The sequence below is a fragment of the Glycine max genome, chromosome 11 (genome assembly GCF_000004515.6).
Source record: "Glycine max cultivar Williams 82 chromosome 11, Glycine_max_v4.0, whole genome shotgun sequence".
Lineage (NCBI taxonomy): Eukaryota > Viridiplantae > Streptophyta > Magnoliopsida > Fabales > Fabaceae > Glycine > Glycine max.
This window is the reverse complement of record NC_038247.2, coordinates 36700520-36826066: the sequence shown is the minus strand read 5'-3', so window position 1 is coordinate 36826066 and position 125547 is coordinate 36700520. Positions and strand designations below refer to the sequence as shown.

At 30.6% G+C, this 125547-nt stretch overlaps 10 protein-coding genes, 3 long non-coding RNA genes and 2 pseudogenes across 21 annotated transcripts; 11 read left to right on the top strand and 4 right to left on the bottom strand.

The window, feature by feature from the left end:
* The first annotated feature begins 13228 nt into the window (after positions 1–13228).
* Positions 13229–17191, top strand: LOC100794943 (protein NRT1/ PTR FAMILY 5.7). The gene is made up of 5 exons (XM_006591733.4): positions 13229–13418; positions 13513–13685; positions 14601–14818; positions 15182–15717; positions 16087–17191. Exons 2-5 carry the CDS (start codon positions 13559–13561, stop codon positions 16934–16936), a joined length of 1731 nt encoding a protein of 576 aa, XP_006591796.1. The 5' UTR covers positions 13229–13418; positions 13513–13558; the 3' UTR covers positions 16937–17191.
* Positions 17192–21267: 4076 nt separating this feature from the next.
* LOC106795142 (uncharacterized) lies at positions 21268–24581 on the top strand. The gene is made up of 3 exons (XR_001383385.3): positions 21268–21562; positions 21664–21723; positions 23965–24581. It is a non-coding gene; the product is annotated as an uncharacterized lncRNA (long non-coding RNA).
* Positions 24582–24999: 418 nt separating this feature from the next.
* Positions 25000–28966, top strand: LOC102669046 (protein NRT1/ PTR FAMILY 5.7). Of its 2 annotated transcripts, XM_006591732.4 has the most exons (5): positions 25000–25194; positions 25289–25461; positions 26376–26593; positions 26957–27492; positions 27862–28966. In XM_006591732.4, exons 2-5 carry the CDS (start codon positions 25323–25325, stop codon positions 28709–28711), a joined length of 1743 nt encoding a protein of 580 aa, XP_006591795.3. In that variant the 5' UTR covers positions 25000–25194; positions 25289–25322; the 3' UTR covers positions 28712–28966. The 2 variants fall into 2 exon arrangements, with proteins under 2 accessions (XP_006591795.3, XP_014619712.2); XM_014764226.3 differs by lacking the exon at positions 26376–26593.
* A 4129-nt stretch (positions 28967–33095) lies between these two features.
* LOC121173080 (uncharacterized) lies at positions 33096–36409 on the top strand. Its single transcript, XR_005887226.1, has 3 exons — positions 33096–33390; positions 33492–33551; positions 35793–36409. It is a non-coding gene; the product is annotated as an uncharacterized lncRNA (long non-coding RNA).
* Positions 36410–36827: 418 nt separating this feature from the next.
* LOC121173075 (protein NRT1/ PTR FAMILY 5.7) lies at positions 36828–40794 on the top strand. 2 transcript variants are annotated; one of them, XM_041006890.1, is made up of 5 exons: positions 36828–37022; positions 37117–37289; positions 38204–38421; positions 38785–39320; positions 39690–40794. In XM_041006890.1, the coding sequence occupies exons 2-5, from the start codon at positions 37151–37153 to the stop codon at positions 40537–40539; spliced, it is 1743 nt and encodes a 580-aa protein (XP_040862824.1). In that variant the 5' UTR covers positions 36828–37022; positions 37117–37150; the 3' UTR covers positions 40540–40794. The 2 variants fall into 2 exon arrangements, with proteins under 2 accessions (XP_040862824.1, XP_040862825.1); XM_041006891.1 differs by lacking the exon at positions 38204–38421.
* Positions 40795–44923: 4129 nt separating this feature from the next.
* LOC121173079 (uncharacterized) lies at positions 44924–48237 on the top strand. Its single transcript, XR_005887225.1, has 3 exons — positions 44924–45218; positions 45320–45379; positions 47621–48237. It is a non-coding gene; the product is annotated as an uncharacterized lncRNA (long non-coding RNA).
* A 418-nt stretch (positions 48238–48655) lies between these two features.
* Positions 48656–52579, top strand: LOC121173076 (protein NRT1/ PTR FAMILY 5.7). Of its 2 annotated transcripts, XM_041006892.1 has the most exons (5): positions 48656–48850; positions 48945–49117; positions 50032–50249; positions 50613–51148; positions 51518–52579. In XM_041006892.1, the coding sequence occupies exons 2-5, from the start codon at positions 48979–48981 to the stop codon at positions 52365–52367; spliced, it is 1743 nt and encodes a 580-aa protein (XP_040862826.1). In that variant the 5' UTR covers positions 48656–48850; positions 48945–48978; the 3' UTR covers positions 52368–52579. The 2 variants fall into 2 exon arrangements, with proteins under 2 accessions (XP_040862826.1, XP_040862827.1); XM_041006893.1 differs by lacking the exon at positions 50032–50249.
* A 3670-nt stretch (positions 52580–56249) lies between these two features.
* Positions 56250–63197, top strand: LOC102668912 (protein NRT1/ PTR FAMILY 5.7-like; annotated as a pseudogene).
* A 4077-nt stretch (positions 63198–67274) lies between these two features.
* On the top strand, positions 67275–71576 carry LOC100794418 (protein NRT1/ PTR FAMILY 5.6). 2 transcript variants are annotated; one of them, XM_041006889.1, is made up of 4 exons: positions 67275–67765; positions 68154–68371; positions 69407–69954; positions 70509–71576. In XM_041006889.1, exons 1-4 carry the CDS (start codon positions 67648–67650, stop codon positions 71359–71361), a joined length of 1737 nt encoding a protein of 578 aa, XP_040862823.1. In that variant the 5' UTR covers positions 67275–67647; the 3' UTR covers positions 71362–71576. The 2 variants fall into 2 exon arrangements, with proteins under 2 accessions (XP_040862823.1, XP_006591362.2); XM_006591299.3 differs by having other exon boundaries at positions 67277–67795.
* Positions 71577–80239: 8663 nt separating this feature from the next.
* On the bottom strand, positions 80240–85335 carry LOC100793901 (protein DA1-related 2). 3 transcript variants are annotated; one of them, XM_014764225.3, is made up of 12 exons: positions 85087–85335; positions 84377–84534; positions 83353–83440; positions 83213–83270; positions 82690–82828; positions 82392–82475; positions 81855–81974; positions 81530–81742; positions 81385–81447; positions 81165–81280; positions 80872–80930; positions 80240–80772 (listed from the first exon to the last, which is right to left on the bottom strand). In XM_014764225.3, exons 1-12 carry the CDS (start codon positions 85133–85135, stop codon positions 80447–80449), a joined length of 1473 nt encoding a protein of 490 aa, XP_014619711.1. In that variant the 5' UTR covers positions 85136–85335; the 3' UTR covers positions 80240–80446. The 3 variants fall into 3 exon arrangements, with proteins under 3 accessions (XP_014619711.1, XP_006591361.1, XP_040862828.1); XM_006591298.4 differs by having other exon boundaries at positions 83156–83270; positions 85087–85333; XM_041006894.1 differs by lacking the exon at positions 85087–85335 and adding an exon at positions 84886–85048 and having other exon boundaries at positions 83156–83270.
* An 8501-nt stretch (positions 85336–93836) lies between these two features.
* GMP2 (mannose-1-phosphate guanylyltransferase 1-like) lies at positions 93837–97672 on the bottom strand. 3 transcript variants are annotated; one of them, NM_001253259.2, is made up of 6 exons: positions 97526–97657; positions 95956–96009; positions 95652–95787; positions 95303–95365; positions 94954–95193; positions 93837–94803 (listed from the first exon to the last, which is right to left on the bottom strand). In NM_001253259.2, exons 3-6 carry the CDS (start codon positions 95760–95762, stop codon positions 94132–94134), a joined length of 1086 nt encoding a protein of 361 aa, NP_001240188.1. In that variant the 5' UTR covers positions 95763–95787; positions 95956–96009; positions 97526–97657; the 3' UTR covers positions 93837–94131. The 3 variants fall into 3 exon arrangements, with proteins under 3 accessions (NP_001240188.1, XP_006590281.1, XP_014618977.1); XM_006590218.4 differs by having other exon boundaries at positions 93866–94803; positions 95956–96029; positions 97526–97672; XM_014763491.3 differs by lacking the exon at positions 95956–96009 and having other exon boundaries at positions 93866–94803; positions 97526–97664.
* A 7576-nt stretch (positions 97673–105248) lies between these two features.
* Positions 105249–108121, bottom strand: LOC100793372 (probable mannose-1-phosphate guanylyltransferase 3; annotated as a pseudogene).
* A 3431-nt stretch (positions 108122–111552) lies between these two features.
* Positions 111553–112570, top strand: LOC102668784 (blue copper protein 1b). The gene is made up of 2 exons (XM_006591731.1): positions 111553–111721; positions 112266–112570. Exons 1-2 carry the CDS (start codon positions 111553–111555, stop codon positions 112568–112570), a joined length of 474 nt encoding a protein of 157 aa, XP_006591794.1.
* A 4008-nt stretch (positions 112571–116578) lies between these two features.
* Positions 116579–117662, top strand: LOC100792848 (blue copper protein 1a). Its single transcript, XM_014763653.3, has 3 exons — positions 116579–116699; positions 117314–117569; positions 117656–117662. Exons 1-3 carry the CDS (start codon positions 116579–116581, stop codon positions 117660–117662), a joined length of 384 nt encoding a protein of 127 aa, XP_014619139.2.
* Positions 117663–118542: 880 nt separating this feature from the next.
* On the bottom strand, positions 118543–121397 carry LOC100305415 (protein kinase-related protein). Its single transcript, NM_001248127.1, has 3 exons — positions 120575–121397; positions 120407–120469; positions 118543–119606 (listed from the first exon to the last, which is right to left on the bottom strand). The coding sequence occupies exons 1-3, from the start codon at positions 121395–121397 to the stop codon at positions 118543–118545; spliced, it is 1950 nt and encodes a 649-aa protein (NP_001235056.1).
* Between the last annotated feature and the right edge of the window lie 4150 nt (positions 121398–125547).

The window sequence follows — 125547 nt, the reverse complement described above, 5'->3', positions numbered from 1 at the left end:
GTCAAGAGTATCAGAGGTCATCACACATGTCTCGTGCCGATGCTCAGACAAGATCATCTCCAACTCGACAAACACGTCATAGCATAGATCATCCAACCAATTGTCAAAACAAACCCAACTGTCTCCATCAAGACGTTGATTGCAGAGATCAAAACGCTCATGAATTATATCCCATCCTACAAGAAGACATGGTTAGCAAAGCAAAGAGCATTGGAGATGATTCATGGAAACTGGGAAGAATCATATGCCGAACTGCCAAAACTTTTTGGAGCTTTGCAATCTTGTGTTCCCGGGACTGTGGTCGCTGCTCAAACAGAATCCTTATATGAGGGGGGAGAAATAGTATCAGATAAAAGATTGTTTAAACGTGTCTTTTGGTCATTTGGTCCATGCATTAATGGTTTTGCATATTGCAAACCCATAGTACAAGTAGATGGTACATGACTTTACGGAAAGTATATTGGTACATTGTTGATAGCTACCGCACAAGATGGAACTAACCATATCTTCCCGATTGTCTATGCCATTGTAGAAGGGGAGACAACTTTAGCTTGAGGTTTTTTTTCTAAAGAATTTGAGAAGACATGTTACTCCGCAAATTAACATTTCTCTTATTTCAGACCGACACCCCTCAATTATAAGTGCCTACAACAACCCAAGTAACTTATGGGTCCAGGACACATCCCATTTCTTTTGCATGCGCCACATTGCACAAAACTTTCTTCGCGGTAACTCAAACTGCTAACATTTAAAGAAACCACTCATGTTGGCTGGTGAGAATCTATTTTATTTATTCGTTATAATTTTCTTTCAATCAAATTTTATAACATAAATACATTGATTGAATATTTACAGGTTACGCATACACGGAGAAGATGCACTGGCGACATCTTGGGGATATTTGTGCAAATAAGCCAAGTGCAGCTGAATGGCTTGATCAATTACCCAAACAAAAATGGGTACAATGCTTCGATGAGGGAAAACGTTGGGGACATATAACTACCAATTTTTCGGAGTCTGTTAATTCCATGTTAAAAAACACAAGACATTTTTCGATATCATCGTTGGTTGAGGAGACTTATTTCAAGACCACACAACTCTTTGCTAATAGAGGTCGACAAACTCAGGCAATGATCAACTCCGATTCACAGTATTCTGAAGTCGTCTTCGATACAATGAATAGTGGTCAACAAGAATCTAATACACACATTGTAAATGAATTCGACAGACACAATCACACTTTTATTATAACAGAGACTCAATCCCCACTTGAAACACCGAGACCACCTGGAAGGTTTAGAGTAATGTTACAATCCCAAAAGTGTGATTGTGGTGAATATCAGGCTAAACATTTACCGTGTTCTCACGTCATGGCTGCCTGTAAATCTGTCAATGTTGATCCCATGACCTATGTGCTGATGTTATTCACTTTACAACACATTTTGCACAACTACGACAACTCCTTTGGTTTATTGTCACACGAATCAATGTAGCAAGAATCTAAAATAAATATATTATTATACAAAATTCAGATTTTAAAACATATATTCACCCAAAAAATATCTTAAATAATTTAAATAATATAACAAAAATACCTAAATTTAATAAGATCATTTTCTTAATAACAAAATTATATTACATAAATTAATTTAATAAATAAATAATTTTAAAATCAATTAAAAATAATTTTATATAATATAATATTTAATTTTAATAATATATAAACTTATTTATAAAAAAAAGGAAGAAGGGAAGTCGGGGTGCCAGAACCCGACTTTCATGAAAAGCTTCAAACTGGTGTAGTTTGGGAAAATATTCCCAAACTAGTGTATATTAGGCATTTTTTTTGGAGAGAGAGGGTGTAGTACGGTAAAAAACCCGTTAGACTGTGGTTCCAGTTATTTGGGATGTTAGATTAATACCTTGTTTTAGATGTTCACAGGTGCATTGAAAGCTTTAATTTTAAGTTTTTAACTATTTTAACTTTTGTTTTCTCCTTACCCTGGCACACATCATCTTTGCCTCCACAAGCACAACACTTCGACCCTGACACGGCGGAGGCGTTGCTGGTGGATCCAAAAGCCTCTGCCGCTGCCAACCCTAACGCGATTGTGATTCTGTTGCCGTTGGATTCAAAAGCCCAACCCCGACATGGAGGCAACCTGCTCCTTGATCCAAAAACTCTGTCGCTGCTAACCCCGACGCGATGCCACTGTTGGTGGATGCGAAAACCCAACCCCACCGACCCAATTGGTCTTTCTTGCAACTAATGCCAACAAAGCTCAAACAACATATGAAACATTTACACATTTGATGAAGTTTCTTTTCGGTTGGATCTTCTCATTGTAAAATATGCAATTGATTCTTCTTCTTTGGTTGAATACATTCCAATACTTTGGATCTGGTTTACTGGTTTATAATAACATCCGATTCTGGTTTACTAGTTGAATTTTCTGATTACTTTAACCCCAATTATAATGACATTTGTTTTTGGTTTACTGATTGCATTTTATGATAACTTACCCATTACAATCTCATAAAAATCAACATGGTTTTGTATCTATACCAGGTTTTCTTAAAAATAAAGTATGTTGTGAACTTTCTCAAATACACTGAAAATAATGGTCAATATATCAACATTCTTGGGTCTGTCATAGAAAACATAGAAATAGAATTGTGAAAGTTTATAATGAAACTATAAAATAATATTGTTACTGATAACCTATAACAACAAATTCCTTCAATGATAACCAACCATCTTACTAACTTGTGCAGAAAACAGAATTGTGCATAAACAGTATTATGTAGAAAACACTAAACTTCTTCCAATAAGACAACAAAAAAATTCTTTGATTATTACTAACCACTAAACAAAAAATACACTATGCAGAAATAGTATTATGTAGAAAACACTAAACAAAATTATGCAGTGCTAAAAAAATGGACTTACTAGACATGAGTCCCAAGGTTTCAACACCAATTCACCAAAAAATTACAACACCAAATAGTTATAATAATGCCCTTGACTAGCTTCAATTCTTTGAATGTTGGTTAAGGATTGAAGACATGTCTCCTAATGGTGGAGTTCTCGTATCATTAAGGGGTGCCTACATTATAACAAAAACTAATCAACATCTTCACAAGTAAACAAAAGAAAGATTGATTAGACAAATGATATTACCATAAAAAAACTCAGTGAAACTAAATTGACTTTGTAGTGTTTGAGGGGGCTCATAAGCTGGAGGCAACGAACAAGATACCATGTTGTGATGACTTGTTAATTCTTTATCCTAAAATGAATATATAAGTTTTAAAAAATTAACGATACATGAAAGAGAGAATATTAAAAATAATATGATCATCAACTTATATACCTAAGATTCTTTAGCCTTTTTTCTTCTATTGAATTGAAGTTGGACCCTACTCTTTAGTCGTTTAGGTCTCTTTAAGCCAGGTTTATGTTTGAATCCCTTTGGTTGCTTAACACCATCACTTACCAATGTGAGATTATCATTGTTGTGACTATCATCAATGTTTTTGGCTTGTAAAGAAAAACAAGCAACACAAGATCAAAGAAAAACGGAAAACACAGCAAAGCAAGCAACCAAGGATCAACACCAGATTTAATGTGGTTCAACAATGTGCCTACATCCACGAGAAATGGCAGCTCATCATCATCACATTGATCATGAAAAATACAAGTTCAATACAAGCAGCAACTAGCTTGATCTCTCTCGGTTTCACTTTTTCAAAACCTCTGTCAATCTCCTAGCTCTCCTTTTTTGTTGAACTCTCTCTCTGTTTTTCTACAAAAGAAAAACTCTCTCTGAATTACATGATCAAGAGTATATATACTCTAGTTGCTAGCTCTAGGGACAAAGCTTTTCCTTTAGTGTCAAGTCACCAATTCAGTTATGACAACTGAATTAAGTTATGATAACTGAAATTCAGTTATGACATCAACAATTCAATCCTTCACATATGTGGCTTTGGTGATTTTGAGTCACATACCACAAATCTCCACCTTGACTCCAAATCAACAAGTGTCTATCTTGTGATTCCGAGCTGCATTTCTGCTAATCTTCCTTAGGCATCTTCAAAATTGATCAAGTCCAGACAGTGCTTGAACTTGACACTAGATAGGGACTTTATGGACATGTCAGCCGAGTTTTCTTCTGTTGAAACCTTCTCCACCTTCACCTTCTCAGATTCAATCACATCTCTGATGAAGCGTAGTTTCACATCTATGTGTTTTGTCCTCTCATGGTAAATTTGGTGATTTGCTAAGTGAATGACACTTTGACTGTCACAGTGAATTGTGACACAAGGTTGTGTTATTCCAAGTTCATTTACCATTCCTTTTAGCCAAATTGTTTCCTTCACTCCTTCAACTAGGGTCATGTACTCTGCTTTAGTTTTTGAAAGAGCAACAACTGATTGTTGATTTGCTTTCCAACTGATTTTTGTTCCAAACAAAGTAAACACATATTCAGTTAAGGACTTTCTTGTGTCTACATTTCCTGCAAAATCTGCATCTACATAGCCTGTGATTGCTGCCTCATGTGCTGTCTTCTTGTACCTTAATCCAGCTTTCAAAGATCCATTTAGATACCTTAGTGTCCACTTCAAAGCCTCCCAGTGTGCACTGCCAGGATCTCCCTTTAACCTGCTTATTATACTTACTGCATGAGCCAAGTCAGGTCTACTGCAAACCATTCCATACATTATGCTTCCAACACCACTGGCATAGGGTGTTTGATTCATTTTAGACCTTTCTTCAGTTGTCTCTGGTGCTTGAATAATAGATAGCTTTGTATGATGGCCAAGTGGTGTGCTAACATGTTTGCTTTGATGCATCGTAAACCTTTCCACCACTTTCTTGAGGTAATTGCTTTGGGACAAGAATAGTTCACCCTTTGCCCTTTCCACCACTTTCTTTCATCTCAAATTCTATGTTCAAGCTTTCTTTGAGTTGTATAATCTCTTCCTTGTTAGCACTTGCTATGAGGATGTCATCCACATACAAGAGAAGGTAGAGAACATACTCTTTCTTCCTTTTCAGGATATATACACAGTTGTCATACCTATTTCTGATGAAGCCGTACCTGATCAAGAACTCGTCAAACTTCAGATACCACATTCGAGGGCTTTGCTTCAATCCATACAAAGATTTTTTCAACAAACACACCTTGTTCTCCCCTTCTTCAAAACCTTCAAGCTGATTCATGTAAATGGTTTCCTTCAGATTTCCATGAAGAAAAGCAATTTTAAAATCTAGCTGTTCAAGTTCCAAATCATATTGATTTACCAGACCTAGTATGATTCTTATTAAGCAATGCTTCACAACTGGTGAAAAAATCTCATTGTAATCAATTCCTTCAACCTATGTAAAGCCTTTTGCTACCAATCTTGCCTTGAATTTAGGCCTTTCTACTCCTGGAATACCTTCTTTCTTCTTGAAAATCCACTTACATCCAATAGCCTTGTGCTTCTTGGATTGATCCACAAGTATTCATGCCTTGTTCTTTCTTAAGGATTCCATTTCTTCATTCATTGCTTAAAGCCACAACTGACTATCTTCACTTTCAATTGCTTCCCTCCAGGTCTTTGGTTTTGAATTTTGAATCTCCTCAGTAACATTCAAGGAATAGAAGATAATGTCAGCATGACCATACCTCTTTGTAGGCTTTGTCACCCTTTTTGCTCTATCTCTAGCCAGTTGATAATTGGACAAGTCATGCTGAGTAGCCAATTCCTCATTATCACCAGTTACTGCTTGATTAGTGTGATCAATAGTATCTCCACTGCCATGATCTAAAATCTCTTAATGCTCCACCTCAAATCTAGTACTCTCATTACTTGAGTTGTTATCCTTCTGCTCTTTACTCAGCATTGTCATTCTGCTCTCATCAAAGGTTACATCTCTGCTGATAATGCATTTTGACTCAGCAGGTTCCAATTTCCACAGCTTGTACCCTTTAACTCCTTCAGGATAGCCAATGAACACACACTTTACAGCCCTTACATCAAGCTTTCCTTGTTTAACATGAGAAAAGGCCAGTGATCCAAACACCTTCAATCTTGAGTAATCAGGTGGTTCACCACTCCAAGCTTCCATTGGTGTCTTGAAGTCTAAAGCTGATGATGGACATTTGTTAATCACATAGGCTGTTGTGTTTGTAGCTTTTCCCCAAAAGGTCTTTGGCAGTCCTGCACTTAGCAGCATGCACCTCACTCTTTCCAAAATGGTCCTGTTCATTCTTTCTGCTAATCCATTATGCTGTGGTGTATGAGGGACTATTTTGTGCCTTTTTATACCTATTTTCCTACAAAAATCATTGAATTGCTCTGAAACAAACTCCAGGCCATTGTTAGTCCTTAAAACTTTTAGTTTTGTACTGAGTTGATTTCCAATAAGAGTATGCCCCTCTCTGAATTTTTGAAAAGCTTCTGACTTATTTTTCAAAATACACAACCATACTCTTCGTGAGAAATCATCTATGATGGTGAGAAAGTATGAGCTTCCACCATGAGTTTTCACTCTAGATGGTCCCCATAAATCAGAATGCATATACTCAAAAGGCCTAGATGAAACATGAATACCAGTGCCTAAGCTTATTCTATGTGATTTACCAAGCACACAATGATCACAAAATTCAAGTTTATCTAGTTTATCACCACCTAACAAATTTTGTTTCTCAAGTTCATGTAATCCTCTTTCACTAACATGACCTAATCTCAAATGCCAAAGTTTTGTTTTATCAATCAATGTATTACTAGCTACTGATGCATGTCCAATAATAGTGGAACCTTCAAGAATAAACAAGCCACTATTTTTGTTCTTGTTATTTCAAACCTTAAGAACACCATCTAAAGTTCTAGTTGAATATCCTAGATCATCAAACATGTTTATGGAAATAAGATTTCTTTTGAGTTTTGGAATGTACCTTACATTTTTCAGTAGGTACTCTCTGTTATCAAACATCTTCAGTCTCACAGTTCCAATGCCTTGTACCTTGCAAGGGTGGTTGTCTCCTAGCAGTGCAGTTCCTGCTGGTTTTAGTTCCAGGGTTTCAAAATAGTCCTTTCTCGAGCTTCCGTGATATGAGCATCCAGAATCCATAATCCATTCTGTTTGTGTTTTGGTATTTGAAGCTACTAAAACATTTGCACTCTCATAACCTTAAGAGGCTTCAACTATGTCAGTAGAGTCCATAGATACTTTCTTAATCCTGTTTGGGCAGTCTTTCTTGAAATGACCAGTCTTGTGACAATTAAAGCATTTGAACTTTGTTTTCTGGCCATTCTTTGAATCCAAGACCTTGATCTGGACTTCTTTCCTCTTGGTCCCTTCTTTTCACTCATTCCCCTTAAAATATTCAGGCTTTCACCATTATCCTCAGATTTGGAGTCTTGCTGTTTTTGCATCTCCTTGGTCCTTATTGAGGTCTGGACTTCTTCTAGGGTAATGTCTTGGTCTTTGCCATAAAGAATTGCATCCTTGAAATATTCAAAGGATTTTGGTAAGGAATTCATAAGCAAAAGAGCTTTATCCTCCTCTTCAAGCTTTACTTCAATATTTTCCAAATCATCAAGGATCTTAGTGAAATCAGCCAATTGCTCAGTGACTGTTCTTGATTCTGTCATCTTGAAGGTGTATAGTTGTTGCTTCAAGCATAGCCAATTTGCAAGAGACTTTGTCATATACAAGGATTCCAATTTCAACCATATTGAGGCTGTTGTCCTTTCTCTTGCAACTTCTCTCAAAGCTTTATCTCCAAGGCATAGTATGATTGCACTTCTGGCTCTATCAATTATTTCTGATTTCTCCTTCGATCTTAGAGATTCAGACATCCTTTCTTCTCCTTTAAGAGCTTTTGCACAGCCATATTGAATCAAGATTACTTCCATCCTGATCCTCCATAACCCGAAATCATTTTCCCTTGAGAACTTCTCAATATCGTACTTTGTTGTTTCCATCTTTCTTGATCTTGTCCCCACAGACAGTGCCACTTGTTGGTTTGCTACCGGTTCTGCTACCTATAGAACCTGCACAAGATCAAAGAAAAATAGAAAACACAGCAAAGCAAACAACCAAGGATCAACACCAGATTTAACGTGGTTCAGCAATGTGCCTACATCCACGAGAAATGGCAGCTCATCATCATCACATTGATCATGAAAAATACAAGCTCAATACAATCAGCAGCTAGCTTGATCTCTCTCGGTTTCACTTTTTTAAAACCTCTCTCAATCTCCTAGCTCTCCATTTCTGTTGAACTCTCTCTTTGTTTTTCTGCAAAAGAAAAACTATTTCTGAATTACATGATCAAGAGTATATATACTCTAGTTGCTAGCTCTAGGAACAAAGCTTTTCCATTAGTGCCAAGTCATCAATTCAGTTATGACAACTGAATTCAGTTTTGATAACTGAAATTCAGTTATGACATCAACAATTGAATCCTTCACATTTGTGGCTTTGGTGATTTTCAGTCACATAGCACACACATTTGCTATTGATCTAACAAACTTAAATACAAGTTGCTTAAATCTATGTGTGCTAGATACTTTTGGGTCTCCTTCAACTTGTTTTCCCCTTGTAACATCCTAAATTTTCATGTGTATGTGGTAGACAATGGTATTGCTTTGTTGTATGATTGAGTAGTGTTTTTAGACTATTGAAGTGGTAGAAAATGAGATGGTACCACATGATACCTAAGCATGGTTAATCTCTTAAATTTTTAAGCTAAAGTCTAAAAAGAATAAGAATAGTTCAGAGAAAATTCTCTGGTCAAATAATGGTAAACTCATTAATGGCCTAGATGTTAATAATTAAATTTTGGTCTTGTAATTAATGAAAGTAAAGTTAAAAATTAAGTAGGGATAGTTAAGGTTGATTAATGGTGATTTAGATTTCATAGAATTAGAAGATGGGTAATAAAGTGATAAGAGTTTAAAATTAATGGCATTTTCATAAATGACTATACAACTAGTTTAAAAATAGAACTTTAGTTTAATTAGTTGGTGACTAATTAAAGTAGCTGATTATATGATGAAGAATAATTAAAATAAGTTAGAGTTGTAACACCCTACAAAATTACAACTCAGACTCATAGACAAAATTGTGTTATGTCATTTGTACACGTATGAATTTAATTTCAGTAGCTATATGCTTTTAATTATAAAATCATGTGTTATGCATATATATGCATGCATGTATGTATGTATGTGATTGATTTAGTAAAATTTGGTAGGAAAATAGAAATTGTCTGAGTTAGATTTTCAATTGTGCAAGAATTGTACTATGCATTGAATCGTAGTGTAATTTATCTCTATGTGAGTGGAATCTGTGCAAGATTCCCTCTAAGTACACATATCTCAAGGGAGGTTAACACACTAATCTAGGAAGTTAGCACACTAATTTAAAAGATTAAAATAAGATTTATTAGTTTAACAAATTTTTTTTTTACTATTTTTGCTTAAGTCTACTTTAGCCATTTTTGGTTAAAAGTTCAAAAGGCAAAATACCCATATATGATGCCCTTTGGCGCGTCCAACATGGCCATCAAATGGTCATTCAAGCTTGTCAAGCGAACTTATAAATAGCATTCAGCATAGCTTTGCATTATTTCTCACCATTTTATCTCCAAAAACCATAACTTGAACCTTCATTTTCTTCTTCTTGCACGAGAACTTCAAGACGGAAGAGAACACCATTTCCATCTTCTTCCAAGCTCTATAGTAGTGTCTTGAGACTCCTTCTCTTAAAGCTTTGGTAAAAAGCTCTTAAATCTCTTCTTTTCTACTCATTTCTTCATCATTTTCGTACAAAGTCCTTATGTTTGGTTCCAAAATTTTGTTTTTTCATCCCTTGAAGCTTGAGACTTCAAGATATGAGCTTTTTCCCCTTGAACATTTCTTGGAAGCTTTATTTAAGGGAAGGGGGGGTCTTTTTCACTTCTTAAACGCTAACCTTGCTATCTTTGGAAGCTATGTTTCATTACATGATGCGATTTTTAAAATTTCGTATCTGCTTCCGTGACTGGAACTGAATGATATGTAGTTTTTTATAGACGTTTTAAGGTTAAAAATGAGTTATTTGAATGTTAAAACATAGGGTTAGCCTTAAATTGGAGTTTCTAGAAAAAGTTATGAATAAAACTAGTTTAAGGATATTTTATAGGATTAAATCTGTCACAAAATTAAAATGGTGGTTACGGACGTATGAGTTGTTTTTCTTAAATATTTGACTTCAAAAATGATTTTTTAGGTGTGAAAATATGGGGTAGAATGTAGAATTTATGAAAAATCGAGTTCTGAAACACTTAAAAATTTGAAGACAAGTTTAAGAGTGAAACTTTGTGAAATAGGACAACAACTTGATATTGGACATTAGAAGACTTTATTTGGTAATTCTAAGACTAAAAACAGATTTAAATTCAAGAAAATCCTAGGAAAAGTGTTAGGGAGCCCTAAGAACCACTCTAAGATCTACTATGAACTTGTAAGCTAAGACAAACAACATTACAAAACCCATGAAGACCAACTTGTATTAATTCTCTAATTTATAAATTGATGTTGTATGTAATATTTGTGGATTGTATTGATCAATGTTGAAATTAATTATAATTGTTTTCTGATGGTTACTATTATGCCTCAAAATATGTTTTAAATTTATGTAAATGTCGTGATTTAGTATAATGATGTTGAAATAAGTTTTATACGTCGGGTCACTCATATAACAACATTTTTAATGGGGTTTAAGAATATTTGTCCATCAGATCTATCATTATTCTTGCTCAAGAGTCTTTCGTATTGGAGGTTGGATTCTTAGGTAAAAATTCCTGAGAACTTTTTCTCTCTCCAAAAAATACTGTTTTTTAATATCATTTGAGAGAAAAGAGAGACTCTATTTTTTTTTACAAGTAAAATCTAAGAAATCAAATTGGGTTCTACCACTAAAACAAAATATGATAAAAATTATTGCATCCTATGTAATATCACCAGACTCAAAAAGTGGTCAAAGAATCCAAAATAAATCCTTCCATTGAAGATTCTCTTACATGCTAAATGAGTTGGTTGGTTTAGAAAAGTTCAAATGTTCAATTTGCATAACCCAATTTATATAACCAACCAAAAGTCAAGTTGTGGATTGGTTGAACAGTCATATTAATCTTTTTCAATTGTATTTTTGACCGTATAAAATGTTTTACATAATCATTCAATGACAACCTATCATGTATAATAATTTTATTGACTTTTTAAAATAAATATCTAAAAATAATTCAAATAATAATTTATAATTATATCACAGTGTAAAATTGTTTTATACTCTCAATAAATATGCTTGTGCATTAAACTTTATATTTTTATATGCTTAGGTACTACTATATTTGCATGAAATTTTATTGTTCGTGGACTAAATTAAAGTTCATTCTTTAAAATGAATATATAATTTAATATAGCTTCATTAATTTTGTTATGTTTAAAATTGTAAAATCATGTGAAGGAATTTTATTTGTAATAAATAAAAAATTTAGCTTAAAGTTTATGATCCTCTCATAAGTATCAATTAATAAATTGGTTCCTTAATTTACTAATTTTAATGTTTTACGGTATTTCTCTTTTTAATTATATTTTCATCGGCCTTTTTAATTATATTTGATTATAAAATTTAAAGAGAAAAATTAAGATGAAAATAATGATTACAATATTTATAATATTTTCTTAATAAATTGGCCGGTCAAACCAACTCATTGATCTCGGATTATGTTGAGTCGCAATTTTTGACACGATGAAAATATGGATCTAATTTAACTCTACTCATTTTTTTGATGGATTAATGATGAATGATTGGAATGACTGTTTGAGGTCTCAAATTTAATTGGGGCAGTTATTTTTTTATCTTCCATATTGCTTCTTCTTCTTTTTCTTTTTTAAGTCAAAGATAAAAAATTATTCAGCAAAAGAGGGATCAAACGAATCACTCAAATCATGGTCTACAAGAAGATAGACTTAATTTAGAATGTAAAAGATGGAAAATCCCATATTGCTTCTTGCACTTAATTTAGAATTTAAAATTACATTCCACAAAAGTATTTATTTTAGAATATAACTTTTTATATTTTGAAAAGATCATTCTAAAATAAAATTTTATATTTCAGATTAAATGTTCTGAAAACTTAACAAAATGCAGGAAGCTAGCGACATTGCAAATACAGGATCAGGAACCAACTAGATTGGGAGGAAGAACAAAAGGCACATCCACTTGGAGAGAGACATGGGAATCTCTTGTAATACAAGCCATAATATTTTAATAAATATAATATACATACAATAATTCTTACAACAATTTATATAACATGCATTTATCCCTCTCTATCATTTTATTTATTATATTTTTTTTTCTTTTCTAACTTTTCTTTCTTTGTTATAAGACTTGTTGTAAAAGTATAATTTCTCATATTTTAATGCAACTAGGTGCCAAAAGTGGCAGTGTTAAACTGTGAAGCAACTCACTACGCCAAGGTTACCTGCTTTAGTTGCCCTGACTCTTAACAATTCACAAAGCCACATATTTGATTGTACAACTTTAATTAGTGAAAAATATGGGCACCCATTGATCTAAATCAAAAGTTATTTTTAGAGTAATTTTTTTAATGTACACATATTTTCTTCCAAATCGTTGACTTAAAACGAATTAGTCTCTTATTATCGGAAGAAATATTTAAAGTACATTAAAAAAAAGTTAAAATATTTTTTAGTTTTTGATAAATTAAAAACTTTATTTTGGATCTTTAATAAATATTTTTTTTAATAAGTCTCTAATAAAATAATATTTTTATTTTTATTTTTTATAATATTTTTTACTCCGATAAATTAATGAATTTTATTTCAAGTTCCTAATGAATTTGTCTATTTGTTATTAAATCTTCTTAAAAAAACTAATACAAAATGAACAAAACTTATAAGGAACTAAAAAAATTCATTAATTTATCAAAGATTAAAATAAAATGTCAAGAATCAAAACAAATTAAATAATTATTTTATTAGAGACTCTATACAAACAAATTTTTAATTGGAGGACAAACCAAAAATTGAGTATTTATTAAGAATAAAAACATATTTTAATCTTAAAAAATTATATATCTAAAAAATGTTTTTTTATAAAATATAAAATTACATTAAAAATTTATATAAATACAGCATTTTATTACAATTTATATTTCATTAACTTGTTCATCAAACACTTCTAAGCGTTTGTACATCGAATTCCGCGGTTGAGATTGTCATTTGAATGAACAAATTACTAGCTCACTCAATATTAAGTTTGATTATAAAAACTTCATATTTGTAAGTTTGGTTATATTGCAGGATCTCTTTCAACAAGCTCATAGTGCATAATTAACCAAGCGAAGGTAACAATTTTCATTACTACATTAATTTCAAGTGTCACTGATGAGGCCACCAACCACAGATATCACATTCTCATTTTCTTTGTCTATGGAGCAGGCCCTCCCTGGGAAGACCCTTTTGGCATTGTCAAATGGAGTAAGAAATGGAGAAGAGGAAGGAAGGTACAAGTGAAGAAGAGAAATGGGTGCATGATGCATCTGTGGATTATAAAGGAAGACTTGCTTTCCGTGCTTCCACGGGTGTATGGAAAGCTTCTCTTTTTGTTCTTAGTAAGAAATTTACAAGAGTTTTTATGCATCAAACAATTAAGCAATGTTTTTTAGTTAATTTTTAACCTTATTAATGGCTGTTTGCTAACCATATGGCCTCAAACAATTCAAAGGGTAAGTTTGAATCTCCGTTAAGAGATTATAATCATGGTAAATGCAAAAAGGATAATTAACATTTTACTCTCATTTTATGAGTTTTCACTTTTGGTTCTTAAAAAATATTTTGATCAGTTTTGGTCTCTTATATTGTCCGTTTTATTTTCATTTCCTACTGTTAACTGTTAACGTGAACAGCTAATGATAATGTAATAGTCACATGATATTTTAAAAAAAATTAAATTGCCAAAATAATATTCTGATTTTTGGCCTTTGGAAAAAATAAATTGATTGTTTTTAGTCTCTAAAAAAATGACCGCTTTCTGTCCCTAAAAAAATGGTCAAATTATTTTTTGAAGGATTAAAAACGAAAATTGAAACAAAAATGGTGATTTTAAAATAATGTCATGTGCAAAGATTAATGGAATAGAGAAATTTATGAGAGATTAAAACTGGTCAAAAAAATTTGAGAGACTAAAGAAAATTCAAATAAAATGAGAACTAAAAAGTTAATTAATCCTTCCCCCGTAAAAAAGACATTCAGCAACCAAATTTTAGTTAAGAAAAAGGTGTTCATACAATGTCACGATAGGCAGTAGAAACTGCCAAATGATCTTCAAAGTAAAGGTGCATTGCATTCCAAAACCAGATAAAATCAAATTTCCATCTTTACAGCTTGGTACTCCACACAATTTTAGCATAATTAAACTGTCTTGAGATTTATTGGAGTTAGGGAGTAGTCACGAATTAAATTGCATAACAGATGTATTTAATTAACATGAACTTAACTTTGTGATTCTGTTTCAATATATGGAGCAGTATTTGAATTTAGTGAAAGGATAAGCTACTTTGCGATGTTCTCTAATCTTATCACGTACCTGACTAAAGTGATCCATCAAGACCTCAGTACAGCTGCCAAGAGTGTAAACTACTGGGCAGGAACAACAACCTTGATGCCTCTGGTTGGGGGATTTGTTGCTGATGCCTACACTGGTGGATTTAACATGATCATATTTTCTTCCCTCGTATACTTAATGGTAAATCCAATTTTTTAATCAATGTGCAACATGTTTTTATTATAACTTGGTAATGTGCGGTTCTACACTTCATATATCCTGTCTTTGATCAATTTGAGACTCCTTTAATCCTGAAAATAAATTTGAATTTCTTTTATAGACGAATTGGAACAATTGGAGGGGAAAAAATGAAGCAGAGAATTATCAAATTTCTTTTAAAAAAGCCAAACCGGTAGTCATTTTGACAAAAAATTGAAATTTTTTAAGTATGATGCTTATAATCATACCGGAGATACTGATAATTCTGTTTACACATCAAATGCAAGCTCTCATATATTAATTGTTTCCATGAAAAATAAACCTAATTTTTACTTGTCAAACCAGGGATTAAGCCTCTTGATTCTGTCACAATTCATCCCAAGTCTAAAGCCAAACAACAATAATCAGCCTAGGGTGGCTCATGAAGTGGCTTTCTTCCTTGCCATTTACTGCATCTCCTTGGGCACTGGGGGACACAAACCATGCTTGCAAAGCTTTGGAGCTGATCAATTCAACGACGATCACCGGGAAGAAAGGAAGAAGAAGACATCCTTCTTCAACTGGTGGAGCTTTACTGTGTGCTTTGCTATGCTGCTTGGTGCAACAGTGGTTGTTTATGTTCAAGACTTTGTCAGTTGGGGAGTTGCTAGTCTCATCATCACTATTCTCATGGCTCTCACTACCATAGCTTTCTATGCAGGGAGGCCTTTTTATAGGTACAAGCAGCCAGCAGGAAACCCTTTTAGGCCAATTTTACAGGTTTTAGTTGCAGCAATTAGGAAAAGGAATTTGTCTTGTCCTTCAAATCCAGCTCTTTTGTATGAAATCCCAGAGTTAGAGAAGTCGCAAGGAAGGCTTCTGAGCCACACTAGCGGACTCAGGTATCACACATGGACCTTGTCAAATTGAGACTAAAATTTTTGGGACAAAACTAAAATGCAGTTATTTAGATGCTTTTGGTGTTGTTTTCCAATCAGAATTGGAGTTTTACATCAATAATCTACCAAACAAAGGTTTAAATTAAAGGTCAACATAGGTTATCATCTTATTGAGATGAAACTCTAATTTTAATCGGAGAACAACACCTAAAGAATTACATCTAAGTTTTGTCTTATTTTGGTTGTTAGAGTTCAATGGAGTGTATCTATTTTTTAAATGATTGTTAATTTAGCAGTAAGAAAGATAGACTTGAACCAACCTACTACCTACAAATATCATTGAAATTAATACTCTATGAATTCAATAAATAGTTTTCTAGACAAGGCTGCAATAATTGAAGAGAAATATGTTGAGCAGAAAGATAATGCATGGAGATTAGCAACAGTGACAAGAGTGGAGGAGACAAAACTTGTTCTAAATGTAGTTCCCATATGGCTAACTTCATTAACAACTGGAGTATGCTGGGCACAAGCCTCAACACTTTTTGTCAAGCAAGCAACTACCATGAATTTAAAGATGACCGAAAGTTTCACACTGCCACCTGCTTCCCTTGTTTCTGTTGCGGCAATTGGTGTCTTAATATCTCTCCCAATATACGATAGGGTCATTGTTCCAATTCTAAGGAAAGTCACAGGCAATGAAAGAGGCATCAGCATCCTTAGGAGGATCAGCATTGGCATGACATTCTCAGTCATAGTCATGGTTGCTGCTGCCTTAGTAGAAGCAAAGAGACTAAGAATCGTTGGACAAAGGACAATGAGTGTGATGTGGTTGATACCCCAATACTTGATACTTGGCATTGCAAATTCATTTTCTCTTGTTGGGTTGCAAGAGTATTTCTATGACCAAGTTCCTGACTCAATGAGAAGCATAGGAATGGCTTTATATCTCAGTGTGACTGGAGTGGGAAACTTCTTAAGCAGCTTTCTAATCATCATTGTGAACCATGTCACAGGGAAAAATGGCAAGAGTTGGATTGGGAAGGACATAAATTCAAGTCGTTTGGATAGGTTTTATTGGATGTTGGCTGTCATCAATGCTTTGGATTTGTGTGCCTTTCTCTTCTTGGCAAGGAGTTACACTTACAAGACAGTACAGAGGAGAACTATGGATACTGATGGTTGTAACAAGAGTGATGGTGTGGAGACAGTGGCAAAATGAATTAATATAGCTACCTTTCAATTTGGGAAATTTTATTTCTGAAAACTGCAATTTTAACTTTGGTTGTAAAATTGGTGAACTGCTTTGTAGATTTAGAAGAGCTGTCGGAGGAATATAAACAACTTATATATGGTAGCTTAAGGAATAAATAGGTATGACCAAAATAAAATTGTCATCGATAATTTGTAAATAAGGTGAAATTCATTATTATATTCACTGTTTAATTAAATAGTGGGTACTCATACCCAATACTCATTGGATACTCGTACTAGATATGTACCAATATTTTTTTTTTAAAATTGGAAAGTTAATTTGGGTACTTTTTTTAAGTCCAATAATTAAAAATAAACTTAAATATGTTTTTGATCTTTGATAAATATTCGTATTTATTTCCTAATAAATTTTTATTTTGCAATGAGTCTCTAATAAAACAATAATTTTATTTTTAGTCCTTGACACTTATTTTTAGTCCCTAATAAATTAGCAAATTTTTTGTTTGCTCCAAAATAAACATTTCCCATTTTTTTTATTTATTTATCGGGGACTAAAACAAAACATCAAGGATAAAAAATAAAAGTGTTATTTTATTAGGGACTCAATGTAAAGCAAAAATTAATTAGGGAACAAACATAAAAATTGAGTATTTATTAGGGATCAAAAGCATATTTGACCTTAAAAATATTATCTTTTTATAAGGAAAGACTAAGAGTTATAAAGAGGGTGAGAGCTAAATGTGGGATATCGGTAGAAATGAATGGGATCCACTTGAAGGGGATGAAATTCTTGAAGTTGTTACTCTTTCTCTTGATGGATCAAATTTGGAAGCAATTTTTTTTCAAGGACTATGGACAAAAAATGATGAGATTAAGACGATTTATGTGTGACATCATAGTTATGTTTAGTTGTCATAAATTTTAGTGGAGTATTTATTTAATACAAGTTTTTTATTAGATACTTTTTTGTCATGTTAAAGAATTTAATTTCATTTCATTTTATATTATAAATTATGCTTATTTGTGTTTCTTTTCATCATTTATAAAATATAGTCACACTTATATTAAATTCCAATGTCAATATATGCATATTGTATTATTTTTTAAGAATTTGTATTAAGCGTACGGACCCGTACAAATATGGATGAGGAATCGTGCGGATTCATAGATATGCAACATGAACTTTTGAAGAATGAAGATGAAAATGAAGACAAGAATGAAGTCATTGAAAATTAAGGTTTGATGTGTTTGGTAGAGACATTTTAATAACTTCTTTTTTAAAAAAAAAATCATGTCATTGTAATTAATTTAAAAATAAAAAAATCCTCATGACGAATTTTTACTAAAGCATAGGGACAAAATTTGACGATATAAAACTTCAGAAACTAAAAAAGTAAAAGTATAAAGACTATAAAAACATAATTTTCCCATTAAATAATTACTAATTTGGTAATTTATTATTTTCTTAAAAATAGAAATGTGTGTTCATTATGATAAGAAAAATTAGATCTATTGCTAATGATAGTAATGAACTAAATAAAGTAATAGGTTAATTTATGTGTGTCATAAATCTAATGCAAAAGAAATTATTACATTTCTTTAAAATTTCTTATTAATATTTGGTAATATTAATTTTTTAAAATTATAGTTAAGTCAATATAATAATCTTATCCACGTATGTATTATTTATATTTAATTCAATATATAATTTGTATTAATCTTTATTTAGTAATAAAAACATTATATGCGCATGTACAAATGTATATAGGGCAATAAAATTAAGTAGATCAACGTTTTTTTAGGAGAAATCAAATTATATTGATATAACTTAACTAATCATTGTAGATTAAATGATTTATTTGATCTTTTATCTTATATTTTTTTTATATTCAGTTTAGTCCTTTATTTTTTTAGAAAATCCGCTTTGGTCCTATCTTAATTAAAAGGTTCAAAGTAGCCATTCTATTAGGGCAGATCTAGCATCATTAAAAATATAAAATTATTGGTGGCTAAAAATCATCACAAAATACATTTTTTTCTATAAACATGTTCATTCTATAAACGCAAGAACAACATCTAAGAATCCAGATGGAAAACATAATCTAGAACCCAAATGAAGAACACAACCCATAACAAGAACATAACCTAGAATAGGTCAAGAACCACAAATCAAGAATCTCAAATCACAACCCCAAATCAAGAACCCTCAACCCCAAATCACAAATTCATCTTAACATGTTATAATAGTTTTGAAAAAGGAAGGTCCTGTTGGAGGAGGTTGAACAAGCGCGACTTCAGTCATTTTATAAGTGCGTGTTCTCGAAGTATACTCTATACACCCTAGCCATGTCAATGTTATTGTCAGTCGCTATTCACAACTTTGTTTTGTATTGGATATTTGCACAGAATTGGCGCTTTACCTCTAATTTATGGTTCTTTTTTTAGGAATTGTACATATTTTCATGTTTATTGTGATTTTATATAGCAGATACTCTAATTTTGTGAATTAATGTTGAAACTACTTCAGTTTTTGGCCAAAAGAAGAGAAGGTTCAAGTAGCTGATGACTAGCTAAGCGAGGCAGATCCACTCAGTGAGTGGCATCCGCTAAGCGAGGCATTCAGCTCGCTTAGCGGGTTGAAAAACCCTAGAAGAGGATCGGTTAGAGATGTGCTCGCCCAGCCTGCCCAGCGAGGTCGTTGTCTCTTCTTGCGTTTAGCGCGCCCAACTCGCTAAGTTAAAATTCATTTACTCTCGCTTAGCGAGCAAGTGTCGTTAAGCAAGCCTTTGGAAGCTGAAACGTTCAAGAGCCTTTAAAACATTGAAGTTGACGGAAACTTTGTTGTTCCCATCTTTCTTGATCTTGTCTCCACAGACGGCGCCACTTGTTGGTTTTACTACTGGTTCTGTTACCTGTAGAACCTGCACAAGATCAAAGAAAAACAGAAAACACAGCAAAGCAAGCAACCAAGGATCAACACCAGATTTAACGTGGTTCAGCAATGTGCCTACATCCACGAGAAATGGCAGCTCATCATCATCATATTGATCATGAAAAATACAAGCAGCAACTAGCTTGATCTCTCTCGGTTTCACTTTTTCAAAACCTCTGTCAATCTCCTAGCTCTCCTTTTCTGTTGAACTCTCTCTCTGTTTTTCTACAAAAGAAAAACTCTCTCTGAATTACATGATCAAGAGTATATATACTCTAGTTGCTAGCTCTAGGAACAAATTTTTTCCTTTAGTGCCAAGTCACCAATTCAGTTATGACAACTGAATTCAGTTATGATAACTGAAATTTAGTTATGACATCAACAATTGAATCCTTCCCATTTATGGCTTTGGTGATTTTGAGTCACATACCACAACACATTTGCTATTGATCTAACAAACTTAAATACAAGTTGCTTAAATCTATGTGTGCTAGATACTTTTGGGTCTCCTTCAACTTGTTTTCCCCTTGTAACATCCCAAATTTTCATGTGTATGTGGTAGACAATGGTATTTCTTTGTTGTATGATTGAGTAGTGTTTTTAGACTATTGAAGTGGTAGAAAATGAGATGGTACCACATGATACCTAAGCATGGTTAATCTCTTAAATTTTTAAGCTAAAGTCTAAAAAGAATAAGAATAGTTCAAAGAAAATTCTCTGGTCAAATAATGGTCAACTCATTAATGGCCTAGATGTTAATAATTAAATTTTGGTCTAGTAATTAATGAAAGTAAAGTTAAAAATTAAGTAGGGATAGTTAAGGTTGATTAATGGTGATCTAGATTTCATAGAATTAGAAGATGGGTAATTAAGTGATAAGAGTTTAAAATCAATGGCATTTTCATAAATGACTATACAACTAGTTTAAAAATAGAATTTTAGTTCAATTAGTTGGTGACTAATTAAAGTGGCTGATTATATGATGAAGAATAATTAAAATAAGTTAGAGTTGTAACACTCTGCAAAATTACAACTCAGACTCATAGACAAAATTGTGTTATGTCATTTGTACACGTATGAATTTAATTTCAGTAGCTATATGTTTTTAATTATAAAATCTCGTGCTATGCATATATATGCATGCATGTATGTATGTGATTGATTAAGTAAAATTTGGTAGAAAAATAGAAATTGTCTTAGTTAGATTGTCAATTGTGCAAGAATTGTACTACGCATTGAATCGTCGTATAATTTATCTCTATGTGAGTGGAATCTGTGCAAGATTCCCTCTAAGTACACATATCTCAAGGAAGGTTAACACACTAATCTAGGAAGTTAGCACACTAATTTAAAAGCTTAAGATAAGATTTATTAGTTTTAGCAAATTTTTTTTTACTATTTTTGCTTAAGTCTACTTTAGCCATTTTTGTTTAAAAGTTCAAAAGGCAAAATACCCATATATGATGCCCTTTGGCGCCTCCAACATGGCCATCAAATGGTCATTCAAGCTTGTCAAGCGAACTTATCAATAGCATTTGGCAAAGCTTTGCATTATTTCTCACCATTTTCTCTCCAAAAAGCATAACTTGAACCTTCATTTTCTTCTTCTTGCATGAGAACTTCAAGGCGGAAGAGAACACCATTTCCATCTTCTTCCAAGCTCTATAGTAGTGTCTTGAGACTCCTTCTCTTAAAGCTTTGGTAAAAAGCTCTTAAATCTCTTCTTTTCTACTCATTTCTTCATCATTTTCGGACAAAGTCCTTATGTTTGGTTCCAAAATTTTGTTTTTCATCCCTTGAAGCTTGAGACTTCAAGATATGAGATTTTTTCCCTTGAACATTTCTTGGAAGCTTTATTTAAGGTAAGGGGGGTCTTTTTCACTTCTTAAACGTTAACTTTGCTATCTTTGGAAGCTATGTTTCATTACATGTTGTTGTGATGTTTAAAATTTCGTATATGCTTCCATGACTGGAACTGATTGATATATTGTTTTTTCTGGAAGTTTTAAGGTTAAAAATGAGTTATTTGAATGTTAAAACATAGGGTTAGCCTTAAATTGGAGTTTTCTAGCAAAAGTTATGAACAAAACTAGTTTAAGGATATTTTATAGGATTAAATCTGTCACAAAATTAAAATGGTGGTTATGGAAGTATGAATTGTTTTTCTTAAATATTTGACTTCAAAAATGATTTTTAGGTGTGAAAATATGGGGTAACATGTAGAATTTATGAAAAATCGAGTTCTGAAACACTTAAAAATTTGAAGACAAGTTTAAGAGTGAAACTTTGTGAAATAGGACAACAACTTGATATTGGATATTAGAAGACTTTATTTGGTAATTCTAAGACTAAAAATGAATTTAAAATCAAGAAAATCCTAGGAAAAATGTTAGGGAGCCCTAAGAATCACTCTAAGATCCACTATGAACTTGTAAGCTAAGACAAACAAAATTACAAAACCCATGAAGACCAACTTGTATTAATTCTCTAATTTATAAATTGATGTTGTATGTAATATTTGTGGATTGTATGATCATTGTTGAAATTAATTATAATTATTCTCTGATGGTTACTGTTATGCCTCAAAATATGTGCTTTAAATTTATGTAAATGTCGTGATTTAGTATAATGATGTTGAAATAAGTTTTATATGTCGGGTCACTCATATAATAACATTTTTAATGGGGTTTAAGAATTTTTGTCCATTAGATCTATCATTATTCTCTCTCAAGAGTCTTTCGTACTGGAGCTTAGATTCTTGGGTAAAAATTCTCGAGAACTTTTTTTCTCTCCAAGAAATATTGTTTTTTAATATCATTTGAGAGAAAAGAGAGACTATTTTTTTTACAAGTAAAATCTAAGAAATCAAATTGGGTTCTACCACTAGAACAAAATATGGTAAAAATTATTGCATCCTATGTAATATCAGGAGACTCAAAAAGTGGTCAAAGAATCCAAAATAAATTCTTCCATTGAAGATTCTCTTACATGCTAAATGAGTTGGTTGGTTTAGAAAATTTCAAATGTTGAATTCGCATAACCCAATTTATATAACCAACCAAAAGTCAAGTTGTGAATTGGTTGAGCCGATATATTAGTCATTTTTAATTATATTTTTGACCGTATAAAAAGTTTTACATAATCATTCAATGACAACCTATTATGTATAATAATTTTATTGACTTTTAAAATAATTATTTTAAAGTAATTCAAATAATGATTCGTAATTATATGACAATGTAAAATTGTTTTATACTCTCAATCAATATGCATGTGCATTAAACTTTATATTTTTATATGCTTAGGTACTACTATATTTGCATGAAATTATATTGTCCGTGGACTAAATTGAAGTTCATTCTTTAAAATGAATATATAATTTAATATAGCTTCATTAATTTTGTTGTTTAAAATTGTAAAATCATGTGAAGGAATTTTTTTTGTAATAAATAAACAATTTAGCTTAAAGTTTATGATCCTGTCATAAGTATCAATTTATAAATTGGTTCCTTAATTTACTAATTTTAATGTTTTACGGCATTTATATTTTTAATTATATTTTCATCGGTCTTTTTAATTATATTTGATTATAAAATTTAAAGAGAAAAATTAAGATGAAAATAATGATTACAATATTTATGATATTTTCTTAACAAATTGGCCGGTCAAACCAACTCATTGATCTCGGATTATGTTGAGTCGGAATTTTTGACACAATGAAAATATGGATCTAATTTAACTCTACTCATTTTTTTGATGGATTAATGATGAATGATTGGAATGACTGTTTGAGGTCTCAAATTTAATTGGGGCAGTTATTTTTTTATCTTCCATATTGCTTCTTCTTCTTTTTCTTTTTTAAGTCAAAGATAAAAAATTATCCAGCAAAAGAGGGATCAAACGAATCCCTCAAATCATGGTCTACAAGAATGTAAAAGATGGAAAATCCCATATTGCTTCTTGCACTTAATTTAGAATGTAAAATTACATTCCACAAAAGTATTTAATATTTTAGAATATAACTTTTTATATTTTGAAAAGATCATTCTAAAATAAAATTTTATATTTCAGATTAAATGTTCTGAAAACTTAACAAAATGCAGGAAGCTAGCGACATTGCAAATACAGGATCAGGAACCAACTAGATTGGGAGGAAGAACATAAGGCACATCCACTCTGAGAGAGACATGGGAATCTCTTGTAATACAAGCCATAATATTTTAATAAATATGATATATATATAATAATTCTTACAACAATTTATATAACATGCATTTATCCTTTTCTATCATTTTATTTATTATATTTTAATTTTTTTTCTTTTCTAACTTTTCTTTCTTTGTTATAAGACTTGTTGTAAAAGTATAATTTCTCATATTTTAATGCAACTAGGTGCCAAAAGTGGCAGTGTTAAACTGTGAAGCAACTCAATACGCCAAGGTTACCTGCTTTAGTTGCCCTGACTCTTAACAATTCACAAAGCCACATATTTGATTGTACAACTTTAATTAGTGAAAAATATGGGCACCCATTGATCTAAATCAAAAGTTATGTTTAGAGTAATTTTTTTAATGTACACATATTTTCTTCCAAATCGTTGGCTTAAAACGAATTAGTCTCTTATTATCAGAAGAAATATTTAAAGTACATTAAAAAAAAGTTAAAATACATTTTTAGTTTTTGATAAATTAAAAACTTTATTTTGGATCTCTTATAAATATTTTTTTTAATAAGTCTCTAATAAAATAATATTTTTATTTTTATTTTTTATATTATTTTTTGCTCCGATAAATTAATGAATTTTATTTCAAGTTCCTAATGAATTTGTCTATTTGTTATTAAATCTTCTTCAAAAGAAACTAATACAAAATGGACAAAACTTATAAGGAACTAAAAAAATTCATTAATTTATCAAAGATTAAAATAAAATGTCAAGAATGAAAACAAATTAAATAATTATTTTATTAGAGACTCTATACAAACAAGTTTTTAATTGGAGGACAAACCAAAAATTGAGTATTTATTAAGAATAAAAACATATTTTAGTCTTAAAAAATTATATATCTAAAAAATGTTTTTTTATAAAATATAAAATTACATTAAAAATTTATATAAATACAGCATTTTATTACAATTTATATTTCATTAACTTGTTCATCAAACACTTCTAAGCGTTTGTACATCGAATTCCGCGGTTGAGATTGTCATTTGAATGAACAAATTACTAGCTCACTCAATATTAAGTTTGATTATAAAAACTTCATATTGGTAAGTTTGGTTATATTGCAGTATCTCTTTCAACAAGCTCATAGTGCATATTTAACCAAGCGAAGGTAACAATTTTCATTACTACATTAATTTCAAGTGTCACTGATGAGGCCACCAACCACAGATATCACATTCTCATTTTCTTTGTCTATGGAGCAGCCCCTCCCTGGGAAGACCCTTTTGGCATTGTCAAATGGAGCAAGAAATGGAGAAGAGGAAGGAAGGTACAAGTGAAGAAGAGAAATGGGTGCATGATGCATCTGTGGATTATAAAGGAAGACTTCCTTTCCGTGCTTCCACGGGCGTATGGAAAGCTTCTCTTTTTGTTCTTAGTAAGAAATTTACAAGAGTTTTTATGCATCAAACAATTAAGCAATGTTTTTTAGTTAATTTTTAACCTTATTAATGGCTATTTGCTAACCATATGGCCTCAAACAATTCAAAGGGTAAGTTTGAATCTCCGTTGAGATTATAATCATGGTAAATAAAAAAAGGATAAATAACTTTTTACTCTCTCATTTTATATGAGTTTTCACTTTTAGTTCTTAAAAAATATTTTGATCAGTTTTGGTCTCTTATATTGTCCGTTTTATTTTCATTTCCTACTGTTAACGGTTAACGTGAACAGTTAATGATAATGTAATACTCGCATGATATTTTAGAAAAATTAAATTGTCCAAAAGATATTCTGATTTTTGGCCTTTGAAAAAATAAATTGATTGTTTTTAGTCTCTAAAAAAATGACCGCTTTCTATCCCTACAAAAATGGTCAAATTATTTTTTGAGGGAATAAAAACGAAAATTGAAGCAAAAAGGTGATTTTAAAATAATGTCATGTGCAAAGATTAATGGAATAGAGAAATTTATGAGAGATTAAAACTGGTCAAAAAAAATTGAGGGACTAAAGAAAATTCAAATAAAATGAGAACTAAAAAGTTAATTAATCCTTCCCCCGTAAAAAAGACATTCAGCAACCAAATTTTAGTTAAGAAAAAGGTGTTCATACAATGTCACGATAGGCAGTAGAAACTGCCAAATGATCTTCAAAGTAAAGGTGCATTGCATTCCAAAACCAGATAAAATCAAATTTCCATCTTTACAGCTTGGTACTCCACACAATTTTAGCATAATTAAACTGTCTTGAGATTTATTGGAGTTAGGGAGTAGTCACGAATTAAATTGCATAACAGATGTATTTAATTAACATGAACTTAACTTTGTGATTCTGTTTCAATATATGGAGCAGTATTTGAATTTAGTGAAAGGATAAGCTACTTTGCGATGTTCTCTAATCTTATCACGTACCTGACTAAAGTGATCCATCAAGACCTCAGTACAGCTGCCAAGAGTGTAAACTACTGGGCAGGAACAACAACCTTGATGCCTCTGGTTGGGGGATTTGTTGCTGATGCCTACACTGGTGGATTTAACATGATCATATTTTCTTCCCTCGTATACTTAATGGTAAATCCAATTTTTTAATCAATGTGCAACATGTTTTTATTATAACTTGGTAATGTGCGGTTCTACACTTCATATATCCTGTCTTTGATCAATTTGAGACTCCTTTAATCCTGAAAATAAATTTGAATTTCTTTTATAGACGAATTGGAACAATTGGAGGGGAAAAAATGAAGCAGAGAATTATCAAATTTCTTTTAAAAAAGCCAAACCGGTAGTCATTTTGACAAAAAATTGAAATTTTTTAAGTACGATGCTTATAATCATACCGGAGATACTGATAATTCTGTTTACACATCAAATGCAAGCTCTCATATATTAATTGTTTCCATGAAAAATAAACCTAATTTTTACTTGTCAAACCAGGGATTAAGCCTCTTGATTCTGTCACAATTCATCCCAAGTCTAAAGCCAAACAACAATAATCAGCCTAGGGTGGCTCATGAAGTGGCTTTCTTCCTTGCCATTTACTGCATCTCCTTGGGCACTGGGGGACACAAACCATGCTTGCAAAGCTTTGGAGCTGATCAATTCAACGACGATCACCGGGAAGAAAGGAAGAAGAAGACATCCTTCTTCAACTGGTGGAGCTTTACTGTGTGCTTTGCTATGCTGCTTGGTGCAACAGTGGTTGTTTATGTTCAAGACTTTGTCAGTTGGGGAGTTGCTAGTCTCATCATCACTATTCTCATGGCTCTCACTACCATAGCTTTCTATGCAGGGAGGCCTTTTTATAGGTACAAGCAGCCAGCAGGAAACCCTTTTAGGCCAATTTTACAGGTTTTAGTTGCAGCAATTAGGAAAAGGAATTTGTCTTGTCCTTCAAATCCAGCTCTTTTGTATGAAATCCCAGAGTTAGAGAAGTCGCAAGGAAGGCTTCTGAGCCACACTAGCGGACTCAGGTATCACACATGGACCTTGTCAAATTGAGACTAAAATTTTTGGGACAAAACTAAAATGCAGTTATTTAGATGCTTTTGGTGTTGTTTTCCAATCAGAATTGGAGTTTTACATCAATAATCTACCAAACAAAGGTTTAAATTAAAGGTCAACATAGGTTATCATCTTATTGAGATGAAACTCTAATTTTAATCGGAGAACAACACCTAAAGAATTACATCTAAGTTTTGTCTTATTTTGGTTGTTAGAGTTCAATGGAGTGTATCTATTTTTTAAATGATTGTTAATTTAGCAGTAAGAAAGATAGACTTGAACCAACCTACTACCTACAAATATCATTGAAATTAATACTCTATGAATTCAATAAATAGTTTTCTAGACAAGGCTGCAATAATTGAAGAGAAATATGTTGAGCAGAAAGATAATGCATGGAGATTAGCAACAGTGACAAGAGTGGAGGAGACAAAACTTGTTCTAAATGTAGTTCCCATATGGCTAACTTCATTAACAACTGGAGTATGCTGGGCACAAGCCTCAACACTTTTTGTCAAGCAAGCAACTACCATGAATTTAAAGATGACCGAAAGTTTCACACTGCCACCTGCTTCCCTTGTTTCTGTTGCGGCAATTGGTGTCTTAATATCTCTCCCAATATACGATAGGGTCATTGTTCCAATTCTAAGGAAAGTCACAGGCAATGAAAGAGGCATCAGCATCCTTAGGAGGATCAGCATTGGCATGACATTCTCAGTCATAGTCATGGTTGCTGCTGCCTTAGTAGAAGCAAAGAGACTAAGAATCGTTGGACAAAGGACAATGAGTGTGATGTGGTTGATACCCCAATACTTGATACTTGGCATTGCAAATTCATTTTCTCTTGTTGGGTTGCAAGAGTATTTCTATGACCAAGTTCCTGACTCAATGAGAAGCATAGGAATGGCTTTATATCTCAGTGTGACTGGAGTGGGAAACTTCTTAAGCAGCTTTCTAATCATCATTGTGAACCATGTCACAGGGAAAAATGGCAAGAGTTGGATTGGGAAGGACATAAATTCAAGTCGTTTGGATAGGTTTTATTGGATGTTGGCTGTCATCAATGCTTTGGATTTGTGTGCCTTTCTCTTCTTGGCAAGGAGTTACACTTACAAGACAGTACAGAGGAGAACTATGGATACTGATGGTTGTAACAAGAGTGATGGTGTGGAGACAGTGGCAAAATGAATTAATATAGCTACCTTTCAATTTGGGAAATTTTATTTCTGAAAACTGCAATTTTAACTTTGGTTGTAAAATTGGTGAACTGCTTTGTAGATTTAGAAGAGCTGTCGGAGGAATATAAACAACTTATATATGGTAGCTTAAGGAATAAATAGGTATGACCAAAATAAAATTGTCATCGATAATTTGTAAATAAGGTGAAATTCATTATTATATTCACTGTTTAATTAAATAGTGGGTACTCATACCCAATACTCATTGGATACTCGTACTAGATATGTACCAATATTTTTTTTTTAAAATTGGAAAGTTAATTTGGGTACTTTTTTTAAGTCCAATAATTAAAAATAAACTTAAATATGTTTTTGATCTTTGATAAATATTCGTATTTATTTCCTAATAAATTTTTATTTTGCAATGAGTCTCTAATAAAACAATAATTTTATTTTTAGTCCTTGACACTTATTTTTAGTCCCTAATAAATTAGCAAATTTTTTGTTTGCTCCAAAATAAACATTTCCCATTTTTTTTATTAATACAGACAAACAAAATTTGGTAATTTAGTAGGAAACAAATAAAAAAAATTTTATTTATCGGGGACTAAAACAAAACATCAAGGATAAAAAATAAAAGTGTTATTTTATTAGGGACTCAATGTAAAGCAAAAATTAATTAGGGAACAAACATAAAAATTGAGTATTTATTAGGGATCAAAAGCATATTTGACCTTAAAAATATTATCTTTTTATAAGGAAAGACTAAGAGTTATAAAGAGGGTGAGAGCTAAATGTGGGATATCGGTAGAAATGAATGGGATCCACTTGAAGGGGATGAAATTCTTGAAGTTGTTACTCTTTCTCTTGATGGATCAAATTTGGAAGCAATTTTTTTTCAAGGACTATGGACAAAAAATGATGAGATTAAGACGATTTATGTGTGACATCATAGTTATGTTTAGTTGTCATAAATTTTAGTGGAGTATTTATTTAATACAAGTTTTTTATTAGATACTTTTTTGTCATGTTAAAGAATTTAATTTCATTTCATTTTATATTATAAATTATGCTTATTTGTGTTTCTTTTCATCATTTATAAAATATAGTCACACTTATATTAAATTCCAATGTCAATATATGCATATTGTATTATTTTTTAAGAATTTGTATTAAGCGTACGGACCCGTACAAATATGGATGAGGAATCGTGCGGATTCATAGATATGCAACATGAACTTTTGAAGAATGAAGATGAAAATGAAGACAAGAATGAAGTCATTGAAAATTAAGGTTTGATGTGTTTGGTAGAGACATTTTAATAACTTCTTTTTTAAAAAAAAAATCATGTCATTGTAATTAATTTAAAAATAAAAAAATCCTCATGACGAATTTTTACTAAAGCATAGGGACAAAATTTGACGATATAAAACTTCAGAAACTAAAAAAGTAAAAGTATAAAGACTATAAAAACATAATTTTCCCATTAAATAATTACTAATTTGGTAATTTATTATTTTCTTAAAAATAGAAATGTGTGTTCATTATGATAAGAAAAATTAGATCTATTGCTAATGATAGTAATGAACTAAATAAAGTAATAGGTTAATTTATGTGTGTCATAAATCTAATGCAAAAGAAATTATTACATTTCTTTAAAATTTCTTATTAATATTTGGTAATATTAATTTTTTAAAATTATAGTTAAGTCAATATAATAATCTTATCCACGTATGTATTATTTATATTTAATTCAATATATAATTTGTATTAATCTTTATTTAGTAATAAAAACATTATATGCGCATGTACAAATGTATATAGGGCAATAAAATTAAGTAGATCAACGTTTTTTTAGGAGAAATCAAATTATATTGATATAACTTAACTAATCATTGTAGATTAAATGATTTATTTGATCTTTTATCTTATATTTTTTTTATATTCAGTTTAGTCCTTTATTTTTTTAGAAAATCCGCTTTGGTCCTATCTTAATTAAAAGGTTCAAAGTAGCCATTCTATTAGGGCAGATCTAGCATCATTAAAAATATAAAATTATTGGTGGCTAAAAATCATCACAAAATACATTTTTTTCTATAAACATGTTCATTCTATAAACGCAAGAACAACATCTAAGAATCCAGATGGAAAACATAATCTAGAACCCAAATGAAGAACACAACCCATAACAAGAACATAACCTAGAATAGGTCAAGAACCACAAATCAAGAATCTCAAATCACAACCCCAAATCAAGAACCCTCAACCCCAAATCACAAATTCATCTTAACATGTTATAATAGTTTTGAAAAAGGAAGGTCCTGTTGGAGGAGGTTGAACAAGCGCGACTTCAGTCATTTTATAAGTGCGTGTTCTCGAAGTATACTCTATACACCCTAGCCATGTCAATGTTATTGTCAGTCGCTATTCACAACTTTGTTTTGTATTGGATATTTGCACAGAATTGGCGCTTTACCTCTAATTTATGGTTCTTTTTTTAGGAATTGTACATATTTTCATGTTTATTGTGATTTTATATAGCAGATACTCTAATTTTGTGAATTAATGTTGAAACTACTTCAGTTTTTGGCCAAAAGAAGAGAAGGTTCAAGTAGCTGATGACTAGCTAAGCGAGGCAGATCCACTCAGTGAGTGGCATCCGCTAAGCGAGGCATTCAGCTCGCTTAGCGGGTTGAAAAACCCTAGAAGAGGATCGGTTAGAGATGTGCTCGCCCAGCCTGCCCAGCGAGGTCGTTGTCTCTTCTTGCGTTTAGCGCGCCCAACTCGCTAAGTTAAAATTCATTTACTCTCGCTTAGCGAGCAAGTGTCGTTAAGCAAGCCTTTGGAAGCTGAAACGTTCAAGAGCCTTTAAAACATTGAAGTTGACGGAAACTTTGTTGTTCCCATCTTTCTTGATCTTGTCTCCACAGACGGCGCCACTTGTTGGTTTTACTACTGGTTCTGTTACCTGTAGAACCTGCACAAGATCAAAGAAAAACAGAAAACACAGCAAAGCAAGCAACCAAGGATCAACACCAGATTTAACGTGGTTCAGCAATGTGCCTACATCCACGAGAAATGGCAGCTCATCATCATCATATTGATCATGAAAAATACAAGCAGCAACTAGCTTGATCTCTCTCGGTTTCACTTTTTCAAAACCTCTGTCAATCTCCTAGCTCTCCTTTTCTGTTGAACTCTCTCTCTGTTTTTCTACAAAAGAAAAACTCTCTCTGAATTACATGATCAAGAGTATATATACTCTAGTTGCTAGCTCTAGGAACAAATTTTTTCCTTTAGTGCCAAGTCACCAATTCAGTTATGACAACTGAATTCAGTTATGATAACTGAAATTTAGTTATGACATCAACAATTGAATCCTTCCCATTTATGGCTTTGGTGATTTTGAGTCACATACCACAACACATTTGCTATTGATCTAACAAACTTAAATACAAGTTGCTTAAATCTATGTGTGCTAGATACTTTTGGGTCTCCTTCAACTTGTTTTCCCCTTGTAACATCCCAAATTTTCATGTGTATGTGGTAGACAATGGTATTTCTTTGTTGTATGATTGAGTAGTGTTTTTAGACTATTGAAGTGGTAGAAAATGAGATGGTACCACATGATACCTAAGCATGGTTAATCTCTTAAATTTTTAAGCTAAAGTCTAAAAAGAATAAGAATAGTTCAAAGAAAATTCTCTGGTCAAATAATGGTCAACTCATTAATGGCCTAGATGTTAATAATTAAATTTTGGTCTAGTAATTAATGAAAGTAAAGTTAAAAATTAAGTAGGGATAGTTAAGGTTGATTAATGGTGATCTAGATTTCATAGAATTAGAAGATGGGTAATTAAGTGATAAGAGTTTAAAATCAATGGCATTTTCATAAATGACTATACAACTAGTTTAAAAATAGAATTTTAGTTCAATTAGTTGGTGACTAATTAAAGTGGCTGATTATATGATGAAGAATAATTAAAATAAGTTAGAGTTGTAACACTCTGCAAAATTACAACTCAGACTCATAGACAAAATTGTGTTATGTCATTTGTACACGTATGAATTTAATTTCAGTAGCTATATGTTTTTAATTATAAAATCTCGTGCTATGCATATATATGCATGCATGTATGTATGTGATTGATTAAGTAAAATTTGGTAGAAAAATAGAAATTGTCTTAGTTAGATTGTCAATTGTGCAAGAATTGTACTACGCATTGAATCGTCGTATAATTTATCTCTATGTGAGTGGAATCTGTGCAAGATTCCCTCTAAGTACACATATCTCAAGGAAGGTTAACACACTAATCTAGGAAGTTAGCACACTAATTTAAAAGCTTAAGATAAGATTTATTAGTTTTAGCAAATTTTTTTTTACTATTTTTGCTTAAGTCTACTTTAGCCATTTTTGTTTAAAAGTTCAAAAGGCAAAATACCCATATATGATGCCCTTTGGCGCCTCCAACATGGCCATCAAATGGTCATTCAAGCTTGTCAAGCGAACTTATCAATAGCATTTGGCAAAGCTTTGCATTATTTCTCACCATTTTCTCTCCAAAAAGCATAACTTGAACCTTCATTTTCTTCTTCTTGCATGAGAACTTCAAGGCGGAAGAGAACACCATTTCCATCTTCTTCCAAGCTCTATAGTAGTGTCTTGAGACTCCTTCTCTTAAAGCTTTGGTAAAAAGCTCTTAAATCTCTTCTTTTCTACTCATTTCTTCATCATTTTCGGACAAAGTCCTTATGTTTGGTTCCAAAATTTTGTTTTTCATCCCTTGAAGCTTGAGACTTCAAGATATGAGATTTTTTCCCTTGAACATTTCTTGGAAGCTTTATTTAAGGTAAGGGGGGTCTTTTTCACTTCTTAAACGTTAACTTTGCTATCTTTGGAAGCTATGTTTCATTACATGTTGTTGTGATGTTTAAAATTTCGTATATGCTTCCATGACTGGAACTGATTGATATATTGTTTTTTCTGGAAGTTTTAAGGTTAAAAATGAGTTATTTGAATGTTAAAACATAGGGTTAGCCTTAAATTGGAGTTTTCTAGCAAAAGTTATGAACAAAACTAGTTTAAGGATATTTTATAGGATTAAATCTGTCACAAAATTAAAATGGTGGTTATGGAAGTATGAATTGTTTTTCTTAAATATTTGACTTCAAAAATGATTTTTAGGTGTGAAAATATGGGGTAACATGTAGAATTTATGAAAAATCGAGTTCTGAAACACTTAAAAATTTGAAGACAAGTTTAAGAGTGAAACTTTGTGAAATAGGACAACAACTTGATATTGGATATTAGAAGACTTTATTTGGTAATTCTAAGACTAAAAATGAATTTAAAATCAAGAAAATCCTAGGAAAAATGTTAGGGAGCCCTAAGAATCACTCTAAGATCCACTATGAACTTGTAAGCTAAGACAAACAAAATTACAAAACCCATGAAGACCAACTTGTATTAATTCTCTAATTTATAAATTGATGTTGTATGTAATATTTGTGGATTGTATGATCATTGTTGAAATTAATTATAATTATTCTCTGATGGTTACTGTTATGCCTCAAAATATGTGCTTTAAATTTATGTAAATGTCGTGATTTAGTATAATGATGTTGAAATAAGTTTTATATGTCGGGTCACTCATATAATAACATTTTTAATGGGGTTTAAGAATTTTTGTCCATTAGATCTATCATTATTCTCTCTCAAGAGTCTTTCGTACTGGAGCTTAGATTCTTGGGTAAAAATTCTCGAGAACTTTTTTTCTCTCCAAGAAATATTGTTTTTTAATATCATTTGAGAGAAAAGAGAGACTATTTTTTTTACAAGTAAAATCTAAGAAATCAAATTGGGTTCTACCACTAGAACAAAATATGGTAAAAATTATTGCATCCTATGTAATATCAGGAGACTCAAAAAGTGGTCAAAGAATCCAAAATAAATTCTTCCATTGAAGATTCTCTTACATGCTAAATGAGTTGGTTGGTTTAGAAAATTTCAAATGTTGAATTCGCATAACCCAATTTATATAACCAACCAAAAGTCAAGTTGTGAATTGGTTGAGCCGATATATTAGTCATTTTTAATTATATTTTTGACCGTATAAAAAGTTTTACATAATCATTCAATGACAACCTATTATGTATAATAATTTTATTGACTTTTAAAATAATTATTTTAAAGTAATTCAAATAATGATTCGTAATTATATGACAATGTAAAATTGTTTTATACTCTCAATCAATATGCATGTGCATTAAACTTTATATTTTTATATGCTTAGGTACTACTATATTTGCATGAAATTATATTGTCCGTGGACTAAATTGAAGTTCATTCTTTAAAATGAATATATAATTTAATATAGCTTCATTAATTTTGTTGTTTAAAATTGTAAAATCATGTGAAGGAATTTTTTTTGTAATAAATAAACAATTTAGCTTAAAGTTTATGATCCTGTCATAAGTATCAATTTATAAATTGGTTCCTTAATTTACTAATTTTAATGTTTTACGGTATTTATATTTTTAATTATATTTTCATCGGTCTTTTTAATTATATTTGATTATAAAATTTAAAGAGAAAAATTAAGATGAAAATAATGATTACAATATTTATGATATTTTCTTAACAAATTGGCCGGTCAAACCAACTCATTGATCTCGGATTATGTTGAGTCGGAATTTTTGACACAATGAAAATATGGATCTAATTTAACTCTACTCATTTTTTTGATGGATTAATGATGAATGATTGGAATGACTGTTTGAGGTCTCAAATTTAATTGGGGCAGTTATTTTTTTATCTTCCATATTGCTTCTTCTTCTTTTTCTTTTTTAAGTCAAAGATAAAAAATTATCCAGCAAAAGAGGGATCAAACGAATCCCTCAAATCATGGTCTACAAGAATGTAAAAGATGGAAAATCCCATATTGCTTCTTGCACTTAATTTAGAATGTAAAATTACATTCCACAAAAGTATTTAATATTTTAGAATATAACTTTTTATATTTTGAAAAGATCATTCTAAAATAAAATTTTATATTTCAGATTAAATGTTCTGAAAACTTAACAAAATGCAGGAAGCTAGCGACATTGCAAATACAGGATCAGGAACCAACTAGATTGGGAGGAAGAACATAAGGCACATCCACTCTGAGAGAGACATGGGAATCTCTTGTAATACAAGCCATAATATTTTAATAAATATGATATATATATAATAATTCTTACAACAATTTATATAACATGCATTTATCCTTTTCTATCATTTTATTTATTATATTTTAATTTTTTTTCTTTTCTAACTTTTCTTTCTTTGTTATAAGACTTGTTGTAAAAGTATAATTTCTCATATTTTAATGCAACTAGGTGCCAAAAGTGGCAGTGTTAAACTGTGAAGCAACTCAATACGCCAAGGTTACCTGCTTTAGTTGCCCTGACTCTTAACAATTCACAAAGCCACATATTTGATTGTACAACTTTAATTAGTGAAAAATATGGGCACCCATTGATCTAAATCAAAAGTTATGTTTAGAGTAATTTTTTTAATGTACACATATTTTCTTCCAAATCGTTGGCTTAAAACGAATTAGTCTCTTATTATCAGAAGAAATATTTAAAGTACATTAAAAAAAAGTTAAAATACATTTTTAGTTTTTGATAAATTAAAAACTTTATTTTGGATCTCTTATAAATATTTTTTTTAATAAGTCTCTAATAAAATAATATTTTTATTTTTATTTTTTATATTATTTTTTGCTCCGATAAATTAATGAATTTTATTTCAAGTTCCTAATGAATTTGTCTATTTGTTATTAAATCTTCTTCAAAAGAAACTAATACAAAATGGACAAAACTTATAAGGAACTAAAAAAATTCATTAATTTATCAAAGATTAAAATAAAATGTCAAGAATGAAAACAAATTAAATAATTATTTTATTAGAGACTCTATACAAACAAGTTTTTAATTGGAGGACAAACCAAAAATTGAGTATTTATTAAGAATAAAAACATATTTTAGTCTTAAAAAATTATATATCTAAAAAATGTTTTTTTATAAAATATAAAATTACATTAAAAATTTATATAAATACAGCATTTTATTACAATTTATATTTCATTAACTTGTTCATCAAACACTTCTAAGCGTTTGTACATCGAATTCCGCGGTTGAGATTGTCATTTGAATGAACAAATTACTAGCTCACTCAATATTAAGTTTGATTATAAAAACTTCATATTGGTAAGTTTGGTTATATTGCAGTATCTCTTTCAACAAGCTCATAGTGCATATTTAACCAAGCGAAGGTAACAATTTTCATTACTACATTAATTTCAAGTGTCACTGATGAGGCCACCAACCACAGATATCACATTCTCATTTTCTTTGTCTATGGAGCAGCCCCTCCCTGGGAAGACCCTTTTGGCATTGTCAAATGGAGCAAGAAATGGAGAAGAGGAAGGAAGGTACAAGTGAAGAAGAGAAATGGGTGCATGATGCATCTGTGGATTATAAAGGAAGACTTCCTTTCCGTGCTTCCACGGGCGTATGGAAAGCTTCTCTTTTTGTTCTTAGTAAGAAATTTACAAGAGTTTTTATGCATCAAACAATTAAGCAATGTTTTTTAGTTAATTTTTAACCTTATTAATGGCTATTTGCTAACCATATGGCCTCAAACAATTCAAAGGGTAAGTTTGAATCTCCGTTGAGATTATAATCATGGTAAATAAAAAAAGGATAAATAACTTTTTACTCTCTCATTTTATATGAGTTTTCACTTTTAGTTCTTAAAAAATATTTTGATCAGTTTTGGTCTCTTATATTGTCCGTTTTATTTTCATTTCCTACTGTTAACGGTTAACGTGAACAGTTAATGATAATGTAATACTCGCATGATATTTTAGAAAAATTAAATTGTCCAAAAGATATTCTGATTTTTGGCCTTTGAAAAAATAAATTGATTGTTTTTAGTCTCTAAAAAAATGACCGCTTTCTATCCCTACAAAAATGGTCAAATTATTTTTTGAGGGAATAAAAACGAAAATTGAAGCAAAAAGGTGATTTTAAAATAATGTCATGTGCAAAGATTAATGGAATAGAGAAATTTATGAGAGATTAAAACTGGTCAAAAAAAATTGAGGGACTAAAGAAAATTCAAATAAAATGAGAACTAAAAAGTTAATTAATCCTTCCCCCGTAAAAAAGACATTCAGCAACCAAATTTTAGTTAAGAAAAAGGTGTTCATACAATGTCACGATAGGCAGTAGAAACTGCCAAATGATCTTCAAAGTAAAGGTGCATTGCATTCCAAAACCAGATAAAATCAAATTTCCATCTTTACAGCTTGGTACTCCACACAATTTTAGCATAATTAAACTGTCTTGAGATTTATTGGAGTTAGGGAGTAGTCACGAATTAAATTGCATAACAGATGTATTTAATTAACATGAACTTAACTTTGTGATTCTGTTTCAATATATGGAGCAGTATTTGAATTTAGTGAAAGGATAAGCTACTTTGCGATGTTCTCTAATCTTATCACGTACCTGACTAAAGTGATCCATCAAGACCTCAGTACAGCTGCCAAGAGTGTAAACTACTGGGCAGGAACAACAACCTTGATGCCTCTGGTTGGGGGATTTGTTGCTGATGCCTACACTGGTGGATTTAACATGATCATATTTTCTTCCCTCGTATACTTAATGGTAAATCCAATTTTTTAATCAATGTGCAACATGTTTTTATTATAACTTGGTAATGTGCGGTTCTACACTTCATATATCCTGTCTTTGATCAATTTGAGACTCCTTTAATCCTGAAAATAAATTTGAATTTCTTTTATAGACGAATTGGAACAATTGGAGGGGAAAAAATGAAGCAGAGAATTATCAAATTTCTTTTAAAAAAGCCAAACCGGTAGTCATTTTGACAAAAAATTGAAATTTTTTAAGTATGATGCTTATAATCATACCGGAGATACTGATAATTCTGTTTACACATCAAATGCAAGCTCTCATATATTAATTGTTTCCATGAAAAATAAACCTAATTTTTACTTGTCAAACCAGGGATTAAGCCTCTTGATTCTGTCACAATTCATCCCAAGTCTAAAGCCAAACAACAATAATCAGCCTAGGGTGGCTCATGAAGTGGCTTTCTTCCTTGCCATTTACTGCATCTCCTTGGGCACTGGGGGACACAAACCATGCTTGCAAAGCTTTGGAGCTGATCAATTCAACGACGATCACCGGGAAGAAAGGAAGAAGAAGACATCCTTCTTCAACTGGTGGAGCTTTACTGTGTGCTTTGCTATGCTGCTTGGTGCAACAGTGGTTGTTTATGTTCAAGACTTTGTCAGTTGGGGAGTTGCTAGTCTCATCATCACTATTCTCATGGCTCTCACTACCATAGCTTTCTATGCAGGGAGGCCTTTTTATAGGTACAAGCAGCCAGCAGGAAACCCTTTTAGGCCAATTTTACAGGTTTTAGTTGCAGCAATTAGGAAAAGGAATTTGTCTTGTCCTTCAAATCCAGCTCTTTTGTATGAAATCCCAGAGTTAGAGAAGTCGCAAGGAAGGCTTCTGAGCCACACTAGCGGACTCAGGTATCACACATGGACCTTGTCAAATTGAGACTAAAATTTTTGGGACAAAACTAAAATGCAGTTATTTAGATGCTTTTGGTGTTGTTTTCCAATCAGAATTGGAGTTTTACATCAATAATCTACCAAACAAAGGTTTAAATTAAAGGTCAACATAGGTTATCATCTTATTGAGATGAAACTCTAATTTTAATCGGAGAACAACACCTAAAGAATTACATCTAAGTTTTGTCTTATTTTGGTTGTTAGAGTTCAATGGAGTGTATCTATTTTTTAAATGATTGTTAATTTAGCAGTAAGAAAGATAGACTTGAACCAACCTACTACCTACAAATATCATTGAAATTAATACTCTATGAATTCAATAAATAGTTTTCTAGACAAGGCTGCAATAATTGAAGAGAAATATGTTGAGCAGAAAGATAATGCATGGAGATTAGCAACAGTGACAAGAGTGGAGGAGACAAAACTTGTTCTAAATGTAGTTCCCATATGGCTAACTTCATTAACAACTGGAGTATGCTGGGCACAAGCCTCAACACTTTTTGTCAAGCAAGCAACTACCATGAATTTAAAGATGACCGAAAGTTTCACACTGCCACCTGCTTCCCTTGTTTCTGTTGCGGCAATTGGTGTCTTAATATCTCTCCCAATATACGATAGGGTCATTGTTCCAATTCTAAGGAAAGTCACAGGCAATGAAAGAGGCATCAGCATCCTTAGGAGGATCAGCATTGGCATGACATTCTCAGTCATAGTCATGGTTGCTGCTGCCTTAGTAGAAGCAAAGAGACTAAGAATCGTTGGACAAAGGACAATGAGTGTGATGTGGTTGATACCCCAATACTTGATACTTGGCATTGCAAATTCATTTTCTCTTGTTGGGTTGCAAGAGTATTTCTATGACCAAGTTCCTGACTCAATGAGAAGCATAGGAATGGCTTTATATCTCAGTGTGACTGGAGTGGGAAACTTCTTAAGCAGCTTTCTAATCATCATTGTGAACCATGTCACAGGGAAAAATGGCAAGAGTTGGATTGGGAAGGACATAAATTCAAGTCGTTTGGATAGGTTTTATTGGATGTTGGCTGTCATCAATGCTTTGGATTTGTGTGCCTTTCTCTTCTTGGCAAGGAGTTACACTTACAAGACAGTACAGAGGAGAACTATGGATACTGATGGTTGTAACAAGAGTGATGGTGTGGAGACAGTGGCAAAATGAATTAATATAGCTACCTTTCAATTTGGGAAATTTTATTTCTGAAAACTGCAATTTTAACTTTGGTTGTAAAATTGGTGAACTGCTTTGTAGATTTAGAAGAGCTGTCGGAGGAATATAAACAACTTATATATGGTAGCTTAAGGAATAAATAGGTATGACCAAAATAAAATTGTCATCGATAATTTGTAAATAAGGTGAAATTCATTATTATATTCACTGTTTAATTAAATAGTGGGTACTCATACCCAATACTCATTGGATACTCGTACTAGATATGTACCAATATTTTTTTTTTAAAATTGGAAAGTTAATTTGGGTACTTTTTTTAAGTCCAATAATTAAAAATAAACTTAAATATGTTTTTGATCTTTGATAAATATTCGTATTTATTTCCTAATAAATTTTTATTTTGCAATGAGTCTCTAATAAAACAATAATTTTATTTTTAGTCCTTGACACTTATTTTTAGTCCCTAATAAATTAGCAAATTTTTTGTTTGCTCCAAAATAAACATTTCCCATTTTTTTTATTAATACAGACAAACAAAATTTGGTAATTTAGTAGGAAACAAACAAAAAAAATTTTATTTATCGGGGACTAAAACAAAACATCAAGGATAAAAAATAAAAGTGTTATTTTATTAGGGACTCAATGTAAAGCAAAAATTAATTAGGGAACAAACATAAAAATTGAGTATTTATTAGGGATCAAAAGCATATTTGACCTTAAAAATATTATCTTTTTATAAGGAAAGACTAAGAGTTATAAAGAGGGTGAGAGCTAAATGTGGGATATCGGTAGAAATGAATGGGATCCACTTGAAGGGGATGAAATTCTTGAAGTTGTTACTCTTTCTCTTGATGGATCAAATTTGGAAGCAATTTTTTTTCAAGGACTATGGACAAAAAATGATGAGATTAAGACGATTTATGTGTGACATCATAGTTATGTTTAGTTGTCATAAATTTTAGTGGAGTATTTATTTAATACAAGTTTTTTATTAGATACTTTTTTGTCATGTTAAAGAATTTAATTTCATTTCATTTTATATTATAAATTATGCTTATTTGTGTTTCTTTTCATCATTTATAAAATATAGTCACACTTATATTAAATTCCAATGTCAATATATGCATATTGTATTATTTTTTAAGAATTTGTATTAAGCGTACGGACCCGTACAAATATGGATGAGGAATCGTGCGGATTCATAGATATGCAACATGAACTTTTGAAGAATGAAGATGAAAATGAAGACAAGAATGAAGTCATTGAAAATTAAGGTTTGATGTGTTTGGTAGAGACATTTTAATAACTTCTTTTTTAAAAAAAAAATCATGTCATTGTAATTAATTTAAAAATAAAAAAATCCTCATGACGAATTTTTACTAAAGCATAGGGACAAAATTTGACGATATAAAACTTCAGAAACTAAAAAAGTAAAAGTATAAAGACTATAAAAACATAATTTTCCCATTAAATAATTACTAATTTGGTAATTTATTATTTTCTTAAAAATAGAAATGTGTGTTCATTATGATAAGAAAAATTAGATCTATTGCTAATGATAGTAATGAACTAAATAAAGTAATAGGTTAATTTATGTGTGTCATAAATCTAATGCAAAAGAAATTATTACATTTCTTTAAAATTTCTTATTAATATTTGGTAATATTAATTTTTTAAAATTATAGTTAAGTCAATATAATAATCTTATCCACGTATGTATTATTTATATTTAATTCAATATATAATTTGTATTAATCTTTATTTAGTAATAAAAACATTATATGCGCATGTACAAATGTATATAGGGCAATAAAATTAAGTAGATCAACGTTTTTTTAGGAGAAATCAAATTATATTGATATAACTTAACTAATCATTGTAGATTAAATGATTTATTTGATCTTTTATCTTATATTTTTTTTATATTCAGTTTAGTCCTTTATTTTTTTAGAAAATCCGCTTTGGTCCTATCTTAATTAAAAGGTTCAAAGTAGCCATTCTATTAGGGCAGATCTAGCATCATTAAAAATATAAAATTATTGGTGGCTAAAAATCATCACAAAATACATTTTTTTCTATAAACATGTTCATTCTATAAACGCAAGAACAACATCTAAGAATCCAGATGGAAAACATAATCTAGAACCCAAATGAAGAACACAACCCATAACAAGAACATAACCTAGAATAGGTCAAGAACCACAAATCAAGAATCTCAAATCACAACCCCAAATCAAGAACCCTCAACCCCAAATCACAAATTCATCTTAACATGTTATAATAGTTTTGAAAAAGGAAGGTCCTGTTGGAGGAGGTTGAACAAGCGCGACTTCAGTCATTTTATAAGTGCGTGTTCTCGAAGTATACTCTATACACCCTAGCCATGTCAATGTTATTGTCAGTCGCTATTCACAACTTTGTTTTGTATTGGATATTTGCACAGAATTGGCGCTTTACCTCTAATTTATGGTTCTTTTTTTAGGAATTGTACATATTTTCATGTTTATTGTGATTTTATATAGCAGATACTCTAATTTTGTGAATTAATGTTGAAACTACTTCAGTTTTTGGCCAAAAGAAGAGAAGGTTCAAGTAGCTGATGACTAGCTAAGCGAGGCAGATCCACTCAGTGAGTGGCATCCGCTAAGCGAGGCATTCAGCTCGCTTAGCGGGTTGAAAAACCCTAGAAGAGGATCGGTTAGAGATGTGCTCGCCCAGCCTGCCCAGCGAGGTCGTTGTCTCTTCTTGCGTTTAGCGCGCCCAACTCGCTAAGTTAAAATTCATTTACTCTCGCTTAGCGAGCAAGTGTCGTTAAGCAAGCCTTTGGAAGCTGAAACGTTCAAGAGCCTTTAAAACATTGAAGTTGACGGAAACTTTGTTGTTCCCATCTTTCTTGATCTTGTCTCCACAGACGGCGCCACTTGTTGGTTTTACTACTGGTTCTGTTACCTGTAGAACCTGCACAAGATCAAAGAAAAACAGAAAACACAGCAAAGCAAGCAACCAAGGATCAACACCAGATTTAACGTGGTTCAGCAATGTGCCTACATCCACGAGAAATGGCAGCTCATCATCATCATATTGATCATGAAAAATACAAGCAGCAACTAGCTTGATCTCTCTCGGTTTCACTTTTTCAAAACCTCTGTCAATCTCCTAGCTCTCCTTTTCTGTTGAACTCTCTCTCTGTTTTTCTACAAAAGAAAAACTCTCTCTGAATTACATGATCAAGAGTATATATACTCTAGTTGCTAGCTCTAGGAACAAATTTTTTCCTTTAGTGCCAAGTCACCAATTCAGTTATGACAACTGAATTCAGTTATGATAACTGAAATTTAGTTATGACATCAACAATTGAATCCTTCCCATTTATGGCTTTGGTGATTTTGAGTCACATACCACAACACATTTGCTATTGATCTAACAAACTTAAATACAAGTTGCTTAAATCTATGTGTGCTAGATACTTTTGGGTCTCCTTCAACTTGTTTTCCCCTTGTAACATCCCAAATTTTCATGTGTATGTGGTAGACAATGGTATTTCTTTGTTGTATGATTGAGTAGTGTTTTTAGACTATTGAAGTGGTAGAAAATGAGATGGTACCACATGATACCTAAGCATGGTTAATCTCTTAAATTTTTAAGCTAAAGTCTAAAAAGAATAAGAATAGTTCAAAGAAAATTCTCTGGTCAAATAATGGTCAACTCATTAATGGCCTAGATGTTAATAATTAAATTTTGGTCTAGTAATTAATGAAAGTAAAGTTAAAAATTAAGTAGGGATAGTTAAGGTTGATTAATGGTGATCTAGATTTCATAGAATTAGAAGATGGGTAATTAAGTGATAAGAGTTTAAAATCAATGGCATTTTCATAAATGACTATACAACTAGTTTAAAAATAGAATTTTAGTTCAATTAGTTGGTGACTAATTAAAGTGGCTGATTATATGATGAAGAATAATTAAAATAAGTTAGAGTTGTAACACTCTGCAAAATTACAACTCAGACTCATAGACAAAATTGTGTTATGTCATTTGTACACGTATGAATTTAATTTCAGTAGCTATATGTTTTTAATTATAAAATCTCGTGCTATGCATATATATGCATGCATGTATGTATGTGATTGATTAAGTAAAATTTGGTAGAAAAATAGAAATTGTCTTAGTTAGATTGTCAATTGTGCAAGAATTGTACTACGCATTGAATCGTCGTATAATTTATCTCTATGTGAGTGGAATCTGTGCAAGATTCCCTCTAAGTACACATATCTCAAGGAAGGTTAACACACTAATCTAGGAAGTTAGCACACTAATTTAAAAGCTTAAGATAAGATTTATTAGTTTTAGCAAATTTTTTTTTACTATTTTTGCTTAAGTCTACTTTAGCCATTTTTGTTTAAAAGTTCAAAAGGCAAAATACCCATATATGATGCCCTTTGGCGCCTCCAACATGGCCATCAAATGGTCATTCAAGCTTGTCAAGCGAACTTATCAATAGCATTTGGCAAAGCTTTGCATTATTTCTCACCATTTTCTCTCCAAAAAGCATAACTTGAACCTTCATTTTCTTCTTCTTGCATGAGAACTTCAAGGCGGAAGAGAACACCATTTCCATCTTCTTCCAAGCTCTATAGTAGTGTCTTGAGACTCCTTCTCTTAAAGCTTTGGTAAAAAGCTCTTAAATCTCTTCTTTTCTACTCATTTCTTCATCATTTTCGGACAAAGTCCTTATGTTTGGTTCCAAAATTTTGTTTTTCATCCCTTGAAGCTTGAGACTTCAAGATATGAGATTTTTTCCCTTGAACATTTCTTGGAAGCTTTATTTAAGGTAAGGGGGGTCTTTTTCACTTCTTAAACGTTAACTTTGCTATCTTTGGAAGCTATGTTTCATTACATGTTGTTGTGATGTTTAAAATTTCGTATATGCTTCCATGACTGGAACTGATTGATATATTGTTTTTTCTGGAAGTTTTAAGGTTAAAAATGAGTTATTTGAATGTTAAAACATAGGGTTAGCCTTAAATTGGAGTTTTCTAGCAAAAGTTATGAACAAAACTAGTTTAAGGATATTTTATAGGATTAAATCTGTCACAAAATTAAAATGGTGGTTATGGAAGTATGAATTGTTTTTCTTAAATATTTGACTTCAAAAATGATTTTTAGGTGTGAAAATATGGGGTAACATGTAGAATTTATGAAAAATCGAGTTCTGAAACACTTAAAAATTTGAAGACAAGTTTAAGAGTGAAACTTTGTGAAATAGGACAACAACTTGATATTGGATATTAGAAGACTTTATTTGGTAATTCTAAGACTAAAAATGAATTTAAAATCAAGAAAATCCTAGGAAAAATGTTAGGGAGCCCTAAGAATCACTCTAAGATCCACTATGAACTTGTAAGCTAAGACAAACAAAATTACAAAACCCATGAAGACCAACTTGTATTAATTCTCTAATTTATAAATTGATGTTGTATGTAATATTTGTGGATTGTATGATCATTGTTGAAATTAATTATAATTATTCTCTGATGGTTACTGTTATGCCTCAAAATATGTGCTTTAAATTTATGTAAATGTCGTGATTTAGTATAATGATGTTGAAATAAGTTTTATATGTCGGGTCACTCATATAATAACATTTTTAATGGGGTTTAAGAATTTTTGTCCATTAGATCTATCATTATTCTCTCTCAAGAGTCTTTCGTACTGGAGCTTAGATTCTTGGGTAAAAATTCTCGAGAACTTTTTTTCTCTCCAAGAAATATTGTTTTTTAATATCATTTGAGAGAAAAGAGAGACTATTTTTTTTACAAGTAAAATCTAAGAAATCAAATTGGGTTCTACCACTAGAACAAAATATGGTAAAAATTATTGCATCCTATGTAATATCAGGAGACTCAAAAAGTGGTCAAAGAATCCAAAATAAATTCTTCCATTGAAGATTCTCTTACATGCTAAATGAGTTGGTTGGTTTAGAAAATTTCAAATGTTGAATTCGCATAACCCAATTTATATAACCAACCAAAAGTCAAGTTGTGAATTGGTTGAGCCGATATATTAGTCATTTTTAATTATATTTTTGACCGTATAAAAAGTTTTACATAATCATTCAATGACAACCTATTATGTATAATAATTTTATTGACTTTTAAAATAATTATTTTAAAGTAATTCAAATAATGATTCGTAATTATATGACAATGTAAAATTGTTTTATACTCTCAATCAATATGCATGTGCATTAAACTTTATATTTTTATATGCTTAGGTACTACTATATTTGCATGAAATTATATTGTCCGTGGACTAAATTGAAGTTCATTCTTTAAAATGAATATATAATTTAATATAGCTTCATTAATTTTGTTGTTTAAAATTGTAAAATCATGTGAAGGAATTTTTTTTGTAATAAATAAACAATTTAGCTTAAAGTTTATGATCCTGTCATAAGTATCAATTTATAAATTGGTTCCTTAATTTACTAATTTTAATGTTTTACGGTATTTATATTTTTAATTATATTTTCATCGGTCTTTTTAATTATATTTGATTATAAAATTTAAAGAGAAAAATTAAGATGAAAATAATGATTACAATATTTATGATATTTTCTTAACAAATTGGCCGGTCAAACCAACTCATTGATCTCGGATTATGTTGAGTCGGAATTTTTGACACAATGAAAATATGGATCTAATTTAACTCTACTCATTTTTTTGATGGATTAATGATGAATGATTGGAATGACTGTTTGAGGTCTCAAATTTAATTGGGGCAGTTATTTTTTTATCTTCCATATTGCTTCTTCTTCTTTTTCTTTTTTAAGTCAAAGATAAAAAATTATCCAGCAAAAGAGGGATCAAACGAATCCCTCAAATCATGGTCTACAAGAATGTAAAAGATGGAAAATCCCATATTGCTTCTTGCACTTAATTTAGAATGTAAAATTACATTCCACAAAAGTATTTAATATTTTAGAATATAACTTTTTATATTTTGAAAAGATCATTCTAAAATAAAATTTTATATTTCAGATTAAATGTTCTGAAAACTTAACAAAATGCAGGAAGCTAGCGACATTGCAAATACAGGATCAGGAACCAACTAGATTGGGAGGAAGAACATAAGGCACATCCACTCTGAGAGAGACATGGGAATCTCTTGTAATACAAGCCATAATATTTTAATAAATATGATATATATATAATAATTCTTACAACAATTTATATAACATGCATTTATCCTTTTCTATCATTTTATTTATTATATTTTAATTTTTTTTCTTTTCTAACTTTTCTTTCTTTGTTATAAGACTTGTTGTAAAAGTATAATTTCTCATATTTTAATGCAACTAGGTGCCAAAAGTGGCAGTGTTAAACTGTGAAGCAACTCAATACGCCAAGGTTACCTGCTTTAGTTGCCCTGACTCTTAACAATTCACAAAGCCACATATTTGATTGTACAACTTTAATTAGTGAAAAATATGGGCACCCATTGATCTAAATCAAAAGTTATGTTTAGAGTAATTTTTTTAATGTACACATATTTTCTTCCAAATCGTTGGCTTAAAACGAATTAGTCTCTTATTATCAGAAGAAATATTTAAAGTACATTAAAAAAAAGTTAAAATACATTTTTAGTTTTTGATAAATTAAAAACTTTATTTTGGATCTCTTATAAATATTTTTTTTAATAAGTCTCTAATAAAATAATATTTTTATTTTTATTTTTTATATTATTTTTTGCTCCGATAAATTAATGAATTTTATTTCAAGTTCCTAATGAATTTGTCTATTTGTTATTAAATCTTCTTCAAAAGAAACTAATACAAAATGGACAAAACTTATAAGGAACTAAAAAAATTCATTAATTTATCAAAGATTAAAATAAAATGTCAAGAATGAAAACAAATTAAATAATTATTTTATTAGAGACTCTATACAAACAAGTTTTTAATTGGAGGACAAACCAAAAATTGAGTATTTATTAAGAATAAAAACATATTTTAGTCTTAAAAAATTATATATCTAAAAAATGTTTTTTTATAAAATATAAAATTACATTAAAAATTTATATAAATACAGCATTTTATTACAATTTATATTTCATTAACTTGTTCATCAAACACTTCTAAGCGTTTGTACATCGAATTCCGCGGTTGAGATTGTCATTTGAATGAACAAATTACTAGCTCACTCAATATTAAGTTTGATTATAAAAACTTCATATTGGTAAGTTTGGTTATATTGCAGTATCTCTTTCAACAAGCTCATAGTGCATATTTAACCAAGCGAAGGTAACAATTTTCATTACTACATTAATTTCAAGTGTCACTGATGAGGCCACCAACCACAGATATCACATTCTCATTTTCTTTGTCTATGGAGCAGCCCCTCCCTGGGAAGACCCTTTTGGCATTGTCAAATGGAGCAAGAAATGGAGAAGAGGAAGGAAGGTACAAGTGAAGAAGAGAAATGGGTGCATGATGCATCTGTGGATTATAAAGGAAGACTTCCTTTCCGTGCTTCCACGGGCGTATGGAAAGCTTCTCTTTTTGTTCTTAGTAAGAAATTTACAAGAGTTTTTATGCATCAAACAATTAAGCAATGTTTTTTAGTTAATTTTTAACCTTATTAATGGCTATTTGCTAACCATATGGCCTCAAACAATTCAAAGGGTAAGTTTGAATCTCCGTTGAGATTATAATCATGGTAAATAAAAAAAGGATAAATAACTTTTTACTCTCTCATTTTATATGAGTTTTCACTTTTAGTTCTTAAAAAATATTTTGATCAGTTTTGGTCTCTTATATTGTCCGTTTTATTTTCATTTCCTACTGTTAACGGTTAACGTGAACAGTTAATGATAATGTAATACTCGCATGATATTTTAGAAAAATTAAATTGTCCAAAAGATATTCTGATTTTTGGCCTTTGAAAAAATAAATTGATTGTTTTTAGTCTCTAAAAAAATGACCGCTTTCTATCCCTACAAAAATGGTCAAATTATTTTTTGAGGGAATAAAAACGAAAATTGAAGCAAAAAGGTGATTTTAAAATAATGTCATGTGCAAAGATTAATGGAATAGAGAAATTTATGAGAGATTAAAACTGGTCAAAAAAAATTGAGGGACTAAAGAAAATTCAAATAAAATGAGAACTAAAAAGTTAATTAATCCTTCCCCCGTAAAAAAGACATTCAGCAACCAAATTTTAGTTAAGAAAAAGGTGTTCATACAATGTCACGATAGGCAGTAGAAACTGCCAAATGATCTTCAAAGTAAAGGTGCATTGCATTCCAAAACCAGATAAAATCAAATTTCCATCTTTACAGCTTGGTACTCCACACAATTTTAGCATAATTAAACTGTCTTGAGATTTATTGGAGTTAGGGAGTAGTCACGAATTAAATTGCATAACAGATGTATTTAATTAACATGAACTTAACTTTGTGATTCTGTTTCAATATATGGAGCAGTATTTGAATTTAGTGAAAGGATAAGCTACTTTGCGATGTTCTCTAATCTTATCACGTACCTGACTAAAGTGATCCATCAAGACCTCAGTACAGCTGCCAAGAGTGTAAACTACTGGGCAGGAACAACAACCTTGATGCCTCTGGTTGGGGGATTTGTTGCTGATGCCTACACTGGTGGATTTAACATGATCATATTTTCTTCCCTCGTATACTTAATGGTAAATCCAATTTTTTAATCAATGTGCAACATGTTTTTATTATAACTTGGTAATGTGCGGTTCTACACTTCATATATCCTGTCTTTGATCAATTTGAGACTCCTTTAATCCTGAAAATAAATTTGAATTTCTTTTATAGACGAATTGGAACAATTGGAGGGGAAAAAATGAAGCAGAGAATTATCAAATTTGTTTTAAAAAAGCCAAACCGGTAGTCATTTTGACAAAAAATTGAAATTTTTTAAGTACGATGCTTATAATCATACCGGAGATACTGATAATTCTGTTTACACATCAAATGCAAGCTCTCATATATTAATTGTTTCCATGAAAAATAAACCTAATTTTTACTTGTCAAACCAGGGATTAAGCCTCTTGATTTTGTCACAATTCATCCCAAGTCTAAAGCCAAACATCAATAATCAGCCTAGGGTGGCTCATGAAGTGGCTTTCTTCCTTGCCATTTACTGCATCTCCTTGGGCACTGGGGGACACAAACCATGCTTGCAAAGCTTTGGAGCTGATCAATTCGACGAGGATCACCGGGAAGAAAGGAAGAAGAAGATGTCCTTCTTCAACTTGTGGAGCTTCACTGTGTGCTTTGCTATGTTGCTTGGTGCAACAGTGGTTGTTTATGTTCAAGACTTTGTCAGTTGGGGAGTTGCTAGTCTCATCATAACTATTCTCATGGCTCTCACTACCATAGCTTTCTATGCAGGGAGGCCTTTTTATAGGTACAAGCAGCCAGCAGGAAACCCTTTTAGGCCAATTTTACAGGTTTTAGTTGCAGCAATTAGGAAAAGGAATTTGTCTTGTCCTTCAAATCCAGCTCTTTTGTATGAAATCCCAGAGTTAGAGAAGTCGCAAGGAAGACTTCTGAGCCACACTAGCGGACTCAGGTATCACACATGGACCTTGTCAGATTGAGACTAAATTTTTTGGGACAAAACTTAAATGCAGTTATTTAGATGCTTTTGGTGTTGTTTTCCAATCAGAATTGGAGTTTTACATCAATAATCTACCAAACAAAGGTTTAAATTAAAGGTCAACATAGGTTAGCATCTTATTGAGATGAAACTCTAATTTTAATCGGAAAACAGCACCTAAAGAATTACATCTAAGTTTTGTCTTATTTTGGTTGTTAGAGTTCAATGGAATGTATCTATTTTTTAAATGATTGTTAATTTAGCAGTAAGAAAGATAGACTTGAACCAACCTACTACCTACAAATATCATTGAAATTAATACTCTATGAATTCAATGAATAGGTTTCTAGACAAGGCTGCAATAATTGAAGAGAAATATGTTGAGCAGAGAGATAATGCATGGAGATTAGCAACAGTGACAAGAGTGGAGGAGACAAAACTTGTTCTAAATGTAGTTCCCATATGGCTAACTTCATTAACAACTGGAGTATGCTGGGCACAAGCCTCAACACTTTTTGTCAAGCAAGCAACTACCATGAACTTAAAGATGACCGAAAGTTTCACACTGCCACCTGCTTCCCTTGTTTCTGTTGCAGCAATTGGTGTCTTAATATCTCTCCCAATATACGATAGGGTCATTGTTCCAATTCTAAGTAAAGTCACAGGCAATGAAAGAGGCATCAGCATCCTTAGGAGGATCAGCATTGGCATGACATTCTCAGTCATAGTCATGGTTGCTGCTGCCTTAGTAGAAGCAAAGAGACTAAGAATCGTTGGACAAAGGACAATGAGTGTGATGTGGTTGATACCCCAATACTTGATACTTGGCATTGCAAATTCATTTTCTCTTGTTGGGTTGCAAGAGTATTTCTATGACCAAGTTCCTGACTCAATGAGAAGCATAGGAATGGCTTTATATCTCAGTGTGATTGGAGTGGGAAACTTCTTAAGCAGCTTTCTAATCATCATTGTGAACCATGTCACAGGGAAAAATGGCAAGAGTTGGATTGGGAAGGACATAAATTCAAGTCGTTTGGATAGGTTTTATTGGATGTTGGCTGTCATCAATGCTTTGGATTTGTGTGCCTTTCTCTTCTTGGCAAGCAGTTACACTTACAAGACTGTACAGAGGACAACTATGGATACTGATGGTTGTAACAAGAGTGATGGTGTGGAGACAGTGGCAAAATGAATTAATATAGCTACCTTTCAATTTGAGAAATTTTCTTTCTGAAAACTGCAATGTTAACTTTGGTTGTAAAATTGGTTAACTTCTTTGTAGATTTAGAAGAGCTGCCGGAGGAATATAAACAACTTATATATGGTAGTTTAAGGAATAAATAGGAATGACCAAAATAAAATTGTGTCATCGATAATTTCTAAATAAGGTGAAATTTGTTATTATATTCCCTGTTTAATTAAATAGTGGGTAAATATATTTTTAGTTTTTATACTTTTTTTTTTTAGTTCTTGAAGTTTCATACGATCTAATTTAGTCTGTATGTGAAACATGGATACTCCTAAAATCATGTTGTAAATGTATTGGGTATGTATTCATACCCAATGCTAGTTGGATATTCATATTAGATTTATATTAATTTTTTTTTAAAAAAAATTGGATTGTTAATTTGGGTAGTTTTTCTAAGTCTAATAATTAAAATTAAACTTAAATATGCTTTTGATCTTTAATAAATATTCGATTTTGTATTTGTTTCCTAATATATTTTTGTATAAAACAATAATTTTGTTTTTAGTCCTTGACACTTATTTTTAGCCCCTAATAAATTAGCAAATTTTTTGTTTGCTCCATGATAAATATTTCCCATTTTTTTATTAATACAAACATACAAAATTTGGTAATTTAGTAGGAAATAAACACAAATTTTTTTTATTTATGAGGGACTAAATCAAAACATCAAGGATAAAAAATAAAACTGTTATTTTATTGGGGACTGAATGCAAAGCAAAAATTAATTAGGAAGCAAACATAAAAAATGAGTATTTATTAAGGATCAAAAGCATCTTTGACCTTAAAAATATTATCTGTTTATAATGAAAGAGTAAGAGTTATAAAGAGGGTGACAGCCAAATGTGGGATATTGGTAGAGATGAATGGGATCCACTTGAAGGGGGTGAAATTCTTGAAGTTGTTACTCTTTCTCTTGATGGATAAAATTTGGAGACAAATTTTTTTAAGGATTATGGACAAAAAAATGATGAGATTAAGACGATTTATGTGTGATATCATAGTTATGTTTAGGTGTCATAAATTTTAGTCGAACATTTATTTATTACAATTTTTTTATTAAATACTTTTTTGCCATGTTGAAGAATTTAATTTCATTTCATTTTATATTATAAATTATGCTTATTTGTGTTTCTTTTCATCATTTGTAACACTTATATTAAATTCTAATGTCAATATATGCATATTGTATTATTTTTAAGAATTTGTATTAAGCGTACGGACCCATACCCTAGATTTTTGGAAAATCCCATATCCCATACAAATATCGATGAGGAATCATAGATATGCAACATGAACTTTTGAAGAATGAAGACAGGAATGAAGCATTGAAAATTAAGGTTTGATGTGTTTGTGGGACATTTTAATAACTTCTTTTTTAAAAAAAATTGATGTCATTGTAACTAATTTAAAAATAAAAAAAATCCTCATGACGAATTTTTAATAACGCATAGGGACAAAATTTGACGATATAAAACTTCAGAAACTAAAAAAGTAAAAGTATAAAGACTATAAAAACATATTTTTTCCAGTAAATAATTACTAATTTGGTAATTTATTATTTTCTTAAAATTAGAAATGTGTGTTCATCATGATAAGAAAATTAGATCTATTGCTAATGATAGTAATGAAGTAAATAAAGTAATAGATTAATTTATGTGTGTGATAAATCTAATTCAAAACAAATTATTACATTTCTTAAAAATTTCTTATTAATATTTGGTAATATTAATTTTTTAAAATGATAGTTAAGTCAATATAATACTCTTATCCACGTATGTATTATTTATATTTAATTCAATATATAATTTGTATTAATCTTTATTTAGTAATAAAAACATTATATGTGCACGTACAAATATATAGGGCAATAAAACTAAGTAGATCAATGTTTTTAGGAGAAATCAAATTATATTGATATAACTTAACAAATTATTGTAGATTAAATGATTTATTTGATCTTTTATCTTATATTTTTTTTTATATTCAGTTTAGTCCTTTATTTTTTAGAAAGTTTGCTTTGGTCTTATCTTAATTAAAAGGTTCAAAGTAGTCATTCTATTAGGATAAATCTAGCATCATTAAAAATATAAATTTATTGGTGGCTAAAAATCACCACAAAATACATTTTTTCCTCTAAACATGTTCATTTTGTAAACGCAAGAACAACATCTAGGAATCTAGATGGAAAACATAATCTAGAACCCAAATGAAGAACACACCCCAGAACAAGAACATAACCTAGAATAGGTCAAGAACCACAAATCAAGAATCTCAAATCACAACCCCAAATCAAGAACCCTCAACCCCAAATCACAAATTCATCTTAACATGTTATAATAGTTTTGAAAAAGGAAGGTCCGGTTGGAGGAGGTTGAACAAGTGTGACTTCAGTCATTTTACAAGGGTGTGTTCTCGAAGTATACTCTATACACCCTAGCCACGTCAGTTTTGTTGTTAGTCGCTATTCACGACTTAGTTTTGTATTGGATATTTGCACGGAATTGGCCGTTTACCTCCAATTTATGATTCTTTTTTTAGGAATTATACATATTTTCATGTTTAGTCTGATTTTATATAGTAGATACTCTCATTTTGTGAATTAATGTTGAAACCACTTCAGTTTCAGGCCAAAAGAATAGAAGGCTCAAGTAGCTGATGACTCGCTAACCGAGGCAGATCCGCTCAGCGAGTGGCATCCGCTAAGCAAGGCATACAACTCGCTTAGCGGGTTGGAAAACCCTAGAAGAGGATCAGTTATAGATGTGCTTGCCCAACGTGCAACCAGCCCGCCCAACGAGGTCGTTGTCCTTTCTCGCGCTTAGCGCGCCCAGCTCGCTAAGCCAAAATTTACTTACTCTCGCTTAGTGAGCAAGTCTCGCTAGGCGAGCCTTCGGAAGCTGAAACGTTCAAGAGTCTTTAAAACACTGAAGTTGGCGGAAACTAAAAGAGAGAGTCGAAAAATAGAGCACAAGGGAAAGCTGAAGTGACAAAAAGAGAGCAGCTAAGAGAGCTTAGGTTAGAGGAGTGAAGTTAGGATTTTAGAAGTTGGAGAAGACATCCTCAACCACTCTTTGCCATTTTCTTTCACTAAACTTTGTTCCTTCTTTGTATTGAGAGCATATTTCTTGTAATGGAAGGCTAAGCCTCTTGGTTGGGAAGTTCTGCTGAACCCTTGATGCAATACTCTTTCACTATCTATTTAATGTTATTTTTATATGCTTACTGCTTTTATCTATGCTTATTTTTACATGCTTGTGACTTGATCACCCATTTGCATGTACAGTTAGGATTTTTAGCATTGGGAAATGCTTTAAAGTCTTAGAACTTGGTAGAGCAAGCTAGAAATCTGTATGTCTAAGAATGAAGTACAATGATCTAGTTCATATTATGCTATAGACTTAATATAACTCTTTTAGGCTAAGTTTGTTGAGGGATCAAGAACGAAGTTTAAAGAGATTTAGGCTCATTCACTAGAGGGATCTTGGTTTGAGTAATTTCTCAGCATAAGAACACTAGGATAACGTTAAATAGAGAAAATACATAATAACATCAAGAGAAATTCAGTAGAACGACCCAACGCTTTTTACTTGACTGTTTTCACTTCTAAAATCCTAGATATTTGGTTTATATTCAAATAGACTTTAGTATAAAATTCAACTTGATCTTTATCTTACTTTCAGTTTATACAAATGTTTTCATACTGGATGTATAGTGTCTGAGTGAAATAAATTCCCTATGGATACGATACTCGGTCTTACTATTTTATACTACTTGTGCGAATTGGTACACTTGCCAACCAGCGAATCAAAAGTTGTCAAGGGAAACATGTTTCCCATAATCGACAACATCATGATCGTAGATTGGATCGCCGATGACCTTAGCACCAACTACCTCATTCCATCGCTTGGTTCTGCAATTCGAGTCAACTTCTTGAAATTGAAGGAAGACGTGAATAAGGATGAGGTCTTGAGCGCAGTGAAAGGAATTCTTGAGAACTTCAAGAAAATTAGTGTAGGTCGAAAGTGAGGCTAAAGATTTGAAGAGGAAAATTGGAGTTTTGGAGAGAAAATTAGGTTTAAGGAGGAGATGAGAGATATGATTAATGAAAAAAAGAGAAAATTAAGTGTATTAGATAGAAGATTGGGGAAAAAGATAGGGGTAGTGAAGGAAAAAAGTTTACATTTTGTGATAATTTTTAACTGTCAATATCTTTATTGTGTTGGTGTTAATATTAGATGGACAGAAGGACTACTTTGAATCTTTTAATCAAGATAAAAAATCAAAGTAAAATTTTTAAAAGATAAAAGATTAAACTGAACAAAAAAATTAAATTAAGGACCAAATATGTCATTTGATCACTATTATATCTATATATTATCAAGATTGTTTATATTTAATTTTATCAAAATTGAACAACAATAAAAAAATAATCAAATGATTCATATTTTAATATATTTTGAAAATTTTATATTACATCAATTTTAATTTATGCAAATGAGCCAACAAATAATTTAGAATTAATATGAAATTTTGTATATATAGTTTATGTGAAATAAACTTTCAATCTAATAGTAGATTCTAAGAAATATTGATCAATTGAAAGTTATAAAACAATATAATAGTTTGTCAAAATTATACCAATATAATTTGATTCATCTTCTTCTTCATGTTTTTTTTTCTTTAATTAATGTGCGTGTGAATTAAATAGATTTGTGCGCGTGAACTTGTAATTGTGTGGGAAGATAGGATATTAATGAACTAGATAGATTTGTGGGTGTTTGTGGAAGTTTTAAACATTTTCATTTTTTTCTTCTCAATTTATTAACTAAAGAAAAAAGCTATCTTTTAGATATTATATATATATATATATATATATATATATATATATATATATATATATATATATATATAATAAATATAAATTCAATTACTTTTTAATCTTATAATATTTTTATTAAAAATATTCAGTTCCCGCAAGTTTTTTTTAAAAATCATATGTTTTTTAATTAGTCTTTCAAGTATTACAAAATAATATATATTTTTTCATTTCTAACTGATTTAGTTTGTTAAATATAGGAATTCAGAATGAGTAGAATTCTTATGGGAATTAAAATAAAAATGTCATATTTTGAAATACCAAAAGCATATTTAAACCATCATTTTTTAATATAATTAATGAAAATTGTATTAATAAGTAATAACAGTTATATAAGTTTAGTGATATTTAGCATTATACTTTTGAGGATAAATATTCTCATAGCAAGATTGTCCCATGATTATGATAGTATTTATCCTCAAAAGTATAAAGCTATATATAAATTGGCACGCGAGAGAACTTATGCTTTTGTATAACTTTAATTTAAGGTACTATCTTGATACTCTTCTCCCTACCCTTCCTTTTAAAATAATATCTGTAACATAAGAAAAGGACTTCAAATTCTCATTCTCCCTACTAAAAAATAAACGATTGCAAGTAGCCTGCCCCTGATGCATCTAGATGCATTGACTCGAACAAACTTGTAGTAGAAGAATTTTAGTTAGTGGAGTACAGACAATTTAAAAGGATAAACGTTAAGCAGTTTAAGTACTTTTCAATTTATTTTAAAATTAAAACTAAAATTGAGGTTATATGTGACACGAGAATTGAAGAGTACGAATTAAATCCTTTTTGGAAACAAAATCAATTTTTTTTTTCCTTTTTTGTGTTTAGATGGCGAACGTTTTTCTTTTATTGTAACAATATAGTGATTTACTTTATATATGCAAGACATCTGGATTTTTTATTTTTTTTACTTAAGTGTTATATGTTTTAAGATTAGATCATATATGGTGTAAGAAATAAGTGTTTTTTTTATCACTAGAAATTGAAAGCAAATACTAAGGAATCTATCATAACTCATATTTCCTGTTGAATTAAGTTAGATCCCACGGTAGAAAAAAATAAGTTAATTGAATTTATGAAAAGAATATGATTTCAATTTGGAAGAAGAAAATACGGTCCATATATAATGGCATGAGAAAGAAAGAGGGGAATATCTTGTAAATCAAGCCATGATAATGATATTTTAATTCAACAAGGTGCAAAAGTCGCTGTGCAATTGAAGTTGTGAAGCACTAGTACTCCAAGGTTATACTTGCTTTAGTCATCCTGATTCTTCACAATTTACAAAGCCAAAAGTTTCATTGTTTGTAGATATGTACGGCCATTGATTGAAATCAGAAGTTAGTCTAACTATCTTCTCGTGTCTTTAGTGAATGTGTGTGGACTAGAGTTCAATGAAAATTATGAAATAAATTTTGAATATTTTTAATTTATAAATTTAATTTCAGTTAAAGATGATTTTAAAGTAAAATATCTTTTTTTTAAGTGTTAAATAACTTTTTAGTCTCTATGAATATTGAGTGTTGTGTTTTTCGTCTTTTTTTTTTCATCTCAAATATATATATATATATATATATATATATATATATATTATGGTTTGTGTTGTTAGGTTTTTCAGTCAAATTTAACCGAAAAAATGTAGGAACTAAAATTGAAAAATAAAAAATTATATGGACCAAAAAATGAGAAGATCGACTAAAACAAAAGCAATCAATATTAAGAGGACAAACACAAAAATAACCATATATTATAGGAATTAAACAATTATTAAGTCAAAGTTTTATAAAAATTAAACCTCTCTAAACACTGTAAGTGCCCTAATGGATACCAGAAAAATCAAACTTGCAGCAAATGAACTAGTGGCCAACGCATTTAAACATTAGCTTAAACTAAAGTATCTTTAACTTCGCTTAGACATAGCCTTTCAGCTTAGGGTCAGCTAAGACTGTTTTAGCTCGTCATTAGTCAAAACATTTTTAGCTCGATGTCAACTTTAGCTACAGAACATCTTCAATCAGCTTGACCTTGACAAAAGTATTTTTAACTCAACTTCATCTAGAGTATTTTCAACTTGATTTCAACAAGAGTAATTTCATATGGATGTCATGTTTTGCTCAACCTTAATTAGGACATTTTTACCTTGATTTTGGCTAGTGCATCTTTAACTTGCATTGACCTTGAGTGGGATATCTTTGACTTGACTTTGGCTAGAGTATATTTTCCTTGTTTTTGGATAAACTTTTTATCTTTAGCTCGACCTCATCTAACATATCTTCAATTTGATTTTGGCTAGAGTATCTTAAGTTTTTTTTTTTTTTTTTACTCCGTTGGCTTTCTTTTTTATGTGAAACTTTTGGCCTTGTCGGCTATTTTGGCCTTGACTAAGTAGACTAGGGCTAAGTGCAGCGGGATACTCCGTTGGCTTTCTTGTTGGTCCCCTTACTTTTGGTTGTTTTTGTTTTGGTCCTTTCAATTTTTTAATCCCTATAATTATTTTAGTTAGATTTGACGAACAAACTTCACAGCAAGAATTATAATAAAAACAAATAATTTTACTGTCATGCACCGCCTTAGTACGTATCTTTGACTATTTTTTCAAGTTCAAACAAGTTAATAAAGAAGAACAAAGTACTAGTAGCATTTAATATTTAAGTCATTTCGCTATTTTTTACATTCTAGTCGTAAATGTGATCACTAACGAGGCCACACCAATATAACAGAATTCATCCACCGATTTCATTTGTCTGTATATGTGCACACAATAAAAAGGTGAAGAGACCATTTTAAACTACAACTTCAATTTGTAAGCATGAAGCAGGAAATGGAGAAGAGAAAGCAAGGGAAAAGTGAAGGAAATGAAAAACAGAAATGGGTGCATGATGCATCTGTGGATTATAAGGGCAGAGTTCCCATCCGTGCTTCCACCGGTACATGGCTTCGCCTTTTGTCATTGGTAAAATACTTATTTATGTATTTTTTTTATCAAAAAATATTAATTTATTAATTTTTGTAGAAATATCAATCGGGAGAGATTCAAATTCGTAAACTCTCTTCTCTCTTCTTTCTTTCTCCTTCTGTAACTATCATATCAATCTAATATCTCCGTTATATGTGTGTGTTTAATTTGAGCATAACTTGGTGATTCTATTTCAATTTGGAACAGCAATTGAATTTAGTGAGAGGATAACCCACTTTGGGATATCCAGTAATCTTATAATGTATCCGACTAGAGTGATGCATGAAGACCTAAAAACGGCAACCAATAATGTAAACTGCTGGAAAGGAGCGACAACCTTGTTGCCTCTAATTGGGGGATTTGTTGGTGATGCCTACACAGGTCGATTTCATATTGTCCTCTTTTCTTCCCTATTCATCTTACTTTTTGTCAATGTTACATATGTAGTTTTACATGCAACTTCATAACGAGTGCTTTTACACTTCATATATACTGCATATCTTTGACATATCTCAGGCCACATAACAAATTTCAATTTCTTTGTTTATAAAATTAAATGCAAGCTCTGATATACAGTGGCGGATCAACTTGACCAAAAAATGTTTAAGGGACCCAATTATAATTATGATTATATCATATAAATTAAATGTGATTGTTTTTATAATATAATTTATTGTGGATGATGTTAAGTATTAAATTATATTATTCAAATATTAACGATTTTTTAATCATTTGTCTTTTATGGTATGAAAATATTTGTTTTTCTGCTATATTAATGACACTCAGTTTTTTTACGATTATTATACCTTTATTTGCTATTAAAAAAATATAAAAATACTTCTTTTTTAAAAAAAAATGTAATATAAATCAATTTTTTTTACAAAAAAAATAAATTTGAATGAGGATACATAAAATAATTAATTTTTTCTACGGATTTTTAAATAAATATAAGAAAATAATCATTTCTTTTCCAAATTGATAACACAATTTGTAGAAATTTTTTGTAAAGAAAATTCGAAAGATCTCAAAATTCATGAAAACATTATCATAAAAAGTCCACAAAGAAAATTCAAGTCATTGTTTTTCGTTAGCAATAAAATAATATAAAAGACATTGTAATAAATAATGATGAATTTAAAAAATAAAAAAAAAATAGTTTTGGAGCATATCAATTTGATGATGACCACTTTGAAGAAATAAAGATGTCTTTCTTCAACTGGTGGACCTTTACACTCAGCGTTGCATGGCTGCTAGCGACAACAGTGGTTGTTTATGCTGAGGACTTGTCTTATCCTCACTATTTTTAGGGCTGTAAATATCATTGCTTTCTATGTGGGTAAGCCTTTTTACAGGTACAGGAGACTACAAGGAAACCCTTTTATGCCAATTCTACAAGTCCTAATTGCAGCCATAAGAAAAAGGAATTTGCTTTGTCCTTCAAATCCTGCTTCAATGTCAGAGAATTTCCAAGGAAGGCTTCTAAGCCATACTAGCAGGCTCAGGTACATTACTTTTTTAGATATACATGCATAGAGTATGTTGTTATAATTCTGAATTATATTGTTAATTCAGTCAGTTCGAACAAAGATTACTTTCATTAAAAAATATATGTGATCTGGATTAAAAAAATAGTTTGCTTTTTTAGAAGAAAATATATTGGTTTCTGTAAATTTTCAAAATCCAATTTTAGTTCTTCTAACATTTTTTTTCTTTGAATTTTCATCTCTTTGATTTAAAATATTTAAAGTGTGCCAAAAAGGAGACAAGAATAATTTTTTATATATAGGAATATGAAATATAGTTAGTTTTTAGACTTATAGATTAAAGAGTAATACCTAAGTAAAACTGTTGGCATGACAAAAGAATGTAAATTAAGTTATTATTGTGGTAGTATATAATATTTTGTGTTTAAAATAGTTGAAGAAAGTTAACTTTAATAAATTCAATTAATGAATAGGTTTCTTGACAATGCTGCAATAGTTGAAGAAAATAATATTGAGCAGAAAGATAGTCAATGGCGATCAGCAACAGTGACAAGAGTGGAAGAGACAAAGCTTATTCTAAACGTTATTCCCATATGGCTAACTTCATTAGTAGTTGGTGTATGCACAGCAAACCACACTGTCAAACAAGCAGCTGCTATGAACTTAAAGATAAACAATAGCTTCAAAATCCCACCAGCTTCCATGGAGTCTGTTTCAGCTTTTGGCACCATAATATGTCCCAATATATGATAGAATTATAGTTCCAATTATGAGGAAAGTCATAGGTAATGAAAGAGGCATCAGCATATTTAGGAGGAATGGCATTGGCTTAACATTCTCAGTCATACTCATGATTGTTGCTGCCTTAGTAGAAAAAAAAGAGATTAAGAATGGTTGGACATGAATTCTTAACAGTTGGGGGAATTACTAGGCATGAAACTATGAGTGTGTTATGGTTGATACCCCAATACTTGATCCTTGGCATTGGAAATTCTTTTTCTCAAGTTGGTTTGCGAGAGTATTTCTATGGTCAAGTTCTTGACTCAATGAGAAGCTTAGGAATGGCTTTGTATCTTAGTATGCTTGGAATATGATTCTTCTTAAGCAGCTTTCTAATAATAATTGTGGACCATGTCACAGCAGGGAAGAATGGCAAAGATTGGATTGCCGAGGATGTAAATTCAAGTCGTCTAGATAAGTATTATTCGATTTTGTCTGTCATAAATGCTTTAAATTTGTGTCTCTTCCTATTCTTGGCAAAGAGGTACACTTAAAAGACTGTACAGATCGAAGAAAGCTACGGAAATTGATGGTTGTAACAGTAATGAGGTGGACACAATATTAATGGCATGATGAGAGTGAATGTATCTCACTTGCTATATTTTCTGATTAATCAAATTGGTAATAAGTTGTTCCCCTTATATTTACTGAAATTTGTACTTCTGCATGAGAGGAACCATATATATATGAAAGTTTGTGTTGTACTTTTGTCAATTGAATTTAGGGACATTAACTTTTAAATTTCATGCCCATTTTAATAGTTTGACTAATTAATTTAGTGGATTTTGTAATGTTAGAAATTTATTAAATAGGTACCAGAGTAAGTTTTTTTTTTTACAAAAATTATAAAACTAATTGCCAAGATAACTATATTAATTTGTACTAATTTCAGTTAGAACTTAGTTAATTTGGTACAAAAACATATTTTATTCATTAAATTAATAGGTAAAGATATTAATTAGCTGATTACTAATGTGTGCTACTTTTATTAAAAAAAAATGGCAATTCAGAGACCACAATAGAGGCGAAAAAAGTAGCATTTTAATAAAAATATATGAATTTAGCAATTGAATCAAAGATCAAATTTTAATTTTTTGATAATTTAATTCAGCTATCTCAGACTGATTTTTTATTTTTAGTATTTTATTTCAGCCACCGAATTCACAACCATGTATTGGTTGCTATGTTGATTACCCACAACATGCACGACAAATATGATAGCAATGAGCTCATTTTCATCAGCGACCGAAATACACAGTCACAAATGGCTTAGCGCCTTGGGTTTATTTAGCGACCGACTTCATATGTCACTAAAACACATTTTCTCTTCTATTGTATATTGCTTTGCTGGAGAATAGAGTCGTAGAGAAGAAAAAAAGTTGTCAGAAAAGGAAGAGTCAAACAATCATAGAAAGAAAAAAGGGAAACAAAAGAGAGTTGCTAGAGAATAAGAACGGAAGGACAACAACGTGGAAAGTGAAATGAAGATGAAAAGGAGGCGGTATTTGAATTTGTGAAACTAAAAGAGAAAAAAAATGTTACTAAACAAATAAAAAATGAAAAGGATGCATTTAGCAATTTGGAAGAAGAACATGGGGAATCTCTTGTAAATCAAGACACGACATTTTAAATTTTTAATTCAATGAAGTGCAAAAGTCGCTATGTAATTGAAGTTGTGAAGCACTACACGTACTACTCCAAGCTGGTTACTTGCTTTAGTCATCTGGCCCTTTACAATTTACAGAACCAGATGTTTGATTGAAATCAAAAGTTACTCCAACATATATAATTTAGTGTATGTGTGTGGACAAGAGAGTTCATAAATAAAATAAATTTTAAATATTTTCTATTTTAATTAAAAATGTTTTTAAAGTAAAATATCTTATGTTGTATTAATACTTATTGAAAAAAAGTACAGTTGAAAGAAATGGATTTCACTGCAGAAGCCACCTAAGCTTTGTTTGGCTTAGAATTATATATTTTGAAACTAAAATCCGGCTGGAGACCATTCATCAGCTTGAAAACGTACAAATAAGTTTAAACAGAAAAGATCCCATATTGTTTCTAACTTTCTATAATATTAAGGAGGTCTAACTCGATTTCTTAAATAGTAAATGTTATAAATCTGTTGGTATTTGAATTCAATTTCTATGAATATAAAAAACATTCAAGATACCTCAGATCATCCTTGAATTTGTTATATATACTAAGTACTCGTTATTTTAAATTACACAAAATTCATCATATAATAAATCACTGGATTATCTCTAATATTCATGGAAATGTAAATCAACAGATAATTGCTTTTTATGTTAAATTAATGAAAGTACTCATATTAATTGTTTTATTTGTTGTTGCTTTTTTATCCTCATTACTCAAAATTAACTTCATTTGTTTTTTAAAGCTACGGTAAATGAAATATTAAATACTTATAATATAAAACATTAAAATAATATCGAAGTTACACAAGAGAATATACGACAAATTAAGTTATAGCTTCAATCTTCAAAATAATTAAAAGGACATAAATAATTGCAATTAATATTCAGTTAAAAAAATTCAAAACTATATATAGTTATTAGGTATATATATTTTTATAACATTTTATAAAAAAAAGATAAAACATAGATATTCTATTGCAGTGATTAATTATTGAATACAACTAATTTTTCTTCACTAACGAATCATCTTTGTTGAAAAATTTGACAAATCATTTTTTGTGGGATTTTTTTCCTTTTAATTATATTTTTTTTCATTTACAATATTTAAATTCAAGTCATTACTTAAGAGGATTAAACTCAGTATCACTCAAAACCTTTTTTGAATCATAACACTATACTATAGTAGTATATAAAAAATATATATAGTTTTTTTAAAAAATTATTCAAAATGTTAAATCTAGTTTCAAATAATACATAATTAATACATTTATATAACTGAAATTTTTAAAAATGTTTTATAAATAAATTATATAATTTATTATTTAATATATATTTTTCATAAAATAAATATAAACATATGGTAATCTTAATACCCATGTGGAGCACAATGTTATTACACTAGTATTATAGGTATTATTAACACTTATAAGGAAAAGACCGACTCTCCATTTTCTATAAAAAAAAAAACAAAGAAAATGGAGATTATATAATTGTGTGTGGTTTTTAAGAATAAAATATCAAGAAAGAAATTGTAATTTACAGATACGATTATTGGAATAAAATAAACACAAAAATATGTATACCAAAATTCTCTATTTCTTTTATATATTTATTGATAACTGATAATTAATTTGTGTATATATTGATTGAATTCAACATTTGATTTGGTATATTACTTGAAATTTCCTTTTATTTAACATGAAAATTTACAAAACAGATAGATTTAGCAACCAAATTTTGTCACTGAAAAAATCAGTCGCAAATAGATACTGATTTAGCGACCGCGAGACTTTTGGTGCTTAGCTTTTAGTTTTGCAACCGCTTTATCTGTTGCTAAGTCTTTAAGTCTATAATCCGTCGCTAATCCGTCGCAGATATGTTTCCGGATGTAATTGATAAATTTGCCACTGACTATATCAGTCTCTAAAATATATAAGATTTTGCGACTGATTAATCGGTCTCTAAAGTGGGTGAGAATGAAACAATCAAAATCTTTCATCATTTTAATTGCATTTTTAGCTTCAACTTTTTAATTCTTGGAGAATTTTTTATTTGACACATTTTATCCTCAACTTCAAAGAAATTTGTAAATTTTATCTTGTCATTTATCCATGAATAAACACAAAAGTTGAGCATAAAATTTGATCAAAAAATAAAAAGTTAGGAGTAAAATTCACCAAAACACAAAAAAAATTAGGCGAAAATTTTGTCAATAAAATAAAAAATTATGGATAAAAAGTGCAATTACGTTAAGAGTAAAATGAAAAAAGATAAAATTCGTAAGTCTCTTAAAAATTGAGGATAAAATAAATCAAATTAATTTATTGGACATAAAATTTGATAAAAAAAAATAGGAGTAAAAAGTACAATTAAATCTTTTTTATATTATTGTCTTGACTTTTAAGAAGACACAAAAAGTATAATCTAATTAAAAAAAGATTACATAAATTAAAGAAGGTTATCGGTTCAAATTCTCCATCAATCACTTTTGCATCATTTTCTAAATCATTTTTTAAGAAGGCTGAAATAATATCTAATTAAAAAAAGATTAAAATTGTACATTTTCAAATTGAAAGATCAAAATTGCAAAGACTTAATATGTAATGTGATTTTGGTTTCTGGTAAGTTAACATTTTTTTAATTTTAATTTATGTAAGTTTTTTTTATTATTTTTAGTTCTTGTGATTAAGTTTGTATTTTTAAAATTTTGGTCCTTGTAATTTGTTTTGATGAGTTCTAGTTTTTATAAATTTGTATTTTTTTAAATTTTATATAATTCCTTTAATAAAATTCTACTTTTTTATTTTTAATCTTTATAAGTTTAGGCTTACAAAGATTAAAATTTTAAAAACATAGTTAGAGGAATTAAAATTAAAAAAAATGCAAATTTATAGAGACTACAAATGAATAAAATAAATTAGAAGGATAATAATTGAAGAAACACAAATTTATAGAGACTAAAAATAAATAAAAAAACTTACAAATATCAAAATTAAAAAATATTAACTTATAGGAACAAAAATATATTTAAACAAATTGTAAATTAAAAGTTACATTGGGACCAAAAATGCGTTGTTTTTTCGCTTGTATATAAGTCATGCTTGTATAGCCTATATATGATTGGTTAAGAAATTGCGCTTGAGAGATTTATTTGTGTGAAATAATGATATATTGAAATCATAAATTAGCCCGTAAAATTCTCAGTGAGAAATTAAGTAATTAACCATAATCGTAATGTTTGCAACGCCCTATTATCTTTCACTAGCATGCTCTGGTTCTATTCCAACAAGTTAACAAAGCATAACAAACTGATGTAGCAATTAATTCTCTTCGCTATTTACATTTTAAATGTTACTTATAATGAGGCCACACTAACAATAGATTTCATCCACCCATTTCATTTGTCTATGTGACACACCATCAAAAGGTGAATAGCCTATTACACCTTCAATTTGTAAACATGGAGCAGGAAATGGAGAAGAGAAAGGGAGGTAGAATTGAAGAAAGTGATGAAGAGAAATGGGTGCATGATGCATCTGTGGATTACAAGGAAAGAGTCCCTCTCCGTGCTTCCACAGGTGTATGGAAAGCTTCACTTTTTGTCCTTGGTAACATAATTGTTTACTAGTTCTCTCTCTATATTATCGTCATTTTATTTCAATTCAAGTTTCCAACAACAACAAAAAACATGTCATTTCGTTTCATCAATTGGTTCATATATAGTTCATTTTTAACCTTTATTCATTCTCATAAAACAATTGAAATATGTTTAAGCATGCCAATTAACAAGTAACAAACTCTTGGGAACTTAATTGGAAGGTTTATATTATTATTGACTAGTGGCACTAGCCACACAAACAATTCAAGGGTCAAGTTTAGAAACCTGTTGTTAACAATAACAAAAAATATGAGAAAATGTGTTTAATATGAGCATAACTTGGTGATTCTATTTCAATTTTTGAGCAGCAATTGCACTTAGTGAAAGGATAACCTACTTTGGGATATCAAGTAATCTTATCATGTATCTGACTCGAGTGATGCATGAAGACCTAAAAACAGCAACCAATAATGTAAACTGCTGGAAAGGAGCAACAACCTTGTTGCCTCTGATTGGGGGATTTCTTGGTGATGCCTACATCGGTCGATTTCGTATGGTCTTCTTTTCTTCCCTCGTATACTTCAAGGTATATTCATTTTTCTTTTTGTAATGTACTCCATATGTTTTTACATGCAACTTACTAACGAGTTCTTTTACACTTCATATATCCTGTCATTGATCAATTTGACATATCTCAGTGCATAACAAATTTCACTTTCTTTGTTTATATACATGAAATGCAAGCTCTTATTTCGTATCTTGAATATAAGTGAAGAAAAAATCAAATATGTTACTGCAAAATATAAATAAATTAAATCTTAATTAACTTCATCCTATTATTTAATAAAATAACTAATTGTAATTTTAGTTCTTCTTTATACCTGATTTTGGTTCTCATTTTTTCACCAGTCCTCGCATTTTAAAAATTTATATTTTTTATCAATATTTAATTTTGTATATGTGTTATTTATTATTTTAATAATTAAATTATTTCTTAATGATAACTTAAATGAATTTGTTAAATATAAAATTTAATTGGATTAAAATAAAATAATTAAAAAATATGTAAAATTGTCATTTAGACTAAAATTATGAATTTTATGAAAAGAGTAAACTAAAAAAAAAACAAACTCATAGATCAAAATCACATATTAAAAATTAAAAGAGAACTAAAATTATAATTTTAAAAAAAAACTTAAAATGCTATTGATATCAAATTTCTAAAATGTTAAAAAAATATTTTTTTTCCGATATGATTAATAGAATTAAGGCTTAAATTTTTTTTTTTAGTATAATTTAGTATTTTTTTATTTTTGCAAAATTATTTTTTATTTTTAATTATTGTAAAAAAAAATTGTCCTTATGACATTTAGATAAAGGAATTTCACTATTTAATGCGCTATATGAACAAAAAAACAAAATAAATATAACTTGGAATGATTAAAATTAAAAAAATTACCCAAATAAAAAAAATACTAAATTAGAAGGAATAAAAATATATTTAAATCTAAAATTAATTATGTTTATTAGTTAACATGATTTTTTTTTTCTAAAATTCGAGACAGGAAAGAATATATTGTTGCCATGGAAAATAAGCCCCATTTCTTGTTGTGTCAAGCAGGGATTAAGCATGTTGACCGTGTCTCAATTCATCCCAAATCTAAAGCCATGCCACAATGATATATGCGACCGACCAAGCAAGGCTCATAAATTGGTTTTCTTTCTTGCCCTTTACAGTATCGCCTTGGGTACTGGAGGATTCAGACCGTGCTTAGAAAGCTTTGGAGCAGATCAATTTGATGATGACCACTTTGATGAACGAAAGAAGAAGATGTCTTTCTTCAACTGGTGGAGCTTTACACTCAGTGTTTCTTCGATGCTAGCGACAACAGTTGTTGTTTATGTTCAGGACTTCGTTAGCTGGGGAGATGCTTGTCTCATCCTCACTATGTTCATGGCTCTCACTAGCATTGCTTTCTATGCGGGGATACCTTTTTACAGGTACAGAATGAAGCCAAAAGGAAACCCTTTCATGCCAATTCTCCAAGTCCTAATTGCAGCCATAAGGAAAAGGAATCTATCTTGTCCATCAAATCCTGCTTTATTATATGAAGTCCCAATGTCAGAGAATTCCCAAGGAAGGCTTCTAAGCCATACTAGAAGGCTCAGGTACATTACGTACCTTGTTAGAAATACATGCATAGAACATCTTATAATTCTGAATGATATTATTTTTTTTTATCGATAAATTTAATTAATGATTAATATAATTAAATTTTGTTAATAGAAAAAATTAAATTCATAATTTTTTTTCTTTTTTTCTTGTTTCTTAATCATCTAATTAACTTTATATTTTCTTTGAATGATATTATTAATTAGTTTATTCCTATCATTTATATAATATTTTTTTTAGATTAAAGAGAGTAAAACCTAATTAAGTAAAATCTTTGACAAGAACCCATTAGGGTTGCCTTAATGGTGGGGATTTTGAGTACTATGGATAAGTTCCTTGGTTCTAATCACGTTGTTACTTTGTACACCAAAAAAGGTAAGAATGTGGACACCATCGACAAAATTATGTCAATTAATTTATTAATAGGGTAGTGTATAATATTGTGTTCGCTAATAGATGAAATAGTTGACGTGTTGAACATACCTATTAAAATTCATTAAAATTAATAGTAGTAGCCAGAGTAGTACTAATTAATTTAATTAATGAATAGGTTTCTTGACAAGGCTGCAATAGTTGAAGAGAAGTATACTGAACAGAAAGTCAGTCCATGGCGATTAGCAACAGTGACAAGAGTGGAGGAGACAAAGCTTATTCTAAACGTATTTCCCATATGGCTAACTTCATTAATGACTGGTGTATGCATAGCAAATGGCTCCACACTCTTTGTCAAACAAGCAGCTGCTATGAACTTAAAGATAAACAACAACTTCAAAATCCCACCAGCTTCTATGGCGTCCGTTTCTTCTATTTCCATCATAATATCTGTCCCAATATATGATAGGATTATTGTTCCAAATCTAAGGAAAGTCACAGGTAACGAAAGAGGCATCAGCATCCTTAGGAGGATTGGCATTGGCTTAGCATTCTCAGTCATAGTCATGGTTGTTGCTGCCTTCGTAGAAAATATGAGATTAAGAATGTCTGGTCATGAGAATTTGATGAGTGTGATGTGGTTGATACCCCAATACTTGATCCTTGGCATTGGAAATTCATTTTATTCAATTGGTTTGCAAGAGTTTTTCTATGATCAAGTTCCTGACTCAATGAGAAGCTTAGGAATGGCTTTGTATCTTAGTGTGCTTGGAATAGGATTCTTCTTAAGCAGCTTTCTAATAATAGTTGTGGACCATGTCACAGCAGGGAAGAATGGCAAAAGTTGGATTGCCGAGGATGTAAATTCAAGTCGTCTAGATAAGTTTTATTGGATGTTGGCTGTCATCAATGCTTTAAATTTCTGTCTCTTCCTATTCTTGACAAAGAGGCACACTTATAAGACCGTACAGAGGAAAGCTACGGAAATAGATGATGGTTGTCACAGTGATGGGGTGGATACAGTGGCATGATGAGAGTGACTGATGAGTACGCTTGCTATATTTTCTGCTTAATCAAACATGTAATATGTTGTTCTTGTAGTATTTTCTAAAGTTTGGATTGCTAAGTTTACATTGTGGGAGATTACTCTTGGCTTGCTATATATTTTTTTTGGAGTGTATCTCGATTAGAAACACAATGGAAACAAGTTTCCCCTGAATTGGAAAATTATTATTGTGATTTACTATTTTTAAGTTTCCTTTAAAGGATATTGATTAAAACAATTATTAATGATTAAACACTTAATTTAATAAATAATTAACTTGATAAGGGTCTGTTCTTGAATACAAGGTATAGGTATTTTTAGGAGTTAGGTTTTTTTGCTTGAAAATATATATAGAACTTGTTTTAGTAGAAAAATTCTCAAAAACTGTCAAAAGAACTTTAATTTTATCCTTATATATATCCAAACATGCTCTAAATATAAATGAGGTGAGAATAAAAAAAAAATTTAACTAAAATCATCATACATATCCACAACACAAGGTTCAACATCAAAATACACATACAAAAGCAAAAATGCACAAGAAAATAGAAAAAGTATAAAATCATTGGCGAGTCTTTTTCCTCTTATATATGCATTTTGTTGATGCGTTTGTTTGTGCCTCCCTCAATACCTATTTTATATCCTCATAAACCTCAATGTAATGTTTTTCACAAATCTAACATGATATGAAGATTGTGAGTGATCCATTCAAATATTGACTAAAAAAAAGAATATAAATAAGTAGAATGCAATTGAAGAATGCATAGGGAGGAGATATAAAGATACACGCACAACAATCATATTGATTGTCTGCCTGGGTTTTTGTCTAGCTACCTACGACAGGGTGCTACACACGTATACTCAAAAGGCTTTTGGCTAGGGGAGTGATGTATGGATGGGGAGTAGGTGTGAAATCACTTCAAATAATCGTCAATTCACACCTATAAGGCACCCTCGAACACAAGTGGTCCACAAATTATAGTAGCAACGATGTAATCATGCTAATTAATGCTAATATTACTCATCAACTGCCTCAATAGAGTGCACACGCCCTATAATTTGATGAGTGAATTAAGGAATCCCCTAGACATGGCCAAACTAGCATAATACTCTATTAGATCGATAAGCACAAAAGTGAGTACCAAGTCAAAGGAAGCTAGAGAAGTGCAATATCTCATGAAGCACCAACACCTTTTTGTGATCCTGGAATGACATGCATCTAGACGAAGTCATCTAACTGGAAAGAGTCCAAGATCTCCCTCATCGCCTCATAATGTCCAAATCCCCTCAAAGGCTTCCATTTTCAAGCATAGGGTTTATGTTTAAATGTATGTCGCCTTTGCCTCGCCGCCAACAGATGGAAAGTACTCATACACTTATGCCTGTAAAGAACATTAACATACATATTTATCATAGAACTAAAAACCTAGACTTGTGAAACAAATTATTGTATAAATTTGGTACAATATAAGGGTCATATATTTGTTGAATTGGCGGGTGTCATGCATGTTGACCTCACTTAGTTGTTAGTACATGAAACACAAGGCATCAACACCCATGCATATCGATTGCATATATAGCAAAATCCAAAAAAAAAGGGGGCAAGTAGCAGACTGACACACATGATGAGCTCTTATAGGTAAAGATCCTGTAATAATTTTGTTAAGATTGATCTGTAAGTTTTGAAAGATCAAATACTTCATCAGCTTATTGGAGTTCACATGAGCCACTAACACATGTATCATTTTAATTTTTTAACGTAATGTTAATTATTTTTTTGTTTATATCCCTGATAATTTTTTTAGTCTAACTAATTAGTACTCTTATGACATTAGTTAAAGAACTAAAATGAAAAATTATTTAGTGTGAAAATCATAGGAGAACATAAAAAAAGTTATGAGTGACACAATTTTTACTACTACTCACGTGATCTTTAGCAAAAAAAAATTGTCTAACACTTAATAAAAATATTGTTAAAATTTTTCAACAATATTTAAAAAATGTCATCAAATATGAATAAATGTTACTAATATGTTTTGACGATATTTTATTAAATGTTATGTATAATCTATGCGGCTAAAATCTTTAGCAACATGAAGTATATCCAACATTTGATAAAATGTTACGAAAATATATTAATATTTATTTATATTTGACGATGTTTTTTAAATGTTATTAAAAAATTTAGGAATAATTTTATTAAGTGTTAGACACAAAAATGTTGTTAAAGGTCACATGTGTAATAGTGTTTGTACATCCCAATAAAAATAATTTTTCTTTTAGTTCCTTAACGAATACCCTGAAGACACTGGATAGCATTTGTCTAATTTTTTTAGCATATTGTGATACATTGTTTTCAACAATGAAAAAACTATTTCCCTAAAAAAATGAAGCATTGAAGTGTGTATAGAATGCAAAATGATTATTTAATACAAGGCACAATAAAAATAAAGAGAAATGATTTTACAAAAAAAATTGAAAAATAATAGTAATAAAATTAAGGGTTAATTAAGATTTTAGTAATTCAATTTTTTAATATTATAATTTTTAGTCCCTTAATTTTTTTTATAACTTTTAATTCTTCGCTAATTTTTAGTCAAGATTTTTAGTCCCTTCTAATAGTTTTTGTCCATTTTAAGTCCTCCGTTTATTTTTTATTGATTAAAATTAAGCCTTGTTTTGACAATTTTTAGTCCCTTGTTTATTTATATTTGGAACTAATTTTTAATAACAAAAATAAATAAGGGACTAAAAATAGACAAAAACTTTTAAGAGGATTAAAAATTCTAAATCAAAAAATTAATGGAGGACTAAAAGTTGTCAAAAAAATTGAGGAACTAAAAATTGAAATCTAAAAAAGTTGAGGGATTAAAAACTTAATTAACATTAAGATTAATTTCATAAAATTATTACATTTTTTATTTTTTTATCTGTGTAATAAAAAATCAAGAACAACTCATTATGAGTACTCTTACACGCCCTCTTTGTTATCTCCTTAGAAAGCATATCAATTCATATAAGTAATGATAAACAATAAGATTGAAGAAAAACTTATAGATTTTAAGCAATAGAATGAAGAATTTATAGGAACAGTTCAACTTGATTTTTACGCAACCTTTGCGCTAAGCGTTATTGCCACGCTTAGCGAGTATGACAATAATCTCGCGCTTAGCGCGTGACTCACGCTAAACGCAACTTCACAATCCAGACTTCTCCATACTTTCTAGCGTTAAACGTGTTTTGCCCACTAAGAGACTGAGTTACGCTAAGCACTTAAGATGTGCTGAATGAGTAGCTTCATATCTTCAATTTTGCTTCTTTGGGCTTTACTTCGCTATTCTTAGCTAATTATTCACCAAGCACTATAAATCCACAAACTATGAAAAGAAAGAAATATGAGAGAAAAATTAACAATTCATACATAATTTAGTCTCAAAATATACATATACATAGCAATTATCAATGACTTGATTTTCCTCCTAATCCCTTAGAAAGTTAAACCAACTTACTTGCTTTAATAGTAAAGATGCATAAATAAGACTAACCGACACCATTCCATCCCTAGGGTTACTTAGAAGTTCCTTATAGTTCATAGTGTAAAAACATTTTCCAATAATTAAAACATCATAACATACATGTATATGGGTGGTCAAACCATAAACATAAAAATAAATCAATAATATTGAAATAACATTAAATGGATAGTGGAGATTATTACATAACAAAGTTGTTGATATCCAAGCCCCCAAAAATGGGTAAGTTAGCCTCTCATATACATACGAGACCTAAAACAAAAAGAAGAAACAAAGAAAATGGAGAACAGAGAAGAAAAACCCCCAAAGTGGTTTTCAGACTCCAGAAAATGCCCTAAGGTGATCTCTCTTTGTCCAATGGAGCAGTGCCCTTTTAAACCCCTCAAAATATTGCACTGTCATTTTTTCAAAAAGACCTTGCATGCTAAGCCTGGATGTGTACGTTGAGTGCACATGCACAGTTCAATTAACTTTAGTGGCAGCACGCTAAGCCTGGGTGTGTGCATTGAGCACACGAGCACATTACAGCTGGCTTGAAGAACCACTCGATGCTTGCAAATGTTTTTCCAAGTTGGCTTCTCGCATTGAGCGCGCACAAGCACTAAGCAAGTTGTTTCAGTTCTTCAACATCATCCAGTCCATTATTGTTGTACCAAAGCTCTACAAAATAAAGCTAAAACTATAAAATTCACTAACATTAACTTCCTTAAGCTAAAAATCCAAAAGAACCTAAATTCCTATCTTTTTGGATCAAATGGAGCATTAAAAAGAGAAAAAAAAAAAGATAATTGCTATGTGATTTAAGCAACAAAAAGAAGTTTGCATAACAATTATTAAACTCCCCCAAATTTAAAGTTTTGTTTATCCTCAAGAAAAAGTAAACTAAACACTAACACTAAACTAAATTAGATTAATAACAACATCAAGGATTAAAACTCAATCACAAAATCTTAGATAAAAGCATGCATGATGACACACCTCATGGGACACCGTTAGACTCCATTGATTATACTTTTGATTGTGTATCTTTAACAGTCGTCATTGTAAAAATTTGTACCCTCAACAGTTTAGGAGACATGAGAGTTACCCTCAAGGTAGTCAAGTTGAATTCGATCTCTAATGATTACATTGTTATTTTTAGGATATTCATTCGTGAGAGTTTTAATTTCAGGATCCTACAGGGACTATTGATACCACTATGAAATAGACAATCATAGAAGGTCAACATTTTAGCCCATATATGATAGACATTCACGTTAGTTCTGTCTTAGTTTTGTGAGAGGTAAGTTTCTTACTCTTGTTAATTTATTACTTGTTGTGTTGTATAGAGCTTATTTTTCTTATGGAACTGAATTATATACTCTATAGGCGGTTGTGTTTTGACCCTTTCCTCATCTCTCCAAATGTTATTTGAATACTGCACTGCACAATGTTATCAAGGTAATGTTTTTGCATGTTAGGTTACCAATAATTTTGGTATTCACAAATTAGCATTGTATACTCATATGTTGTTAATATGTGACACAAGTATTTTCAAAGGAAAACTGACCTCGTGTTAAGAAGCATGTATTTCATGCGTGCAACATGTCATGAAGTGTGATAAATAATGCTCCAACAATATGTTCTAGCAATATATTTCCCATTTGTTTGTTTTGTATGGTCCAAAAACTATGTTTGTTTTAGGAATTTCATGTATAGTATTTTTTATTGTATAACAATAAAATTAGTACTGTGGAATTCATCAACATGAAAATAATGGGAGTGAACTATTGTTCGTATCAAATAACATCATTTTGATGAGCAGAACAATGCACATAATATATTGTTCGTACGAAATAATCTCATATTCATATTAAAAATATTATAAAAAACCATTAGGAAACTATTCAAGTGCATAACATGATTTTTTTTATGTTTCCAAACACCTTTTTCAAGATTTTTTAAATCGAGTCAAGATGTGAAACTTATGTCATTAGATTAACTTACATGAAAACTATCTAACTTAACTATTTTTTGAACCATAAATATTAAAAAGAAATACAAAAGTCACCCCACGAATAATTATTCTTACAATTAGTAAATTAGTTGCATCATTATATATTACAAATTATATTAATTAATTATATTATTCAAATAAAATAATTAAATATTATTACCAATTACTTAAAAATTACAAAATAAAAATAATGAAAAAAAATCATTCAGAATTTGGGTTTGGGGTTCCAAATTCAAAATAAGGGTCTGCAAAAAGTAAAACAAAAAGGTGTGAATTCAGGGCACATAAGAAATTTCAATTTATTTGTTTATAAAAATCAAATGCAAGCTCTGATATACAGTGGCGGATCAACTTGACAAAAAATTGTTTAAGGGAACAAATTATAATTATGATTATATCATATAAATTAAATGTAATTGTTTTTATAACATAATTTATTGTAGATGATGTTAGGTATTTAATTGTATTATTCAAATATTAACTATTTTTAATCATTTGCCTTTTATATTATGAAAATATTTGTTTTTCTACTATATTAATGGCACTTATAGTTTTTACGATTATTATACCTTTATTTGTTATTGAAAAAAAAAATTAAATGTAATATAAATCAATTCTTTTACAAAAAAAAAAGAAATTTGAATGAGGATATATAAAATAATTAATTTTTTTTCTACTAATTTTTAAATAAATCTAAGAAAATAATCATTTTTTCCAAATTGATAACACAATTTTGTAGAAATTTTTGTAAAAAACAAAATAGAAAGATCTCAAAATTCATGAAAAAATATCATAAAAAGTCCACAAAGAAATTCAATTCATTGTTTTTCGTTGGCAATAAAATAATATAAAATACATAGTAATAAATAATAATGAATTTAAAAAAATATTAAAAAATAGTTTTATATTATAAAAAGACAATTAATCAGTGAAATAGTTAACTTATAAAAAGTGTTGTTAAATCGATTATAATAACTTTCAGAAGAAAAAAATCAATTATAATAACCAATATTATAAAATCAAGAACATAGAATGCAATATTTATACCTTTTCAATAACTTAAAACCATTAATAACTAAAGTACAAATTTGTTTATATATATATATATATATATATATATATATATATATATATATATATATATTAATTTCGAAATCAATTAAATATAAGTAGAAAGAAAAATATACTAGTTCAAAATTTAAAATTAAAAATAATTATACCAAATTTAATAAAACTATCTCTAAAGTACGTAGTATTTTTCATATTTAATGGAGATTTTATTTTCAGTAACCACATTGTTGATATCAAGTTTTAATATAAAGGACATATTTAAAAAATGTTTATTTTTTAATAAGATTAATAAAATTAATTTATATTTTTCATTGGAATCGAAAATAATACATTGTTGTCATGCATGGAAAATAAGTCGTATTTCTTGTTGTGTCAAGCCTGGGATTAAGCATGTTGACCATGTCTCAATTCATCCCAAGTCTAAAACCATGCAACAATAATGAGATATGTCATCGACCAAGGAAAGTCCATGAAGTGGTTTCTTCCTTGCTATCTACAGTATCGCCTTGGGAACTGGAGGATTCAAACCGTGCTTAGAAAGCTTTGGAGCAGATCAATTTGATGATGACCACTTTGAAGAAAGAAAGAAGATGTCTTTCTTCAACTGGTGGACCTTTACACTCAGCGTTGCATGGCTGCTAGGGACAACAGTGGTTGTTTATGGCTGAGAGATCTGAATTCAAAACGTGAATGGGGGTGTGGATAGTAAATAGCTAGGGATCTACAAAATGTATCCTGCACAATTGAATACTACACCTCCCTAAATGTATCCTGCACCTCCCATTTTTTTAGAAACCCTAACATACCCCTTTTATCTTCTTCCTCAATTTCCTTTCTTCCTCTTCTTTCTCCGCAGTCCCAGCTTCTTCCAGTTCTCCTCTTCTTCCCACAACGCAAGTCTAGACCTTTTTTTTGTTTTTCTCTTCTTCTCCAACTCTTCTTCCCACAGCCATCGGAGGTACAAAGCAAGTCCAACTTGACGTCGTAGAAGTCCTTCTCATTCTCCAACTCTCCACTTTGCATGTACCTTTTAATGTATTTACATTCTCATTGTGGACCTGTTTCCAGAATAGGCTTTCTATAAGGGAATAAATTTTCTTTCGAAATGGTTATTCCAAAAGGAAAATCTTATGAAAACCTTTTTCGTAAACAAAAATAGTGTTATCTGGAACAATCATTCCAAAAGGTACAAAATGTACTTCCAAAAAGGCTATTCTGGATTGCAATTTTTTCTTCTGGAATGGTCCTTCCATAAACCAAAATCGTACTTTCCAAAATGACCTTTCCAAAAGATGCAAAATACACTTTTGGAAATGCTACTTCAGATTGTAGTTGTAGCTTTCAAAATGGGCTTTTCGTAAGCCCGATACTGATTTCTGGAACCCGTTTTCCAGAATATATAAAATACATTTCTAGAAAGGATGTTTTGGATTAACAAATTTGCTTCCGGAATAGTCTTAAGCTAAAGTACTTCTAGAACAACCATTTTGGAAGTTTTTTTAGCTTTCAGAAAGGTCATTCCATAAGGTTTTTTTGCTTATGGAAAACTCATTTTAGTAGGGTTTTTTGCTTATGGAAAGGTCATTATGGAATGTGACCTCATCCACCCCGAAACCCACCCTCACCGAAACTCACCTTCACCAGAACCCAACCCCAACCCCACCAGAAACCAACCTCAACCACACTAGAAAGGAAGAAGCTGACCTTCAATGACAAAGGAGCACAGGAACGAGGATGCACGGTTTCGAGACGAAGGAGGAAGGGAGAAGCCTTCACGAGTGGGTTGGGGAAGGTGATGTTAATTCATTAAGGGTAATAAAATAATTTCAAACATAATAGGAGGATACAGGATGCCTAACTCCATGCAAAAAGTGCCCTAACTAACAAGAAGAAAAAAGGAACCTATGGGCAATTGCTTTATACACCCCATTTTTATTTGGTGCACTACCAAAATGGCAAATATCCCCCATTTTATCCTTCATCTTCCAAGCAAAAGCCTTAATTGTCTCTCCCCAAAACCTCCGCCCAACACCATCGCCGCACCCAAATGCCACCACCCAACGCCACCTTCACACGGCACCAAATTGTGAATAAGTATGTTGGAAACTAAAGTATGCATCAGAAAATATATATTGGAATTTTTTATTTTCTTATCTAAAATGCATATAAAAATGAAATAAAAAAATGATGTTAAAATTTAACATGTTGAGTTTCCATTCCTACTAATGTAATTATTGGCTTATTGCTGCTTGCAAGGGGCATCATAAATAATTCCATCTCATAAATTAAAACAAGGCATGCATAATATTATTCAACTATTGGACATGGACATCCATACATATATAGGAACACCACATTCCCCCTGGGGAATGAAATAACAGGAGGAAATAGCAGTCCAACCTTGTCTCTCATATTTGTACCAATCCAACATCAAACACTAGACTCCAAACTCCTATGACAACTTGTCCTTATTACAGTGGGAAATTACCAGTCAAACGAATATGCTCCAAAGTGCAACGTAAACCATATTTATTCACAGCTTGATTGGCTGCTCTGAATCCACCACCATAAGCTGGGGAAGAATCATTGGCAATCTGGTTCATGAAAAACTCACCCAATTTATTTTCAACAAGAGATTTCACACCTTTCTTTGATGAGTTAGAGTAAGAGGAGGAAGAAGCTGATGATGATGTTGAGGGCGTGGTTCTAGCACATGACATGACTTCTGCATCAAGCCACATGTAAGAAAGAACTTGACAAATACCTTCCTCTACTTCAAGACTAAGGTTTTGGTAACCTGCTTAATTGGTTCAAGGCAAAGTGAGATTAAAAAATAAAAAAATCATGTGATACTCAGAAGTTGAATACCAAGATAAGATCAACATTATTATATAACCTTTGAGGCGTAACCAAGCATGCATCAACTCATGTGCAAGTATAGCACCTGTGAGTAACCTGCATCCAGTAAAAAAATAACAAAAAATTTATTATAAAGTTTGGATCAACATTATCACAAGCATAAAGTAGCATTGTCTATCATTGGGTTTGGCCATTGATAGACAATGTTACTTTATGTGAATTCAATTGTATTTAAATGTTACTTAAATGTAGCATAAAGTTTGGATCAACATTATCACAAGCCTACTTGTTATATTTATATGAATTCAATTGTATTTAAATGTTACTTACCTTGGAAGACCATAGAGAACAAGAATAGCTGTAACTTCACATTTTCTAGGCAGCCTTTGAGCTTGAGATCTCATGCTTATTAATCGATGGCCTCCAATTCTTGGCCATCTATATACCTGAAACAACAGAAGATCATAAATTAGTGGAAATACCTGACAGATAATTTATAACTTGGTTCATGAAGGCTTCATAAAACAAGAAAAAAAATTAAATAACTTACACTTGTGACAGTTTGCTCTTCTGAAAGGCATAAGCCCCTTGTTTCTGGTAAGTGATGGAAGCCCTGGCAAAAGCCAATGAAGAGTAAGAGGAATTGAATTAATTCTATGACTGAAGGAAAATGAAAGAGTGGTTGGTTTCATTACATTCTTCTCCCCAACAATGGCTTCATTAAGTGCTTCTCTCCCAACGAGAAGCATTGGTACTTGTTGATCAATTTTCATGTTCATTCCTTCATAATAGTCTCTGATGGAATGATAAAGGGGTTGACATTCACCAGTGTCTGTTATAGCAGATTCCATGCACTCAAAACACAAAATCCTTCCATCTTCCAATCTATAGTATCTTTCACCCCGCGACTTCAAGGAGAAGATAATTTAAAAAGAAAATAAAAGATCAGAAAATGGAGGAACATATAGCAAAATATTATTTCCCTGGTGTGAAAAATTAATAATTATATCATGTTAATACCTCTAATCTTTCACAACTACAGCACCGAGCTGTATTATCATATTCATGAGATGGGCAATACTTTTGGTTCCAATAGGGGTGGCATCTATATTCAATCAAACCAGCAGCATTTATTGGTATCTGAAAGTGAAAGACAATCACAAGTGTTAATCTTGATTTTCATCTACTGTAAAAAGATTACAAACCAATAGTAGTAGACACATAGGAGAAGTCTTCTGATAAATAAACAAAATTATCAATGGAAATCACTTATATCATGTCATCTGATTAATTAATGTAAAAAAATAGATATAAAACAGAATTTCCACAATCTTTTATTTATTCATAAATGAATAGGGTATAGTGATATTAATGATGACTGTAATTTATAATTATTTGAAATGTCATACCGTCATTATAAACTAACTAGTGTAACTGTCACTTATAACTATAAGGTATATGAAATTCACTGAAATTTAATGACCTTATTGAAGAAAACTAAAAGTAACAAAAGCAGAACAATGTGAATAAGCAAAGACAGTGGCAGACTAATCTTACATATTGATGGCAAACTTCACATTTAGGGTGTGTCAATTCCTTAAAACAGGACTTGTGATATGGATGCTTCCCTGACAAAGAAAACTTGGATCAACAGGAAAAAAGGAAGTAAGAGGCAGATAAAAGGAAAGTGTTAAAAGTTAAGATCAATACTTTGCAAGCTTGGATTTGAAAGAGTTAATAACATGAATTTGTTGTGGGAAAAGGAAAATATTGGAGAGAAGTATAATATATGTATGAGTGCATATGTAAAATAGATGATATCAGATTCCTCTTAATCTCAAGAGAATCAAACTACCTCACGCTCAGTAATGGGGTAACGACAAGAGTGACACCGAAAGCAGTCTGGATGAAAATAACTATGGCCAACTCCTAAACAATTGCCATAGAGTATCTCTTGGTTGCACCCTCCACATGTTCTGTTATGCAATGGCACACTGCACATTACCAGTTTTCAATAAGAAATGATTGAGCAGGACCATCACAAATAATGTATTAGCATCATCACAACAATGAAATCAAAACTAATTACACATGTATGCTGAAGTCAACATAGAAATCAAACGTATTTTATAATTTTGTTCTAATTTATGTAACAACACAATGACATACATATATACACAATGCTAGAAAATCTTTATGTGATTTTGAGTAGCAGAAGCCAATTAAAAATTTCAACTATAATGCTATTCATCAAATTGGAAATACTTGATGTATGACCTACATTTATGACTTATAATGTTCAGGAGAGAAAAAAAATTTACCCATATCCCCGGGGATAAAAAGGTACAGGGGCATATGGAGGATGTGCAGATGAGAACCTGCGATCCTGAAGAGCCTTTGCATAATCTTCATCAGTTCCTGTTCGCCATCTATATCCTTGACGATCAAAAAACACCAAAAGTTTAATTAAATCACAATAGCTAGAGAGAAGTTACATTTTTGAAAATTTAGCACTTACCAGTTGGTCTCTTAAAATTTTCGCCTAAAGAAAGTGCAATTGCGTGATCTAGATCCTCTTCCTCCTTCCGAGATCTAGCACGGTCATCCTAATGACATCAGGAATGTCATTCAATACTTCTTCCACAGTAACAGTTACGAACATATGTTGATTAAAAGAACCAAAAAGATCATTGCATATCCAGTTATGAACATATGCTGCATTACTCATCACTACATGATGCAGAACAGCTCATGTTGTAGTGCACAATTAAGATACAAGTCAACATTGCTTAACCAAATCTTTGGAAGGAAAAAGTGTGGGAAAAATTCACTATTTGCTTTAAGCTGTAACCCCTAGTAATGAGAGGATGTCAAATCAACCAAACAAGACAAAAGAAGTCAACTTTCTAGCACTTATAATTGAGTTAGAGTAAACCCCCATTTTGGTCCTTAAAATTGTAAAGGTAGAACATCGTAGGTCCTGACTTTACAAAATTCTCACTTTGATTCCTGACTTTGCAAAAAGTCAAACGTTTAATTCCTTTCCACTTCATTTTCCACATTATTGTTTTACACCAAAAAGGAAAGAATGTGGTTTTACAAGTCAGGAGTAAATTGAGAATTTTTTAAATTTGACGAACGCATACAATTTCAAGGACTAAAATGAGATTTTACTCAATTGTGTTTTTAATTTTTTGGGTGAAAAGTCCCTTAACTAGAAGCCGAGGACTAATCTCTTGATATACTAAGATCAATTTAAGAAGCTGACCTATCAGATACTCAATTGAGTTATGAATGATGACAATTAAATCATCTTGATTTAGCCTAGAAGTAGCGTATTCCGGTGAACTAACTATTCTCCTTTTTTTTAGCAAAACAATAACCATACTTATGAGTGACAGGAAAAACAAGTAACAATAATTATATATATATATATATATATATATATATATATATATATATATATATATATATATATATATATCCTTGAATAGCAGAGTGTTATGAATGGAACAGAACAGAACGTGAATGCTTCTGTTTACCAAGGATCTAGCAGGAGCAGGCCAAACCATGTTTTCCTCAACAGGCTGCTGCAGATGACGACCACCACCCCTTCCTCTACTGGATCCAATGTTGAAAATCTTACCAAACCATTTCATAAAACCAGACTTTCTCTCTGTGTATGAAGAAACAAAGTCCCCTGCTTCCCACCAAAATCGCAAAAAAAAAACGTTCAATTAGAATTTAGAACCGCAACTGCGAACTCATTGTATAAATCAAATTTGGCTTACCAACTTGGTTGTGACTTTATTTGGATAAATTTCTCCATAGGAGAAGAATATAAGAAAGTGAAATGAATCGAGCTAGCTTATACATAAACTGATTTATAGAAGCTCTTTGATTTAACTTCTCCATGAGCTAATTAATAAGAATTCTATCTAAACTGAATTTTAGCTATATCCAAACATTGCCTACGTCTTATTGCATACTTTACATAATCTAGGATCGTATGCAAAGTAAAATGAGAAATTTTGAGAACAACCATCCATACCCATTTAGTGAAATTAGCAACAACCAAAGAAAAAAGGACTAAGAAGTTCAAAAAAGTTTCACGCGGTTAATCTGAACTTTGCAAAATCTATTTTGTCTTCCACGTGATGATGGCAAGTGTTAGGCACATGATGCTCTAGCTTTTGTGTGTGTGTGTGTGTTTTTAACAGAAGGAAGAAGGAGAAGAAGAAAGAGAAAATACCGTATATACAAGGATGAGAAAGATGATTGATATCTGAGGTAGGAGCCATAGGTTATGTATAGATTTTCTGGTTACGTTAGAGGTGGAAGAGGCAAAAGGAAGCACGAAAAATGAAAATGATAGAGACAGAGAGAGAGAAGCAGATGAAAAACAAGTTTCATTAGAGATCGTTAATAGTGGTTGAAAAGGAGGGATAAGAATCTATGAGGAAGTGGCAGAGAGAGATTCTTGGCTTCGAAAGCAATGAAGAGAAAGTAGACAATTGCAGAAAGATATGTTCTTGAAGAATGGGAGAATATTAAGTAACGGTGGATTGTTGAGAATCAAACTGGAATATATCTATAGAGAGAGAGAGAATAACACAAAAGAAAAAAGGGGGTTGTGTTTGCACGCATGGAGTTGAAGACATAGTGCATGAAAGTTTTCTCTTTATGGCTTTCTTGTTGGAACCAATTTGGCGGGTAAGATGACAGAGACAGAGTGAGTTCAAACAGTTTCATTCTTCTCCCCAAATGGTCAACTATTTGTAGGGTCATTTTATGAGCTAGCTCCTAGCTATGTAGATTGCAGAATAATTCCATCATATTCGACTAATCGCCCATCACCAATCAACTTTCACATACTAACATACTTTGAGGAAGTGTATGTAATTTTAGTCAAATTAGAGTTGATGGGATTTTAATATACTTAGAAGTAATACTAATTACTTATAATTAAAGACAAAATAAGTTATGCAAATAATTTACATAGTAATCAACACTTATTATTTATGATAAATTTATTATTTTTTATAATAATTACTTTAAAATCATATTAATGGAGATTTGTGATTGGATAACAAGGTAAAATTATTTTACACCCATAACCATTAATCTCATAATTAAATTTTATCACATGAATTTTTGTATCAGTTTAACTAGATAATAATTTTATGTTTAAGATGGATGAAATTTTAAGTTCATATCACCCGCAAGTTGGAACATCCCTCTAGAAAGTCAACACAAGGTACAAGTCTTGTGTTTGCAAGGCATAATTGTATAAAATGATCTTACAAGGTCAACATGATACAAATGTGCTTGCCCGTAAGGTTTAACACTTGAAGGGTTGTAGCCATCCCACAAGGTTGACCTTTGGAACGTTACCCAACAATACAAATGCTTGCATCCATAAGTCTTAGAACTTGAGAGATTGTGAATCGTCTCTGGAAGGTCAACACATGATACAAGTGTTTGCACTATGAGGCTTAATTGTTAACACTTGAGAAGTTGTGGACCATCCCAAGAGGCCAACCATGGAAAGCTACCTCCAAGGCAAACATGTTTGTCGAACAAAATACGAATCTTAAAATGACATATACCAATCTTGATGATCAATCCCCTCTTACTAACTAACAAATCCCCATAAATTAGTTAAGACTAATGAAAAGACAAAATCTCTAAGGAGGGCTCTTGGTTTGAACAGTTTTCATCACTCATGGTTTGTAGAGGAATCTTCAAAAGCAATTTATAACATTTTAAAAATGTCATAAAATATTTTTTTACTTATAAAAAATATTATGTATGAAACATTTTTTAGTGGTTTGAACCACCAAAAAATTAATCACCAACAAACATAATACATAATAATAAAAATAAAGTCACATCATCATTTAACGATGATATTTTTAGTGGTACTGAAATCTCTTTAGGAGATTGACTTCTCCCAACATATTTTTTCAATAAGCACGAATCAAAGATTAAACTCATAATCATATGTTTAAAAAAATAAGTTATCTATCAATTATATCATATACTATCTTAATTAAAAATTTTACGGATCAAATATTAGTTAAAGAATCTAAAAAGATTCAAAGAATAAATACAAATTTAATCCTAAAAATTAAAGTTGTAATTTGATATCCGTATAACATAGTCAACAACACTCAACACTATTAATATATAAATAAGTCAATATGGATTGAGAATTACTAATTTGGGGGAAAGAAAGTACTCATATGAAGTATTCACCATAAAGCAATAGTTTTGTAAATTAATAGTAGTTGCTTAAAGAACAAATTTGGAATATTGGGCATTAATATCTATATACAGTAAATAGCAATAGCGTTTTGACAACTTCCCTCTCTTTATCTTTTTCAAAATTCCATTCCTAAGCTACGAATACAAATCGTTATCCTATTATTCCTTATATATCAAAACAAACCCTTCTGTATATCTTCTATTTGACATGGCAAGCAACAAGCAAAAAGTTTCTTCATCGTGCTCATGAGTCCACATACAAAGGGAATCTACGTGCACTTAATTAGGTATATATCATTTATTGGAAGGAAAGACAATCCTGCGTTCGTTAACAAATTATAAAAATAAAAAATAAATTAAATAAATAACGGGGATCGTAGATTCGTAGTCGTAGATAATAAAATGACAAATGGAAGGTGTAGATTTGGTTGTTATTGTAATGCTGTTTTGTAAATGAGCTCATGATAGGGTAGCTTTTTCTTTTAGTTTTTGGGACCAACCATAACATATGAAATAGAAAGCGGTAGTGGTTATCACTTATAATATCATTAACTAAAGTTAATTACTCAAAACAGAGAAAGATATTGAACTAACGAGTGAAAGTTACCCAAGGGAAACATTGCACATACTGATTTTGTAAATAATAAGAAGCTAATGGTGAACGTCAAAAACCGGAATTTTCATACTCTTGCACAAGAGGAATAATAACAACGGCGTGGAAATAGCAAATACAACTCATTTTCTCGTAGGAATAAAAATGGAACTTACCTTAGAATAATTAATTCATAGAACGAATAATCTTTTAAAACTTAAACCAAATATCAGAATCATTTTTTGCAAGATTCTCAATAATAAATTAATAAAAGCTTGAAACAAACGCTCGAAAACGTTCGAATGGAAATGTCTTTGTAGGGGGTGACCGAAAATCATATTTATTTTTTTAAAGGAAAATTTATATTTATTTTTCTTTTAAAATAAATAAAATTATATTTATCATTTTATTAGAAAAATGATGAGTTGAATCTAAGGATTTATTAGGGTAGGACAAGTCTCAATCAAGACTCATACAATGTTTACAAATTAAATACTTACCAATAAAATTCTCACATAAATAACCATGTTAGACTCATGCTTTTAATGAGATGTATGATTTTTACCAACTGTAGTAACTTTTTGTTGGCCGATTGAAAATTATTCTTAAATTTGGACGGCTAAAAAATATGTGTGATGGTATTGTCCAAGTTGTTGTAGTCGCATACTTGTAACGTTTCGACTTCCGAATATATTGCTTCCAAGGAAATGATGGAAACAAAACAGAGAAATAACGATTCTCAATGCTCAGATGTAGCTTTATTAATATTTTTCAGTTTTTGGAAAAGAATCTTTGAATTTTACTAGCTTCATGTTATAGTATTTGTATGAGATAATTAAAAAGAAAAAGTAAGATAGAAACAATTAAAGAAAAATGAAAAAGCCTTCTTATTACCCATTAGAAAGATCATCATCATTGTAAATATATAGAAGGGACGCTGAAAACTAGGAATTTCAAAAGAAAACAGTAAAGAAAACCATCTTACAACGAAATTGGCTTTGCAGCTATATCAGATACATATCTCGATCCGTTTACCAAACAATTGGGTAGCTAGTGGTAACTGGAAAGTCGTAACCTTTAATCTTGGTAACATTTCTAATAGCCATAAAGTTGAGACTAATTAAATTGTGCCCAATACAAATCAAGAAATTAAATACTTTGCTGCAAAATGATTAATTAATTGAAGTTTCTTGGCAATAGTTAACTTAGTCCCACTAATTAACTTTAACACGAGCGATTAAGAATTTGTTAGGAACTCCTACCTTCTTTAGAGTGAGTATGAATCGCTTAACGTTAATTTTTCTCTTGGTGGGAAATCAATCTCTTCTCAGGAGAGATTCCTTTACACTTAGAGATTAATTGCGTAGATAGTTACAATTGGAGCATATACAATAATTTTTTAAGTGAATCTCTACTGATAACTCTAACATGTCATTCTCGCTCTATCCAAATAGTTCGGGGATGTTTCTCCATTCTACACCTTTTTGTTATAAAAACAAAGAAAAAAGTTAACCTAATTCTTTTTCTTAATTTCACATGATTCTTGGAAAAGCACTTTTCCAAAGTGACTGATGCTTTGCTATTTCAGCCTGCAGCATGCACATAATAGCCAATCACATAAGAGAAAACTCGTGATCTGCTCTTAGAATTAAGCTGAAGCACATGTTTCATCTGGATAAAGTGGATGTCTGTCTTCAATCTCTAAAGTGGATATATATGTAGGTCGTCTTTAACCATGTGTTTAGGCTTATTAAATTAGATTGATGATGTACATTTTTTAAGCATAACAGCAGAGACATCTGCTTAGGCAGCTTTGAGCTTTATCCAGTAGCTATCTTTATATAGAAGTTAAGATACATATTATAATGAAAATATATAGAGAAGTTAAGATACATATTATAATCAAAACAAGGGAAGAAGGAAAGTCATCATCCTCAAATCTCTAAATTTTCTTTACGAGAAAAGCCATTATTTCTGACTCAGACCACATGTTAGGGTAACCTTGTAGATACTATTTTTCCCTACATGTAAAACACTGGCGTAGAATCTTTCAATTTCTTCAAGTAATTGACAGTCATATGTTAGTCATGAAATCAGAAGAAATTGCGGTACAAATGCAAAGTTTGTATCTAAGCACCAATTACTAACTAATTGCAATTTAGCAGCTAGCAATAATATAAGTATAGTTCCTCTGATATTAGCTCCATAATTTTGTTTCCTCTTGTTTAAAATAAGACCATTTTAATATAAAATATAAACATTTTCCAAGGTTTAGCTTTTATATAATTTATATGATCTATAAAAATTAGCAAACAAGCTCATGCAAAACCTTGTGGCTTCCTCTGACAAATTGGAAGTTATTTTGCAATTTTGAATATATCAAAATCAATTTTTTAGTAATATTACATCGTCATGACTCACGCCAAAATTATTTACCAGCAGAAATAGAAGTAGCAAACATTAAGGCGAACAAATTTGCTTTTTTATTTTGACAAGGACGAACAAATTTGCTATTTACTAGTATAATGGGTCAATTTGTTTAAATTTGAAAAATTATTTTTATAAAAGTGTTTTTTAAAAATTGATTTTTTAAATCAAATAAGATTTGTTTCTTAAAAAACGGTTACTTTTTTAATTAAAAAAAATAGTTTAAGTAAACACATTAAAAATATAAAAGAAAATACTTATTTTATTAATAAAAAAACTTTTTTACAAGATAAACTAATTAAACAAACAGCCCTATATATGCTTGCCGTGAGGTACAGAGTTCGGATGATGAAGGCAAGGGGAAACATATCACGTGCATGCAATCAAGTTAATATTGATAAAAATGAGAGTCTTTTTGGGTACGATCCGTTTGAAAAAAAAAATGTTGCTGATATTAGTATTGGGGACAAAACAATTATAGAAGTTAGATGAAAAGATGCATTTCAAAACTATTAAAGTTATGAAGTCGGTTAAGATACTAAGTTAGTGGTCCAATTTGTAGGCTAATAATTAAGTCGGTTTGACTTGATATATATTAAAAAATTTAATAAGTTGATAATACAAGTTCACAAATAATAATTCAATAACACAAGTTTTGGGTATTTTTGGAGTGTCTTTTTAGTTTTTTTTTTTACGTGAAACGGGTTTTAAAAATTGATTCGGATCACTGGGACCGAATTTGACCGAGTCATCCAAGATGCATGGTCTATCTAATAACCAAATTGACCTAATTATGCCACTGAATTTCGGTTAAACCAATCCAACCTGATTTTTAAACTATATTTAAAAGGATATTACCTTTTAGTTTTTATAACAGTTTGTTATATTATAAGAGTGTGAAGGTAATAAAAAGCAAATTAGTTCTCAAGTGCACCAAACTGTTTTGGGTTCAATTTGAATAAATTTGTTAGACTCTAAATCAATCCAATTCAATTGGGTTCTAAATCAATTCAGTTCAAATTATTTTATTTTTTTGCTTAAATATATTTTTTTTACTGTTTTTTTAGTATTTTTTATTTTATTTTTTATAACTCTTTTCATTTTAATTTTTGTAAAATGTGTTTATTTTGTTTTATGTCTTAAACCACTTTAGATAATATTTTTTTACTGTTCAAAACATTTTTTTTATTATTCAAATTGTCATCTAAAGCATCTTAAAAACAAAAAATAAAATAAATATATTTTACAAAGACTAAAAAAATTATAAAGACAAAAAAAACACTAAATTACATGAAAAAATATATATTTAATTTTTTTTCACAACCTTTAACCTCCAATTGTTCTTCCAACACTCCATTACATTCCCAAAAGCCCAATGGGAAAGAATATTAAATAATATTCTCCCCAACGTTATACAAGGGAATTGATTTTCTCCCCAACGTTATACAAGGGAATTGATTTTCTCCTCAACTTTAGAATTTTAATCATTTATAAATAAATAGTATTAATATTAAATTTTAAAACACAAAGGATTAATACAGTGGTGTAAAAAAAATTTGAGTTAATGACATTTCTCATGTATATTATAAAAAAAAAATTCACTTAAAGTTTTTCTAATTGTTATATTGATTATTTAATTTTATAATAGATGTTCAATTGAACTGAATTTAATGCTTCTAATTGTATTTAATGAAAAATTAAGTTGTTGACATTAATGTTACTTTTATATATATATATATATATATATATATATATATATATATATATATATATATATATATATATATAATTTTAATAATTAAATATTAATTTTGAAATTTGAATATTAAGTAATAATATTTTTTTGATACAATTTTCTTTCAAATTAATAACTAAGGATAAAATTAAATAATAAGTTATTATGTATATATATTAATATACTCAATTTTTTAATTTAATTTTATTCAAATTTTAAATATTGTTATATATGTTATAATAATAATAACTTTTCTGAAAAACAATATATTACTATATATTTAAAACTTGATAATTCTATTTATGTATATTTATTTAAAAAAATATACTAAATACAAATATCAAAATATATCATCTAAACAAATCGGTGCAACATACTAGTTTAGAATATAGTACAAATCCGTGCAACACACTAGTTTAGAATATAGTATGTATAAGTAAATTCACTTGAACTTTTGATAATTGTTGGATCAAAATTTTAACTTCATAGTTGTTAGTTGTTAAATTAATTCAATTATGTGACATTTACATCAATATTTTTGAGATGTTAAATCAAAACTTTAACTTCACGTATTATATTTTTCAATGTGATATAACATTAATGGAAGATTATTAATTTTTAAAATTTAATCTTTTACATATTTTTTTTATGAATGATAACTATGATTCAATATCTTGATTTATTATTATTATTATTATTATTATTATTATTATTATTATTATTATTATTATTATTATTATTATTATTATTATTAAATGGATCGAAATAGAGAAAATTGTTAAAATAAGAGATAATATAATTAGTTTAAAATAGTATTACTTAGTGCTCTCACTTCTTTTAACAACAATTATAACAATAATGTAATACAATTTAAATGGTACTAAATGAGAGTATTCAATTTATGATGCTATGTTAGTCCATTCAAATTTTCAATAATATCACATAATTCAAATTAATATATTTAAAATCATTAAAAATATTCTTTTAAAATAATTAATAACTATATCTATTCTATAAAAATTACATTATTTTAATAAATTCGAAACAAATTTTAATTTTAGATAATAAATGCATTTAAAAATTACTACATATTAATGTTATATCAAGAATAAATTAAATAAAGGGTCAAATTTAATAATTATATAATATTATAAATTTAGATAAGAAACAAATACCTATTGAATGTAGGCAAGTTAACAATATTATAAATTTAAATTTTATTTCAAAAAATCGATAGAAAATACTAATATTTAATGACAACACATAATTTATGATATTTTTCCATCAATGATTGTTCCAGAATGATTAACATGTCAATAAATACATCCACTTTCTTGAAGACTAAATGTGTATCTTTTACAATAAATTAAGAGTATAAAAAAACATTAACAAGTAATGCATTTTAAAAGTGTGTTCAGGTTTCTTTTAATTAGAACGAAAACAATAAACTCATTTGTTTCTTATAAAAAGAACCGGTAGTATGTATTCATATTTATTATTTTTATATTCTTTTTAAATTTATATTTTTCACATAAAAAAATAAACTTAAAAAGAAAAAATAAATGTTTTATCATGTTTTTTTTTCTCCATTCACATCAATTATATATGTGAAAAGTTATATAAGTTTGAAATTACTTATATCATTATTATGATTATGTGCTATAAAATTAAGAACATATCTTTAATCATTTTAAAGTTAAATTTAATGTTTATGTATTAATAATATAAAATAATTTTATATCGTCATTTAATCAAAGTGGATCATTTTTTTAAAAAAATAAAAATTAACACATTTATCATGATTGTAATTGTGAATGTAAGATTAGAATTTTGACAAGTTTGATTTATGTAGACTTTTGGATTGTAAATGTAAGATTAGAATTTTGACTCAAGAAAGGCTTGAAAATAAGATCCAAATTGGGTCTCCATGGTCCAGACACATAATACAAAGTACAGAACACATAAAATGCACACCCATTGGGGTCCGTAATATGGAAATATACCTAGGACTAGGAAAAAGTTTCCAAGTTTTTTCGTTTCATGACAGAGGTCCACCATTATCTGGTTCTTAGCGGAATTTATCTCAAATAATTACAGAGAAATCTTGGCTTAAAAAGATAGATAAATAACACTGAATATTACACAACTTGTAAAATATGTAACAAAGAAAAACGGATTGGGATGCGGGAAAAAAAAAAAAAAAGAAACAAACAAACATTTCAGACACAAAAACTTACAACTTCCTAATCACATGCTATGAATTTAAGACAGTAGCCTCACATGACTATCTCTGGCTTCAGAATGTTTGACTTGATCTCCTTGTGAGGCAAAACTACGCCACCATTGCTGTAAACTTCATCACAAACATGAACATCTTCTCCAAGGATAGTCATATTCTCCACACGGGCCCATTGCCCAACAGTGGAATGCCACCCAATGATACTGTTGGATATGCAAGTATGCTTTTTAATCCGAACTCCTCGCATAACTGTGCAGCGTGAAAGCCTGACACCTGAGTCAACAACACAGCCAGGACCAATGGCAACATCAGGTCCAATGAGACATCCCTCACCAATAGTGGCAGTTTCATGCACAATGACATTCCCCACAAAGTGAGGACCACTGGCCAGTTTAGAAGGAGACTTTTTCCTCAGCGAGTCCAGGTAAAGTGTCAGGCCAGAAATATAGTCCTTTGGTTGTCCAATGTCCATCCAGAATCCTGGCAGGACCATTGCATATAGCTTTTTATCTGCTGCAATCTTTGGAAACACCTCTTTCTCGATAGAAGTGGGCCTCAGTTCAATTCGATCCAAAACTGAGGGGTTCAATAGGTAGATTCCAGCATTGATTTTGTTGCCAACAAACAACTTTGGTTTCTCTACAAATCTCTCAACCTGCCCGGTAGTCTCCTCCATCACAACCACACCATATTTTGATGGCTCATCGACCTATGTAAATAAATGGAAAAAAATTTATTGAAAGCTCTAATCTGTACCATTTATAATATATATAATATGAACTATATATATATATATATATATATATATATATATATATATATATATATATATATATTTATATCGTTTCAATTTTGTTACCTTTGTCACCATTATGGTAGCCTCTCCTCCGTGTGTTTTGTGGAATTGAATCATTTCTTTAAGTGGGTACTCACTGATAACATCACTGTTGAGAACAAAAAATGGCTCTCCAGAGTCACTTATTAGCTTATCCCTCGCAAGAGCCAAGGGGCCTGCAGTACCTAGCGGTTCAGTTTCTTGAGAACAAGTGATTTTGATACCAAGCTTTGTCTCAAACTCTTTCAAGAAATTCAACATGACCTGCAAGAGGAAATTTTGCATAAGTCAAATAAAGAAACTTTATTTACATTAATCTAGTGTAAATAAAAAAAAAACACCATAGCATGGTGAGGGGATATGAAATCCTTACCTCTGGTTGGTAATTGATAGCTAGCACCACTTCATTGACGCCAATGGCCTTGAGAGCCTCTATCTGTAAATCAAGTATAATTAAAAGATAAATCTGCAGGGTGGTATACTAAGAAATATTTAAGACAAATATATATATATATAAGGCACACACATATGTACCTGGGCTTACACAGACAGCAATAGGATGGCGAGGAGAACAAATACAAAAAAAGTAGAAAATTCTAGCAAAAAAAATTATGGCTGTGTAGCATTTCCCTAAAAACTTCCACCAATTCATCAAAAAACAAAGCTCATCTCTAATTTACACATGTAAGACTTCAAGAAAAGAGACATAAAAAATGCCTTACCTGATGAAGAATCATGGGCTTGTTAGCAAAATCAACAAGAGGCTTGGGAACACTGAGTGTCAATGGCCTCAACCTTGTTCCAAACCCTCCAACAAGAATTAGTGCCTTCATGGTGATATGATGCCCTTTGCTTTTCCTGTAAATTATGACTTTAGAACCAGATCAAGGAGTAACAGAACACAGACTCAAATATGAGAAATAAATTTCACTCTGCTCTATTATAAACATGCATGCCAGGAAAGAACTTGCACCGAACTCTTCACTGACATTTGTAAAAATTAAACAACTGGCAAAGAATTTGCACCTGAGGTGACGGGTGTTCAAAGGAGTGTGACACGAATGCAGCTAAAGATGGTAACTGAAATGAGAAAGAACGGTCTGTCAAAGAAGCTTAAGACGTAAGACCCTGATGATAACTTTACACTCGTCCAAATTCAAAAAGAAGCAACAACAAGATCAAATTATGTGTCATTACAAGAATCATAGATCTACAAAGGAAAGTAAATGACGCGTACGATTTAGCCAGATATGAAAACAAAGACAAAATCCAGCTATACAATGTCGCTAGCTTTTAATGAGAACGACAAAAATGGTTCAATCCCAGCAAAAGGTTTATCCATAAGCGGTGCTATGTATAAACCAGAATCCCGGTACATTGTAAACATTTGCATTCTGCTGATAATTTCATAATGAGGCTGTTTCCTTCTTTCAAATAAATAAGATTTCCTGAATAACTTTTGGATTAAAAGATCTTCACTTAAGAAGCCTTCAGAATAAAGTGCATTGCATTGATTCAGCATTAGAGAAACAAATATTCTACACATACAGATATGCGAAACAGTGATATATTATTAATTACAAACAGTCATCTTTTGCCTGCTCTGTCAAAGAATTGAGCTTAAAGAAAATGCACAAAAATGGTGTACAACATTGAGCGTACTCTCATAAAGTAGTTAATCCTCACCATATAACCATATATAGATGGTTGATATTGGATTTAAGGAAAATCAATGTTGACTATTCTTGTATACTTATATTGTCAAAATTAGTTCTTTTCAGCTTCCTCTTACACTTATTTGCCTCCTATGCATAATTATATATATACATCAAGCAAAAGATTGAGTACAGCATTAGAGCAAATAGAATTGAGTTTCATGACGTCACCATGGATAAAAAGCTCCTTCTTTGTATTATTTTCAGGAATAAATTTCTCAAAAAGAGCACATCTTGGAGAAAATATAGGAGGGAATTATTTATCTAGCTGAAGCTTTCTTGTTGGTCTCTCTATCTAGCTGAAGCAAACTTTCTCAAGTAACTTGTACTGTATGGATCTCCTAGATCCATTGGACCCAAGTTCAATAAGGCCAGCCCAATTTTGCATTGCATATGAGAATCCTATACAATTTACTCTTTTCTCATCATGGCATCAGAAAGTTCAGTAGTATTTATATTTTTAATAATTCTCATACAATACATCACGAAAGCTTGAGTTGAAGCAAAGCGGGAAAAGGCACCAAATCCATGAAAATAGAAATCAAATTACATAGCATATAAAACAAAAATAAAACACAAAAATAAAGAAGAAAAGTACATAAATGAAGCATTAATAACAGCACCAGATCTGATACATACACAATTGTTTTCATATAAATTCAACACAAAATGAGACTAAAACACAATACAATCACACAGACACCTTGTGAAGAAACAACAAAACAAGACAGAGTAAACACGAATTCAAACAGAAACGATCAATTCAGAATCATAACATACGCAAATTACATTGTCTGATAACTCATTCACCTCAACTCAATTCCATGCAGAAAGCTCACATAAAAAAATAAAAATCCAAAGATGAAGAGAGCAGAATTCACCTGAGACAAAATTGAGATCCGTCCGCGGGCGAATCAGAAACCCCTAAACTCGAGCGAGTCAACCAGGCGAGTCAGAGAGGGTCTCGAAGAACAACCCAACGGTCTCCAGTCGTGAGGTGTTACGATGGCGTTGGTCACCGCTCGTCATCGTCCTTCTTTATATACGCGCCAACTATACATTCCAGAATAAATTATTTATTTTGTTATTTATCTTTTTTTTAATTTGATAATTTATCTTTTAAAAAGTTGAATTGATTATTTATTTTTTAATTTAATTTTTATCTTAATTTTTTTATTTAATTTGATGATTCAGTTTATTTAAAATTAACATCATTAATCATTTAAAAATAAAATTTTGATTCAATTAGTTTTCCTTTTCCTGTATTTTATTTTTAATTAAAAAATTTATTCTTAAATGATTAATCATATCAATTTTATTTGAATAATTAAAAAAAAGATAAATATCTAAAATATTTTTTTAAAGATAAAAGAGAATACAAAAATAAGATAAAATATCATATTGAATTTTTTAAATGATAAATAACTAAACTGAACCAATAAAATAAAATATCTAATAAATTATTTATCCTACATTCTATAGCTATGCACGCTTTTCTTTACCTTTTTTTTTCTAATTATTATTATTATTATAATTAATTCGATTCCCTTTTCCGTCTGTCAAGGAACCTTAGGCCTTGTTTGGTGAAAGCGTCGGTGGGTACGGCTTTTGCGATTTCGCCCACTAATGGCAGTTTAGCTTTCCCTCGTCGGCTTAATTTGGTTTTTGTTTTACGGGTTGATATTTCATTTTCTTCCTTAACTCTTTCTTCTTTCTATGGTATTGTGATTGTTAAAGGAAATTAAATTAGGGAAAGATACTAGGAAATAAGTCATAGTGTATTATCGTTATTTTATTTTATTTTTTTTAAACCACAATGGTTAGTTTCTGGCCAAGCCAGAATATTCCTATACTAGATAAGTTTTTCTTTATAGTGTCAAATAACGATTTCTGAAAAACAACCTGTTTATGCTGTCGGTAGCGTTGAGAAAAATACTAAAAGATGAAACTTGTAACCAATAATTCAAAACGACTACTTTACTTTACGTGTTTTTATTGTGATGCTAAATTTTAATATATAATACTGTACGTAATATTTTTTTTCTTTATGAAATTCACAGAATTTCAATTTTCAACAGAGTTAATAATCTTATATTTGAATGCTTTTCGTGAATTTCATGACAAAATATTGTAAAATGTACTGTTGCTAAGATTATGTAACATGAGTTTAATAATTATACATTATTAATATAAAAAAATTACTGTCAATGAATTGTAAATTATCTTTTTATATAATTTTTAAAATATTTATAATAAATGTCAATATACTTTTTTTATTAAAAAAATATCATGATCACTTCATTTTATTGATAATAATATCCTGAATACAAGTAGAAATGTAATAAAAAATTTAAGAGCTAACAAGAACTCACTCGTTTCTAAGTGAGTTACTGAATTAGTTTGCTTCCTAACACAACTTAACTCAAATTATTGACAAACAAACTAAGTTTGTACCTTTTTAACTGAGACTACACTAAAAAAAAATTGAGTAAATACTTATTATACACATATACTATAGTTTATGATTAAATAATTGAGTAAAACTGTTTTAGATTTTCATGTAAATTTTCTATAATTAACTTTTCATTAAAAAAAATTGACAAAAATGAGCAAAAGACTTCAATTTTGCTTCAACTGAAAGATCCCTAAAAGGTAGGAAGTATTCATGGTATCAAGTCCGTTTAGATTCCATTTATTGTTCATATTCATCCCTTACATAAGTGGATATCCCTATAAGCTGAAGCTATAACTTTTACAAATAAACATGCACCGAACCAGTAAAGTTTGACTTCATATCCGGGGTATAATGAACTTGATTCAGAAATTCACATAATAACGGGATTATTTCATTTATTATTCCTGCATATACTGCAACAAAAGTTTGTGGGTTTAGATTTAGACATAAAATACTGCTTTGTGAAAATAAGAAATGGTGGTCATATAGAAAATTTTCTTTTCTGTTTTCTTTAGATTGCAGTCAAAGCCATCAGGAGGTTCATGTAATTAACCAAACTACACGTTGACTTTTGGTTTTTTCCTTTTGCAGAATAGCAAGCAAGTCATTATAAATCTGGCCATTGGGCAGCTTAGGTTTTACTCCGCCGCAAAATTGTTAAAATGTTAATATAATATCACATAAATAATACAGTACTCTCTCTTTCTCATTGTAAATTTTGTGTAAGAAAAAAAAAATTCTACGATTTGTCATTTTATCTTTTTGAATGTAATATTAATTTTGTTCACTTATATATTGTATTTCTTATAATATTAATCATCAATAACAAAATTTATAAATGAATTAAGGTTTAACTGTGTAATTGAATTCTTAATTATAATTAAATTTAAAATTTTAATTTATCTATAAATTATTAAAAAGTTCAATCAAATCCTCTAATTATTAAAAATACTAAATTGTATCTTTTTATCGATTTCATTAGTCTAATTGACGAAATAAATATTTTTATATCTATTATCAATACAACTGATTTATAACAATAAATTTTTCATCAATTTCCAAAGTAATTGATGAAAAAATAAGAACATTTTATATTGGTTGCAATATAACAAATGTAAAAAGACAATTTTATATCATGTAAAAATATTTAATTATTTATAAAATTTCTATCAATAAAACTAACAAAATTGACTTAAAGAGCACAATTGTAGTGTCTTAAATCATTAAAGGATTTAGTTGAGTTTTTTAATAATTGATTAATCTAATTGAATTTTTTAATAATTAAAGGATATAATTATAATTAAAAAATCAGTTATATAATTAAGTGATGAATTAATAATTATATAAGGTTAATTTATAAAATTATCATTCTTTTTTATGTTGAATTTACATTTCTTAGTGTTATTCCATCACTTTTGAATTTAATTCATTAATCGCTTAAAATTGGACATATATAAATTCTAAACACTTTGAACCCGTAAATTTAACATTCTTTTACTGTTTTAAAATATTATTTGAACGAATTGATGCATTTGTCGATGAGTTAACAATAATTATATATAAGATTAATTTATAAAATTATCAATTTTTTTATCTATTTATTAATTTTCTTGATATGTATAAAATAGATGATAATTATTTTGAAACGTAATTAAGAAAAGAGAGACAGAAGCAATACAAAATTGTTCTCAAGACAAAATGTGAAATGAGCACCAACCAGCTAGAACATATAAGGTCTCTACAATTAAGATTGGTCAAATTAATTACGAGAATCATATAAACATGAATGTGAAGTGGTACTTCACCAACGCATGCATTTTTCACCCACTCTCTGCATGCATGGTACTCCGTAGCCCGAAGCACCTCTTCAACCCGCTGTTAGAATCGATATCATGCATGCATGCTAGAATGATAGTGATTAGTGAATGCAAACATAAATGAGGTTTGCAAAAGAAGACACGAAAAGAAATACCTTTGGGAAAATTGGAAGGATAAGAAAAGCTTCAACCGTATAAACACAAGGCACTCACATGGACTCTCACACAGAACCATGATTGCACACGCCACAACCACAACCACAACAACAACACTCACTTTTTACCCAACAATAATCATCGATCAGAACATTTTTGTTGTGTTGAGCGTCTCTTTAGAAGTCTCTGCAACTGCAAAGCAGTGACATGGCTGCATCAACGACCTTGATTTTTCACAAACTTCAAGTTCTCCGTCGTTAGACAAGAAGACCACCAGATCTTGCCGAGGGCTTTGGAAACGGCCAAGACAAGAAGACCGAGGATATATACATTATTTACTTTTAAAAAATTAACGAAAGTTAACACCCATAGATAAAGGAGTGCCAAAGAAATGTCTGAAAAATGAAGGAGACATCACTGTAATTTGTTCAAAAAGAAAATATAACCTTAGTATCCAGTACACGTCATTTACTAGGAACCACAATTTCCTTCATTTTCGTTGAGGGTCAAATTCACAATGTTCACCAAAATCACCATTCAAAAACCATGATATTCCTAACACTTCCATTTATGAAACTAATTAAATTCAGCAGCAAACAAGTTCACTTGACATATGGGACTGATTGTGTGGCAACAAAATACGCTCAAGTTTGCTAAGATGAGATGGGAATGTTATTTTGAATATCTTGAAGCCCACGGACGACACTGTGCTGTAAATCTCTATTATTCCGAATCCTTTGTTGGTCCTTCGATGGTCTCTTTAGCATTACCGCATAAAAATAACGCTCATCGGGAAGAAGAATATTGCATAGCAGCTACATGGAAAGAAGAAAACCATATTAATATATCTTCAGTGAACATTTCAGCACCATGATACTTCTCCTCGGCTCCCATTGATTTAGGTGATTGCTGATTGTATGATTATCAAATTCTCGAGTGAACTGGTTAGTTTTTATGAGTGTATGAGTTTACTTATTCTCTATAAATTGATTCGCATGTAAATTTTTTTTTTAGTAAACTCTAGCTAAAATTGATAAACTCTAAGTAAACTTTGGAGTTTATTATCGAATGAACGAGTTAAAAAAATTAAACTAAAACATAAGTCATGTTGTGTTGTTTTCTGTTTAATGTTCAACATATCTCCATTTAGTGTATTGTTTTTGAATCGAAAATTTTTCACCTGTAATAACATCAAATTCTTATTCTTTAATAACATCAAACTCTCATCCTCCATGAGAATGTTCTACGGCTACTATAACACCTATAAGTTATTATCTAATAATAATATATTACTAGACTTGATTATTTAAATATTGTAAAATTTATTATTTACTATTTTACTTTATTATATTATTAAAATGTTTAATTAATATGTTATTTATATATATATATTATTATTATTTTTACATAAAGTAGATTCTTACAAATTTATGAATTGAATCATTTAGTTGAGTTTATAAAACTCTCGTTAAGTTCTTAAGTTTAATAATTTTGACTGATTGTTACTTGTTCCCTTAGCATAGACCGGCCAAAAGCTGGATACGAGTCTCCATATGGAAAGGGAAAAAACAAAATTAGGTTTCAGACTTAATAAAAATGAAACAATGAGTTTAAGGGGAATGCAAAATATCTGGGTTTGGGTTTGAGAGTTAATGAAACAGGGAGTTTAGCCGAATAGATCTAAGCCACAGATTTAATCTAAAGGTATGTGTCTTTTAAATTGGAGACTCTCCAATCATTGACTCATTGTTAATGGGAGGGGATCCGGATCCGACTGACCTATCTCTCGCCCTAAGTTTTACTTTTACTCCTTATTTTTTTAATAAATTGTTAAGTACACCTAATATTTTAAGTTGGCCACGTAACTAATAAAAGGATTAATTATTAGCCTACTAAAGATTAGATAACAAATTAGTGTATTGCCATTGAAAAATTATCTCTAAAAATAAAATTTGGAGTAGTGCACTATCTCCTACAATACTAATGACGGGTAGGCTGTTAGTAATTTAGACTTGAATTAGAAATTTAGTATATTTCATAAATATATATTTAGGCATTTCATAAATATATTAATAATTATTAAATGAAATTATAATTAATATTATATTTTATAATTAAACAAATACTCAAATAATTTTATAGCAACTATTTAGAAAAGAGTATAAAAGATGTAAATACAATATCTAAAAATAAAAAATTGGCTGATATAAATGTCGATATTCCCCTTATCTCTCGTTTCTTGTAACTTTTGCAGTAGGCCTCCCAAGCAACGAAAATATAATTAAAAATGTAAATTCCACTCAAATATTTTTTTTTTATCACCAAGCATGTATATTATTAATAAAGAGGTACCAATGATACCATGATTTAGAAAACATTCACCGGTCACATCTGACTGTGTCCCTCCCCAATAGTTTCCCAAGAAAAAACATTATACGTGAGATTTTGTATCTATAGACATCACTTTCAGCACACATATTATCCACTCGTGACCCTTTACAACATGACCATAACGAAATACAACATCAAAGTGTAACATAAACCCAATTCCTTTTACAAACTAATCTGAGGCTCTCCCATCTACTGAAGAAACAAGTCCGGTGTTCGACAATCCCATCATAGAGATTGCAGGCTTGACATTGGGTTAGAGAACCATTCGAAGAAAGAGAAATGAAACGCTTTTACATAAGATTCCAACCAAAGCCATGACTTGAATTTAATAGTTTCAACAACAGAGTCCAAGTCTAAAGATTGTTCACCGAAAATAAGATTGTTTCTATGACACCACAATGCCCACACCGTCGCTCCCCAAACAGATTTCCAAACCTTGTTTTTGTGACTTCCCAGCCAACTGCAATCATGGATCATGAAGTGCTGAATCGGTTTCTTATGCATAGCAGAAAATAATCCCAACCATCTATAGCAAGCATTCCAAACATCTATGGCAAATTTACACTTAAACAGGGAATGTTCCAACGTCTCATTGGCTTCTTTGCAGAATGAACACAGTGCCTCCTCCCCTTGTAATATAATCCCTCGCTTGTTTAGATTATCCATCCTCGGAAATCTATCCAACAACATTCTTCAAATGAAAACCTTGACATTTTTTTGGAAAATGTTTTTTATGCCCAAACGACCTACTTCCCTAGGTTTACACACATCTTACCATTTTACCCATGGCACTTTTCTCCTCCCTTTCTCTCCACCCCCATAGGAAGTCCCTTTGCAATTTAATAATTTTACAAGCCACCCTTCTAGGAATCCTTAAAAAGAGAGGGAAAAAAGAGGAAGAGAAAAAAGAACCAAATTAATTAAGATAACCCTGCCCACAGAAGAAAGTGTTTTTTGTTTCCACTTGCTTAACCTAATCCTACATTTTTCTAGGATAGGACCCCACATATTTTCTCTTCTGAGGCTTGCCCCAATCAGTATCCCAAGATAGACAAAAGGTAATGACATAGAATCACAATTAAGAATGCTTGCATAGTTTTGGATGAGAGATGATCCCACACCAATCCCACCAATTTTACTTTTGCTAAAATTGATCTTTAACCCCCGAATCCTTTTCAAAACACCTCAACATTGCCTTCATGCACATAACATTCTCCATAGATTTCTCTGCAAAGAAAAGTGTATGGTCCGCAAATTACAACAAAGAAATTTTCTTTTAAGTTTCCCCACTTTGTACCCCTAGTAGATGCCACCAACCAAAGCTTGTCACATAAGGTCACTCAATCCTTCCACCACAATGAGAAACAAAAAGGGGACAATAGGATCCTCTTGTCTCAAACCTCTCACAAGACTAAACTCCTCTGTTGGGCTACCGTTTACCAAAATTGAAATTGAAGGAGTTCAAGCAAGCTGCTATCTATGATATCCACTTTGAATTAAATGTCATTCTTCCCATCACGTAAAATAAAAATTCCAAAGACACACAATCATATGTCTTTTCAAAGTCAACCTTAAAGGCAAGACAATTTTGCTTCCTCCTCTTTGCATTATCCACCATGCGTTGGCAATAAGCACAATATCTAGCATGTTTCTTCCCCCCACAAAAGCGTTTTGCTTCTCATCAATAATCTTGTGAAGCACCAAATTCCACACAAATATTAATTACTACTAGTAGTCGTCGACCAACCTTGGTTGTTATGCAGGTATAGGTAAAAATAACTACTATAGCAAGCAATCGGAACAATTATTTCGCATTTCTCAGAGGATGTTCTTGACTATTTATACAACAACAAAACTGAAGTAGCAGTAAAAAAAAGTGACGTAGCAATACTCTTTGTTGCATATGCATATCAATAGTTATTTACGAGCTGGGGATGCAACCTTGAAATGGAAGCACCATGGACTAAAATATCATCACCAACAAGCGCTCCTTCTTGAATGATACACTGATATACACTAGCCCATTCCCCAACAGTGGAATGCCACCCAGTGATATTCTCGGATATGACAGAATGCTTTTTAACACGAGTACTTTGCATAGTTGTGCATGATTTGAGCCTCACTCATTTCTCAATGATACAACCAAGACTGATTGCAACATCAGGTCCAATGAGACATCTTTCACGAATTTGGGCAGTCGCATGTACAACCACATTCCCTACAATAAGAGGGTCATTGGCCAGTTCACCAAGAGATTTATTCCTCAGCCAATTCAAGCAGAGTTTCATTCCAAAAATTTAGTCCCTTTGTCCTCCAATTTCCATCCAGAATCCTTCATGCGGCAAGAACATTGCATATAACTTTCTATCAGCAACAGTATTTAGAAACACCTTTGTCTCCATAGAAGTAGGTGTCAACTCAATTCTATTCAATACTGAGGGGTTCATCAAGTACACTCCAGCATTAACTCTGTTACCAACAAATTTTTGTGGTATCTCTTGAAAACTCTGAACCAATCCAGTGATATGATCCATAATAGCCACACAATATTTTGATGGTTCAGTAGCCTTATGAAGTAGATGAAGGACAAAAATAGTAAAAAATCTAATATGATACATAAATATAAATATATATTACCTGACTCACCAACTCAGTAGCCTCTCCATCATGTTCTATGTGAAAGTCAATGATTTGTTTCAGTGGATAGTCGTTGGTAATATATGCATTTAGAACCAAAAAAGGTTCCCGAGAAGCATCTAACAGCAGATCCTTGGCAAGAGCCAAGGGGCCTGTAGTGTCGAGTGGCTCAGCTTCTTCAGAAAGTGTAATTTTGAGGCCTAACTCAGCCTCAGAAACATTTTTGAAATTTAGCATAGCCTGCAATAAAAATGTTTTGCCAATGTCAATGAAAAAAAAATTAAATTCTTCTCAGTTCTAAGTAAGGCAATTAATCCTTACTTCTAAAAACCCAAGAAAAATAAGTATCATGTTACAATATTTCGCAAGCATATCAAATCACACAAATAACATAAAATGAAAAGTCCAAGTATCATTTTTCCGAGGGACTCGCATAATATCAAGCATTTGTTCACAATTTGTCAACTAAAATTAATGAATAAAGAATTAAGTTTCCAAGATGATTTGAGTGAACATTAATCCTATTCTATCATCAAATTCAATAACAAGGAATTTAAAGAACAATAAGGCTTTTTTTTATATCAAATATGTAATATGCAGTAAAATTTTAGTTAACAAAACGATAAGGAAACGTTGTCGGGGCTGGACTTCGTGAGTTACAACCTCTCATGTATCATAACAATAATGGAATCAACATAAACTCATACACTGATTCAATATATCTCCATGCAATAGTTCATCAATTTCCAATTCCTTAGATAATTGAGGTCAAATTCCAACACTAAACCCCCTAATCCCTTAGAAGGTGTTAATAGAGGAATTTGCATTAATCATAAGCATAAAATGAGATCATTAAATTTACATCCATTCCTAGGTCTAGATTCAATGACTTTTCTACTTCAGTCCAAGAGTTAAAAAGATCCTCCCAACCACAAATTAACTCACACAAATCATAGGTAATCAAATCATAAAGCAATTTAAGCATAGAAGTAGAAAAAACAATATATTAAATGAGAATGGAGTTAAGGTTTACAAGCAATACATGAGTGGGTCTCACTAGATCCAACCCCAACAACTCTAGATTTAGCTACTCCTTACCATTAAGATGCAGAAATTCCATGGAGAAATGAAGGTTTCAAGAGGAGAAGCCATGAGAGGAGTTCTCAGGTCACTATCAAAGCAAAAAGGGTTTTGAGAATTGTGCAGAATGAAAAGTGTCAGAGCCAACACACTAAAATCTCTTAAAAAGAATACAACATGTGCCAAAATTAAGTCATCGTGTTTGTTAACAGCCTCCTGACCAGCGCTTAAGCGCCAGCTACTCTTCCTCTCTACTAGACACTGTCTTTTGGCGCTTAAGCGTCAGTTGCCTCTCCACAGACACATGTTGAAATCTGTCTTTTTGCCCCTTTTCTTCATGTTTCTTTATCCATCATCACTTCATCATGATCTATAATCCAAATTTAATCTTAATTAGCATAAACTTGATTAAAAACAAATAACCTCAGAAGAATTTTATTTATTTACAAGTCACTATCAAAAAGAGCAATTAATCATTCCATTCAACTTGAAGAGGCAATTATCATATCACTTCCTCGACCACAGCAGCCTTGAGAGCTTCTAAACTGTAAAACAAACTAGTATAATTGAAAAAAAGATAAATTCGTACATCACACAACTTTGACGAATTCATTCAAAAACAAAACTTATCCCTAATTTATTCATGTAAGCATGTAAGACTTCAATAAAAGAAAAGAGGCTTCAAAAACCATACCTGATACAAAACTATGGGATTGTTAGCAAAATCAAGAAGGCATCTAGGAAGCTTGCATATCAAATGATTAAAGGGTGTTTGACGCCCTCCACTCTGATTAAAGAACAAATATGTAAAACTCATATAATGCAGAAACAGAAAAGTGTAAACTTCAAACAGGAAATGGGATTAATACTGCATGTGGTTGCAATTCTTTTTTAAAACTCCATAGGATCCTAAACCCTTTTTTTCGTTATTATTTAGTTAACTTACATGGGAAACTTGAAATAATAAATCAATTATATAAATATTTATGTTGTAAGTAATTCATATTGTTATTGTTAGTTAGTGGTCAAGTCAGTTATATTAGTTAATGGGCCTGCCTATAGATTTGTTAGAGCCCAAACTGTTAGTGTGACAGTTGGTATTAGTTGGACTTAGGTCAAGTGTATAAAAGTTGTTATGTGTATACTAGTAAAAAATAGAGTGTAGTAGTGTGCAATAGAGTGCACTATCAATTTGATTTCTTTTTCTTTTTCAACTTTTATAAAATATTGTGTTGTGAGTGTGTGTGAGATAGAGTGTTCTTGCACTAACAATTTATATGTTTGCTAGAAATAAAGAAAGAAAGAAATAAAAAAGGTGCGAACGTGCAAAAAAAAAGTGTTTAAAAGACTATAACTATCAAACTATATAGACTTAAGAAGCCATGCCACAAAGACAAAATCCCATTATGTTAATACATGATTCTTTATGGCTTACTTTGATTTGCTATGCTATCGGATCATGACCTATGCACATAACAAAAAGTAAACAAGAATCATATACAAATTACATAGTCTTAGATAACTAACGCAATGCATATAGAACTTGAGAATATCAAAGAAAAAGATAAACCAAAAAACAAGTTGAATTCACCTAAGTGAGTTAAATAGAGTCAGAGTCCTGAGCTATTGCATGGTCCTCTAGCTCCTTCTATTTTATTTTTGGGTCCGTAAAGGCTATCTAAACAAATTTGGGAATTAAAAATGAAGGCTTAAATATAATTTTGATCTCTGGTATATACTCAACTTTTGCGTTTAATTTCTGATAAATTTTTCCTTCGAATCAGCTTCCTGATATTTGAAAATTTTTGTTTTAGATCTTTGTCATCAGTTAAATGATGACGTGTCTGTTAAATATTTGATAGCGCGATTTGCGGTGGCTAAAAATCGTCAATATTTATTTCAAAATTAAATTTAAATTTTTTGATAGTTAAAAAACTGCCAAAATCATTTCATCAAACACCTCCTACGCCTCCCCCACCATCCCCTTCTTCAAAAATAAATCATTTTATGCTTTGCATAGTTTACACCCATTTGTAAATTGCAACCCCCACTCTCCATAGAACAAATAATGAATGATAAGAACAAACTCATTGTGTCATTTTCACAAACACCTCATGAGCCAAACCCTGGTGTTGGTGATCAAAGATCTCCCATTTGATGCTCACCCACCCCTACCCTTACCCCTTCCATGGACAAACAACGCCGTCACGAAGGTCCTCCACCTCATCTCCCATTACACCCTCCAATCCCCTTGCTCCATCGGTAGCCAACACACCTTTCGCCATCGCACCCCTCTCTGGCAGCGCAACCTCAACCTCAAACACCACAAATTCCACAACAACACCCTCCTCCTGGGCCCCACAGCCCATCTCGACCCTCGCAAAGGCCCACTCAAAGCCCTCAAGGTGGAGGTTGTCTGAGTCCTCCATATTGTTGCCATGGGAGTCAATGATGAAGAACGGTGGAGGCCGATCCAATTGCGTGCGCAGATGACAAAGGCAGTGGAGTCAACGGTGTTGGAGTTGTCAACAACAATGGTGGAGGTGGAGGTGGAAGCTCGCAACAGGATACTCTAGCAAGCGACGATGACAGAATAGGGGATGGAGAGCGAGTAGAAGTGTGTGAGAGAAGGGAATGGAATTGGAGAGAGTTGATTCGCAAATGGAGTGAGGAAAAGGTTAGGGTTCATGGAATTGGGGGTGTACAAAAAGGTAACTGAGATGAAACAAATACTAACGATTTTTAACAAATATTAGTGGTTTGTGAGCCGTCGCAAATTGCACCATCAAATACTTAACTAACAACTAACAACAGAGATGTAAAATAAAACTTTTGAAATACGAGGGATTCAATTCGAAGAAAAAATATATCAAGAATCAAATGCAAAATTCGAGTATATATCAAGAATAAAAAACATATTTAAGCCAAAATAAATAAATAAATAAATAAATTATTTAAGACCAAAAAGTTAAAAAAGTTATTAAGAACCAAAAATCAAATTTAGAAATTTATCAAGACTTAGAGGTAGAGTATATACACACTTAAATTTATATATAACTTATATAATTTTAGTATGTTCAACTTGTAATTTAAACATATTATTTAAAAATAAATTGCATTCAAATTACTTGAAATTTAAAATTTTTATATTACACTAATTTTTAATTAATATAATTATATATTAAGTTAAAGTAAAAATATGTTAAGAATAAATACATATATAATATTATAGTATCATATAAATTAAAGAATATTTGTGAAAGAGTTAAAAAATAACTAATTATTATGATGCCAGTATTATTAATTCTTCTTATGTTTATAATGATTAAATAGTTTTATTTCACTCTCACTTATTAGAATTGGATGATAGAAGAAATCACATTAATTAATTAATTAAATGAAAAATAATTAAGTAAAAAAAATAATCAAATGATATAAATTATTAACAAATTATTATAATTAACTAAAATAACTATTTTTCTTAAAGAATATAATTAATTAGAAGTCTTGTATCCAGGGAGGAACAAGTTAGTAGTAATTCTTATAAGCCTTTCTTAGACTTAATTCAACTAAAATATTTTGCCTCTAATCATGAGCGACTTGAGTTTTTCACTTTTCCTCGATTTTCTCACACTCAATATATGCTTGATAAGCGGATATAATAAATACTTGTCTTTTAAATATAAGACTTTTTTTATAAAAAAAATAATTATTTGTTCCTTTAATTAATTTATAATATTATCTTTAAGTTCTCTTTTATATTAATTATTTTCTTGCCAAAACACTCCTAAATACTAAACATTAATAAGATAAATTCATTTTCTCTCCAACGAAGATTAGAGAAAATAACTAACACATCAATTAATTAGGAAAAAAGTAATTAAATGAAAAAAATGAGATGATAAATCTCAATAATTTTTTTTAAAAAAATAATATAAATGGTTAATAAATTTAATGTTACCAATTAAAATAATCAACTTTTTCAAATGGTGTAAATTAATTAAAATAATCTTAAATTTAATTACAAGAATGAGTTTATATAAGATAGTTTATATGGACACATGATGAGAACTCGTTTTTATATATATTCTTCTATGTGAAAATTGACTCTCTCTCTATATATATATAACATAGCACTTTTTGGAGTATTGATATTCGACACAAACGAGAGTTTGCTAATCAAGTTAATTATATTTTCGGCATGCCGTCCATAGCCGTCCGTGTCTGCAGTCTCCGACATAGAATCACTCACAACATTGGAACTCACTTCTTCCAATTAAGCTCTATATATATGAGATTTCAAACATACACGAGCAACATAGAGATTTATTAACAACAGTCATATATAACAGGGAAATTAAATCGTCTTTTAATGGCTCTTTCACCACTCGGCATGCTTCTGGTCATTGCCACCATCTTACTCCCATTCAATATTGTTGTGGCCAAGGAATTTGTTGTTGGCGATGATCATGGATGGACAATAGGCTTTGATTACGCAGCTTGGGCTGCAGATAAGACCTTCCAGGTTGGGGACCTACTTGGTAAGTTCAACTCATCAAATTATTTTATAGTGTACGTGCTTTTGCTAATTACCTTCGACAATTTAATTACAATGCAAATGTAATCACTTTTAATATTTTCATCTAATCATAAATTATCATATATTATAATATTATTAATTTTTTAATAATTACTTTAAGAATTATACCTCCACATAAGAGTTATAAGATTGAATGATAGCAATTGAAAAAAGAAAAAGAAAAATAGAGTTCAAATTTGTGGATCAGTTTATGGCCTCTTAAACACAATTCACCATATATAATAAAACTGTTAATTTTTATGATAATTATTTTAAAAAATATATTAATAGTAATTTATGATTAAACGACGTTATAAACCTATTTTATATCATCATAATCATTAAACTCTTTTTATATATCACAATTCTTACCTTTAATGGTTCACTATGAAATATGATTAAATTTATAAAATTATCACTCTTATGTCATTATTTTTTTACGGTAGAACTTTGGATTTCATATTATTATTGATACAAGAGTAAAGTGCTTCTTAATAATGGCGTAGTGTTCAAGTATGCTGTTGGAAAACACAACGTGTTCAAAGTGAATGGAACAGCATTTCAGAGCTGCACGATTCCTCCAGCAAGTGAGGCATTGACCACTGGAAGTGATCGTATTGTGTTGGCAATTCCTGGCAGAAAATGGTACATATGTGGTGTTGTTGGTCACTGCAATGCTGGCCAAAAGCTTGTTATCACAGTTCAACCCCAAACACTGCCTCCAACTCCTGCCCCTGCACCTTCACCTTTTCAACATCGCCCTCATTTTGGTCGATGGATTCCTAAGAAGCTATTTACAATATTCCATTAAACTTTATTGTTGCTTTAACCTATGTTTGTTTTGAGAGTGTGGGAGTACTAGTGCATTAATTGGTTGGTCCTCGGGATAAATTATTGTTTCTATTTCAAAATTCATCAGGATTTTTGTTGTTGTATTTTAAAATTCAAATTGGGAGTTTGTGATGTGCTTATAATATGATAATATAAGCACAATCCACCTATATATACCATTTAAATAAGATATTGGAAATTTACATTCTAGCTGGTTTTCACTAATCTTCCTATTCCTTTACATCATGACAGTTTTAGTTTTCCTCCCTAACTCAAGTATAAATAGGTTGTAACTTTCGTTACTCTTATCCATTTTAACAGTAACTAGAATTTTATTTACTTACTCTCTTTTTTATATTCATTGAATTTTCGTGAAAGAGAGGTAGTAGTAATCAAATCGCTCTCGTTTTTTGTTTTTGTTTTTATTTAAAAATGCAAGTAACAATCAACAAATAATTGGTCAAAATTATATATGTATGATTTTTCTTTAGCAAAGTTTCTAGTGTGTGGATGATATCTATATCATCATTTATTAATGAATAAAACTAAAGACCAACAACATATTATTTAAATGAGTTATTTATTTTAAAATTATGAGTCTTACAACTCATTTAAGTACATGAGTTGAAGATGTTCTAACTAATAAAGAGAAAAAAAACATTAATTAAAGAGTAAAACTTACATTATTTAATAAATGCCACTTGAACTTTTAACTTAATAATAATGTTTTTTTTTTTTTTACAGAAAGTGGTCTATGCCATTTCACTTAGAAAAAATATATATATATATATATATAATTGGAAGTATGATCAAATATATATGTGGATATATATTAGCACAGCTAAGGAATGAGTTGACTTAGATCGGTTTATCTCCTAACAAAACTCACCAAAAGAGTTTGGAAAATTTCTTAGATAATTTCTACATTTGGCTAAAAGCAAATGGAAATTTGAGAGAGCAGTAGAAGAGAAGTGTAAGCTGTCATATGCACTCCCATATGGCCATATCTGAGAGCCAAATAAGAGCTTGAAGTAAACCCCTTGCATCTGCTTCACGAGGCTGAGGAATTCCATAATGCCAAGTTGTTTTTCCTTTGACAGAGCTTCCATTTTCATTTCGAAGAGACAAATGTCAATTCCATAGCAATTTTGATCATTGAAGATTGCATCATCTAGATTGCTGCAGCCTGCAGGGCCCTTGAAACAGAAATCTGAGAAGGATGCTCAACATTGCCCCATATTTTCTTATTTCTTCTATGCCATACACACCATAAAATAACAACAAGCTAGGTTGCATTTAACATCCATAGAAAGAGTTTCCAGCAAATCAAATAATAACTCATTAGCTGATACAACTTTATCTTCAATGGAATGCCATATTCTAGCCACCTGCCATACTTGTTGAATTTGTGGACAACCAAAAAAGATATATGACATTCGTTCTCTGATATAACTTTATTTCTTCTATTAAATAGAAGTCTTTGCCTATATGGCAAACAACCTCTGAGAATTCGCTACACACGTAATTGTTAAATACGTGAAAAATGTATTATTAATACTTCTCACATTTCTCCTTTGATCGTGGTCTTTAGCTTAGTTATTTACAGTACACTTCTCGGGTATTAAAGTGAAGGAAAATGGGGGAAAAAAATGGTTCATAATTTTGTATATGCATCAACCTACTAAAGTACTAAATGAATTTCGTTCCAAATCTTACCAAAGTTAACTAGCCTAAAATTCAAAAGACGAACAAAGACCGTAACAAATCACCAAAAACTAATTGCATGCCGTATACCCATTCTTTTCTTTTCGATCTTTTCTGACTTTGAAAATAAGAAATTCTTCGAACATAAATGTTAATGAGTGTCCTCAAGCAAATAAAAGTAAAATATTTCTTAAAAATATATTTATTATATTATAAATAATATATATATATAACTTCGTTTCTAAATAATTAAAATACTTAGTAAGATAAAATATATTAAATATTTTTTAACTAATACCTTTATGATTTTTTTGGTACATACCAAAACAATTATAATACTTGTTAGCGAGATCATTTTTAAAATATTTTTTATTATTCTAGTTTAATCATTGGGGGTGTTTGGAAAATATTCTCCAGAGTTATTTTTATGTATCTTAATATTGTATAAGCATATAATTATTTTAAAAAGTCGTATGCATTAATTTTTGTTTAAATTTTGACCATTCAAATATAATTTAATATATAGTCTATGTTTTTTAGTTCTCATTTCTTGTAATAAGAAGAAAAAGAAATCACAGTAAAAAAAGAAAAAAAGAAATCCTCGTCTGATATATTTATACACACTTATAGTTCTTATTTCTCACAGTAAAAATCATTTTCATTTGATAGCACCACATTTATAGTTCTTTTTTCTCTCTTTAAGAAAAATTATCATTTGATATGTTCGCAAGTATATGAGAAATGATACTTTTGCAATAAATTTTACAATTAAAAGAGAGAAAGAAGAAAATTTTTAAGATATAATAAATTATGCGATGGAAATAGATATAAACACAAATGATATTGTACAAATTATCGTAAAGATTATTGTATTATATTATATCTCTAAATATATGCACACATAAGGAATTGAAAATTATAACATCAATAACTATGATTATATATATATATATTGTTCACTTTAAATATTGATTACGTATCACTCATTTCTTCTCAATACATTTTCTCATGCCTAATAATTTAATAAGTGGATAACATGAAAGGTTTGTAACCCATTTTGAAATGTTGAGATTGAAAAACACTTTAATTAAATCGAATGACTTATTCCTTTTTCTTTCCATTCCTTATCGTATACCCATAAAAAAAATGTTGAATCTTTTTTGAAATAGCCTATAATCAAAATCCAATTTACCCAATAATAAATATAGGATAAGTTTAATCTTTTTCTTAAAATAGCTAGCCTACAATCAAAATCGCAGTGAAAAAACAAACTGTAATCAAAATCCAATTTGCCCAATAATAAATATAGGATAGGCTCAGCACCATCTTCAAATATAGGTTAAATTTAACTCAACTTAAAAAAAAAATTAGTTCATACTGTGCGGATTGCATCTCTTTTTCATGAACAAAGGCTAATTGTTTTTTTTTAAGAAAAAGACTAATGGTTAATGATTAATTGTTTTTCAGGTTGACCTTATGGAGTGTTAAAAATATGTTTTATGAAACAATTTAAAATTAATGATTTATGTAGATCTTAAACTTATAATTTTTCTGTTATTAATATAATATTCTAACCAACTAAGTTAATAGGTCAATTATATTAAAAATAATTAATATTGTTATATATAATATTAAAATTTCTAATATATATATATATATATATAAATTTATATAATAAATTTTATAATAATTAATTTTGATCTAATAATGTAATTTTTACATATATAAATTTTAAATAAAAATTATAAGTTTAATAAAAATTTATATATGTAAAAAAATAGATTATTATATTAAAATTAATTTTTATAAAATTTATCATGTAAACATATATGTGTATTAAATATATATTAATTAGAAATTTTACTGTGATATATAACAATGTTAATTATTTTTTAATATAATTGGTCTATTAGCTTAATTGATTAGAATATTATCTTAATAATGCAAAAGTCACACATTCAAAATTCAAAATGGGGATGAATCATTAATTTTGTTGGCTGAACTAGAAAATTTATTGGGTGTAAGAAAAAAATCCTTAATTTATTTATTTATTAACACTTTTTTTCGAGACTTGCATGTTATTGACCACATGCCGTCCATAGCCGTCCGTATCTGCAGTCTCCAACATAGAATGAGTCACATGACAGCATTGGAACTCTCTTCTTCCAAGCTCTATATATATGAGTTCAAACATACACACTTCCACAAGACACGAGCAATTAACATAAAGATTTATTAACAACACAGTCATAACAGAGAATTTGTGGCTCTTTCACCACTCAGCATGCTTGTGTTCATTGCCACCATCTTCCTTCCATCCATTGCTATGGCCAAGAAATTTGTAGTCGGCTTTGATTACGCAGCTTGGGCTGCCGATAAAACCTTCCAAGTTGGGGATGTACTTGGTAAGTTCAACTCATCAAATTATTTATTTTATAGTTTACTAATTTCGTTCAAGAATTTAAATGTAAAGTTTTAATATAATTAGTTTCATCTAATCATAAATAACCATGTATTATTATTGATTTTTTTAATAATTAGCTTAAGAGACTTAAGAAACATATTTAAATAATTTTTAATTAAATTATGTTTGACAAAATTAGTTGAAAATTGAAAGTGAAAGACTTAAAAATTAATTTATCAAATTATAAATATTTGACAAAATTAATTGTTGAAGTAGTTAAAAAGTATAAAATAACAAAAAAAATAATATAATCATGATTTATTAAAAAATAATAATATATTGAGAATAAAAAAAATATAAAAAATTAAAAGTTAAATTTAAAAATATTATTTCAAATAATATCTAAAAAATATTAAAAACTAGTAAAAAAATTATTTACTAAATAATCAAATAAATTTTTTAACTAATAAAATAAATTACTAAAAATAACTAAAATGTATTCTGCAACATAACATAATATATGATTAAGTTTTCGAAATGATCACTGTTTGTCTTGTTATTGATACTAGAGTAGAGTGTTTCATAATAAAAGCTGATTCGTTTTGTAATTTGCAGTATCAAGTATGATGTTGGAGAACACTGTGTTCAAAGTGAATGGAACAGCATTCCAGAGCTGCACGACTCCTCCAGCAAGTGAAGCATTGTCTAATGGAAATGACCGTATTGTATTGGCAATTCCTAGCAGAAAAGTGTTGTTGGTCACTGCAATGCTGGCCAAAAGCTTGTTATTACAGTTCAACCCCAAACACTGCCTCCAACTCTACCACCATCACCTTCACCTCGTCAGCATCGCCCTCATTTTAGTCGATGGGTGCCTATTATTTTTCATCAAACTTCATTTGTTGGTTTAACCTATGTTTTTGAGAGTAATATTTTTAAGTTTTTTACTTTTATCAGCTTTTGAGAGAGTGATATTAGTCCTCAGAATAAATTATTGTTTCTATTTCAAAGCTACAATTGGAAGTTTGTGCTTGTGCTTACTAGCTCAATCCAACTACCATTTAAATAAAATTGCAAATTTACATTTGATTCTTCTCCAATCGTCCTATTCCTTGGCATCACTCTTGTAGTTTTCATTATAATTTTGTCTATTTTAACAGTCTCTAGAATTTTAGCAACTTACTTTTTTTGTTATTGGTTGAATTTCTGTGAAAGAAAGGAAACTAGAGGGAGGCAAATCACACTCCTTACCTAAGCCTAGTGAAAGACAAGGAGGTTCACATTGAAAATGTCCATAATCCATCACGTACAAGTACTCGTCTGTTCAGTTCAAGAATTGCAAGCTAACCGAACCTACTAAGCCTAATAAATTTTAATTTATTTCTGAAAGATTGAAAATACCTTTTGTTATGGACTCATGGACTTGTTAAACACTTAAACCATCTATAAAAGTGAAACCCAAGAAAACTTGAAATTACAAATCCTCCAAGATAGAACTTAGGACAATATAATGAACTTCAGTCTCCTTGCAGTAATGCAATGCAACATTTGGTAATTCTTTGAATTTAAACAAATAAAATCAAAGCAACTGCAAAACCTTGAACGTTTGATGTTTCAGCTTAGCAAAACGAGGATTTGAAACAGCTTTTGCAAATTGTTTTTTACTGCAGAACTTCTTTTCATTCACCAAAGGTAATACATATACATAATACATGTGCAAAACAAGAGGCTAGAGTCTAGAACTAAAAATTTAGTCTAGCAACAACAAACACAAAGCATAAGTTACAAAATCCAAAAAAAAAAAACATCAGACAACTCAACAACATCATTAACATCAAAAGAAACTAGTTCTCCACTACCTTTGCCGAGGCAATACTAATGATATACTCAATCTCTTCTGCCACCTCTTTCATTGAAGGTCGATTCTGTCTCTTTTCCTCCAAGCAACCCAATGCCAAAAACGCCACTGCCTTCATCGTCTCTAGCTCTATAGTGGTAGCTCCATTCTTCAACACTGGATCAATGACATCCATCAACTTTTCCTCAGCCACCATCCGATGCACGTAAATCGCCAAGTTCACATCATCGGCAGCCCTGTTAAAATCTATTGCCTTCTGAGCTGTCAAAAGCTCAAGTAGCACCACCCCAAAACTGTAAACATCACTCTTATCAGTCAATTGGTAGTTCCTATAATACTCAGGATCAAGGTAACCAAGGGTCCCCTGAGCACAAGTAGAGATATGACTCATATCTGTCTGAGCCAACCTAGACAATCCAAAATCTGAAACTTTGGCATTCATCTTGATATCTAGCAGAATGTTGCTGGACTTGACATCTCTATGGTAGATAGGAGGCACAGCCATGAAGTGAAGGTAAGCGAGACCCTCAGCGGTGTGACGTGCAATTTGAAGGCGATGAGTCCATGTAAGCAAGCCACGGCTCTTAGGCATTTGACCTTGCAAGTGATCAAGAAGTGTCCCATTTTCTATGAACTCATAAACCATAATAGGCTGCTCCAGTTCCACGCAGCAACCAAGTAAACCAACAAGGTTGCGGTGGTTAACTTGGCATAATATGCGAACCTCATTGAGGACTTGGTCAGTGCCTTTGGGGTTGCCAAGCTTGGCACACTTGACAGCCACAACAGTGCCATCTTGAAGAATGCCCTTGTAGACTTCACCATAGCCTCCAACACCTAGAAGCCGGTCACTGGAGAAGTCGTTTGTGGCTTTCTTTAACTCTTTGCCACTGAAAAGTTTAGCGGCTCTGCCACCATTACTGGCATTCAGAATCCCTTCACGCTCTTTGGCTAGGCGTGCTTGTGCTTCTTTGATGCGCCTGTGGCGTTTGTAGAGTAGAAAGGCAATGACGGCAAGAATGAGTGCAGCTCCAACCCCACATACTGAACCTGCACATTGTTGCAATCAAAGTTTTAAAAAATTAGTTACAAAAGAGGCCACAAGAAACCAGTGTTCAGAATAGCCATCCAATTTTCATTCAACAAGGATATTGAGAAGACTTTTTTTCCCCTCAATGGATGAAATATGAGCAATTTATCAACTCCAAGTTCACATAAAAAAGTACACAATTATTGAGTTCTTTTCATATAAATTAAAACTCTATCCCTTATATTAAACTCACAATGCTTGGGTAGGTAGATGATTCCTTTGACCTGTATTTAAGTTTCAACTGTCATAGGCAATTTATATCACTCAGACCTTCATTATTGACGAAGACTTTCATTGGTTCACATGTCATCATTTATATGTTAAATTGCTTCTGTCACAATTTCGTTGTATGCAGTACTGGTTCACATTTGCACAGCCCATTTTTCCGCATGAGACTAGCCTTACTTTTTTAACAAGCCCGTGTTAGTCTGTTAGAACTAGTATATACTATATAGACTATTGAAAAGATGTCAAAACATTAACACCTTTAACAATTAGAAGAAGAAAAAAGGCTTACTACTAAACAATACGATATTCATATATAAAATTTAGCGGAAGGGTTAAAGGATTTAGCTGGGTTAGCTGAATTCAGCAATACATCCATGACTTATTATAAATCCTAATACTCTTTTCGGTGCCCACAAATAAAATAATTTAACTTTTCTATTTCTATTCTATTATATATGTAATAGTATGTTATAAGAGGAAATTTTATGAATTTAAAAAGGAGAAATTAAAAATCTAAAAGTGCAATGAATACCTGCTATTATGGCCGTTCTGCTTGTTGAGTCGTCACAACCACCAGGGTTCTGGCAAGTAATTTCTGCACCAAAAGTCAAACCAAAACTGAAAACTTAGTCAACGGGGCAAACAAATTAGAAAATTAAAATTAAAAAAAAAATGGGAGGTATAATCCACTACAACTCACTTTTAGCGCACACCCCTTGGATAGGGTCCCAGACGAGCCCATCGTTACAAAAGCACCTCCTGATCCCGAGCGCAGAAGAAGCATCAGGCCCGCAAGTCGACGTGGCGGAGTCGCAATCCTGCTGGGACCCACACACGGTTTCTTTGGGCGAAAGCCACTGAATCTCCAAACCCGGTTCGGGCCAGCGGTTCACTGGGAGAGCCGGGTTGAGGTTAACGAAACTAGAGTATGCGCTACAGCCAGAGTCTCTAACACGAAGCATGTAGGAGTTGCTGGAGCCGCCGGTGCGATAGGTGCAGCAGAGTGGCCCAGCGCCCTGGCATGCGGCGGCGGAGGCGGTGGCCTTGATGTAGGAATGGCAGGCGCTGGCGGCGGAGCAGTTGAGCGGGGACTGGAGGAGCGTGGTGGTGCAGTTGAGATACACGATGGTGTTGGAGCTTGTGATGTTGAAGGGGAGGGTGGTGTTGAGCTGGATCCCCTGGTGCACTTTATCGGTGGACACGCACGTGTTCGTTAACAGCGGAGCGGGTCGGATCACGAAGCGCTGGGAGTTCGGGTCGATGGACTCGATCGGGTAGGAGTTGTTAAGCGTGTCGAAGACGAGGGTGTTGGAGCTGCTGCATCGGATTTTGTACGACGGGTCGCCGCATGTTGGGGTTGTGCTCAGGGGAAACGGCACCGTCGTGTTGCCGCACGGCGGACATAAGGTGGCGGATGACACGTGCGTGGCGCGTGAGAGTAGAAGCAGTAGAAGAGTCCCTGCGAAGAGGAAGAGTCTGGTCGTCATGGACTCCATTTGGTGGGAGAGAGTTGCAGTGGACATATATATATATATATATATATATGTGGCAATAATGTTAATGTTATGACATTTTTTTAATTTCTACAGACTGTACAGTTATATATTATTGGTGGGTTTAGATAAACAGTATTCAATACTCATCGTGTCATTTTAATTTAGCTTAGTTGACTCTTTTTTTATTTTTTTTTCCGGGTGAAATATCATAGAAGCCTTACAAAAATGAATGTTAGGAACGATTTGTTTTTTTATATAAAATATCTTAGAGTGCACTCTATTGCTAGAATTCTGATGACTGCTTAATAAAGAAACTTCGTCCTTTAAAAAAAAAATAATAGAGTATGTCATATTTTTATATAAGTAAATTTATTTCTAATAATATAATTCTAAAAAATATATTAAAGAACATCTTTAAATTTCAGTTAACCTTAGATTATTTTTTTTGGTGTCATTTAACTTAGAATTTTATTTTATTGTAAAAAATAAATAAAAAATGTAAAAATTGAAATTTTTAATATTTTTTTTCTAATGATGAGATTATTTGTCTTTAATGATTCATTTTCTCTATCTATTGTAGATTAGTCTCTTCACTTTCATTTTTTTCTACAAAATTCCCTTTTCTTACTTTTTTATATTAAAAAAAACATTATTTCTTTCTCTGTTTTCATCCTTAAATCTTCCTCCTTCTCTTTTCCCTTCTAGAGTCAAGAATGATAATAAAGAGGCAATGGACTCTTCAATATAGACACCTAAAAAAAATAACTCAAGTATTTAATTATCTTAATTTAAATAATAGTAGTACTACTATTTGGTTTAACACAAAATAAATGAAAGACAGTTTTACCATAAGAAAATGAAAGACAGTGGAAGATAATTATAAAAAATCTAACAGATTACATTTTTTTTTTTTATCAGTAACAGATTACATTATGAAAATTGACTTTACGTGTTTATAATTGATTTTTTTTTCTTTCAATAACAGTACTATACTATCAACTGCTTTCATCGTTTACCACTACTATTTCTTCAACGATTGTCATTAATTGCCACATACTGTACAAGCATATTTTATTGGTGGTTCATTTTCAAAAACGACTCAACATATTATTTTAAAGTTTGCTTTGTTAGCGTAAGTTGTTTTAATTTTGAATTTTCTTATCACTTTAATTTGAGGATTTTACTATTATATATCATCTATATTTATTTTACATAATTTAAGTAAAATTCTTATCAAATAATATAATTCTAAAAAAAATCAATAAGTGAATTACCTTATATCTTTCATTTTTTTTTTCTTTACTTTAATAATTTGGGTAAACTAATGAAAATTAAGTTAACTTAATAAAATTATTTATGAATCACTAATTAAAATATACAACATATTTAAACAGTCATTTTCTAATGTCGAAGCTTCATTTGAACAGTCAGCTCTTTAAGGAAAAAAAAAAAATCCTCTTTTCTAGCTTATGTATAAATAAAATACTAATTGGACAACGACTAACGTATTTTGTTGAACTAGATTTTGAAGGGTATGATGCACGAGAAAAGAAATAGTTTGTTTGTGTATGTTTTGAGCGTGGACATATGTAAACTTGGTAATGTAAAAAAAAAGTATCAAATTGAGTTTATATTGAAATTAAAAAAAATCCCTAAAAAAGTAATATAATAAAAGAAAGATAACATAAAAAATAATAAAAACATTATCTTACAAAGCTTTATTGTTATTAAAATTAGAAAACTTTCTCATAACATATTTTATCGTATCATCCGCTACTTAGGTCGAATTCTCAAAAAAATATGATTCTAAGTAATGTTTCTTGCATTACTGTGAACTGAGTAAATCTATCTGAAGAGTACATGACATGGATGCACCCTACAACTTAGATCAGGCCAGAATAAGATCAAACCAAATTACCTTCAACTCCACAACAAGGTCTGAACAACCACCTAGATTAGCAACAAATCAATTCACCAAAATAAAAAGTACAAACAGAAAACTCACCATTATAAAAACATTTTTTTTAATAAAATAGAACCTGGTCCATGCTGAATCACGCGCTAATAGTAATATTTGATAATATATGTTGGTAGTTTAATTATATTAAAAAAATTACAAACAATATCATCCAAGTAAACATTTGAATGAAATATGATATCCCATATACATATTGTGATGACCTATTATATATGGTATGTCATATATGATTAACACAAAAATAAGTTTGAATTACAAAGAATATAGGTAATGGTTTGCATGTTTGATAAAGGGGATAGATGTGCATTGATACTTCTTAAAAAAGTGAGCATGTTGGAACTAGTAAAAATGCCGACAAAATTAAATATGTAGTACATTATAATTTGCTGAAATGGAAATTAATATGCTGAAAAAGAAGTCAATAAAAAATTAGATAGCTATCAAACCTAGGATATCTTTCTTCGTGTTTCTTATAGTTTTATATACAAAATGAATGACATTAATGGTAATGCATATGTAACAATAAGAATTTGGGAAGCATACATTCTCTATAAGTTTGCAAAGACTTCTTTGTATACTACATTAATAGTAGTATTTTTTGGATTGCCTTCTTTATCATGAATAAGAATATGTAGTCCTTTTTTACTTTGCACTCGGGAAAGTGCTACATATAACTGGCCATGAGAAAATACTGGATTTGGTAAATACAATCCAACATGTGCCAAAGACTATCCTTGAGATTTGTTAATGGTCATTGCAAATTAAACCATGAATGAAAATTGTCTTCTAATTAATTTGAATAGCCATGGAGAATCAGAAGGACACATATTCATTCTTGGTATGTATGTCCTATGTCCTATATTGGGGCTAGTAATAATCTCTGCTTCAACCACATGTACACCAAGTCTTGTGACAATAAGCCTAGTTCCATTACATAACCCATCTGCCTGGTCCAAATTTCGTAATAGTATTATGGGAGTGTCAACCTTGATTTTTAACTTGTGATTAGGTATTCCATATGTTTTCAATGAGTTCAAAAATTCAGGTGTTAGAACTCCAAATATAGGATTGAATAGTTGATCAGATTTATCAATACTATCAGCACTACAATATTATTTCTCCTCACTGGGTATCAAAGACATGACATAATCATTTATACTATCAATAACATATTTTGTAAAGGCTAGAACAACTCTTTTCTGCAAGAAATCTCCATTGTTATAGTTTTGTAATAAGTTAGGATACGTTGTCTCAACAATTACATAGATAGGATCATTAAAGTCCTTGATAAGAAACTCATCAAGAATATTGATTTCGCCATAACTATAATATTCTTAAGAGTTGTGACATATGTAATTCTTAAAAAAAATGAAAGGTATTCAAATTTTGTTGAAGTACCTAAAACATCTGATAAAAAATAAAATATAAAAAAAGAATTTAGTATAGTGAATATGAAAATAAAGTATTGAAAATTAAGTGAAATAAATTCAATTTAATTTATTTCCATTTTTTATGGAAAACGTGTTGAGCAATTGCTAATAACTTAATGGAGCATAAATGCAAAAAATATGTTATCAAGTATACAATTTTGTGTAAGAAAAATTATCACCTTTGTTCAAGTAGCTGTCTGATAGAAAATGTATTTGTGGATCGGTGTGACAAAATGCTTGTTTATGTTGTGCATTATCTTATGAATTTGAAACAACAAATATCGAAGAGTACATAAAAAAGGTAATACGATCATAACTATGCATAAATTAGATAACAAATACATGATATATTGATATAGATGTTACAAAACTAATAAGACTGACAATATCTGATTAAAATTTTAAAAACTTTCTCGGTCTATATATATATATATATATATATAGGTTTAATTCCGTTGATTAAGTCAAGTGTTTAATTTTTATGAATAAAAAAATATACAATTAATCATGTGAAAAAAATTGATCTTACAAGATAAATTTTAATATATTCGAGAGATTATCTTTCACTTTTGTTTATTACCATTGCAAAAGAAATAATTTGTAAAATTATTTATTCTTAAACTGAAATAGAATTCTAGAATTAAATGAAATGACAATCTTAAAATTTTTATCCAATTTTATTATCAGAAATAACTTATTCTTTCAAAACATATTTGTCTTCAATCCCTGATTACATGATCAATTACATTGGAATTTTTAGAAGTTGATT

Bases quoted from the DNA above. Each gene is read 5' to 3' on its own strand.
- LOC100794943 (XM_006591733.4), top strand. From the start codon at position 13,559: ATGGAGAAGAGGAAGGAAGGTACAAGTGAAGAAGAGAAATGGGTGCAT. The intron at 14,819-15,181 runs GTAAATCCAATT...TTGTCAAACCAG, and splicing joins CTTCCCTCGTATACTTAATG to GGATTAAGCCTCTTGATTCT. The intron at 15,718-16,086 runs GTATCACACATG...TTCAATAAATAG, and splicing joins AGCCACACTAGCGGACTCAG to TTTTCTAGACAAGGCTGCAA.
- LOC102669046 (XM_006591732.4), top strand. From the start codon at position 25,323: ATGGAGCAAGAAATGGAGAAGAGGAAGGAAGGTACAAGTGAAGAAGAG. The intron at 25,462-26,375 runs GTAAGAAATTTA...TATATGGAGCAG, and splicing joins AGCTTCTCTTTTTGTTCTTA to TATTTGAATTTAGTGAAAGG. The intron at 27,493-27,861 runs GTATCACACATG...TTCAATAAATAG, and splicing joins AGCCACACTAGCGGACTCAG to TTTTCTAGACAAGGCTGCAA.
- LOC121173075 (XM_041006890.1), top strand. From the start codon at position 37,151: ATGGAGCAAGAAATGGAGAAGAGGAAGGAAGGTACAAGTGAAGAAGAG. The intron at 37,290-38,203 runs GTAAGAAATTTA...TATATGGAGCAG, and splicing joins AGCTTCTCTTTTTGTTCTTA to TATTTGAATTTAGTGAAAGG. The intron at 39,321-39,689 runs GTATCACACATG...TTCAATAAATAG, and splicing joins AGCCACACTAGCGGACTCAG to TTTTCTAGACAAGGCTGCAA.
- LOC121173076 (XM_041006892.1), top strand. From the start codon at position 48,979: ATGGAGCAAGAAATGGAGAAGAGGAAGGAAGGTACAAGTGAAGAAGAG. The intron at 50,250-50,612 runs GTAAATCCAATT...TTGTCAAACCAG, and splicing joins CTTCCCTCGTATACTTAATG to GGATTAAGCCTCTTGATTTT. The intron at 51,149-51,517 runs GTATCACACATG...TTCAATGAATAG, and splicing joins AGCCACACTAGCGGACTCAG to GTTTCTAGACAAGGCTGCAA.
- LOC100794418 (XM_006591299.3), top strand. From the start codon at position 67,648: ATGGAGCAGGAAATGGAGAAGAGAAAGGGAGGTAGAATTGAAGAAAGT. The intron at 68,372-69,406 runs GTATATTCATTT...TGTGTCAAGCAG, and splicing joins CTTCCCTCGTATACTTCAAG to GGATTAAGCATGTTGACCGT. The intron at 69,955-70,508 runs GTACATTACGTA...ATTAATGAATAG, and splicing joins AGCCATACTAGAAGGCTCAG to GTTTCTTGACAAGGCTGCAA.
- LOC100793901 (XM_006591298.4), bottom strand. From the start codon at position 85,135: ATGGCTCCTACCTCAGATATCAATCATCTTTCTCATCCTTGTATATAC. The intron at 83,441-84,376 runs GTAAACAGAAGC...TGATGTCATTAG, and splicing joins CTGCTCCTGCTAGATCCTTG to GATGACCGTGCTAGATCTCG. The intron at 82,829-83,155 runs GTAAATTTTTTT...GGTAATGTGCAG, and splicing joins TTTTATCCCCGGGGATATGG to TGTGCCATTGCATAACAGAA.
- GMP2 (XM_006590218.4), bottom strand. From the start codon at position 95,762: ATGAAGGCACTAATTCTTGTTGGAGGGTTTGGAACAAGGTTGAGGCCA. The intron at 95,366-95,651 runs GTAAGGCATTTT...CTTGATTTACAG, and splicing joins AGCCCATGATTCTTCATCAG to ATAGAGGCTCTCAAGGCCAT. The intron at 95,194-95,302 runs GTAAGGATTTCA...TTCCTCTTGCAG, and splicing joins CTATCAATTACCAACCAGAG to GTCATGTTGAATTTCTTGAA.
- LOC102668784 (XM_006591731.1), top strand. From the start codon at position 111,553: ATGGCTCTTTCACCACTCGGCATGCTTCTGGTCATTGCCACCATCTTA. The intron at 111,722-112,265 runs GTAAGTTCAACT...ATAATGGCGTAG, and splicing joins CCAGGTTGGGGACCTACTTG to TGTTCAAGTATGCTGTTGGA.
- LOC100792848 (XM_014763653.3), top strand. From the start codon at position 116,579: ATGCTTGTGTTCATTGCCACCATCTTCCTTCCATCCATTGCTATGGCC. The intron at 116,700-117,313 runs GTAAGTTCAACT...TGTAATTTGCAG, and splicing joins CCAAGTTGGGGATGTACTTG to TATCAAGTATGATGTTGGAG.
- LOC100305415 (NM_001248127.1), bottom strand. From the start codon at position 121,397: ATGTCCACTGCAACTCTCTCCCACCAAATGGAGTCCATGACGACCAGA. The intron at 120,470-120,574 runs GTGAGTTGTAGT...CTTTTGGTGCAG, and splicing joins CCAAGGGGTGTGCGCTAAAA to AAATTACTTGCCAGAACCCT. The intron at 119,607-120,406 runs GTATTCATTGCA...AACAATGTGCAG, and splicing joins CAGAACGGCCATAATAGCAG to GTTCAGTATGTGGGGTTGGA.